Below are 126,543 nucleotides of genomic sequence, written 5' to 3' on the forward strand. Positions count from 1 at the left end.
TCAAATTAAGGATCGTCTTACGGATTTGAGTATATCGTTTGCCTAGTGCCAAGATTTGCTTGAATCTTTTTACAATACTATAACTTAGTATGATTTTCTTTACTGAAATACCATACCTACCTTTTCAACACTCAGTATGGTTTTCTTTATTGAAATACCATACCTACTTTTTCAACACTGAGTATGGTTTTCTTTATTGAAATACCATACCTACATTTCACAAATCAGTATGATTTTCTTTATTGAAATACCATACCTACTTTTCACAACTCAGTATGGTTTTCTTTATTGAAATACCATACCTACTTTTCACAACTCGGTATGGTTTTCTTTATTGAAATACCATGCCTACTTTACACACTTTGCCATGGATTCACCATGGACTTATTCATTTATTCATCATTGGCTACTGAACGCACGTACTCAATCCTACGTATTCCTTAATTTGAACTTACAAAGTGATTTTCACATTTAATTTGAACTTACAAATTGATTTTCACATTTTTACCATAATCATAATTCAACAACAATATACGAATTAATACAATATATCATTCCCACATTAACAATTAATCATAAAAATTCAGCTGTATAAACTTACTATTTCATTACCTTTCCACACTCGTTTCCTATGCATATCACACAAGACATAAACATGTCATTCAACCATAGTCGCAAGCTAGTGTATTGAAACATAATTCTTTTTGGAAATAATCACATAATAAACCATTTCACTAGTGATTTCATAATTTAAACCTGACTACCCCTTTCATGATCACAAGCATATTTCTATTTAGGCACTTACTATTTCAATGCATAACTTTTAGGTTTAATGTGGCATAATCCAGCCACAACTTAGCCAAAACCTAAGCATGTATATCAAATATCTTAGCCAAATAAACATATAGCATAAGCATTATAAGCATGGATGAGCACAACATTTATTCATGTATCATGCTTACCAACATGTGTTAATTCATAAATCATTCATGACATTATTTCATGCCAAATCATATACCGAATGTACCATACACATATACTATAAAACTTTATTTTTACACATGAGCTTAAACCATGACCAATAATGCACAAATATAAGCATCAATTCTATTTCATCATTTATTAATTATAATCAAGCATATGACCAATTATACACAAATCATTCATATATTTCTCAATTTTCCTCCTTCTCCTCTCCATTCCACATCCTTAATGTAAATAACACACTTAAACAACATTAACTATAATTTCACTATTCACTCACATGTATATTCAAAGCTGTTTATCTGAGTCAGAGTCACTAAATTATTTTTATCCAGAGCTATAGAGCTCCAAATTAAGATCCGTTAATTTTCCCTGAAACTAGACTCACATATCTTCTTACCATAAAATTTTCAGAATTTTTGGTTCATCCAATTAGTACAATTTATTTTTTAAAGTTTCCCCTGTTTCGCTGTCTGACAGCTCCGACCACTCTTCACTAAAAATGAATTATCTAATTGTACAGAATTCGAATCATGTTTCCGTTTATTTCCTTTGAAAATAGATTCATTAAGGATTCTAAGAATATAAATTATAACTCATAATCATTTTTATTCAACTTTTTTATGATTTTTCAAAGTCAGAACAGGGGAACCCGAAATCATTCTGATATTGTCTCACAAAATTTATTATGTCTCATGATTTACAATTCCATTGCTTACATCGTTTCTTCTATGAGAAACTAGACTCAATAAGATTTAATTTAATATTTTATTCACCCTCTAATTCAATTCCCATAATTTTTGGTGATTTTTCAAAGTTATACTACTGCTGCTGTCCAAAACTGCTTTAGTGTAAAATGTTGATTTCCATTTTGCCCCAAATTTCACAGTTTATGCAATTCGGTCCTTTCTCAATTAACCCCTCAATTAATCTAATTTTCTCAATTAATACTTTTACTAGACATTATAAGTTATTTCAAAACTATTGAAATTCAAAATTTCCACATATAACCCTAACTTCAAACTCTTTTACTATTAGGTCCCAAACATTCACTTTCTATTCAATTCTTTTGATAAAACCAGCATATGAACAATTTAAAACTCTAATTCCATGCTGAATCATCATATACTTCCAGCATGAATTCATAGCAACTTTCAACTTCTTTCATAGAATCAAAAACTAATGAATACAACAAGTGGGCCTAGTTATAAAAGTCACAAAAGCCTTCTATGGTGTTTTAGCTGATGATAATGCAGAAAAATAAAGAGAAATCTAGAAATTCCACTTTGGTCCTAACTTTATTAAGTAAATTTTGCAATATTCCAAATTTTCCCTTAATTCTCCTGACTTTGTTGCTGATTTCATGCCTTTTCCGTCCAGCCCAAATAGACTTTGGGTCTATTTTTCTTTTAAGCCCTCTTCCTTTTATCATTTAAGCTATTTAATCATTTTCCAAAATTTTGCATTTGTTACAATTTAGTCTTTTTTGTTCAATTAATTATCGGAACTTTAAAATTTCTTAACGAAACTTTAATACTAACTTTTTAACACTCCATAAATATTTATAAAAATATTTATGGCTCGGTTTAAAATCTTTGAGGTCTCGATACCTCATTTTTTATTCTAATTATTTTAATATTTATTTCTAGTGCACTATTCACTATTTCAAAAATTTTCCTAACTTCACATTTAACTTATACTCACTAAATTAATAATATTTTCTACCCATTTTTTGAATTTAGTGCTCTCGAATCACTGTTCCGACACCTCTGAAAATTCAAGCCATTACATTTTCCTCGTCGAATTTGTGGTCCCAAAACCACTGTTCCGACTAGACCCAAAATCGGGCTGTTACATATTCAGTCTCCCATTATTCCACAAAACAGGTAGATGAAGCAAAGGAATGAAAGACACCATTATGGCTTATCTCCAAACTTCGAACGGGTACTAAACAGCTTATATAATTTTAGATCGGTCTTGATTAGAAAAACCATCCTAGGTCTTCTTAAATAGCTTGTGTTGGATAAGCTGAGCAAAGGTACGAGGTGGGAACAATGGAGGCTCCGTCTCGGACACTGTCTCGGGTAGTGGCTTGAGAATGATCTCCTTGGGTGGCTCACAGAAAACTATCCATGATATCCTAACTTTCTCCTTGTTGACTAAACCCCTGTGGAGAATGCTTTTGAACTTACCATTGCTAAGGATCTCGATGGTGTCGCCAATGTGCATGATGATGGAGTTTGGAATGCATTTCGCGGTAATCCACTTGCCTTCAAAAAAGAGTTGCAAACCTGGAACCATGTTGTGGAGAATGAAAGTGAGTGCACTTACATCTGTGTGAGCTTCCACACCTAGAGCCAACTCTAGTTGAGGGCATTTGGGGTAGTAATTGATTTTCATTTGAAGGAGAAGCTCTTCTAATCCACCAACTTCCTTCTCTAGCATGCCTTCTTCCAATCCCAAGCAAAGTGATAATGCCAAAAGAATTTTTCTGGCTAGGCCACGAAGTTGCCTTGCATACTCACTTGTAACTTCACTGCACTCACTCACAGACATATATGCATATGAATCGTTAAAATAAACCATGAAGTGAAGCATGTTTAAATGTAACGCAATGCAAAACTCACGTGTATTCACTGGGTGTTTTAGGCCAGATTGACAGATCTCTCTTGTCCTCAGGAAAGACAAGATGGAAGAAGTAATCTATCCACTCAAGCTGGCCACTAGCAGTGTTAGCAAGCTTACTGCCATAGCCTTGAATCTTCCCCGAAGCTTGGTTATTGGCATACTTCTCTTTCTCTTCGATAGGGAGTTCAAAGAACTTCTGCCCGACGATCCTCACATGGTCCATGAGTTGGTCGAGATCCCATGGTTAACAAGGTGCATCACACCCCACTCCATGGCAGCTTTCTTAAACTCTTGGAGACATCTCTTGCGCACCTTGATGTCCTCAGACTCAATATCCTTTAAGTCAATGGTTGGAACCTGTGGTCCTCCTTTTTTCTCTTCTTCGAATACATTGCCTATGCTTGCCAGCTATTCCTTAGGTCTAATATACTCTTTCGGGATTGACTGAATCCCACTGCTTGCCAAGCTCTCCACTCTAGGGGCAATTGAACTCGTCATTTTAGCAAATCCTAACTTTGCTTATTATTATTATTTTAATAATTTGAAGTACTTAGAATTCAAGTGGGATTTTTATAGGGCAGTGTATGTATGGGAAGCTGTTCACGCGAGTCAGTAGCCATGGTCAAAGTGAGTTGACTGGAAGATTTGTATTATACAAAGGAACCTGAGCTTAACAATGTCACCCTTATCTTTAAATCAATGGTTGGAACCTGTGGTCCTCCTTTTTTCTCTTCTTCGAATACATTGCCTATGCTTGCCATCTCTTCTTTAGGTCTAATATACTCTTTCGGGATTGACTGAATCCTACTGCTTGCCAAGCTCTCCACTCTGGGGCAATTGAACTCGTCATTTTAGCAAATCCTAACTTTGCTTACTATTATTATTATTATTATTTTACGAATTTGAAGTACTTAGAATTCAAGTGGATTTTTATAGGGCAGTGTATGTATGAGAAGCTATTCACGTGAGTGAGTGGCCATGGTCAAAGTGAGTTGACTGGAAGATTTGTATTATACAAGGGAACCTGAGCTTAACAATGTCATCCTTATCTTTAAATCAATGGTTGGAACCTGTGGTCCTCCTTTTTTCTCTTTTTCGAATACATTGTCTATGCTTACCAGCTCTTCCTTAGGTCTAATATACTCTTTCGGGATTGACTGAATCCCACTGCTTGCCAAGCTCTCCACTCTGGGGCAATTGAACTCGTCATTTTAGCAAATCCTAACTTTGCTTATTATTATTATCATTATTATTATTTTACGAATTTGAAGTACTTAGAATTCAAGTGGATTTTTATAGGGCAGTGTATGTACGGGAAGCTGTTCACGTGAGTGAGTAGCCATGGTCAAAGTGAGTTGACTGGAAGATTTGTATTATACAAGGGAACCTGAGCTTAACAATGTCACCCTTATCTTTAAATCAATGGTTGGAACCAATGGTCCTCCATTTTTCTCTTCTTCTAATACATTGCCTATGCTTGCCAGCTCTTCCTTAGGTCTAATATACTCCTTCGGGATTGACTGATTCCCACTGCTTGCCAAGCTCTCTACTCGGGGGCAATTGAACTCGTCATTTTAGCAAATCCTAACTTTGCTTATTATTATTATTATTATTATTATTATTATTATTATTATTATTATTATTACTATTATTATTATTATTTTACGAATTTGAAGTACTTAGAATTCAAGTGGATTTTTATAGGGCAGTGTATGTATGGGAAGCTATTCACGTGAGTGAGTAGCCATGGTCAAAGTGAGTTGACTGGAAGATTTGTATTATATAAGGGAACATGAGCTTAAAAATGTCACCCTTTTCTTTAAATCAATGGTTGGAACCTATGGTCCTCCTTTTTTCTCTTCTTCGAATACATTGCCTATGCTTACCAATTCTTCCTTAGGTTTAATATACTCTTTCGGGATTGACTGATTCCTACTGCTTGCCATGCTCTGTGACACCCCTAAAGTGACCCTAGTCGGAAAGCGGTTTCAGGACCGCTAAACCGAGTCACCAAATTATTTGAATGTGATATTTATTGTCTCAAATATGTGATTATGAAGGTGTGAAAGTTTTAGGCTTCGATTTAGTAAATTGCATGTGAATTCAGTCAAAAGGACTTATGGGTGACATTTTTGAAATGTGATAGGCTAATCTACAAGGACCTAATAGTGCATGTAATCAAAAGGGAGGACTTGCATGTCAATTTTCCCCCCCTAATATGTAGTGGCCGGCCATGAGCATGGGTGGACAAGATGTTATGGCTAAAAACATGTCATAAACATGTTGGGGTAGTGCATTATGTAAGGATTAATAAAATAAAGAGCATGGGTGGACAAGATGTTATGGCTAAAAACATGTCATAAACATGTTGGGGTAGTGCATTATGTAAGGATTAATAAAATAAAGGGCATGGGCAATAAAATATTAGTGTTAGTAGGATGAGAAACAAAAAAAAAAAAGAAAGGATGTGTGTGATTGTCCCCCCCATTGCCGTGAGTGAAGAAAAGAAAAAAAAGAAAATTTGTCCATCCTCTTTCATTTCTTTTGGCCGAAAATTCTAAGGAAGAAGGAAGGAGTTCTTGCTTCATGTTTGGTTTGGAAGAGGATTAGGAGGAGGTTTGGCCATACTTGTATCTAGATTAAGCTCAAGAGCTTAGAGGACCAAAGTTGGATAAAGGAAAGGAAAAAAGTGATCGAATAGCCGCCGAAATCGTTCGACAACATCCGAGGTAAGTTTTAAGTGATTAAACGTTGAGTAAATTCAATCATAATAGGACATAATGAGTTGATTTAATAAGATATGATGTGGCCATGATATGTCTTAAACTCAAATGGTAAGTTCATATGTGTTTGGACTTGGAAATTTAAGAGCAAATTGTAATAATTTGCTTTGGACAGCAGCAGTAACGTGATTTTAGAAAATCACTATAAATTGTTGATGTGGAATTATAGGCTGAATAAAATATGTAATCAAGGCTTAATTAGTCTAGTTTCTTATAAAAGAGACCTTGTGAGCAAAGAAATTTCCTATAAAGAGATATTTAAAGTTGTGTGAGACGGTGTCAGAATGACTCCGAAATCCCCTGTTCTGTTTTTAGAAATCATTATAAATTGTACAAAAATGGTTATAAGATAAAATTTATATGCTTAGACTCCTTAATGAGTCTAGTTTCAAATGAAATCAAATACAACACATTTTGAATTCTGTAAAATGAGAAATTTGATTCGTAGTGAAGAGTGGTCAGATTAGTCAAACAGTGAAACAGGGGAAACTTTAAGAAAAATCTGGTATTGATTGGCCAAACCTAAAATTCTGGAAATTTTATGGATGGAAGATATACGAGTCTACATTCAGGAAAAATTAACGGCAAGTGATTTGGAGTTTTGTAGCTCCGGTTATAAATAATTTAGTGACCATTGCTCAGGAAAACAGCTCGTAGTGAATATGTGATTTTGTTGTAAACATGGATAAAACTTGTTTTAGTTGCTCATAAGCTATTGATTAAACCCATACTTGAATTCTAAATCGTGATATTGTAAGCTTATGAGTATTCGAATATGAAATGATAGTATGGCGTAAAATTGAATTATTCATTGGAAAGTGATAGATGTAGATTCGGCCAAGACCAAGTCTGTACATGATAGTATATGTGGTATGTGAAGTATATTTGAATAAATGTGAAAGTGTATATATGTGATAAGGCCTAATGGCCAATGTGATGATGTGAAAGTGCATATATATGTGATAAGGCCTAATGGCCGATGTGATGAATGTGAAAGTGTATATATGTGATAAGGCCTAATAGCCGATGTGATGAATGTGAAAGTGTATATATGTGATAAGGCCTAATAGCCAATGTGATGAACGTGAAAGTGTATATATATGTGATAAGGCCTAATGGCCGATGTGATGAATGTGAAAGTGTATATATGCGATAAGGCCGAATGGCCAATGTGATGAATGTGAACATGTGTATGTGTGATAAGGCCGAATGGCCAATGTGATGAATGTGAACATGTGTATGTGTGATAAGGCCGAATGGCCAATGTGATGAATGTGAACATGCATATATGAGATAAGGCCGAATGGCCAATGTGATGAATGTGAAAGTGTATATATGTGATAAGGCCGAATGGCCAATGTGATGGATGTGGAAGTGTATAAATGTGATAAGTCCCGAAGGGCAATTGTGTCAATACTATATCCGGGTTAAAACCCCGCAGGCTTTATGCGAGAATATTATCCTGATTAATGTCCGTAGGCTTCGTGCTCGTACTATATCCGAGCTTTAAAGACCCGACGGCTAAATGCTAGGATTCAAGTAAGACTTTGATATTGAGTATCTGCATTAAGTTACCATCAAATAAGTATTATGTATTCAAGATGTTCAGGTACGTATTACTTACTCATCGGTGGAGTGATTTCGAGGTGAATTATCAGTATCAAAGAGGTAGGTAAATGTGATTAATATTATAACTCCAAATGTGAGAATGATCTAATTGGTAATGGTATGTTTGTATAATAAAGTATGCGATGAAATATTCTTATGTATTAGTGCATATTCTGCCCAAAAGCCTTATGATCTGAGTATGGGTTGGGTTGAGCTAGATGTGCCAGTACAAGGTAAGGATTATGATTTGTAAGCTTACATATATGTGATAAGGAATATGTTGGTTCTTTATGTGCCTATGGTAATTTAGTACTTGTCATGTTGAAATACTTAAAAGTAGGGATGTGATTATGAACAAGTGGAAAGGATTATTGAAAGTTGAAAATCGATGAAGAATGTGCTTTGGAAATATTTGACCATCTAGGTCATTATTATTCGAAAGTATATATGTGGCAGCCAAGTGTTGCGTTTAATGATATTATAGATCGAGATGAAGCTCTAGATTAACTTCATCGAACAGTTGAAATGAATGACCAATGATAGTGATTGAGAACACTTTGTTTTGCTTAAAACTTACTAAGCATTAAATGCTTACTCCGTTCTTTGAATCTTTGTTTTATAGATTTTGGTTCGTCAGCTATCGGACTCGGGATTATTGAAGTCGAAGTCGCCCACACTATCAAAACCCTTTTGGTACACTTTTGGTTGAACTCTGAAAATGGCATGTATAGGACTACCCTTTTGTTGTTGGTCATGTACCCTTCGGTTTTGTATAATTTTGGATAGCCATGCGAAAATGGCTTATATATGTTTGAGCATAATGTTATAATCATTTGGTATGGATATGGTTATTGAGAGGTGTGGATATGCTTAACAAGGATTGGCCATGGGAATGGTTAATCACTATCATAATTTGTGCTATTTATGCTAAAAGGGCTAGTTGAATCATGGAAACTATGAAATAGGTAAAGTCTACCTTAAAGGCAGATGCTGATAGTAGCAGTGATGTAGATTTGGAAAATCACTAAAAATAGTAGGAATAGAATTAAATAGTGAATAAATTATTTAAATGAACCTTGATGAATCCACTTTCATATGGAAGAAACGAAACGGTCATATGAGTGGTATGTTAAGAGATAATTAGGTTTTCGTGAAACAGGGCCAGAACAGTTTCTGGATTCCCTGTTCCGACTTTGGAAATTCATTATAAATTAACCAGAGATAATTAAGAGTCATGTCATATATGTATAGATTTCTCTCTGAGTCTAGTTTCTATAGAAACAAACGGCATCAGTATTGAAGCCCTGTGCAGGGAGATATCCAAATCGTAATGCATGAAGGTCAGTGTAGTCGCACCCTGTAACAGGGGAGACTTTAACTAATAAACTGTACTAATTGGCCCGACCAAAAATTCTAGAAAACAATATGTAGATGGACATATGAGTCTAGTTTCAGGGAAAAATCACGAAACTGATTTTCGAGTTGTGAAACTCAATATATGATTTTTAAGGTGACAGCGACACAGTTAGCCAGCTGTCTGGAAATTTTTAAAATGGACTGCGATAGTAAGCGAATTTAGTCTGTGAACCCCTCGTGTCCGACTCCGGCAACGGTCTCGGGTACAGGGCGTTACATGCTCTCCACTCTGGGGTCAATTGAACTCGTCATTTTAGCAAATCCTAACTTTGCTTATTATTATTATTATTATTATTATTATTGTTATTATTTTACGAATTTGAAGTACTTAGAATTCAAGTGGATTTTTATAGGGCAATGTATGTATGGGAAGCTGTTCACGTGAGTGAGTAGCCATGGTCAAAGTAAGTTGACTGGAAGATTTGTATTATACAAGATGTCACCCTTATCTTTAAGTCAATGGTTGGAACCTGTGGTCCTCCTTTTTTCTCTTCTTCGAATACATTGCCTATGCTTACCAGCTCTTCCTTAGGTCTAATATGCTCTTTCGGGATTGACTGATTCCCACTGCTTGCCAAGCTCTCCACTCTGGGGGCAATTGAACTCGTCATTCTAGCAAATCCTAACTTTGCTTATTATTATTATTATTATTATTATTATTATTATTATTATTTTACAAATTTGAAGTACTTAGAATTCAAGTGGATTTTTATAGGGCAGTGTATGTATGGGAAGCTGTTCACGTGAGTGGGTAGCCATGGTCAAAGTGAGTTGACTGGAAGATTTGTATTATACAAGATGTCACCCTTATCTTTAAGTCAATGGTTGGAACTTGTGGTCCTCCTTTTTTCTCTTCTTCGAATACATTGCCTATGCTTACAAGCTCTTCCTTAGGTCTAATATACTCTTTCGGGATTGACTGATTCCCACTGCTTGCCAAGCTCTCCACTCTGGGGCAATTGAACTCGTCATTTTAGCAAATCCTAACTTTGCTTATTATTATTATTATTATTATTATTATTATTTTACGAATTTGAAGTGCTTAGAATTCAAGTGGATTTTTATGGGGCAGTGTATGTATGGGAAGCTATTCATGTGAGTGAGTAGCCATGGTCAAAGTGAGTTGACAGGAAGATTTGTATTATACAAGGGAACATGAGCTTAAAAATGTCACCCTTATCTTTAAATCAATGGTTGGAACCTGTGGTCTTCATTTTTTCTCTTCTTCGAATACATTGCCTATGCTTACCAGCTCTTCCTTAGGTCTAATATACTCTTTCGGGATTGACTGATTCCCACTGCTTGCCAAGCTCTCCACTCTGGGGGCAATTGAACTCGTCATTTTAGCAAATCCTAACTTTGCTTATTATTATTATTATTATTATTATTATTATTAAGGGTGCGCAAAATTCGGGTAAAATTGAAAAAATTCGGTTAACCGACCGAATTCGGTTAATCGATCGGTTAACCGAATTTTTTCGGTCGGGAGTCGGTTAATTATTTTTTGATTTTTCAGTTAACGGTTAATTCGGTTCGAAATCGGTCGGTTAACCGAATTTTTTTGGTTTAACTGAAAAAATTAATAAATAAAATTATAATATATAAATAGGCCCACTATTCACTTAAATCCAATCCAAACCCAAAGTATCCAACCCAACCCAATTACCTAACCCAACCCAATCATAAAAATTACAAATAATTTAAGAAATAAAAATAATATTTAAAGACTTATGTAATGTTTTTAATTATGTAGTGATTCAATTCAGTTAATTCGGGTAATTCAGGTAATTCGGTTAATGTGGTTAATTTTTAACCAAAAATAAAAAATATATAATTTTTGGTTAATTCGGTTAACCGACCGAATTAATCGAAAAAATTTCGGTTAGGTTAATTGTAACACCCCTTAACCTGAATCCGTTTTCGGATTAGGGTTACAAGATATTACTGGAAATAGCACAAATCAAAACAGGCATTTACTATCTTTCTTGTTTCACAACTTAAAAATTCATACGCAATTCATGTTTTAAAATTTTAAGCATATCAATGTCTATTATTTACTTACATATTCGAAATAACTAATGTGCAACAAAAACCTTGTTACAAGCACTCAATACATATATGCTGAATAAATTAATGATATACTAAGACCAAACAACTTAACATATTATATACCATTAATTATATCACCGAATATTACACTATTTCATACCACATTTGATAGTTCAATAATACACATGTTTTTCTAAGTTAATCAAAACATGCATATTTTCCCTTTATAACTTGCACATATATGGTCTCAAATATACCATTTCAAAGTCCATATTTCTTTACCATACTAAGCTAAACATTACATATTCGAGTTTTGTATGTGTATCAACCAATCTATATTATATTTGTATTATGCTATAAAACACATATCATATTCATTATTATAGGCCATCCCATTAACCTACTATACATATAAACTTAATTCATTATTTTATATCAACCTATACAATTGAAACATGCCATTTCCAGTTTCATATCCAAGCCATAAGTCTTAATCCGAAATACACTGTAACATATAAACATTCATTTACCCTATTAATAGGCCGAAAGTAAGTAGTCACCAATATTTACAACCATACTTTAAATTATAATTCTTAACCTATACTTACTTAATTACTAAATTCAAACATACTGTACCTATCATTTACATATATAATACATAACCTAAACATTATTTTAACATTACTTATCTAAAGAAATATTGTAACACCCCTAACCCGTATCCTTCTCTAGAATAGGGTTATAGAGCATTACCGGAGTTTACAAATTCATTTTCAGACATTTTATTTCATCAAGCATTCATATTTATAACCAATCAAAATCAAAACATTTATGAGCTATCATTAACCAATTTAACTTATACAGGTCATTATAACCAGAATCAAATAATCCAAAATTACCAATAGAACCAATGGATAATGTGATATATCTCCAACAAGCTTCCAACCCAATCGAGCTTCCGATAATCATTTCAAAACATATAATAATTATACCTATTACCAATAATAATTCAATTCCAATAATAAAACACACATATATATAATATTCATTACCAAATAGCATTCACTTCTATTAAAATTATACAAAATATAGTTCATACTAGCTTACCAGGCTAAATTGCAAAAATAGCAAAATTCAGGGACATTTTGGAAAATTTCTATTTTTCTCGAATTTCCACCCAATCTTGATCTAAATTAATATTTCGTTAAATTTACTAATTTAAATAATAAAACAATTCATTTCATGCAATTTGGTCACTTTTTGACATTTTTACAAATTTACCCTTAAAGTTTCACATTTGTTCAATTTAGTCCCTAAACCTAAAACAGGTAAATTGGCCATTTTTAATGAAAACTCATGCTAGTTGAAATAATCATATATTTTCCTCCTCCTCTCCATTCCACATCCTTAATGTATATAACATGCTTATATGTAACATTATCTATAATTTCACCATTTATTTATATATTCATTCAAAGCTGTTCACTTGCGTAATAATCACTAAATTATTCATATCTTGAGCTACGGAACTCCAAAATAAGATCCGCTAATTTTTTCCGAAACTAGACTCACATATCTTCTTACTATAAAATTTTCAGAATTTTTTGTTTGGCCAATAAGTACAGTTTATTCTTTAAAGTCATCCCTGTTCTGCTGTCTGATAGTTTCGACCCTTCTTCACTAAAAATTAATTATCTCATTGTACGGGATTCAGATGATGTTCCCATTTGTTTATATTAAAAATATACTCATTAAGTATTTTAATCATGTAAATTTTAACCCCTAATTATTTTTATGCAATTTTTTTTGATTTTCCAAAGTTAGAACAGGGGAACCCAAATTCATTCTGACCTTGTCTCACAAAATTCATTATATGTCATGATTTACAATTTCATTACTTACAATGTTTCTTTTATGAGAAACTAGACTCAATAAGATTTAATTCGATATTTTTCTTATTCTCTAATTCGATTTCCATGATTTATGGTGATTTTTCAAAGTTAACCTACTGCTGCTGTCCAAAACTGTTTTAGTGCAAAATGTTGATTACTAAATTTATAACACCCTTATTCCCTTTCTCTATAGTATTTCCCATCACTTTCTCTTATTTTCTTCACTAACATATCAAGAACATAGAACCTTATATAATAAAATTCTACATTAACATCAATTTCATACTTTTTCAATAATATCAAACTCAAAAATAATTTGAAATCTTGATGTTCTTACCTTGCTCTATTGATTTCAATCTTTAGCTTAAATTTCTCTCTCATCCAGCCTCTATTTATTAAATCTAACTTGATATTCTAGCTCCCCATAGTCTCCTTATCAATTTTCTCTCTTGGTGGTTATGGAAATTTCTTTGAATTCTAGGTGAAAATGGTGGATTTTTGGTAAAAAGGACCAAATTGTAAAGAAAAAAAAACTTTATTTCTTTCTTCTTCTTCTCACGTTGGTGCATGGGAAAGATGATGAATTCTCTTCATCTTTCCTCCCTTTTATATTAATCATTTAATAATAAAATAATACTAAAAATCTTAATAAAATATTAATTAAATAACATTTATCTAATTAATTAATTAAAAATATCACCAACATCATCATTACCTTCTAGAATTCTCTCTCTCTTATTGACCATTTTGCCCTTTATAATCTTTTAAAATTCCATCCTTGAGTCATCATTTAATTTGGTAAAATTACAATTTAGTCCCTCAAAATTCTTCACCTTTTTCAATTTGGTCCTAATCCATCCATTTTACTTAGTTTCTAGATCATTCCACTCTTAAAATATTTACACCATTGGTCCTTTAAATTTTTCATATTTACACTATAACCTCTCAAATTTTGAGTATTTACTCTTGGGCAACAAAACTTTTTTCACTTTTGCGATTTAATCCTTTCTTGAGCTAGTATGTCATAATATACTTCCCAATGTTGACATAGCTCCAAAATTTCCCTTCTTTTTTTTGTTTCACTTTATTTCTTTATTTATTATATCAAAGATAATATCTTACTGTAAAAATTTTTGGGGTATTTCAAATATAACAAACCTACTTACCTCAACAACTTAATTGCCGAAACACATTAATGAAATATCACCATATAAATATCATCCACATAAAATTTAAACCTTGATCAAAGTAAGCTTAAGTCTTAATTCAACCAAAACCAAACACAAATAAGAAAATTAAGCCATTTTCGCATGGCTTTAATACATACATTTTCGAATTAAACAAACTCTAAAACTAGTCTATACATGCCATAGTTTCAAAAGAAATTTCAGTTTATAAGATATCGTAATTAGCCAATAGTGTGATAAGCTTTACTGACGATCCCCAAGCTCGTAACGACTTCAAAATCTATAAAAAAAAAGGTAAACAAATACAAACAGACACAGTAAGCTATTTAAAGCTTAGTAAATCATAAGCATAAGCAATATTTAACTAGTAAAGATTAAAGGCACATAAATTACTATATAAAGATATCATACATTACATAGTCATACTTTGATCACATATACAATTATAAAACCGAATATATCCTTGTATAAATGCATATAAAACTTTCACCTTTGGCAACATAGTTATCAACTAAAAACTGAATTACACATATATGTACAAACATGATAATTCAAAATTTATATTCACATACTATATATAATTCCAAATAAATAACTTGCCTTATTTTCCATATATTCATTTAACTAACACATACCTGCACATATAATTCAATTACATATCCGTCTTCGTTTAACATTGCCCGTTTAACTGTTTGGAATTTAAAATGATACGTGGATAGTCGTAAGGCTAGTACAATGCCAACATCCCAGACGTGGTCTTACATGTAATCACAGATCGATGCCACTGTCCCAGGCAGGGTCTTACACGAAAACACAAGTCAATGCCAACGTCCCAGACGTGGTCTTACACGAAAACACTTTTCAAAAATCCTATGTCATGACATAAGTATCCCATTTATTCCTAGGGTTCGTACGGGCTTCAAACATTGATTATCAATCGAATCGAACTCGAAATAAAATCCCTAATCCTATGTCATGACATAAGTATCCCATCTATTCCTAGGGTTCGTACGGGCTTCAAACATTGATTATTAATCGAATCGAACTCGAAATAAAATCCCTATCCTAGCATACACATTCGGCCAAGACAATTAACCAATTCAATACTTCAATTTACTACATATCTATTATATATTCATGAATTTTAACAAATTTAAATGCTTATCGACTTACCACGGGTATTGACAGACGAAATCGACTAATCGACTACTTTCGACTTCCCTCGATCTAATTTCGTTTTCTTCGGTTCTCGATCTAAACATGTTCAAATTTAACCCTTTCATTCACCAAATCATTCAATTTAATCCAAAAACACATAAATGGGCAAATTACCATTTTACCCCTTATATTTTACACTTTTTGCAATTTAGTCCCTATTGCATAAAACACAAAATACACAAAATCTCACAACAACATAGTTAGGCCGAATCTTCCTTGTATTCATACAAGTCCATGCATTTCATTTATTTTGCATTTTAGTCCCTCAAAATTTTATTTTCACAATTTAGCCCTAATTACTCAAATTCACCAAAAATTCAAAAACAAAACATGTTAATCTAACACATATATTTCATATTTCACCTACTAACATTATAAAACTCAAACATTCATCAATGACACATTTCAAAATCATCAACAATTCACAAAATTAAGACATGAGTTTTGAAGTATTCAAAGCAACAATCTCAAAAACGTAAAAATTATCAAAAACCGAACAAAATTCATACCTTAATCAAGCTTGCAAGTGCCGAATATGTTAAAGCTTTTAAACATTCTTCTTTCTTCTTAGTTTCGGCCAAAAGATGGAGAAATAATGCTTTAATTTTGATATATTAAACATATATTAACATTAATAATTAGTTTACTTTATTAACCTTTATATAAATATATATACATATATATAAGGCTATACTTGTACTTTGCCACCCACTAACTATATTTTGGCCTTATTACATCATAAATCCTCCATTTTATAAAGACAACAATTTGGTACCTTTAGATTTAACCCCTAAATTTTCATTTTACGCGATTAAGCCATTTTCTTTAATCGGTCACTCAACGACAAAATTAAAACACGAAAATTTCACACAATTAAATTCACACATAATAAACACAGAAAATAATATTAAAATATTTTTCAGACTCGAATTTTTGGTCCCGAACCACTATTCCGATTAAGGTCGAAATCGGGCTGTTACATTAATTTTTTTGAAAAAATTTCGGTTCGGTTAACGGTTAAAAATTTTGAAAAGTCGGTTAATTTGGTTAATGTTATTTTGAGTCGGTTAACCGACTTAACACCGTTAATTATTATATTATGAATTTGAAGTACTTACAATTCAAGTGGGATTTTTATAGGGCAGTGTATGTATGGGAAGCTGTTCACGTGAGTGAGTAGCCATGGTCAAAGTGAGTTGACTGGAAGATTTGTATCATACAAGGGAACCTGTGCTTAACAATTTCACCCTTCTCTTTTTTCTCACCCTAAATTGAAAATTGAAATTACTTGCATTAATTCTCAATCACATGAGCTCGTGATGCATGTGTAATGGATGTTGATAAAAATTTAAAAATGAAATTAAACATGGTACCTAATAATTATAAAGTGTGAAAACCTCTCGCTATAAAGGTTGGATTTTATTGTTTTAAATGTGTTGATGGTGGTATCGTATCTCAAACAAATTGATTGGTTGCTGCACACTTGTTGAGGTTTTTTTTATTTCTTCCGGATGGGAGTAATTTTTTGTATTTATAAATCACGGTCTCTTAATGTGATGTACTAGAGAATAATTAGGTGCTATGCATATGACACGTTCCCTTCTTAGACTCGACACGTATACTTGGGCGTGTCTCTTTGGCAGAATCCGCACCCAAGTACCATAGGGAGTGAGCAGTGCCCATATGTTCTATGCGTTCCACCTCGCGAGGTGGGGAGGCGCAACAGGATCACCTCACGAGGTTGCCATGTCGATGGGTGCGAGACACGATGGGGCGATCCATCTCACGGCTCACACATCTCCCTTGTGCTCCACCTCGTAAGGTGGCAAGAAGCAATGGAAGGATCCACCTCACGAGGAGAGTCAGGTTTTGTGAGGACGGGTTGGATTTTAAGTTGTGAAGTATCCTATAACACCACTACATACATACTGATTGTTATGCGGTAATTCTCATTAACAAAATATTTTGCTCCCTCTTAATTATAATCTAAGTTGTAAGTACATATAATTGAAAGAGAAGTAAAAAAAATGTATTTATATAGGTCAATATATTTGATGTATTCACATGGTTAGAGAATCTAATGATGCCACATAAGTTGAATATAAAATTACTTAAATATAAGTTAATTTTTTTGACATTTATCTTATTCATTGATAATATATAAAACTATATTGATTAATACATCAAATATAAATTTATTTAGTTATATTTCCTTTGGAAAATGAAACTTATAAGTAACATATAATAAGTATTTATTTGCCTAAATCTAAGCCTGTGACCTATGTTATTATAGATCTTTATCTGACCTTAGTGTGCCCATGCCCTAAAGTTAAGCTTCACCAACAAATGGTGAGCCTTGAGAGCTTCACAGGCGTTGGTGGAGAGACTCTATCGTTAAAACAAGGATACAGAAAGTCAACGCTTTCATAGAAAAGTCTAAAAATTATCATATTTTAAGTCTAAAAGTATCTATTTTTAAATTTTATTAAATAATTATTATAATTAGCATATTGAATTTTAGTTAAGTTATTGACATTGTTATCCGTATAAGAAGATGTGAATTCGAGTATAATATTATATGTTTTATAATCCTATTTAAGGATTGATAAAATATTTAAGTAAGTTTAGTCATTGTAATGATAATAATAATTATAGTTGAACTACTCTAAAAGTAGACATGCTGACTGATGCGAGTATTGTTGCTAATGCAGGAGGAGTGAGTTTGAGTATATTATCTCTCTATTTAAAAATTGAGAAGAAACTATGAATAATTTTGAAAAAAAACAGACATTCTTAACAATAATAGCCAAGTTAAATTAAATTTGAATAAAAAATATACAAATATTAAAGTGAAGTTTCAGGTACTAGCAGTTATATTATTTACACGTGCAACCTCGAAATCAAAGGTAACGTAGTTTGGCAGCAAGCAAAAATGAGATGGCCAGTTCACGTGACGGCCATATGGACGCACGTGGAACAGACAAGGCAACCACATGTCCACCTCATGCAGGCCAACATTTTCGTAGAAAACGACATCACCATAGGAACCTTGATGATGACTCACTGAACATGAATGAAATCGAAGACCGTTGTATTTCCCTCCACACTTTCATCCCTTACCTTATCTCTCTTTCCCTCCAACAAAACCAAAGTGAAACCAATCAAATAACACTGCTCCTCCATCATCACCAGTGTAACAGATTTAGTATTGGTCCAATGGCTAGCAAATTGGCTTTAACTCTAACACCCCATCGTTTCCTAAATGGCCATATACAAAAACCACTGGTTTCTTTCTCTTCTTCTACCAGGGTTCTATCAAATGGAAAGCAGCTCTGTTGTCGACACAGATTGTTCGTACTTCCCATCAAGGCTGCTGCTGACCAACAAGGTTTTAAAACGTGGAATAATGTCTTTTCAGTTGGGATTTGTGGGAACTTGTTGAACTGATGAGAGTATAATTTGTTTGCAGGCCAGGTGGAAGAAGATAATGTTGTTGATAGTAAAATTCTGCCATACTGTAGTATAGACAAGAAAGAGAAGAAGTCATTGGGTGAAATGGAGCAAGAGTTTCTTCAAGCTCTGCAGGCATTCTATTATGAAGGAAAAGCTATTATGTCAAATGAGGAATTCGATAATCTCAAGGAAGAACTAACGTGGGAAGGAAGCAGTGTTGTTATGCTAAGTATACAGCCCCAAATTTTACAACCAATCCTTGCTCAAACAATATGGTCAGCAATTATGAAATTAGCCTCGAAGATGTTAATGTTATATCATCTGTTTTTGCAGGTTCTGATGAGCAGAAATTTTTGGAAGCTTCAATGGCTTATGTATCTGGGAAACCAATTTTGAATGATGAAGAATTTGATGGTTTGAAGCTGGGGCTAAAGGTTTGTCATTATTTGTCCCTTTATGTGTGTGTGTGTGTGTGTGTGTGTGTGTGTAGTTCCATGCAAACATGTCACGTCCATTTCATATTCTTTTTCCCCATAACTAGATGGAAGGAAGCGAAATTGTGTTTGAGGGTCCACGATGCAGTCTCCGTAGTAGAAAGGTATACAGTCTTCAGTTTTCTGTGAATTAAGCATGCTGCATAGGTTGTTGATATAGTTCCCTCATTATTACATTAATTAAACCACTGTAACAGCTAGCTCTCTCTTCTTGCCATTTTGAATGGATTTTGTTTCTTTCTGCAATATATTCCTTTCAATTTCAATAGCACAAGGCATTTCCTTTTTGATCCTATGCAATTGGTTCTTATAATTTGGATGTAAAATTAACTCAAAAGCTTAACTTGGTAGGAAAGGACTCAAACTATTATACTTAAGTTTCAACTGGTTGAATTCATAGTCATTTTATCATCATTCTTCTCATAGGTGTACAGTGACCTATCTGTTGACTATTTGAAGATGGTCCTCTTGAACGTCCCAGCGACTGTGGTTGCCCTGGGACTGTAAGTCTTTTCTTCGTTTGCACTAATACTGTCCTTATAGATATCTGCATTCCAATTCCAAGCCTGTTTCATAGAATTCTAGCTTGTTTGTTATGTTTGTCTTCTGTAATATCATTTATGTTCTGGTTTTGTCAGGTTTTTCTTCTTAGATGATCTGACTGGATTTGAAATAACATATGTTTTGGAGGTAAGCTGTTATTACTGCTGAAATTTATGCATGCATGCAATGCAAAGGCTGATGATATATTGAATTGCAGCTCCCAAAACCGTTCAGTTTCATTTTTACTTGGTTTGCTGCTGTGCCTTTGATAGTTTGGTTAGCTCAATCCCTCACAAAATTGGTTGTCAAAGACTCTCTAATCCTAAAAGTAACTAAAACCTCTCTATTTCATCATTTCCATATAATGTTTATATAAACTATGAAACTAAATTTACAACATTTTTACCTTATAGGGTCTTTGCCCGAACTGTGGTACTGAGAATGTCTCCTTCTTTGGCACCATACTATCCATCTCCAATGGTGGAACCACCAATACACTTAAATGTTCAAAGTAAGTCGGATCATTTGTTTACTAACCACATTCAGTAATTTTAATTCTTAATTTTATTTTTTTTCACTTCAGTTGTGGAACCCCATTGGAGTATAATTCAAAAACACGGTTGATTACTTTGCCAGAAGGAACCCAAGCTTGATTTCGAGGTATATACTATGAGTATGCTCCTTTCCAAAAGACTTGTAACAATATCTGAATATGTGAGACATAGCTGTTAGACACGAATGCTCCAAATAAAATGAGAGGTTGGCAATAACTCTGAACAAATATAAATACGGTCTACAATCTACCCTGTCTGCTCAATTATAAATTGAACTTTCTTGTTTAATTTCTGTCCCCTGCCCTCCAAAAGTTGCAGGGGCGCCCTATCTTGTTAGTGCTTTGAGTAACTTTCTAACCGAGAAATGACATTATTAGTTTACTTTTGCGTCTCTTTTCCCAGACAATGTAATTCCCAGTTTTAAACAGGACTGGCCATGGATGCGGGACGAGTTACTTGCAGGGAACCACATCATTTGCAGCACAGGAGGAATAAGTTTTGATATGTGCTTCATTGTAGAATGTATATTTGTTTGTAAGCCATGTAGTAATATATTTTATACCTATAACAAGCATGTTCGACGGAAAGAGAAGTGAACAAGCTGTGAAAATCTTATATTCAATATATATGCCCAAAACAAAAAAGGTATATTTATACTATGATTGGGGAGTTGGCAATATTTAAAAAGAACTTGACTTGGGCATGCGTCTTTGGGGACCAAAATCAAAGGGATAACTAAAAAGAACAGTGAATGGACTGACGGGATGCCCTATGGCCAGCTTATAGAAGAGTTGAGACCCACAAATTTTGTTGAAGTGGGGAACATGTTGAAACCACAAGTTGAGTACTGACGACTGAGAGCTAGCTCCCAAAGGCGAAATTTGCTCTCATTTCAATTCCTCAGCACAGAAGCATGCTAGATTCCTTTTCGTTTCTCTTTTTTCATATGAGGGGTCATCATCAAGCCACGCCCCCAAATCATTTCACCCTTTGCCTTGCTCGTCAAAGTTTCTTTCCATGCCATAAAGCAAAAGGCTTCATGTTTTTAGAAGCTTTTAGGCCAATTTCAAACGAATTTATTAATATATACCCAATCACTACTTGCCACATTGTAAAGCAACTTTAGGTAAAAATGGCCTAATGCCTAAATGCCCCCACTTCATCCAAAACAGTCGGTTGGTTTTAGCTGCACTGTTACATCCATCTTAATGACTAGGTAAATTCTATTTGCATGATCAAGAATTTGATATTCCTTAACAAAGTCTCCTGTTTGAATTCGATATTCCTTGAAAAAATCTATAAGATCCGATTTCACTATTTAAAGCCTCTTTTATGATCTATAAACTTCCCCCCAAACAGTGCAAGCATTCCTCTTTGCAACTTCAAACCTGTCACATCTAGAAGAGAAAACAAGAATCTGATCTTAGAATACAGCTTTGAAAGAAACCACACACAACAGTTGTTGTAGCCAACTTCCTTTTACCCAACCCTAAGCTCCTCTCATGGGCTCTTTTTTCGCTCTCACATTGATAATACTTTCATGGGTATCATTACTTTCAACGGAAGCTGAAGCTGAAGGGATCAGATCAACTCGTCTTCTCGATCTTCTCATTAGGGACAACATAGTAAAGTCCTTTGGCAAGCATTTGAAAACAGGCACTGTACAAACTGTAAATTTACCTGCAAATTTCTCGGGCATCAAAGTTGAAACAGCAAGGTTTAGATGTGGGAGTCTCCACAGATATGGTGCTCAAGTTAAGGAATTTTATCTGGGAAAAGGTGTGAATGTGCAGCCATGTGCAGAAAGAGTCATGGTAGTAAGACAAAACTTGGGTTCTAATTGGTCATCCATATACTATGCTAACTATAATCTTTCAGGTTACCAGCTTGTGTCACCGGTATTAGGCCTCCTCGCTTATAATGCCGGCACCGATGTGAGTTCCGGCACCCCTTTCGAAGTTGGAATCCTCGCAAGGGAAAATAACCCAATTAAAATAAACTTCAGCAACGTTATTACAAACACTACATCGTCCAGGAGAGGAATCAGGCCATTGTGTGCTAGCTTTGGAGGGGATGGCAAAGTGAGATTGAAAAACCAAGTGTCACCCAATGTTTGTGTTGCGACCAGGCATGGTCATTTCGGTTTGCTCATCGAGTTACCGCCGTCGATGCCCGTGAGGAAGAGGATTAGCAGGTGGAAATTGGCGGTGGGAAGCTCGATTGGAGCGGCATTGGGTGCTTTCCTGCTGGGATTGCTTTTGGTGTCGATGCTTGTTAAGGTGAAGAAGAAAGCGAGAATGGAGGAGTTGGAGAGGAGAGCGTATGAAGAAGAAGCACTTCAGGTTTCAATGGTGGGACATTTCAGGGCTCCAACAGCATCGGTTACTCGAACCACGCCTACAATTGAACATGAGTACACACCTTATCCTTCTTGAAATGTTATAATTGTCTCACCTTTTTCCTTTTTCTAGTGTAAGATCATTCTTTTTTGTAAGATCAAATCTATTTGTTTCTTGAGATATAAAAGAATGTTCACATCTTGGAACAGACAACTCTGTTTTTTCATCTAACTTGAATTATACATTAAATTTGAATTATAATTTATATTTTTTATTTTAATTTTAATTTAATTAATGAAATATATTTATTTATTTTTATATTAGATTAATATAATCTTTTTGTGTATGTAAAGTTAAAATGTGCTAATTTAATAACATTATCAGTCATTTATTAAAATTGAATTTAAAACCACACAAAATCCAAATTCACACATAAATTACATATTAAATCAAAATTCATGCATAATTTTAACATTTATCCAATTTAGGAAAATGACTCAACTTCTATTTTAATTTGTCCTGCCTATAGTGCTCAGCCACACTTATTTTTATAGAAATTCATTATTTATATTATATTACAGATTTAAAAATTTATAGAAATTATATTAATAAAATTTATATAAAAAATTAAATGAGGTTTTGGTTGAAATATTTGAAATTCTTGTGATTGTGTAATAATTTTGATGTTTTAGTTTGATTTTATCATTTTGATTTTGAATAAGTTTTATATAAAATTAGATTATGTCACACCTGTGTGAAAATAATTATTTAACAAATTATAAAATATATATAAAAAAGAAAATATTTTTTACACTATAATTTTTAAATTTCACAAACAAAAGTCAGGGCTGATAAATGTTTTATGACAATTTTTTGAGAATATTTTAAAAGAAAAAATATACATCATGAATGTACCAAATACTAACACTAAACAAATATAATTTTGATCTAAACGGTAAAGTTGTAGGAGTGAAGATATGGATATATATTTTTTTAAAAATTATATAAAAATATATAAAGAATACTCCATATAAATAATGAGTTTTTTTTAATATAAATTCACAAATTGAAATGATTATGACACAATCCAGTCAAAAGTTTTAATAATAATATAAATAAAAATAATCTCATTATAATATTCATATTCTAGAATACAAATTTATTGTTTTTAAAATAAAATAAATTTTAAATAGAGTCACATATACTCCAACATTAATATTTAAAAAAACCAAATACCATTAGATTGAAAATTCGAAAGGGTTATTCGGTTCTTTTCTTCTGGTTTACAAATTACATTAGTCAAAAAGCCATGAGCGTGTCCTTTTACTATTCCACCCATAATTGCTCATACTCTTATTCCAGTCCTTCTACTATGCTGATGTTTTGATTTAATCCCTCTATTTTAATGTTACTAGTAGATCGCAAGCAATGAATTTTATTTACCGTTATTCAATCATAAAATTGTGAATCAAGTGCTTTAAAAATAGTTTATCGGATTCAACTATTAATAATATTAGAAAATAGAAAATAGAAAATAAATTATTTTAAATTAAAGTAAAAAAAATACAGACTAAAACCAGAATTAGACACTCGTCCCCCACAAAGCAGACGTTAATCAGTTAAAGATAATTTGTTTTAAGGGTGAAAACAGATGAAATTTGGGTTTATCGAGGAGGTCGGACCACAAATGCAACTTGCAATAGTTTATAATAGGTCAGATATTAACAAATAACAGACTGAAATCTGAATTGGCATTCAATAGAAAAACAGGCAATTATTTCTTCCATTAAATCAATAATATGAAGAAGAAGGGAAATAAGTTGTGGATATGGCGGTGCCAGCGTGTTGGGGTACCTAATTATAATTCAAGGGTTTTATTATTCGCCTTTCAATTATTCATTATAACATGCATTATACCTTTAATAACTTCTTCCCCTCTCTCATTTTCTGCAAACGCTTCACCCATCCCGCCTTTCTTAATTTTCTGTGCTATTTAGGTCTACCAATGGTCCTTGAAACCAATTTGTTACCAACACAACATTGCATTATTTAGGGAAGAAACTATATATAATTCCAGATATTATATTAAAAAAATATGATCAAAATTTATAATAAAATTATTTAAAAAATACAAAAAATTTAAATATCATACACCAAAACTTATTTGTATAGAGTTTTTAAATTTTATAAATAAAGTTAAATAAATAATCACTATATTTATTTGTATTTATTTTAGGTGTAACAAGTATATATATATTCATTCAAACTAAAGTCAATAAATCTACCCATAGCAAATGAACGAAGGGATTTAAAGAATTGCACATACAATTATGCATGTTAAGTCTTGAATTTGAGTACTCAAGACCCGAGACCTACGCCTTTGCCAATTAAACGAAAGCTTCATTGGCAATTTATTTGTATTTTTTAAATAATTTCACAATCAATTTTTTTAACATGGGTTAATATGTAAAATTATCACTATACTTTAATTGAAAATTGAAATCTGTTGCTGCACTTCATTTTAATTGATATTTGTCATTATCCTTATAAATTAAAGATAAACTTACTAGTATACTTTAATTTTATATTGAATTTTGTTACTTTACTTTTATTTGGTTGAATTTTGTTAGTGAAGTTAAATTTTTTTATTGAATTTTTCTATTTAATTTTAATTTAAAATAATTTGAAGACAAAATTTAATAATAATTTTTATATTTTATTTTAATATTTAAGAATAATAAATTAATTAACATACTATTAAAATTGAATAAAATATATTATTTTATAAAAATAAACTTAATTTCTTTAGTTTTATTTTTTAAGTTTTTATTTCATTAAATAGAAGTTCTAATTTAATTTGTTAACTTTAAGTTGAATTATTTTTAACTATTACAATAAAATAGTTGAGTCGAAATTAATGTTGAGTGGTAAATTTAATTAACAAAAAAATCAAAGTTGGTGGTAAATTTTAATAAAATTCAAAGTTTTGTAGTAAATTTCAATCATATAATAGTTGAATGGTAAATTTACTCAAAATTTTCAAAATATAATGGCAAATATCAACAAAAAGAAGTGTAGTGCTAAATTTCAATTTTCACATATGACAAATTTACACTTTAACTTTCTTAATATTCGTACATAATGAACTTTTTAACTCTTAAAAAAATTACCAATGGTATAGCAAATAGTGTTTTTTAAACTCATTCCCGTCTCATTTTATTATTTTTTGTTTTTTAAATATATAATGTATAGAATTATTTATAGTCTCTCCTCAACCCTTAAATAAAAGAATAACGTGCTTTAATGCATTCGAACCCATATTCTCTTGTACTAACAACAATACCGACATCAACTAAACTAAAATTAAACTGAACTTTTGAGTTTATACTTTGTATGAAGATCTTATATTTCCTCAGCATAAGAAATATTCTTAATTTTGAAATAATATGAACGATAGCAATTGAGGTTATAATAAGTAGTTCCCCCCCCCCCAAAAAGCAATGAATGAAAAGAGTTGGGCCCATTTCCAATGGGATGGCCCAATTATAAGCAGGCAGATTTGAATGTATAAATCTAATGGTCCAGGATCTTCATTCGCCACACGGGATCCTATTCCTTTCTTTCGCGCAATAACGCTCACTACTAACTGACTGTTACCGTTATCGTTACCAAGAATTCCCGGGAAAAGTGAAACACATTAACCAAACCCTACCAAAATTCTTCACTTGAAAAAGGAAAAAGGAAAAAGGAAAAAGGAAAACTATATTAATATATATTTTTGGACAAAGTTTAATATTTTTTATTTCAAATAAAAATTTAATTTATATTAACATTTATTTAATTAATTCGGATGCCAAAGTTTGTGTGCAACTAAATTTATCTCTTTTATTATTTTAATAAAAAATATTATACAAACTTAAATTTGCACATTTATACTTTTGAGATTTTTTTTGTCTAACAATTGAATAATATGAATTTTGGAAAAATTATAAAATAAAAAATTGATCATTATTATTCTTTTTAATATTTACAAATAATTTCCATAAAAAACTTGCTTATGTTTTTTTAATTATAAAAAATATTTGCTTCCAGAAGTGAATATATATTATTTAATGATTATAATAGTAACACATTTTTTTAAGGAATAATAATTTTCTTGCAATGTGTAAAAGGATTAAATCTCTATTTCCAATTATTATATTTATATAATTATTTTATATATTGACCGGAGTTTATGGATCTTTATCTAATATATATATGACGATTTTTTAGCTCCGTAAAATTTTTAAAAAACTAATATAAGAAATAATAACCCATAAATTAAATACCATCATACTTTATTAATTTTGTTATATTCACTCTCATCAACAAGCCAAGGGCCCAAGAATTAGTATTATCAAATCGAGTAAGGAACAACTGGCATCAAGTTAGCGTACAACATTTTACTTATTACCTTTAACATATGTGACAAGCTAAAATCTTGAATCTGATCATATTCGATATGATCCATCTGTTAGGATGGAGTTTTTTTTTTAAATCGAGTCCGATTTGAATTGGATCAAGTGAAATTAAAAAGAAATAGTTAAATCGGGATTAAGTTTGAGGTAAATTTTTTTCTTTGTCGTGAAATATTTACAAAAATGTTATTGATATATTAAATTTTAAGTCTAAACTAACAAAAATCTTATTTGTTTCAAAATAATAATTAAAAAAATGTAATTTTATTTACTTTAAAATAAAAAACAATTAAATTAAATTCAGATCGAATTTAAATTTAAGATAATTTTTTTTCGAATATCATACTTGAACAAATTTATTAAGGTTCAGATCTGAGTTCGAAATAGACAAAAATCTGCCCGTCCTGCACAATTGCCATCCTAGTTAGTATAGACAATAGCATGCTGCAAGCTCAAGAAATTAAACCTTACACAGTCTTACTTCCTCTATTTTCATTAAGCTCTCTATGACTTAAGGCATCAGAGAACATTTTATATCTTGAACTCTACGCTCTATCAGCTTTTAGTTCATCTAGTTCTTGCAAAGTCCTCGATAATTTAATTGAATTTTCAAATCCAATAAGCTCATTTTAAAAAAGGAAATAAAGAAACGTTAATATCAAAAGAAAAAATTTACCTAACAAATATATTTGTTAAATTTTATATAAACTTCAAATAAAATTAAAATTTTAATTGAAATGATAAAACTAAATTTATGATTATTAAGTTATTTTATAAAAATATAAAAATAAAAATACCTTAATAATATATATCTTAATTTGTATATAAAATAATATTTTAATAAAATTTTAACCGAATTAAATTTTAGAGGTTTAAATATAAGTATAAAATATTATTATTATTATTTTGGAATCTTATAAATCTGATCTAGTCTTAAATTAATTGGGAAGATTAATAAACCGACTCAGCTTCACCATTGATTATATAGGTTAGTCCACACAGGATTTGTACTTTTTCGCGGAAAAAGAATAAAAAATAAAACAGCCAACGATTTTCGTCGCCAAAAAAGAATCTAAAAGACAAAGAGAACCTGCACCCAAGCAATAACTCGTCTTCAACCTCTCAATTATTCTCTTTTTAGGGTTTGTCTGATTATCAATCCCCCTCTCCAAAACACAATAATTAGCTATGGACGATCCTACTACTGTAAGTAATCAACGTAACCAATCAGCTCCGGAAACTCCCCGTCTCAACCTCCCGGCCAGAATGTCCGACTCTTCCGTCTATCTAGAAAACCTTCCGTCTCGGACAATGCACATCAACCGTTTGATCAATTCCAACTACAACGGCTCTCCCTCGCGCACAATTTACTCCGATAGGTTCATCCCTAGCAGATCAGGCTCCAACTTCGCGCTTTTCGACATCTCAAATTCTCCGACGTCAGCTGAAGGAAAAGAAGATGGTTCTGGTACTTATAACAGCCTTTTACGCGCTGCCCTTTTTGGTCCATATACGCCGGACAAGAAGGATTCATTGGGATCTCCGGCTTGCCGTAATATTTTCCGGTACAAAACTGAAACTAAACGGTCACTACACTCGCTTTCACCTTTCGGCCTTGATGAGTCGGTTCCGGGGATTATCCATAGCCCCGTTAAAGCTCCCAGGAAGGTTCCCAGGTCACCTTACAAGGTGAGTTTTTTTAATGGTTTTTATGGTAAATTTGGTTGAAATTTTGATTTTTTTTTTGGTGTGGGGATTAATGTTTTTTTCTTCTGTTTTTGTAGGTTCTGGATGCACCTGCGTTACAAGATGATTTTTATTTGAATTTGGTGGATTGGTCATCGAATAATGTGTTGGCGGTGGGGTTGGGGAATTGTGTTTATTTGTGGAATGCTTGTAGTAGTAAGGTTACTAAATTATGTGATTTGGGGATTGATGATAGTGTTTGTTCGGTTGGTTGGGCTCAACGTGGAACTCATCTGGCGGTTGGGACTAGTAACGGCAAAGTTCAGGTTTAATTTTATTCGTATTTGATGATAAAAATTGTTATGTTGTCAACTTGTTTAGTTTATCTGTTGAGTATGCTTACTTTCTGGTTTTTCTGTGTTAGTTTTAGGCTGTTACACTTTGATAGTGTAGTTATGTCATCGATAATGCCTTCAGTATAATTAAAAAAGAAAGTTGTAAAGTACTAGTTCTTAGCAAGTGCAGTAATGTTTTCAAAGTAAACAGGGGTGGCAGAATGCGTGCAAAGTTTGAAAGCTTTGGCTTCCGAAGAAAAGTATCAGTGAATTGTAAAAACAATATGAAGATTGAAGAGTAAAGATTTATTGCCATTCATTGATTTAGCCGGCAATTCTTGACATTTATTTGATTTATTGTTCTTGACTTCACTGATGCTTTTACATGTTTTCCTATACGGGATTATCAAGCTACCACACCATGCCCTAATTTCAAACTGAAAATAATAGTTGGACTTTATGATGTAGATTAGAAAACTTAGTAGTTAACTTTTGGGAGAAATAAAGGGGGAGAAGAAAAGCCATAAATTTGGTTGGAAATCGGAATCTGCTTCAATGGTCAGATGAGGTATGGCCCAAAAGTGAAAGCCTCTACCCATAGTTTATGGATGCAGGGCAGAGAGAAACTAGAAAACTGTTTAATGGTCTTATCAGATGCAAGCATGTGTACCTTTTATAGATATCTACAAATTAGCAGGACTTCTTGGCAGTCTGCAATGGCTCTTGATAAATTGAGATTGAACTTCATTCTATTTTATAAGAATTTTGTTGTTACTTGAAAATCTTGAAAATATAGGCCTGATCCTTCATTCATTTCCTTATATCTTTGGGCTTTAATGAAGTTTGGCATAAATCAGTAACTTAATGCTTCTACCAGGGTCATGGAAGGTGACCAAATTTTCAGCCCTTCTTTGGACTTTAGAGATTATCTTTGCCCCACTGTTTCCTTTGTATGGAGTCTTATAATTTCTGTCTATGTTCAACTTCCTGCGTGTTGCTTGTAGGATGATGTAGTTATTTAATGGCTACCACTTTATATGTAGATTTGGGATGCATCTCGCTGCAGGAGGATAAGAACAATGGAGGGGCATCGATTACGCGTTGGGGCCTTAGCTTGGAGCTCTTCTCTGTTATCTTCTGGTAGTCGTGATAAGAGCATTCTTCAAAGAGATATACGTGTGCAGGATGATTTTGCTAGTAAACTCTCTGGTCACAAGTCAGAGGTTAGACTCTTATCCACTATTAGTTTGATTCAATCCGATCAACTGCACAACTTTTTATTACAATTGCATTTTTTTCTACACCAATTTTTTGTAGATGTGTCTCCTTTGATTTCATAAGTGCTTCTTTTTCTTCTTGTTTTATATGAATTCATACTCTCATGCAGTCATTATTTATTTTTGGCAGTTGCTTGTGCTTCTTATTGTGTTTGTGTTCATACATGCTATGCTTGCATTCTATACCCTGAGTCTGAGTATCCATTGAGCATTGTGTAGGTTTGTGGGCTGAAGTGGTCTTATGACAACCGTGAACTAGCATCAGGCGGAAATGACAACAAAGTATGGAATAACAGTTCTCTTGCCAGTCTGACTTATTCTGATGCTTAGTATTCATTTAATTTTAAGCTGGTTTAATGACAAATCTCATCCATATGCAGCTTTTTGTTTGGAATCAACATTCCACCCAACCTGTCCTTAAATACTGTGACCATACTGCTGCTGTAAAGGCAATTGCATGGTCTCCACATCTGCATGGCCTTCTTGCATCTGGGGGTGGTACAGCTGATCGATGTATTCGATTCTGGAATACAACCACAAACGCACACTTGAGCTGCATGGATACTGGCAGTCAGGTGATTCTTTCTTTTTTGTTTTTATCATATCATGTCCCTTCAATATGGCCTTAAATGTGCTTCAAATAGACAGGTCCATAATGTTGCTTCCTTGACTGCATTGATATGGGTGATCTTTCTCTTATTAGTTTGAAATGATAAAACTTGCTGTCATCTGCATGGTAGTCAGAGTAATTCTCCTGTCAATCTGCAATGGAATAAACCTTGTCAATAAGAAGTGGTTAGGAAATTTTAATCTAGATATCTCATTTGAAGTTCTCCTATAAGTCCTTGGAATATGTTCATGGTGGTGCTTCTCAAGACTAGAGTTACAAATTCTAGCTGGTTTAATGTCTGCTCTATGCATTGCAGGTATGCAACCTTGTGTGGTCTAAGAATGTTAATGAACTCGTCAGCACTCATGGATACTCCCAAAACCAGATAATTGTTTGGAGATACCCTACGATGTCAAAGGTAAAAGAAGTTTAAAAACAGGGTATATATGATAATAATATATCATCTACTTTTTCTCCTCTAAAATTTTATTCTACTAATGCAGTTGGCTACTCTTACGGGACACACATACAGAGTTCTTTATCTTGCAATCTCACCTGATGGACAGGTAGGTCACCTCCCACGCTTTATACTTTTTACCCTTGGCTTCTACTTTTGTATTACAATAAAAATATTAATAAAATATATGACAAGTGCTGCAATTTTACTTTCTGTTTTAACATCAATGCTCTTCTTCTGTTTGAAATAACCATTTTCTACCCCTTTTTCTTTGTTACAGACCATAGTTACTGGAGCTGGAGATGAGACGCTAAGGTTTTGGAACGTGTTCCCATCCCCTAAATCTCAGGTAAATGACACTTGTGGAGTCCAGGCTATCTGAATATTTTTATATTCTCACAAAATTGTTTAGTCTTCTTTTCTCTATATCACTCTCATAAACATAACTTTATTTTATTGGGATTATAAATTACTTCATGGGGAGCAAAGGGAATTTGATATTTTATAGTAGTACATTTTGGGATCAAAAAGCTAGTTTTGACCATTTACTGTTGAAGGCCTGCTTTTAATTGAAAAAGTAAATGCTGCATTATTATTCTTGTGGGTTGCCTTGCCTCTAATAACATGAAATTGTTTCAAGATTTTCTTATTTCTGGTATTGATACATATTTGTGGACATGATGTCTAATGCAGAACACTGATAGTGAAATAGGAGCATCATCTTTGGGAAGAACCACAATTCGGTGAGTCCAAGAAAAAGATGCTGGAAGCTTTGGGAGCATTTCTCATGCTCCGAAGAATCAAATTCGAAGAATTTGCAGCAGGTGCAAGAACTAAGTTATTGCCGGTTTTTTGCAGATCATTGATTTTAGATCCCAATTGATATCTTTTTTGATTAATGTATAGCGGGGAGTTGTTATATCAATTACTTGTAGCTGCTCCCTCCCTCCCTCCCTTTGTAAATTAAAGAAGTTGGAGAGTTTGTTGATGAACACGCAAGTTATTGTATCACGTTCTTTGTGTTTGTAAATAAAATAAATGAATCTATATCAGTGTGTGTTTGAGTAAATTCGAATTATTATTCATTTAATATGTTTTTAATTTTGTTCAGCTTTATTTTTTGAATTATTTATGGTTGTATTTGTATGTTTTAAACAATGTTTTTAATTTAATTTATAAAAATTTTACATTTTAAAATAATAAAACAAAGTAAAATATTCAGAATTAGCTACCAACACCTTTATTTTTGACCTTCTGACTTCTAAGCTCTAAGTGATAAAGATTAATGGTGAAATGCATCAAACCTCGCTCTAAATACCATAATTTGAAACGATACTTTATACATATGTCGCACATCACATTAATTTTTTTAAAATACAAAATATCGTATCTCCACAAAAATCGAACATTTTAATACGTTGTGGAAAGAGTGAGGCCAAGGCCCAAATATTTTCTCTAGGCTCCAAGGTAGGCAGGCTTGAAATTGGATTTAGATAGGGGAATTTTGTTGTTGACAAGATGGTATAATTATATACACGGCACAAGGGTATTAAATTATAATTACAAATGCAAATACATGGTTCAATCAATTACAATGGCACATAGAATCAATTCAGTACAAAACATAACAGATGAAGAATTGAAAATAATTAAAAAAACCCACACATGACAGTGTATAGTGAAACTCAAACATGAGTTTTTAAGACTTAAGGTTTCACACCTTGATCAACAAGTTAAGACTTTGTTGACAAGAGAATTTAAAAAAAAAAACAATATGTTGAAAAAAAAGTATAAGTTTAAATGAATAATCTAATGATATAAAGTAGATTTTTCGGAAAAAATAAATTCTCATGATATCATTTTTTAGAAAAAAAAAGTAAAAGTTGACACTTAATTAGCTCTTAATAAATACAATCTTTTCTAAAAATATTTAGAAAACTCAAAATTTTTTATTCAAAAAGAAATATTTAATCCAATTCATTGGTACATCAGTTTTTTTTTAAAAATCATACAATAAATTTGATATATGCAACCTATTTGTTTTCAAATACGATGTCTTTAATAACAATGAATATATGAAATTTAAAAAAAAAAAACCTTAAGAAAGCTTCGAAGCTTCATTTGAGATTTATTAAATACACAATAATAAGAAAAACTAGGGTTTTAGTTTACATCTTCTCTCCGGTGGGCCTATACACAATTCCGTCTCCACCTCCATGTTCCGCTCATCATCCGATTGCCTTGTTGACGTTGATTCTCGTGGTCGCATCCCACACTAATAATTTTAATGTAATCAAATGTTATAAAATGTTGACTATATATAGGAAAAGTAGAGACCAAATAAATACCTCTTCACGCAGATTTGCATTTTCTTCCCCAAGGCGTCTCTCCTGATTATTTAAGGTAATCAATTTTTCATCCAAAATAACATCCATGTTGTTATATTAAAATATATATATAAGCAAAATGATTCACCTCTTCTTTTAGCTTCTTGATTTGCTCCGTGAATACCTGATTCTGTCACATATTAAATAAAATTATTTGATACATTATCCGTAAAAAAAATTAGATTCGAAGCTTATGAAATGGGATGTACCTTTCTTGCCCTAATTCGGCTTAAGCTTCGTTCCAACTGCTTTTCTAACAGTAGCAGATCGTCAATAGAACATGGTTCTAATCCATGTCCCAGGAGTTTTCTGTTATAACATTATAAACATACAGAGGTTTACACGTGAAGTGGAACTGAGTGATATATCTGTATATATATATATTAGTAAAAGTATGGAGCTCAGGTTTTTAACCTTTTAGAATCTTCGAGAGATTCGATCTTCTTCGCCAGGCTGTGAGCGTCTTCCTTTACATCATCCTTCCATGCCCATACCAAATTTCAATTATTAGAGATTACACAGTTTCTAAGTTGCAAACATCTATATTTAATGCATTGAGATGGATATATGAAGAGAGCATTACCTGCATATCTTCCCCTTTGCTGCTGATTCCATGAATATCCTTCTGTCTCTTCTGATACCGTTCTATTGTTTTGTTCGTACTGAAACACACAAATATCAACAATAATGAGTGCATTTGGATCATTTTTATCAGTAATCAAGTAGGATCAAATCCAAATAATAATGTATAATAAAAGATGATACATTTGAATAGTGTGTAACTTTTTTTATATGAAAATCCCAAGGCAGATTCCATCATACACTTATGTCGAAAGAAAACCTACATTTCTTCCTACAATTATCTCAATCACAGTTTTCAACACAAAGATGTTTTCAAACCGACCAAGATTTTCTGTTTCCAACATCCTTGACAAACACACACTAGATTGCCTGATGCACGACTAAAATAAACTATATTAAAAACATACGGATTATGACCCCAACGATTAATCAACTTGTGTAAAAAGAATATATGAAATTTCAGATGTAACAACTACCATATCCAAGCATACCAGGAACATGGATCACTGCGAAATTAAGAAAGAATATGAAATTCAACAGCATAGTTTGGGGTTTAGAGCAGATGATAGGTTTTATTGAAGTAAAGGAACCTTATGAGTTATGGCAACGAAGAGTGTTACATTTAAAAATAGAAATAAGATAAAATAATCATGCAAAACAACTCAAAAACTAAGACACAAAGATAATAACAAATTTATTTCAATCTTAGATTATGTTATTATGTTCTTGCAAGATTGATCGTCAGCTAAATTGATGATGACAAAAGAAATTGCAAAGAGTTGATGAGGGAAAAATTGGAGTTTTCCATTGAGAAAGTTTTGAATGCAAGCTCTTATGAATTATGTCAACGAAGAGCTGAATCGGGAATATTGTAATTTTGGAGACTATATGAATGGTGATCTAGTATTGCGAGTACAAACCTCACCACTTTCAACATGTAATTATGAGCGGATGATTATCTGGTAATAAAGAAAGAGATTAGTTGCTTTGGTGGGTGAGTAAGAGTTGACATTATTTCAGTAGGAAATAAATAAATTTTGGAACTATACGAAAAAGAGTAAAAAAGAAACATATAGGCCAAGATCGAAAATGAGGTCGTTAAACAAACGTTCACAAAGTGATTGCTTTGTTTTTTCCTAAACTAATGGCGATCTCTCGAAACTAATGGTGATCAGCAATTGGGAGAGAGTAATAGTCACAATTTTATATAAGTGTTAACGGCCCAGAATTTAGGCTTGCCTTTCAGGTATGAAAGAAATCTAGTCATTCAAAGGGGGTAGGCTGACCCTAATAAAACCAGTCCTATCCAACTTGCCAACTAAGTTTATGTCTTTGTTTGGACGGTCAAATTTAGTGGCTACAAGACTGGAAAGATTGCAGAGGGAATTGTTGTAGGAGGTTCCACAGATGGTAGGAAACTTAATCTGGTGTGATGTTTGTAATCCTAAGGATAGGGGTGGTGTTGGCATCTCTAGCTCTCTCATGAAAAACAAAGCTCTTATAAATAAGTGGTTTTGGAGGTGTGTTATTGATGCTAAAGACGTAAATCATGCGGCAAACACCTCTCGACTCAACACACTGTTTTCTAGAATCCAGAGTTGTGGAGCTCCCTTTCGACTTGGAGAAGAGACATGTCATGGCTCTAAAGATCGTATTTATATGGAAAGGGACAACCACCGATGAATATACAACAAGGTATTCCCTAACAACGATTGCTAACTCACTTGCTCTCAAAGCTGTCATGCCCGAATTTTGTCTCATTTTTTTCTACTTCTTTCCTAACAACTATTTGCTTTTAAGCTCAATTTTGGAGTGATTAATATTATTTTTTTAAATTTAAAATGAGGCACATAAATTTTGGAGTGATTTATTGAATTTTTTTTTTTAAATATGATGCTAATGCTAAAACTCATCAAATTCAAAGTTTTTTTACCATCCTTAGAATGATGTGCAATAAAACCTCTTTGTATCGGTAATTATCACAAAGAGAACGCGTATCATCTCATGCCTTGGATAAATAACAATTATCCATTCTTACTTTGTCAAAAGCATCCAGCATGCCATTCGTTTTCTTGCAAACCTAAATAACACAAACCACACCAATGTCATGAATTCTCCTATCCCAATGTTCCACATGGTCCACGGTTGTATACCACAATCAACAGCTCAAAAAATTGGTAATATCAAGTTAGATACAATCACCAAACACCCCTTGTCATTTACCTGCATTAGACTTGTCATTTCTCAAAACCCCCAACGCAATCCCCTTGATACATAGTTCCCTTGATTTCTGATCGTACTTTAATAAGAAGTTAAGTGCAAACTTGCTGCAAAATAACCTCAGAAAGGATACAAACACCACCCGCAAATCACAATAGAAAAGCCATAAAGCAACTACAAACAACCTTTCTTGTCATCTAGCAATCTGCATGAAAACCAAAAGAAAATAAATGTATCCTTAATTAAAACTCAGTCTCTACCTTGTGTCCAAAAACCAGTCTCTCGGTCCTCAATTATTTTGGTCAAGTCTTTTATAATTAAACCCTCATTGTCACCTGCATTCCTTCAAAATTAGTAAGGGAACCATTGATAATACGATCATTAGGCGACTTCTTCTTCACCGAGATTTCTAGCATTGAGATTTTGTTTTTTTTTTTCAACCGATAACTTCAGTTTTTCTTCAATCTCTAATATTGATCTCACTTTCTTCTTTACACAATCAACATTAACAATCGACATACTAAGATTTTGCATTGTCTCTCCTTATGCTTCCTTAGACTCGTGTATCCTATCACTACTCCAAGGATTCCCAACAATCGATTAATCTGGACCTATGTTATGGATAGCCTTATTCTCTAGGAATTACAAATATTTCGATGCTCCTCCAACCTTCAACTTTCAGACTCATAATTCAACTTAACCTCCTTATCTTTCGCATAAATCTTCTACAATTGCCGCCTTATCTTTCTTCTTACAAGGGTTCTTGTGAATGCAATATTCCTCAAACTCCTCTGCAATTGGCCATTCTGAGTCCGACGGCCCACATCACCACGACCCAAATCCTCCAAGTCTCTATGTGAGCCTATAACCTCTCCCAAATCGGTCCCATCTAAAATACAGAACTCAAACCATTCAACACATTTAACTTGTCCAAAATCAAATCTCTTTTGAAGCCGACAAACCACCCAACAGCTCCTTCAAACTTAAACTTGAGCCATCAACCAACCTATTTTCCTTAACATTTTCAACTTTGCCACCTTCCCATAGTAATTCATTAAGTTCGTTTTTATGAAAACACCCACTCAGTCGTCCCTATGCTCAAGCGGCTATTCATCATCTGACTCCATGGATGAGTCTTTGTTAGGTACACACTTTCATTTCCAGAGCAATGGTTATTTTGAATAGTCACATTTTGTTGCCTTACATCACTTGATAATGCCAAACCCACCTTAGAGACCCTGAATAGGAAGCAGTCCTCACCAAAATGCATGATGATCGTCTCCTCTTATCTCTTCAATTGGGTAGAGCTTATCAATAATCTTGCTTCACTATAATCACTGAAGTTTATCGAGTTGACGGCTAAAGCAACCAACTCACCCCACAGCTCCGCAATACGTTTGAAAGAACTGGAATTCCACATATGAATTGGAACCCCAAACACATTAATCCATTTTAATCTACATTTTGCATAACAACATTTTGACCATGGCTGGATTTCAATAAATCTTTCATTTAACCAAGGCCATCCTTGTTGCTTTATCTCCTCCTTCATGTTGTTCTCCAAGAATTCAATCAAAAAATGATTCCCTGCAAATTTTTTAACTTCAATGTCCAAAAGAACATTCATATAAAGATGTCCTTAAGTCAAGAGATTTCAATGTAACTTTCGACTCTACCAACCACACATTTTCAAGCTTCTTCAATTGATCTACCTCAACAAACCTTCTACCTTTCTCGACTCCGAAAACTCAGAATTTGAATCTTCTTCTTCTTTTTTTTTTTTTTGGGTACAATCTGAGTTAACTCCATTTCCCTTGATCACCTCAGTTTTATTTGTACTAACACCTTCTTAGCGTCCAACACTTATTTTCCTTCTCTCTTAGTTCTTTTTTTTTGCTCCAAAAATTCCTTCTACAGTTGAACTTTGTCAAAAACACACTAATGTAACTACCAAACAACCTATAACCATTCAGTCTCATCGCAGCGCTATGAGCATCAACCATTGTCATAAGTCTGCCAAATCCAAATCTCTTTCCTTCGCTGCTTGAAGGCCCTTCCAATACATCTTTTTAGGAAGATTGAGGGAAAAAGAAGAGTAACATGGCCACTCATGGTTAGGGTTTTAAATCTTAGACTAAATAGGTCAATATTAATTTTAGTAGTGCCAACCAAGTTAATTTGCAACATGCATTAAGCAGCACAATAAATTTATTCTTAATGACTAAATCCAACTTATTAGCATAATAATATAGATAGGTGGGGCTTATTAGCATAGTAATATAGATAGGTGGGAAGGCAGATTAACTTAGATATTATAAGGTTCTAATTAATTCCATCAAATCTTAGATTAATAATTACATAGACTAAATAAATGAATAAAAGATAATTAATTAATTAATTAATTAATTAGATAAAGTGATAGAGTTTCAAGTTCATAATTTGATTGAGAAACTTAAAGTTTTCATTGCCTTAGTTTAGTAAAATCATTATAATTTGTATAATTTAATTTTAATTGTAATTAGAATTTTATTTATTGATATGCATCATATAAAAGCGAATTATTGGTATTTAGCATCTTAAAATTTGATCTACATAGGAATGATATCATCTTATCAATTTATTACTTGATCGATGCGTGCACTCGTGTTACAAGTTTCAATCATCAAGTTTTGTCCTTTTTATGGTGTGGTGTTAATTTAGTTTGCTTGCAGTTTTTTCTCTTCTCCGATTGACAGTGAATTCCTTGATTGTGTTTATTGTGTATTGGTTTGTACGTTGGTGTTTGTTGATAGCGAAGGTTGCAAGTTTGATATATACCGTCTATATAGGGTGTAAGTTTCTCCATAGGTCATATTCTCTGTGAGTGTTTTTTTTTTGGCCATTTTAGTTTGGGCTTTTCTTGTTAGATAAAAATGTTACTAGAATTCATGAATATTTTGATGGATGAGTGGATATTTGTTAACATGCCTGGATTCTCGATGTTTGCATGTGATAACGTTAATTGGAGTAACACTTTCGGCGCTATTTATTGGTGTCTGTGGAAGAATCGAAATTACTCTCTATTTAATAACTCCCACATGAATGTTGAAGGTATCTTAGAACAAGCTTGACGATTTTCTGGGAGGGAGTTACAGGTACATCAACATATGAGAGGTATTGACAAAGGTTTCGTCCAACATGGCAAGGAAATATGTTGGCAGTTACTAGAGATTGGCTAATGTAAGATTAACACAGATGGCGCAAAGATGCTGGAGCTTGGACATGCATCATCTGGTGGTGATGGAACAATGGTTTCGAGACCATAAATTTCTATTGCGTTGACTCGTAATTATTATTTTTAGAATATTTATAGATTCGTTATAGTCGTATTAAAATTTTGTTAAGAAATATTAATGTTTAGTTAGTTAATTAAAGAAAAAGGACTAAATTAAAAAACTTGTTAATTATAGCAATTAGGTGATGAAATGGTGTAATTATTAATTGAGGAAGGACTTAAGTGATAATTAAGCCTTAAATAATATAGTGGGATGACAATTTGATGGATAAGGACAAAATAATGAAATTATAATGGCAAACTTGTAATTTAGTTGAAATTAAAACAAAATTAAGTAAGAAGAAATAGGTTTTCTTCTTCATTTTCTTCTTTTGTCATTTCCGAAACACCATAGAAATAGCTTGGAGAATAGGTTGAGCATAGGAGCTTCCATGTGATTTCAATTCTTACCCGCTTCTTGTAATTTTTATGTTTTTGAAATCATTGCAACTAGGTCCAGCTAGCCCGTACCTTCGTTTTCGATTCTGTTAAAAATTTTAGAAGTTTCCATTGATAAATATTAGATGTTTTTTATGAATAACATGGATTTGGAGATCTAATTGTGTTGTGTGATGATTTTGTAAAGTGATTTTTGTTAAATATTAATTTTAGGATTAAATTGTGAAAATGTCAAAATATTAGGGTTTGATAGTGAATTTAAGGTTTAGTAGGGGCTTTATGAGGGCCTAGAATATTTGGATAGATTATTGATTTGATAAAATTAGTTAATTTGATAGATTAATTAATTATGGGATTAAATTGTAAAAATTGTAAAAGTTTGGGGTAATTGCATAGATTTGAAAAATAAAAAAGGTATTAATTGTAAAATGAATTGGAAATGAAATATATGCTAATAAATGAATAATTTTATATTTTAGATCAAGATCCCGTAGATACTCGTGAAAAAAGAAAAATAGCGGAATAGTCCCTAAACTTTTGCAATCACTACAATTCAGTCTAGGTAAGTTCGTACGGTTAAAATTTAACATTTTTATTAATTGATGATTGGTATTATGCATCTATTCTATTGTTGGAAATGAATTATTGTTTGAATTGGATATTCAATTTGAATTGAACGTGAAATTTGAGTACATTCGTGATTTGGTGTATGATGGGGGTTTGGAGTGGAGATGGTATTGGAGGGAGATATCGGCATTTTACCCAAGTAAATCGAGGTTCAGCATTTATTGCAAACTCTCATGTTATACTTTCTGTTTGGCGTGATTCGGGTGGATCAGCTCTTACGAGCTTCAGTTCAGCTTCTTATGAGCTTCTATTCAGCTCTCACGAGCTTCTGTTCTTCTCTTATGAGCTTCTATTCAACTTTCGAGCTTCTGTTAGCGTATTCGAGATGATCAGCTCTTATGAGCTTCTGTTGATGATGTGTTCTTACTCGTAAGTCGTTCTTCGAATGGAAAAATCTTGGTAAAGTGATTTATTTAACAAAATTGAAAGATATGTGATGAGCTATAAAAGTAACATATTTTTAATCTCATTCTTGATGTGTTTTTGAATGATTTATTATGTAAATTAGTGAATTTGACACTCCTAATCCTCTAAATTCATGTTTCTATATTTAGGTGAGTATAGGGAGCGAAAGGAGCGAAAAACGAGCCAAAATCGGACAAATAGAGTTGTTTCAAGGATCCACGTGGCCTAGACATTTCCACACAGGCTGGCCACACGCCCATGTGCCAGCCCATGTCGATATTGCACCCTGCTTCCCAAATACGCAGAAAAACTCAATTTTTAGGCTTTTTGAGCATTCTAAAGTCTATAAATACCAATTAGAAGAAGACCTAAGGGGGCACTCAGAGAAGATTGAAGAAAGCACTTGAAGAACGCCATCAGAATCAACTTGGAGGCGAATTTGCCTCAAGATCGAATATCTCTATTTAATTTCTTTCGAAGTTTTATTGAGTTTCTTTATGTATTGTGGTTATTCTGACTTTGAGATGTTTTCATTCAGGATTATAAACTAAATTCCCTAGATACCTAGTGAAGATGAAATCTATGATGAATTTTATTATTTGATTTCTAATTTACGCGATAAATACTTGATTCTTGTTCTCAATTATGTATGCTTATTTCTTGTTTTAATATTTCTGATATATTAATTCAAGTTTAATGTGCTTATTTAAGTGGAGCAAAAGTCCATGTTTAAAAGTAGATCTAGCATAATAGAGTGGAGTTGCATGCAATCCCAGAAATAGGATGACATAAATCTACTGGATTAGAGTCAAATCTAATAGGGGAATTCATAGATCGAGTTAATGCGATAATAGGGGTTTTAATTAGAAAGAGATTTCAATTAATCAACCTAGAGTCAATTGTTCTTACTCTCGAAAGAGATATTAACATAATTTAGGGATTTTTATGGATCAAGACACAAGTGAATAAATCTTTTAATTCAAATTCATAATAATAGGTGAAGTGTAGGTGGATTCTTTCCTGGGTATTGTCTATCTCATTGGTTATCTTCGATTATTTTCCTATGTCATTCTCTGTTGCGTTCTTAGTTAGATTATTTAGTAATTTTAAATTAAAAACAATTACTCCAATTTGTCGGCTAAATAATAGAAAAACGGTAATTACTAGTACTTTTAGTCCTCGTGGATACGATATTCCCTACTCACCATAACTATACTATTGTTCGATAGGTGCACTTACCTTAGTCGTATTTATAGTTAGTTTAGTGACCATTAAGTTTTTGGCACCGTTGCTAGGGACTAAAATATTAGGAACACTTGAAATTTATTAATTTAGTCATTTTTTATTGTTGTTTAGTTTAATTTTTGTTTTCTAATTTTTTTTATTTGCTTCTGGCAGGTTCCTTTAGTTTATGACTAGAAGAAACCCGTCGGGACCATTATTATTTAACAGTGAGATTGAAAGCACAGCTCGTAGAAATTGTAGAGAAGCAAGACAGAATCGACAGAGTATAGTAGATGAGCAAGAGGACATTATTGTGAGATTAGGTGATAATCAGAATAATCAACTACCTCCTACAGTTGCTGCAAATCCAGATCATGTTCATCGCACTATGTACGATTATGCCAAGCCTACTCTAACTTGGGCTAAATCGTGAGACCCACCATTGCTGCGAATAATTTCGAACTGAAGCCGAACACTGTTTAGATGGTACAATAATTTTTTCAGTTCAATGGTTTGTAAGACGAAGATCCAAATACTCATTTGGCTAATTTTCTGAAAGTCTGTGATACTTTCAAGATAAATGGCATTTTTTACGACGCCATTCGCCTACGGTTGTTCCTTTCTCGTTGAGGAACAAAGCTAAATAGTGGTTGAATTCTTTACCACAAGGTTCTATCACTACATGGGATCAAATGACCGAGAAATTCCTATTGAAGTACTTCCCACCGGATAAGATAGCCAAGTTGAGGAATGACATCTCTTCTTTCATTCAAATCGAATTAGAAACCTTATATGATGCATGGGAAGGTATATGGATTTATTGAGAAGGTGCCCTCACCATGGGTTACCTTTATGGCTATAGTTTCAAACCTTCTACAACGGTTTGAATCCCTCAACTAGAAAGTTGATCAACGCAACAGCCGGTGGTACATTGAATAATAAAATACCTGAAGCAGCTTATGAGTTTATAGAAGAGATGTCACTGAATAATTATTAGTAGCAAGTCATGAGGACGAAGCCGAATAGAGCAGCCGGTGTTTTCAATCTAGATGCGGTCACCATGTTATCGAATTAGGTAGAACAATTAAATAAGAAAATTGATCATTTTTATGTTTCTACGCAGGTCCATCCGGTGATGCAATGCGATACAAATAGAGGTATAATGAACAATCCAGAATGTTTACCCTTCGCTCCTAGCATAGAGAACGAACAAATCAATCATATGGGTAATAATTCTAGGCCTAAAAATAACCCTTTTAGTAATAATTACTATAATGCAGGTTGGAAGAACCATCCCAATTTCTCTTTGGGTGGTCAAGGAAATTAAATAGCACAACCCCCTCCAGGCTTTCAAAAATAAGGTTACCAACAAAAGAAGAAGCTGAACCTTGAGGAGATGTTGACGAAGTTTATCCCAGTGTCAAAAACCCGCTTTCAAAATATTGAAGTGGCACTTAAAAATCAGCAAGCATCAATTCAAGGGCTCGAGAACCAAATAGGTCAGCTTACTAAGCTAATCTCAGAAAGACCATAAGGTAGCTTGCCTAGCAATATCGAAACTAACCCAAGAGAGCAGCTTCATGCAATTACTATTCGAGATGAAGAAGGGTTAGTTGAATCTAAATCAGAACCGAGGCAAGAAAGTGTGGAAGGTAACAGTAAGGTTGAGGTAAGCCAAAATGAGCAAAAATCGGTTGGTAAAGAATATAAACCTCGAGTGTCATATCCTAATGAGATGAAGAAAGACCACACGAACGAATAATTTGGTAAATTTCTTAAACTTCTGAGAAAATTACATATTAACTTGCCGTTTATTGAAGCTCTTTCGCAGATGCCCAATTTCGTTAAATTTTTAAAGGAGCTTTTGGGAAACAAATGGAAGTTAGATGATTCGTCGCATGTGGAGTTAAATGCAGCTTGCTTACCCATATTGCAAAATAAACTACCCAACAAATTGAAAGATCCAAAGAGTTTTACTATTCCTTGTTTAATTGGTAGTTTGAATATTAATAATGCTTTGGCTGATTTGGGGCCAAGTATTAATGTCATGCCCTATAAAATGCTTAAACCATTAGGTCTTTTAAAACCCAAACAAACTAGGTTGAGTATTCCATTAGCATATAGATCAATTAGATTTCTTAAGGGTATTATTGAAAATGTTCTTGTAAAAATTGATAAATTCATATTCCCAGTTGATTTTGTTATTTTAGACATGGATAAGGATAGTGACGTACCTTTAATTTTAAGACGATGTTTTTTAGCAACTGCTAGAACTATTATTAATGTTGGCAGGGGTGAATTAGTACTTCATGTAGGTGACGAAGCGATTGCTCTCCAAGCTCGTGATTCTGTTAATATATCTAATGATTGAGATGATTTTACAAGTTCTGTTAATATGAGTAACCATGTGGCTCAACCTTCTTTGTAGGAAACCCCTCGAAAAAAATGCAATAAAGCCATGTTCTAGTCAATACGACAGAACGACTCATGAAGAACGAATGTTATGAATCGATGAACTAGATGAATGGCGAGCACATGTGAAGGAGAAACCGAAAAAGCACGATGAAGAGCCAAAGTGATGCCATGATGAGCATGTGGATGGAACAAGTCAATTTAATGTTGGTGACAAGGTACTACTAGATAAAACAGATCCACGAATTACCACTTCAGAGCTTGATGCAAACGGATCAAACCCCTTTACGATACTGCATGCCTTCCCATACGGTACAGTCAAGGTAACTCGTTCTGAATTTGGCACATTTAAGGTGAATAGTACTCGACTTAAACCTTATTTTGATCATAGAATTGATAACGAGAAAGAGGAGCTTCGGCTCTACGAACCACTGTGACCGCATGTACATAAGGTAAGTCGAGCTTAGACTTTAAATAAGCGCTTCTCGGGAGGCAACCCAAATGTTTAACTTTTCCTAATGCTTTTAATTTCATTGCTTGCTAATTTAAAATCTTAAAAAAAAGTATATTTTTGACCCACACAGCCTGGACACACAGGCGTGTGGAACACACGACCTGGACACATGGGCGTGTCGTAGGCTGTGTGTGAAATAGGATAATCGACAGTGAGTTACACGGCTTGGCGACACTACCGTGTGAGACACGACTAAGCCACACGGACGTGTGGAAGAAGCAAAGGAAATCACACATGGCCTGGACACACTAACGTGTTTATGGCCGTGTGAAAACTGGGTTAATTTTTAATTGCACACGGGTTGAAAATACTCCACACGACTGTGTCACACGACCATGTGGCCCAAGCCCTAGAATTCCTTTATCAAATTGTATTTTTCTTCTTCCCCAACCAAGCCACCCCTTTTATTTTATTTATTATTATTTGTTATATTTTTTTACTAATTTTTTTTATTTTTATTATTCTTATACTTAGATTTTAAATTTTTTTAACTTTTCAGCTATTTCTATTATTTTTAGTATTTTTTTACTATTATCATTACAATTACCTTTTAGTTTATTAGTATCATTAAGTTTATTATTTTCTCTCTTCGTTTTATTTTATTTTATCTTTTTATTTATCTTTCTTTTTAATTTTGTTTTAGTTGCTTTTTTTTATTTTCTTAAACTTATTTTAATTATTATCTTTTGAAATATATTTTTATGGTTATTTCTAATCGAGTTATAACCCTTAATCTTCTCTATTATTTGTGTTTATTTTTTTATTAGTTTGCTCGAAATCATGTGTTACATTTAGATTTGACTACAATTCCGCTTTTTACTATTTTGGGGATTTCATCCAATATTCAGGGCAGTTTCAGTTTTCTCCCTCTTATGATATTTTGTTTATACTGTGATTATATCTGTTTGACAGTAAACACAATGTACATCTTAAGTGTGGGGAGATTATTTATATAATTATTAGAAAATCCCTGAATTATGTCTTGTCTTTAAGTAATTTTCTCATACTTCTATTAGTATGATTTTTTATCGATTTGTGATTTTTATTGATGTGTTTTGAATTAAATTCATAGATATTTGTGCATTGGTTGTTTTAAAATTTAAGACATGAGAGAATCAAGCATGATAAGTTTATTTTCAGAATTAAAAATTTTAGGTTGTCCCTGAATTGAGGTATTACCTTGAAGTTTTAAATTTACAAGTTTGACATAAAAAACTATAATTTTTTGTGAGATTTTGAGCTTTTAGAGCATACATTTTTATTGCTCATTTTATTATTGGTTATGAGTGTGTCAATTTGATTTGTTATTCTAGAACTTGTTTCGATTATGCATGTCGAGACCATACCTTTGATTTGATATACTGAGATGACAAAGGCACTTAGGTTTTAACCCACTTATCCCATAAAAAGACTACCTTTTTAATTAACCCTTAATGAATCCCGTTGAGCCTAAACACACTGTTTCTTGATTTACCCATTAATGTTAACCCATAACTCATTTTTTTGTTCGTTAAGAATTTTTCCCATTTTATTAACTCCCTTTTTGTCGAGATGTGATTTGGTTAGTTGCCTAACTATACTCGTTTGTTTGATTTACTAAATTATTTCTTATTGTAAAAAAAAATCGAAAAAAAGAAGAAAAAATAAATCGAAAAAGTATATATTTATTTACATTTTGATTATTATTTAGTTCTATGAGCTTGAACAGTTAAATTCATATTTTGAAAAGAAGCTTGTTTTCTTATTCTTGAATAGTTCTTGATTTATGCACTTGTTTTTAATTCAATATTTGTTATTTTTCTAGTTTGGTAATTTATCAATTCGATCTCGATTTTAACCATCTTTTTCGGCCTTTCTCCACACCCTTAACCTAAGCCCCATTACAACATCTTAAAGACCTTTTGATTTGTGTATCATATCATTTTATAGTGGTGGAGATTTAATTTTCATGCAAGCTTATGGTAATGACTTTTCATGTTTAACTATTGAGTGCTTATTCTTAAACCTTAAATACTTTGAGTGATTTGAGTGAATCTTTAGTGAGGATGTCGATTCTTGTTGATTTTGAGTTAAAGGTAATTACTTAGATAAGGAGAAATACCTATGTTTTCATGCTTTAAAAATGTTCGACTTAGATTGTTTGAATCTTTAGTGCTCTTTTAGTTGAATTATCAATGTATGATTATTTGTGAATTATATCAAAACATTATTGATAAGAATTATAAGTTCAAAAAGATTAATTTTAATTGTGAGTTGAGGATTTTACTTGAGGACAAGCAAACGCTTAAGTGTGGGATTATTTGATAAGCTATAAAAGTAACATTTTTAATCCCATTCTTTTGATACGTTTTTGGATGATTTATTATGTAAATTAGTGAATTTGATGCTCTTAATCCTCTAAATTCATGTTTCTATACTTAGGTGAGCATAGGGGAGCAAAAGGAGCGAAAAACGAGCCAAAACCGGATAAATAGAGATGTTTCCAGGATCCACATGGCCTGGGAATTTCCACACAGGCTGGCCACACGCCCATGTGCCAGCCCGTGTCGATATTGCACCCTGGTTCCCAAATACGCGAAAAAACCCAATTTTTAGGCTTTCTGAGCATTCTAAAGTCTATAAATACCAATTAGAAGAAGACCTAAGAGGGCACTCAAAGAAGATCGAAGAAAGCACTCGAAGAACGTCATCAGAATCAACTCGGAAGCTGATCCCCCTCAAGATCGAAGATCTCTATTTAATTTCTTTCGAAGTTTTATTTGAGTTTCTTTATGTCTTGTGGTTATTCTGACTTTGAGATGTTTTCATTCAGGATTATAAACTAAATTCCCTAGATACCTAGTGAAGATGAAACCTATGATAAATTTTATTATTTGATTTTTGATTTACGGGATAAATACTTGATTCTTGTTCTCAATTATGTATGCTTATTTCTTGTTTTAATATTTCTGAAATATTAATTTAAGTTTAATGTGCTTATTTCAGTGGAGTAAAAGTCTCTGTTTAATAGTAGATTTAACTTAATTAAGTGGAGTTGCATGCAATCCTAGAAATAGGACGACATAAATCTACCGGATTAGAGTCAAATCTAATAGGGGAATCCATAGATCGAGTTAATGCGACAATAAGGGTTTTAATTAGAAAGAGATTTCAATTAATCAACCTAGAGTCAGTTGTTCTTACTCTCAAAAGAGATATTAACATAATTTAGTGATTTCTACGAATCAAGACACAAGTGAGTAAATCGTTTAATTCAGATTCATAACAATAGGTGAAGTCTAGGTGGATTCTTTCCTGGGTATTGTCTATCTTATTATCTTCGATTATTTTCCTATTTCATTCTTTGTTGCGTTCTTAGTTAGATTAGTTTAGTAATTTTAGATTAAAAACAATCACTCTAATTTGTGGCTAAATAATAGAAAAACAGTAATTACTAGTACTTTTAGTCCTCGTAGATACGATATTCCCTACTCACCATAACTATACTATTGTTCGATAGGTGTGTTTGCCTTAGTCGTATTTATAGTTAGTTTAGTGACCATAGTCCTCGTGGATACGATATTTCCTACTCACCATAACTATACTATTGTTCGATAGGTGTGCTTGCCTTAATCATATTTATAGTTAGTTTAGTGACCATCAAGTGAATATATGTTATTTATTTTTATATTGATCTGAATACAGATGTATTTATCGATTGAAGTTGTGAATGAGAGTTTACTTAGATGATTTTTTTTATTGTTTGATTTATTATGGTTAGTTCGGTAAGATTTTTGTTTAACTCGTCGAACTTACAAAGCTTCATTAAGCTTACTTGTGTTGTTTAACGTCATTGTAGATTTTCGGAAGGTTGGACAATCGGATCGGCACTCAAGTCATATTATCCAGCTTATCTCAATAGTTTTTGAAATGTTTAATTCGGATTATATGGCATGTATAGGCTCTTGTGCTATTTTGGTTAATGTATGACTTATGTAAATGTGATGAATGATATTTTTTACAAATAACCAATTTGTAAATGGTATGATAATGAAGTATAGTTGTTATGCTAGTATGTGTGGCTTACATATATTTGAATTGTTATGATTGTGGTAACTTTATTAGGTATATTGTTTTGGTATTGCTTGAATGAGTTTATGAATTGAATTAATGTGTATTTTGAGGTAAAGTTGTATATAATTGTGGTACCAATGAGCGTACATTGGTTAGACACATATTAGGTTGGTTTTGATGCATTTTTGACCCGATTAATGTCATTTTGATTTGATATTTTGGTTAGTATTTGAGTTTCTTAAGGTTCAAGCAATTTGAAACGGTAAACTTATGTTTTAAGGTTTATTTTGAGGCCATACGGCCTAGGACACGGGTGTGTGCCTCAACATGAGTCCCCTGTAGGTTCAAAGCATGCAAGTCAGGCTATTACATGGCCTGGCACACGGGCATATGAGATCATTTCTAAGGGTACACGGCCTGGCACACGGGCGTGTGGCTTCGCCGTGTAACCCATGTCAGTGAGTTACACGGGTACGGACACAGGTTGGGACACGACCATGCGTCCCTATTTCAAATGTCCACACGGCCTGAGACATGGGCGTGTGTCTCAGCCATGTGAGTCACACGGCCGTGTGACCTCTGCAGCCCAAATTTTTAAACTTTTTCCTAAAATTTCCTAATGTTTCCGATTTAGTTTCGAACTGTTTCTATAGTATTTTTAGGGCCTCGAGGGCTCGATTAAGGGATATTATGAATTCATTTGAATGAAATTTGGTTATGTTTGTATTAATGTATTATTTGAATGATTTACTATTTTGTTTGTCCGGTAATGCTCTATAACCCTGTTTGAGCGACAGATATGGGTTAGGGGTGTTACAATACGGGTCGATAGAGGATGGAATTTCCCCGAAAGATTGGGATATGCTCAATTGTAGAAGCTGAGCTGTGGGGAGCTTATGATGGTCTACGACAAGCTTGGAGTACCGGTACTAGAAAAGTGATCCTCAAGATGGACATCTTGGATGCTATCCAAATGTTGCAGAACTCTACGTCAGATCTTAAACAATTGATTCAGAACCAATGAGAAGTGAAGATGCAACATGCCAATAAAAAAGGTAATAGGATTGTAGATGCTTTAGCTAAACAGGCCTTTAACTAGGAGTTAAGTTTTTACAAATTCATGCAACCACCTGATCATGTTTTGAAATTGATTCATGATAATTTAGAAGGATTGGCTAGGACTAAATGATTTGATTATAATAGTTTCTATTACCTTATCTAAAAAAAAATTCAGATCATTTATTTTTCAAGTAATCTTACATTATATTGCTAGTATGAGATTTGAAACAATTTTATCTTCCCAAGCATTTCAACTATATTTCTTTATTATAAGTGAGTTTTTTTATTAGTTAAATAATTGTTTATAATATTATATCTTGTCGATTACATTACCTTAGTTTTGAATTAGTTATTTTAAATGAGTGTGATCATTATTAATTATTTATTAGTTGAGAAAATTTAACATTTTGTATATGATTATTGTCTTAAATATTTTTCTATATTTTCATAGTTAACTTTTAATTTCAAAATAGTTTAATATATTTTTATTTTTATTTATGATTAATGGTAATTTAGTAGAATGTAATTTAGATAAGGGTTAGTATTTAATACACTAACAGTGCATTTTTTTATTTTGACATGTGTCTTTTTTTAAAAATAATTATTATTTTAATATTTTACTATATCACACTTATCAATTCCGTGACCCTACTTATGAAGATAATTGCTCTTTAATTAATATTACATTCCGTTAACCAAATAATAAAATTTTATTTAAACTAAATAAGGTAATATATTAGTTCTAAATAATCTTATATTTTAGTAATTATAAGGGAGTAAAATTTTCCCAAATCTCACATATCAAAATAACATAAGGTTGATGATGTGAGATTAACCGATTGTAGTTATCGATTTATCAAATGTGATTACGTGATTAATCCAAACCACATCTGCACGAAAACCGTTGGTTTCCACTTTCATCTAACCATAGTGCTATGAAAGTGTGACAGCACCACCATATTGTTCTGTGATGTTGTAAGGTTGACCAGGTTCAGCCCTTAGCCCCTTTCTGGTTGCAGCACCATTAGCTGCAACACATTCTTAAAAAGGGTCGTTTCAGTTGAACCCAAATATTCCATGAAACAATGTTTCATACTGCAGTAGAGCAGGTGAACGTGATCTAATCCATTCCACTCACTTTCCTATGACTCTTTCATGTTATCATTATGGTTATTTGATTATGGAATTTAAGATTCTCCTTTCAAACGACCCATCTATTAAACACTATACTTATACTGTTTTTACTCATGCTAACCTACATCTACCAATCAACAATAATAGTAGAGCTAGCAATATATGATAAGTTTTTCAAGCTCTTATAATCATGATACCATGTTAAATGGTCTATGTTATATATGCATCATCCCCGTTAAGGTTTCAACTTTCAACAGGATCATAATATCATAATAACATTAGAAGAATCTGTAGGAAACCATGTGGGCATCAGTCTTCAAAAGCATATCCCCTTGAGATTATTAAATGTTTCGTAGCTAGGGATCCATGAATGTAACTTGTAGTTTATAGATGAGTAAGTTTTTGGTTAGCAATTTTTAACCATCAGGTCCTTAAACAAACACGAAAATAAGATAGTGGGAGTACCATGAAAAATGCAAGTTGTTTATACCCAGCACTATAATCCAGTCTATCTATGCTTATTTTTCATTAAAGTTTAAAACAGCTTCAAAGCTTGTTAACGAAAGGTAACTCCTAAACTTTGGTGACTAATAATCTCAGTATGTATTTACCCAAAAACATTAACCCTAATTAAAGACCATGATGAATCTCTCTTTAAAGAGACAGAAACCTGCAAGATCATAAACAATGAAACCCAACAGCACAAAATCACCCGCTAAGATTTGATTCTAAACAAAACCAAACAAGACAGGAAGATATCAGAAACCAGACAACCCGTTGTGATAGACATAAAAAAAGCCTGCGATTATCAATGACTCTTAGTACTTACCTATAGTAATAGCTATAATACATGGTAAGAGAGCGGGGCCTCTTTATAGATAAACATCCAAGTTCAGTTACCGAAAATTATTGGTATCTTCCCAGATTTAATTAACATAAAACGAATGAATCAATGAAGTATGTTTTGGATTGTATTTTGCAGTACCTTTGCAAACGCATAAAGCTTAAAAGTCATGAAAGATGATGAGAAAACGTACCTAGAACTAGAAAACTCATATAACTTCCCTCTGGGAGAGAAGATGATGAGTGCAACTTCAGCATCGCAGAGAACTGATAACTCAAAGGCCTTTTTAAGCAACCCATTTCTTCGTTTTGAGAAGGTTACTTGCCTGCTTGCTGCATTTTCTATTCTCTTCATCTGGGTTCTCCGTCTCACCATTTTCTCACTCTTTTACTTTCTCCTACAAACCGGAAAGGAAAAGTATGAGTTCCTACAAAAGATGAATAAACCCAGAAAAGAAAAAGGAAAAAAAGAAGAAGGTAAAATTATGGTTGAATCCTAGGAAATATACTGATTTTGATGTCGACAAGCAAAGAACTAAAATACCCAGATTAGAAAAGTTTCCAAAAATAGAAAGGAAGTATAATTGAAAAGTATACTCTATATTAGGTTATTACTCAAAGGAAAATCTGCAGAAGTGTAAGCTTAGTTGAAGTGAAGGGGAAAAGGAAAAATAGAAAATTTGTCTTGAAAATGAGGAATCTAATAAAAACCCTAGATTTTGCAGATGAGAAATGACATGACCAATCACTCCCAGTATACTTTTAGTAGTAAATAAATATGAAAAACCAAAATTTAAAAATGAAAAAATATATAGTAATTGACAAAGTCTGTGGAAGTGAAGAACCTAATCTCTTTCTTCTTTTGGTAAAATTGGAGGATAAAAGAACAAGCACCTCCCAAAAAAAGGAAACACGCAGAATAAATGCCAAAACATGTGATTCCACAATGAAAGAACGAAAATGGATGCACCCAAATTGTGTGCCCATGGTCTAAACTCATGACACCTGTTGCTTTTACCGACAACCTCGGCGCCCGGTATCCACCGAAAGAAGCAACAACTAACATGTGAGGTAAAAGTAAAAGACACGGGACATCTCTGTCGGTTGCATGAAAATATTGGACACCCGCACGATTAATAAATAGGTTTTATTTTTTATTTTCTCTCTTTTTCCCTATACCTGTGGGTCCGTACAAGGTAGGGAAAGCACGTCATTCAGATGACCGTACGATAAAAAGGAATATAACCAATGGGAATTCGCCACGTCATTCATTGGAGTGATCATTATCTGACTGGGTTTCACGTGGCTCTCCCTTGTTTTTGTTTATTTATTTTTCACATGTGCGATGTGTCAAGTGGTGGCGCACTAACAGATCCCTCGCTTTTTTCAAACAAGAAAAATAAAATAAAATTTTCTATATTACTGTCTACGCTGGGGACCACATTAGGGACCTGAGCCCTTCAACTTTTGAGGTTATGACATGAACTAGTCTTAGATTATGGTCTACATTAGAGATACATAGATAGTATTTTACGATCAAGAATCTAGACCCTAAGTTTTTGATCTAGTTTCCTTTTAAAGCAATTAAAATTAATGAGGTATTATTTTCCCTTCTTTTTCTTTTTCTTTTTTTACTTTAAAACTTGGAAATCAAATTAGTCCACCATTTGTTGGGAACTGTGGGTATTAAATGAGCTGCAAAATGCTGATCAAGCCAAGTCCTAAAAACATGGACAATGGCAGGTCCAGCCTCTGTCACTGTTTTCTTTTTAGCTCATCCTGTTGAATAATTAAATCAAACACAGCATGTTTCTGGGACATCCCTCCCATGTGGGAAATTGGCATCCTCTGGTTAAGATTTTCAGTTGCTGTTCCCGGAATGAACAGTGAAAATGACCATCCAACGCCCTCTCTAGGCCCTATTGGTTGTGGTCCATCAGCTTCACTACACGTGTCAAGGCAGCCCATTTTGATTGACCCATTCGGTAAATTACGGTTTATGGTCCACCCAATTTTTTTTGGGGTAAATTATAAAAATAGTCACTAGTTTTGATTATTGAACTTTAATTTGTTACGTTTTGGTCAATATTATTAATTTGTAACATTTTAGTCACTATGCAGTAAATCTGATCATGAATTGGGATACCCGACCCGGCCTGACAGCCAATTCGAAAAATGAGAGGGTTTGGACAAAAATATAAGCTTAAAAAATAGGCTTGGATAAAAAATGAGACCCATTTTCTAAACAATCTAGGCCTCAGGTGAGTTTTTTTTTTTTGCTCAAGCCTGACCAAAATTTGTAAAAAAAAATTTGTTTCCATTGTTTTGGTGTTGTTTTGCAACTGTTTTATTATCATTTCGCTATTATATTGCTACTATTTTATTGTTATTGTTTGGATATTGTATAACTCTTATTTTATTATTAATTTTGCTACTATTTTAGAAGCATTTGTTTGCTAAGTTGCACATAAATATTAAATATTTTTTAATTTATTTTCAATTTGTTTAGAAACATTTATTTTAATGTTATTAGTGTATTTAATGTATTATATTTTTTAAATTTACTTTTATATAATACTATTATTATTAAAAAAATTAATACGAGCAGATGGGGCTTGGCAAAATTTTAGGCTCATTTTCGGGTCAAGCCTGAACCTAAAAAATGAGCCTATAATTATGTTGAGGCCCGACTCAACCCGATCCATGATCACTTTTATTGTGCAATTAGTTAATTTTGATTATTATGCAGTTAACGATAGTGGCGTTACGAATATATCACGTGGGCCGTTAAATGTTGACATGACTTTCATATCAGCACCACGTTATTTAAAACTAGTTTTAAAAAATTAACCTTTTTTTTCTTCTTTATTTTTTCCTATTCTTTTCCTTTCTTCTTCTATCTTCTTTCTTTAACCGACCTTCAATGCATTGGATCGTCACTAGACCTCCAAATTTTGATTAGTTTTAACTAGTGAAGGAGCAAGGAATATATGGGGAATCCACCATCAAAGTTTTGTAACTTATGATGAAATGCCAATATCTTTATTGCTGCAAAAAGAAAAACCATTGACCAACATAAGTCTCCTTACACATCATGCAATTGTTGAAAAAAATGTTAAAAAAAATGCCAAGATGTTTCTGCAATAATATGCACTAAAAAGCACTAAAAAAATTGTTTAGTTACAAGTAAGAGTAGTCAACAGCAAATGTGAGGGGATTATTAATGAGAGAGATTCAAGGAGTTTAAATCGAATTAAAAGATTAAATATGAGCTATATTCAGTAGAGTTCACCATCCTCACACTACCAACGATCTAAACCCCGAAACCCACACCATCTGTTAACTCTCAAAACCCTCCATCCATAACCATCACTCATGATATTAGCCACCAACAACGAATCTTCACTCTACAATCAAATACAAAATCCAAAAGAAGAAAAAAAGTAAAGGAAGGGAGGAGCACAACCCATTTCGGTTTGACAAGTTAAGGGGGTTAAGGCTCTTTATTAGTCTGTTCTAACGATGAATAAGGTAGAAATGTGATACTAACATTGAAGTCATATTAGCATTTAACGAATCAGAATCAAATTAAATTTTCGTAAAATTATTAATGTAAGATAAAGGTATATTGATCAAAACTTTACAAATTGATAACGTTAATGATCAAAATATAATAAATTAAAGTTTAGTGAATAAAACTAATTTAAACAATATTATTTTTATAGTTTCCTTTGCCTCACAAGGTTTTGTACCGGCAATCAGGCAGAACATGGACCGAGTAGTAGTTGCCCTAATTGGCAATGGGCTGCAAAAACAAAATGAATCAAAACTACCGAATTAAAGCTGGAAATGGCATTGGCAACTCATGTTTTATGGACTCTATTCCTTTTCTCTGGAACTTGTAGGCTTTATATTCGGTTTCAGTGTAAACTTGCCCAACTCATGCTCTAGACGTGTGTAGTAAAATGACCTTTTCATAAACAATGTAAGTACAAACTTAAATCCCAAACTTCTTTTTTTCCCTTATAAATATCAAAACCATTATTAAACTTTGATACAATGTGGTCTGAATCCGAGTAGGTTCTACGGGTGAATAGCTCTTGGTCACTAGGTCAATCACGAGAGTTGATGTATAAATTTAATATTTATCTATTTTTTTATAAATAATAAACATATATATTATAGACGAAGAAATTCTCAAACCAATTACAAAACTCACATGTCAAATCAAAATTATAATGAGTCAAGCCGAAGTTACCATGAGGTAAAAATACAACATCATATTTATGTCATAATTATTTTTCTTAAATTAATTCAAATTTAATTGAAATAAATAATAAAAAATTATTATCACTAATAAAATAAAATAATTAAGTGATAACATTAAATAATTACAAAGATAGATTGAAGAGCTTGAAGAAATGGTTTTTACAAAGATATTTGAAAAACTAAAGAGTTTGATGAAATTCTGACAAACATCGTATTAATTTATCGACTTTGAGTGTAATTTACCTATTAGATAATTGCATATAGTATTATATATAAACAAATACTCGAAACTAGAATATTCTAATAATAATAATTAGAAAAAGAAAAGTGATCCCTTAACGGTGTTGCAATCCTACAGCTGTGACGGTGACTCCACTTCTACTTTCGTCTTTCCTACCACCACAACGTCGATGCCGCACCTTTTTTCCCCTCTCCAACTTTCTTGGGAATTAAGTCATTAACCTTCAATCTCTTTCCACTATTTTCTTTTATATTTTAGTCTCTATAATCTTATACACTCTTCTGTATATTTATAATGAATATATATATACACTTTTCTTGCTTCCAACGCAAACATTTCCCACCAAAAACCATAGGGGAAGCCAACCGAACCCAATCAAACCATAAATTATATTTTCCATATTATATAGAGTTTTTCTCATGTTTTTATTGCTTCAAATTAACTCCCGACCATTGCCGATATTTGTGCTAAAAATAGGCCCATCATCACCTGTTGGGATTTGGGAACACCAAACATGCAAGTTTTTTGTCATGTAATTTAATTTAGAATATATATTTGATGTAGCATATTTTTATTATCATATAAAAAATTAACAATAAATTTAAATAATTACTATTTCTCACGCAACCCAAAAGGCTATTGTTATCCAATCTATTTCCAACCAGTTTTGGTGGACTGTCCCTTATTTAAACAATAATGGAAGAACATAAATTCCGTGAAATGCAAGAACCAGAGTTAGGCATGATGGCGAATTTTGGTGGGACGACGACAGCTGCAATTGGAGGGCTAAGCAGCCGCCAATTGTCTGTTCCCCTCGACCAGAACCACCGTCAGTTGAAGGCTGAGATAGCCACACATCCGCTCTACGACCAGCTTTTAACTGCACACGTCTCTTGTCTCCGTGTTGCTACCACGATCGAACAGTTGCCTTTGATCGATGCACAGTTAGCACAGTCTCATAATGTTCTTAGGTCCTATGCTTCACAGCATCCCCAACATGGCCACTCCCTTTCACCCCATCACAGACAAGACCTCGACAACTTCTTGGTCAGTTCATTATATAATTCTTCCTTTCTTTTTTTTAGATAAAATTTTCTCAGCTAATGTAGGAAAGTGTGTTGTTGTTTAAGGTTTTTTTTCTTCTTCTTCTTACTTGGTTGCTGCAGGCACAATACTTGATAATGCTGTGTAGGTTCAAAGAAGAGCTTCAACAACATGTGAGAGTCGATGCCGTTGAAGCTGTCATGGCTTGCCGTGAAATCGAAAATAACTTACATGCTCTCACTGGTTTGTCCCCCTTCTTGTCTCCCTCTCACAATACTAAATAATTCATCAATAACCACAGATACATACCGTTCCAATCTTAATTAAGTATCTAATCTTGTTCGAAGTTTGATTATATAGTTGTTTTAAAATGGTTGGTAGATTAGCCAATAGCCATGTAGGACATTAGAAGGGATATATATATGGAGAGAGAGGTTGGTTATGCAGAAACCGCCATTTAAAGGGTGCATTGGAATATTTGTATTCCAGGGTTGGTTCTTTTTTCCTACGATAAATTTTCATTAAAAAATTTCCCATACGACATGCACCAATCTCGTTCGGTAGTGATTGCGTCCGTCCCACACGATTGAGATAGGTTTCCATTCCCATAGTGATTACGGGTCGAACAAATCATAAAGAAACCGATTTAGATTTGGGGGAGCTTCGAGAACGTCACCTATCCAAATAATAACAATAACAATATGCATTGGAACAATATTGTAATCTAATTGCAAGCATGTGGTTCAAACTTTAAACTACGCTGATTGGTAATTAAGTTTTTTTCTTTCTTTTTTTTTTCCTGATATCCATATTTTAATTCACATAATTTTCAGGAGTAACCTTGGGTGAAAGTACGGGTGCAACAATGTCGGATGATGAGGATGAGCTGCAAATGGACTTTCCTTTGGATAATTCTGGTGTTGAAGCAAATGATTTAATGGGTTTTGGTCCCCTTCTTCCTACTGAATCCGAAAGAACTTTGATGGAAAGAGTTCGTAAAGAGCTTAAGATTGAACTAAAACAGGTGATGATCAAATTGTAAATATTAAACCATGTCTCTGTCACTGCCATGTTTTAAGTTTGATCACCAGATCGAATTAAACAATGACAAACGTATATAAAATGTGGGTTACAGGGTTACAAATCAAAGATTGAAGATGTGAGGGAGGAAATTTTACGAAAAAGAAGGGCTGGTAAATTGCCGGGTGACACAACTTCAGTGCTCAAAAATTGGTGGCAGCAACACTCTAAGTGGCCGTACCCCACTGTAAGGAACTGATTACATATAGCTCATGGGTTTCATGTTATTTAAGTTGCATGTCCTTGAACTTGAAGTTTCACCATGGCTCTGTATGTGTATGATGATATACAGGAAGACGACAAAGCAAAACTCGTGGAGGAGACGGGATTGCAGCTAAAGCAAATCAACAACTGGTTCATCAACCAAAGGAAACGAAACTGGCATACCAATTATCAATCCGCAACCTCCTTAAAGTCCAAGAGGAAAAGATAGGCACAATAAATTTTATAAACATGCTAATGAAAAACAAAAATACAGCTGAGCTGAGGTGGTTGTAATAGATTCAGGTTTTCTAACAAAGTTTTCCCTGTCAGAATCTCTTCTTTTTTTTTCTTATTTTGAGAGATCTTGGGATTGTGAGAACTATATTAAGCGACTCAAAACCAAAGTTTTCCCTGCAAATAAACGCATTCTCTTGCAAATCAAAGGAATCTAAAGAATTGAACAAGACCACCTTCCAAGATTTTGAATAGGCCAATACATCTGTATACTCTCCATTAAATCGAATATTAGAAAAAAAAAGTCAAAATAACAACACTTTTTAGGTTTTGAACTGCCTGGGAAATGGGGCAAAAAGAAAATCAAGTTGTAAAAAAGAATTGGTGACCATCATGTTCATAAATGCAGTAGCGTCATTCCATTATCCCGTGACCTGCATTTTCAACATCAACTTCTCCCATGCCTGTGTCTTCCTCTTCTTCACTATCTTCGTCACCACTTACCTCTTCGTTGTCATTACGCAATTTAGCCATGTGCTCAGCAAGCAATTTATCATCTTGTTCGCTCACCTAAATCAAACCAACATGTCAGACACTCCAGAGAAAGATTACAAGAATGAATCCAGACAATTTCAATACTAATGACAAGAATGAATCCATGATGAGAATCTCCAATAGCAAGAACATAACACTGAATTAAATAACAAATCTGAAATAAGATGGACACTCACTGCTCTAGGCTGTTCCTTGACAACAAGTTTTCCCTTGTGATACTCTATTGCTTCGGTGCAAGCTGTAATTGCTTTATTGAGAATAGCTATACCTTGCTCCTGAACAGCACAATAAAGAATTTACATAATTTTAGAGAGGAAAAAAAAGGGCTAAACAGACATGTATGCAATCAATGTCAACAGATGAATTTGGCATGGACAACTGAAAAGCTTGGACGGGAACCAACAGGAAAATACCATAAAGCATACCATATTCATGCAAAAGCTTTCAGAACTTAAAGCTGTGGATCAGAACTGCAGCGACCAGTTAGAGAAAATAATTCACTGCTGATGGACGAAAAAAGATATTAAGCTGACCTTGTCAAGGGTTTGAGTGGTAAGAACATAAAGTGGAGGAGCAACAAGCTTGATTTTAACAGGGCAATCATCATTCCCAGCAGCCTCAGCTTTGCGCATGGCCTCCTGCAAATTTAGAAAATAACCTCTCTTAGCAACGAACAAAGCAGAGTGATAGAGACAGAGAGAGAGTTTCAGCGAATAAGACCTTAATGTGAAGAACACCATCAAACTGGAAACATTTCATTTCAATGTCAGCCCGAATCTTCAAAGGTTGTGGAGTCATTCTTCTCCTAATGTTTTTTACCAAAGCATCTTTGACTTCCTCAGTAACGGCAGGAACCACTTCAGTTACCTAAAGAAAGATTTGGTTAGAGACTCAAACCAGAAGAAGAAATAATGATACTTGCAACTCACAAATAAAAACTTTACCTCCTGTCCATCTGGGCCAGGCTTCTTGACTTCGCAGGTGAGGGTGTTCAAGACTGAATCAGGATCAGTCACAATTATTTTGAATGCCTGCAGACATAAAACTTAAGGCCAAGATAACATTATGTCTAAATAAAATAGCAATTCAAAAGAAAGCAGATATTCATACCTCAAAAGCATGGCCATATTTCCGGTATAGAGGCCAACCAATTTTAATGTACAGCTCCTGTCACAAGTAATTAGCACTAGTCAGTTGCATGCTGGTGACAGAAATCACTTCCAACACCAACTACACATATAGATAATTTGATCAAGTAACCATGTCCCTTTCTATTTTGAAGTTTACAAGTAATAATAATTGTAAACAATACATATCCCAATCAACTATAATCAGAATCAAGCATTATAGAGCACAATAAGACTAATAATATATCCGGAGCCAAACTAGAATAACTCCAGAGAAGATCCACACATGGTGGATTTAAGAAAAAATAAATTTGGATACAACCCACGCATGATTTATGTAAGTAGAGAGTCGAACCTGAGACATCAAAGTCCCAGAGCATCAGTCTTTGCCAACACTGCTAAGGCCTCATTAGCATCAAGTAACTGTATACTTATTTCCTCATTTCACTCGACTTTGCATAGTAATCTTCACCTTAATATTAAAGGTTGTTCCTATTAGCTTGTCCAAAATTTTCTAAATCATCCAATTTGATTTCTGATTATGCATTTCAGTAACAAAAAACAATTCTCCTCATAAACATTAAATCATAAAACAATTGGAAAGCATCCCCTAATTCTCACTAAACATCAAATCCACAGAACCAAATTTTAAAAGCAAGAAAAGAGATGAAAATCCTTAAATTTACTTCCAATTCACTACCCATAAAGCATGGCTAAAAATATTTATTTTTATCTAAATTTAGAAAACTAAGTCCCATGAACCACATACAGCAATTGAGTCTTATGCTGTCTGGTTAGGTTCCCTTCTAGTAAAAACACAAAAATGGCAGAATGTTGTTCTTGAATCTGACAACAAAACCATCATTAATTGCCTGTCCAGTAAAAGCAAAGCTCAATGGGAACTCACCGCTTGGGTTTTCTCATGTTTATCGTGTCTATAATAGGGCTGTCGACTGGGTAGCTAGAATGGCTAAAAACGGGATCATGCACATTAAATGGGAGTAAACAGCAATCAAAATAGTCCCTAAACATCAAAATGTAAAAAGAAACAAACAAATTACCTCCAAATCGATACCCAAAGTCTCCGCCACATGTCGCATAATGGAGTGAACAAGCTTACTCTTATTATACCTTTCTTCACAAGCCTGAATATCTTCCTCGCTAACTCTCCTCTTACTCAAATCAATGTAACCCTTTTCCTTATCGACACGAAGGACCATCACAGGCTCGGTTCGGCCCACCTTGATCAGACTGCTGACGCTACGAATACGGCGGCGGGAGAGCTCCGAGAACAAGATCATGCCTTCGATGTTGTTGTATTCAAGGAGCGAAACGTAGGCACCCATGTCGGCGATGTTCTTCACTTGTATCATCACCGCCATGTCCACCTCAGGGTACTTCGCTTCGTACATACGACATTCAAGGTTCGGCATCTTATTCAAACTTTGAATTCCTTTTCTTTGTTCTTTGGATTCGACTCTTTGAGGGATTTTATTTTTGGGGGGCTTAGGGTTTTCAGAAGCTGTTGCCTGGACTGGTCAGACTTGAGTGAGGGAAAAAAGACAACAAATTTAGTTTCTGATGTGTTCAAAACGACGTCGCTACGAACAAGGCAGGTAGCCACTACCTAGTACGGGATTAAAAAAAAAAGAACTAACGCCCACCGTGGGGCTCGAACCACGACCACAAGGTTAAGAGCCTTGCGCTCTACCGACTGAGCTAGACGGGCTTCGCTGACCCGATTATATTGTTATAATATATATCGTCTATGTTAAGAAACAGCTGAAGCAGCCATCTATATGTTCAGGTGTATGAAGAAGCCCAAATGACTACATCTCCTTCAAGCTGGGCTCCAAACCAACAAAGTCCCACATTTTCTTCTCATAAGGCATGTAGGAGCCTCATAAAACATTAAAATTAGCTTGTCATTATCTCACTTGTGTAACCTTTCATCTTTTGCCTTAGTGATATATAATATCAATGAAAATGTAGAAAGAGGAATGAATATTCTGATGAAGAAACAGATCAAAGATACCGTCTAAACAACAATCCCTGAGAATTTCTGAAAATACATATAAAGAGATTTTTCAATTTGAATTCTAAGTCATCGAAGCGAATTGGACTTTAAGTCAAGTTATAATCCTAGTGCTGAATTGCCCAATATTTTCGTGTTTTTCTACCGACATCAGCAATTGCGTTCAAATATGAATACACTAAAAGTAGGAAGAATATCCAAGATTTGTAGAGGTAGCACGTGTCCAATTTTCTTTTTTCAAAGACATCTTCTACATATTAAAGGGATTCCAAAGGTTTCATCAAACTATCTGCATACCTACCATACATAAAAGAAAATTATTAAATTTCAATTTTAATTCTGAATTTTGAAATTTAATATTTATATTTTATTTTTTATCCTTACATTTATAAATAGTTAATATTATTAACTTTTCTATTAAAATATTACATGGTTATATATAATTCGAATGCTTTAAAGGTACTGAAAACCAATACATCTTTTACGTTTTTCTTGTCTTTTTTTTTTCTTTTGCATTACAGGACAACGATCAAATTTCAATTTTGGTTTATATTATGTTGTTTTAAGCCATGAATTTTAATTTGACATGATTTGATCCCTCTACTTTTATAATGTTATTAGTTAATCTAAATAGTTAATATTATTATCCATTTAAATTACTACACTAATGTAAATTTGTTTTCCTTAGAAACACCGTTCTAACAAAAAAAAATGTTTTATCATGATAAGTTCAAATTTATGTTTTAAGAGAAATTCACATTAGCATTTTCAATGTTATTTTTTTGTCACATTATTACCAAGTGCTTTCTTTTTTTTTTAATTTTAAAGTGTCAAGTGACGGTTGTGGCGATTGGTTCTGAATTTTAAATTTTAGGATAAAATACACTATTAGTCACTAAACTATAGATAAGTTTTCGTTTTGGCCACTTAACTAAAAAAATTATAATTTGGTCATTGAACTATTCAAAAATTTTCATTTAGATCACCGGGTTATTAAAATCAACACTATATGGGTTTTTCCATTCACACTGCTTGCACCAATCGAAAATTGTTTTCTTCCCTTGTATTCTACAATTTAGTTTTTTTTTGTCATTAAACAACTCTAGACATCATAAATTTATGAACCAGAATGAAAACTTTGAAATAATTTAGTGACTTGAATAAAAATTTTAGAATAGTTCAATGATCAATGTCGAAACCATTTTTTTGAAAAAAATAAAAATTTTAGGTTGTCGACTTTTTAAAAAAATTAAAATTGGGAGTCGCCACCAATCTTTTATTGAGGTGTGATTGGATCACCTAAAAAAAGACTTTGGTCTACGAGTTTTAGAAAAACGGATCCGAGAGTCAGTTACGTACGAGGAAGGATTAGCACCCTTGTACGCCCAAAATTGGTACCTAGTTAATTAATTAATGTCTTAATGTCGAAAATTTGAAGAAATATAATCCTTAGAAAAAACTTAAAAACGTTACGTATTAAAACCTTTATCATTTCAGAGAAAGAAAATGCCACACCCAATACGTTAGGGCACGACATTCTAATTTTCTCCAAAAATGAATTAGGCCAAAATACTAGTGCAATAAAAATTTAAAAGAATATCCATTTAATCAAGATTTAAGAAATCGCGGCCCAATACGTTATGGCACAATTCCTTTAGAATCCCAAACTCGGAATATTTTCTTTATTATTTTTTTAAAATATTCATTTCGAGAAATCAATGCGTCGCATCCAATACGTTAGGACACAACGTGTTGAATTCCCAATAATGAGTTCTTTATTTTTTTTATTAAAGAGAAATGCTCGATTGTTAGATTTAACGAAAAAAATCGGAACCCAATACGTTAGGGCTCAATTTCCTTGAAAATCCTAAATACGAGCATTATCTCAATTTTGAAAAGTTTGAAATCGAGTAAAAAAATGATGTGATGATATATTAAATAATGCAATAGTAAATATCACAGTGGCATAGAAATAATATAAATAAATGAATAAATAAAATCAATATACATAATAAAAATAATCACATACAAAATATCAAATAAATGATCAAAATAAAAAATATTTTTAACATATAAACGAAAACATGAATTAATAATCGAGTGAAGAAAATAAACAAAACATAAAGAATAAAAGGCACATAATATATACATTGAAATTAAAAGTCATACACATAATTTACATATGGAATATTGGGCTATGAAACTTATACATACATGATTCATTTATGAAAATAAAGGAAAAAAATATAAACTATAAAGTATATTAAAAAAACATATATTTGCATTTTAAAAAAAATAAATATATTCATATATATAAATAAATAAATAATTGGTTAAAAATATTAATATGTATACATACATATATATACTAAAATAAATATATACATATAGATTATAAAAAATAATTACATATAAATAAAAATAAAATAAAAATAATTATATTATACTACAAAAATAAACCTGGGTATGTAAAAAATATATACATATATTTTAAAAATAATAATAATAATTAAATATGAAAAAGAAATAAATAAAAATAAAAAAAACTAATTAATTAAAAATAAAGAAAATAAAAAAAAGCTAATTTGAACTGTAAATAAAAATTCTGAGGCAAATCTGTAAATAAATGGAGACTGAAGGACCAAATTGAACGCGCATATTACATGGAGGGACCGGAAGGGAGATTTTCCCTATTTCTCTAAACGGCGTCGTCCAATCAGGATCGAATTGAATTTTAAAATGAATAAAAGGGTAAATTCAAAAATAAAATAAAAACTTAATTTTAAAGATATTAAAAGGCGGAGGGGCTAAATAAAATAAATAAATAAAATTCGCAGTGGTATCACCTTCTCCCTTTTTTTAAAATAGTAAATAAGTAAAAAAATAATCGAAAGAAAAAAATAGTAAGCCACCTTTAAAAAACTGCCAATCGTCCTCTTTTTTTATTTCTCCTTCTTCTTCTTTTTCCTTTCACAATGAAGGGAGAGGCCTCTATTTATAGTTAAGCCTCCCCAAATCCAACGGTACAGATCAATTACATCAACGGCTGAGATTAAAGAGTATCTACAAATTAAATCTCTAATATTACAAAATCATATCTTCTAAGATTGTATATCATATCTAAGATTGCATATCCTTGAAGATTATGTTTCCATAAGCTTGTAGATGGGCCCTCAACCTTTTCAAGTAATGGGCAATTCTGATCGGGCCAAATGATATTACTTTGGGTTTTTTTTTTGTGAGCCCAGGCTAAAATTGGGTATTACAATCAAATTGTAATATTTTTTTAATTAAGTGACCAAAACGAAAGCTTACCATAATTAAATGACTAATGGTGTGATTTATCCTGAATTTAAAATACAGAAGGAAAAATAAAAATTTTAAATTTTAAATGTACAAAACTAAAAAAAAAAAAAAATAAAAACATTAAAATAAAAAAAAAAAAAAAAAAAAAAAAAAAAAAAAAAAATTTTAAATCTTTAAAATATAAAAAACTAAAAAAAAAAAATATTAAAATTACTTATTTCAAATTTTTCATACTTTTTTTTTTTTTTTTTTTTAATTTTAATAAAATTACTATGATTTTAATCATTTTTTTAAGATTTAAATGATTAAAATTTTCATTCACTTCTTGTCAAATTTCTTTCCAACGTTTTCCGTTGTTCTTTTTCTTTTGGGAATCCACTCAAATGTGGATTAAGAATTCTAATGTTTCCTTTAATCTATCAAATTTTATACCAACTTAATATTTTTAACATCATATGATTTGATTATCCTGCGTGTTTTAACCAAATTAATTTGGAACTTTTTAATTATCTATGAAAATTTTTAACATCGTATGCAAGAATTAAGCCAAGTAGAAGCTGGATATAACTTTTCAATATAATCGAAATTTCCTTAAATAGAAGATTTGATTGACTAGAATATACACTTTATTGAAGTATTTTACCGAAATGAAAGATTGATATTGATGGTACTATTAACAAACATTTTGTACTTGTATATTAGATGGTTTGTTTAGGTTAAGTGTACAAGAGTGATAGCAACTAATTTCTTCTATTAGGATTTGTTTTCAAGTAAGTTGAATTGAGTTCATCAATTTACTCTATAATATAGGTGTCTTGTTGCACTTTGATATGTACTTTATCATTATATGATGGATTATTCTCTATGCAATGCTTCAGAGTTGTAGGAAGTTTACCAACAACGTAAGAAAATGATCGTGTCCATCTATGTTTTTACAACTTGTTTTGATTTCGTTTGGATGCAATTGAAAATGTAAAAATCAAGATTAATTATAAATTTTACTAAAATTTACCATTAACCACCTTATGGTTGGTGGAGTAAAAATGCCATCTCTAATGCATTTTAGTTTATTTACTTGAAATAGGTTTCATAAATTATAAAAATGAGTAAAATAGTCTCTTCACATCTCCGAAACTCTTCAACGCACTCGAACTCACGTTCTCCTGCACTGGCAACAATACCGACTAAAACGATGTTTAAAATAATAATTATGACCGGTTTAACCTATATTTATTCTCGTAAGACCCACGTGATTCGTCATATTTCTCGTTATTTGAAAATTTAATAATATTTCTCATATTGTATTACGACATTTTAAATAAAATAAAATAAAATCGTGGCTCCACAGTTGGAGCGAGCCAGACAGCCCAACTATTTAAGGACCATTTCAGATGTAGATGGAGCCCATAAATCAAAAATGTGGGCCACTTTTGTAATGACCAAGTTTTCAGAAACATTTTATATAAATTTTCACGATAGATAAATACAAAAATGTGGGCCCACTTTTGTAATGACCAAGTTTTCAGAAACATTTTATATAATTTTCACGATAGATCAAAGTTTTTTTAAATTCAAAATATATTAATCTGAGTAATTCTTTTTACTTTATATCTTATAAGTTAAAAAATAATTAATAATATTCAACATGTATATGCTATAAATATAATTAAAATATTAAAAATCAATCATAATATATAAATAAAATAATGTATCAAAATTTCTATAACGTAGATTAAAAATATTTTAAAAAAAGGTGCTTTCTTTCTTAGAAGGCAAAAGGCAAAAAGAGCTTTGCACTTTTATAGTGTAAAGAAAAAGAAAATAGTGATGTCTGTATAGTTTGATGAACTCAAGAAGCTCTCTATTAAGTTTACAATTGTCAAATGGAGTGCAGAAAAAGATGCATATTTTTGTATTTGATGGAAACTCAAACTAGCCAACAAGGGTTCATGTTGTCACGCATTGGCCCACCAAAGAAAGCCAACAATTGACGGCCAGGATTCATGGGTACATTGTTTGATCATCTTTTATATTTTTTTATAGAGGTGGACCACCGTGCCCCCTCCTAAAAAATATGGACCACTTTGGACCAATGTAAACCGTCCATGATAAAAAATGAACCACCCGAAAAGTAAGGGTGAAAGCGGTGAGGCTGCCTGCCCCACCCAATGCCTAGAGAGTAGAGTGAAGTGAAATTGAACCACCCAATTTTTTGTTGAATATTGGCAATATCCCACATTAGGAAAAGATAGAAATGGAGGGGGTTTAGTTTGTTATATATAGAACCCCTCCCCCTTTGGTTGTATCATCCCAAAATCTTCTCCTTTGTAATATTTCTAGAAGAAATATTGATTTGGTAGTGTCCGAGGACGTAAGCTAAATTGGCCGAACCTCGTTAAATCTCTGGTATTTTATTTCTTATTTGTTTGCTTATATTTAATAGCTTTATGTTGGTTATATTTATTTAGTTATTATTGCTATAAATATCTAAGTGAGTTCTGTCTAGTTATTGGGTTTTAAGCGGGACCATTTGTGACCCCTCCAATTTAACTCGGAATTTTCTTAGTATAATTGTTGGCATAATAATTATCTAAATATTTCTGATAATATTGTTATTAATATTATCGTCGCTTCCGCAACAATTGGTATCAGAGCCAAGGTTTTGTAGTATGCTCTGTGTTTGCAGCTTAGTCTGATCTTACACATCAGAAACATTTCCTAAAGCTTGTGGGTATTCTGCATTTGGTGGCTATTAAGTAGAAGCTATGGCAAAAATGACAGAAGAAAAACCATCCATATCAACAACTTCCACTTCGTACATTTTGCCGAGGATTGGAACTGCAAATACGAGATTTGTAGTGGAAATTTTTGATGGAACAGGTCATTTCGGCATGTGGCAAAGTGAGCTTCTAGATGCCCTCTTTCAACAGGGTCTAGATATTGCCATTGAGGAAGAAAAACCAGAAGGGGTTGATGATAAAGAATGGAAGACCATCAACCGATTGGCATGTGGTACAATTCGATCATGTCTTTCCAGAGAGCAGAAGTATACATTCAGTAAAGAGACTTCTGCAAGTAAATTGTGGAAAGCATTGGAGGAGAAATTTCTGAAGAAGAACAGTCAAAATAAGTTACATATGAAGAAAAGACTGTTTCGTTTCAGTTATGTTCCTGGTACCACGATGAACGAGCACATTACCAATTTTAATCAGCTGGTGGCTGATTTGTTGAATTTGGATGTGACTTTTGAAGACGAAGACTTGGCGTTAATGTTGTTGGGATCGCTTCCTGAGGAGTTTGAGTACCTTGAAACTACTCTACTTCATGGAAAATCGGAAGTAACTTTCAATGAAGTAACTGCTGCATTGTATAGCTATGAACTACGCCGAAAGGATAAGTTGAAAGGTTCAGGTGAAGCAGCAGTGGAAGCATTGGTAACAAGAGGTCGTCAGCAAAGTCAGTCTAAGGGGAAGAGAAGAAAGTCCAAAGGTCGAGCTGTTGCCAAAGATGAATGTTCTTTTTGCAAAGAAAAAGGACATTGGAAGAAAGATTGTCCAAAATTGAAGAAAAAAGGGAAGACTCCGCAAGATGCAAATGTTGCAGAATGCAATAGTGAAGCAGAGTCAGACTTTTCTCTTAGTATGACATCTTCAACATTATATGCAGATGAGTGGATCATGGATTCTGGTTGTTCCTATCATATGTGTCCCATTCGAGAATGGTTCTTTGAATTTCAAAACTAGATGAAGGGGTTGTTTACATGGGTAATGATAACACATGTAAAATAGCCGGGATAGGTTCAATTAAACTGAGGAGTCATGATGGATCTACTAGAATTTTGCGGGATGTACGATATGTCCCAAAGTTGAAGAAGAATCTCATCTCTTTGGGGTCGTTAGAATCTAAAGGCCTAGTTGTGACAATACGAGATGGAGTTCTTAAAGCAACTTCAGGAGCATTGGTGATGTTGAAAGGCATAAGAAAGAACAATCTGTATTACTACCAAGGTAGTACAGTGGTCGGGACAACAGCAGCAGCAATTACGAGTACCAAGAAGGACGCTGAGGCAACACAGCTGTGGCATATGCGTTTGGGCCATGCTGGTGAAAAATCCTTGCAAACTCTAGCCAAGCAAGGATTATTGAAAGGTACAAAGACTTGCAAACTTGAATTTTGCGAGCATTGTGTTCTGGGAAAACAACGAAGGGTGAAATTTGGCACTGGGATTCACAATACTAAAGGTATTCTGGATTATGTGCATTCTGATGTACGGGGACCGTCCAAGACTCCATCACTTGGAGGAAGACGTTATTTTGTCACCTTTATTGATGATTTTTCCAGACGAGTTTGGGTGTTTCCTATGAAGAACAAAGATGAGGTGCTTGAAGTTTTCCTTAAGTGGAAAACTAAAGTTGAAAATCAGACAGGAAGGAAGATTAAGGTTCTCCGATCAGACAACGGTGGAGAATATAAAAGCGATCCTTTCTTGAAGATATGCCAAGATTGTGGCATAGTAAGGCACTTCACCGTAGGTGGAACACCGCAACAGAATGGGGTGGCAGAGCGTATGAATCGAACGCTTGTGGAGAAAGTTCGATGTATGTTATCTAATGCTGGATTAGATAGAAAGTTTTGGACTGAGGCTGTGATGTACGCTCAACATCTCATCAATCATTTGCCATCATCTGCTATAAATGGCGAGACTCCTTTGGAGAAATGGTATGGAAAACCTGCTACTGATTATGACACCTTGCGCATTTTTGGTTCTATTGCATATTATCATGTGAAAGAATCAAAGTTAGATCCAAGAGCAAAGAAGGCTCTATTCATGGGCTTCAATGCTGGTGTTAAGGGATATCGTTTGTGGTGTCTAGAGGCAAAGAAGACGATAATCAGTAGGGATGTTACCTTTCATGAATCTGCCATGTTGAATAAGGTAAATCCAGAAGGAGTGAGTAGTACTTCGCAGCAGGTGGAGTGTACTCCGCAGCAGGTGGAGTTTGAGCAGAGTGTGGTAATTCCAGCAGAAGGTACCACTAGTGATTCTTCATTGGCAGATGCAGAGTCAGATGAGGAAGAGGTTTCTACCCAAGAACCTCAACAGCAATCAGAGCCAATTGCAGTCAGAAGGCAGAGACGAGAAATTCAGAAACCAGCTCGTTTCACTGACATGGTAGCTTATGCACTTCCAGTTGTTGATAATATTCCATCCACTTACACCGAAGCCATTCAGAGTTTAGAGAATAATAGATGGTTAGGTTCAATGGAAGAGGAAATGCAATCTCTAGAGAAAAACAAGACGTGGAAGCTGGCACAACTACCAAAAGGGAAGAAGGCGATTGGTTGCAAATTTGAAGACACTATTGAAGTTTGTGTTATGAGAAGATGTTCGAAGATGTGGAATATCGCCAAGGTGGAGATTTGTTGAATATTGGCAATATCCCACATTAGGAAAAGATAGAAATGGAGGGGGTTTAGTTTGTTATATATAGAACCCCTCCCCCTTTGGTTGTATCATCCCAAAATCTTCTCCTTTGTAATATTTCTAGAAGAAATATTGATTTGGTAGTGTCCGAGGACGTAAGCTAAATTGGCCGAACCTCGTTAAATCTCTGGTATTTTATTTCTTATTTGTTTGCTTATATTTAATAGCTTTATGTTGGTTATATTTATTTAGTTATTATTGCTATAAATATCTAAGTGAGTTCTGTCTAGTTATTGGGTTTTAAGCGGGACCATTTGTGACCCCTCCAATTTAACTGGGAATTTTCTTAGTATAATTGTTGGCATAATAATTATCTAAATATTTCTGATAATATTGTTATTAATATTATCGTCGCTTCCGCAACATTTTTGGAGTGCAATTTGGATTCCACAAATAAAAAATGGAAGTAAAAAGTAGGGACCCATGGTCCCATGGTGCATGCGCACCCCAAATCCACGGGTAACACGTAGTAGACCCACACCCCCCTTGCACGGGTTATGTTTGAAAGCCTACATTATCCCTTTCAGCGCGTGTAAGGGAGGAAAGGAGGTGATGATGTTATGGCGCGTGGACTGCATTGTTTCCGGGGTATGGATATGAAGCGGACCCACCACAATTACCAGTGTCCAGACCAACTCCGCCTACCACTCCAACGGGAACTTTCCCCACGACCCCTACTTACACGTGTAATACACTAGTTGATACCTTCAAATTTGCGGTCTTTTCTATGCATGTGTAATATGTTTTATCATTATATTTAATTATTTGTTGATAAATTACAATCTTCTTTATAACAATTTGTCTGCAACGTTTCTAATTTTTGATAATATAATTAGGGTATGTGTAGTAAATAGTAATAATTAATCGTGATTCATTTCCATTTGCGACCCCAACCACATGGTTACTATCGAAGCTTTGAAGTTTTGATACGTTTTAAGATTAACTTTTGTTATTAATCCTCCAACTATGACTGTGGATTTAGCTTACGTAAATTGATCATTTTAGTCTTTATATTCTTTAAATTTTAAAATTTTTAGCCTGACCAAACAATAGCTATTTTCACGTACTACCCATAAAGAATTTGATTAATGAATTTTAGTCGTAGTTTGTGTTAAAGCAAAAAGTAAATCTACAACTTTACATATATTATAAGACTAATAGCATAAATTAACCAATTGGATTTAACCGCTGTTTGAGTTAAGACTGAAAATTTAAAATTCCAATAATTTAAGGACTAAAATGACTAATTTGAAAAGTATAGATGTAAAAGAACTAAATCGGGCAGAACAGAAGAAGTGGAGCAATGGTTAATCTGTAAGTTAAGAAGTTATAATCGTGGTTACAATTATACAATAGCAGAATTTAAACTTGACCAAATTTCGCACTAACACATGGATAAGTTTGAAGATATGGTGTTATGATGGAGGAGGAACTATATCCTTTGCATTTTGCAACTTGCAAGATGAACAAATTCTCACAATAACACCATCACTTTGAGAACACACAGATTACAGAACTATTTTCCGCTTTTGTACGCATTGTAATTATTTATTCCATTGGAATATATTATATAATGTTCCAGAATCTGAAAACTAAACTCTACGGATTTTATTGCTTAGAAGCAGCTTTTATCTGCTGTTGACGATGATTCCATGACCGACCCATCAACTGCAACTCTTGTTTACCATAAATCTCCAATGAAAAATCCCTAAGCATTTGAGCCGTTCCCCCAGTTCCACCGCCACCGTTACCACCCGAACTCACGCTTGGCGCCATTGTAGACTTCTTTGCCTCCGTCGCTCCTACTGGCGTACTGCTTGTACTCACAGCCAGAGTTGATACACCGTCGCACACCACAGCTTGAGTTTCAGTCGTTGTCGCAACGAATGAAAATGTGGGCCTTGCGGCTATGTTACAAACCGATGTCAAAGCTGGCGAGAAAGCCCATAACTGTGGCGGTGGCCGCTGATTAGTAAGCCAATCACCGGAAGCCGTGGGCGTGGACTGTGGGATCATCCAAAACGCATTAGCTGGTACCATCATTCCAGTATTTCCGACAGCCCACACTGGCACCAGAGCTTGCTGAGCAACCGGAGCTAGCCCTGAATATTGCGTCACTAACCTCTGCTGCTGCTGCTGTTGTTGTGCAACTGCGATCGGAATTCCATCATTTACATCGCAGAACTCGCTGCTTGCCGGGCGCTTTCTTTTCTTCGTTCTGTCATCTATTTGGCTATTATTATTGGAAGTGTTAGTGGCTGAGGTTGTGGGAATCTTGAGGGTACCACCGACTGATACAGCGATAGCAGGCACAGTGCCGGTACCGGTAGCTTCTATAATAGCATGTTCAGCGTGTTCGAGGAGCCATCTGACGGTTTCCCCATCTGATTTATGGCCGAGTTCGCGAGTCAGCTGGAAGATCCTGGCAGCACAAGTGGCGGGTATTCGGATTCTTCGACCGCGGCCTTCAACCTTCGTGTGACGGTCCTTGTTGTAGGAGCGTTTAGCGGTGGTAACAGGCGTGGGGATAGGGATTTGCATTGACATCTGCCCGCTAACTGGGACTACCCGAGTAGGCCGCGGAGGATGGGTTTTCCGGTCCGGGTCGGGTTCCATTGGCTCTTCTTTCAATGGCATAACCATTAACGCTGAGTTTTCACAATTCTCATCGTTCTTGATACTGTTAGCGGCGGTGGGCGTGGCGTTGTTAGGTCCTCCGGTACTGGTGCTAAGATCAGATGTGCCTCCGTCTTCAGAAGGATCCATTTCCTGGATCCGAATTGTATTACCCTTTTGGTCCGTGAATCAAGGGGGAGACTTTGTTGCTTGGAGAAAGTTAGGGGTCGGAGGATTGTAATTTGTAAAGGGTTAAACTCATAAATGATGGAAAATGATTACAAGTGTAGGGATAATAGAAAGGTTTAATTATAATCTTAATCTTTATACTTTTCAAAATTCAAAATTTAGTCCCTTTACTTTTAAAGTCAGAATTAAATAGTTCCCTTACTTTTACTATTTAATTATTGAAGTTAAGTTTATAACACTTTTAAAGAAATTTTATTAAATTTGATCATGTGTCATTTTTAAAATGAAAAAATATTATTTTAATTAATATTACAAGTGCGAAAGACTAAACAAGCAAATTTGGAGTTACGAGATTTTTTTATTCTGAATCACGAATAGTAAGATTTTTAGCACTACCATAGAGAAAGCTCTCTTTCTTTACATGGTTTTGACGTCATAAATCTTTTATTTTAACAATGTCACGAACATAATTCTTTTGATTTGTTTTCAATTGTGAGACTAAACTCTAATTGTTCAAGGAGTACAGGGACTAAAAGCATAGTTGAACCTAAAAAAGTTATTTATATTTATTGGACTTTTCATCTACTCGGTTTGGTTTTATGTTTCTGATATTTGTTTTTGGTTGGAAGAGAAATCCAACGGCGGTGATTGCATTGGGTCCCATTGGTCTGGGTGACCAAGATGATGGGACAGGTGGCCACTACTGTCAACCAATAAACTTGTGAATGGTGTCAGAAATGTCTGAAAAAGGGCTTTATCTTTGTGGGATAACAAATTTGATTCATTGGTTGATGCCACGTATCTATGGTGGTCTCCGTACTACTACACAATAATTAGCCTTTAAAGCTAGAAATAAAATGTATATCTCATGTAAATTCACCAATATATTGCCAACTATTTGTTTCAACATAGGTAAAACTGGGTTTACAATGAACTTATTACAAACAAGATTGAAAAATGAAAATAGGGTTGAAAAAGGGATTTGCTGCTACTTGGAACTATGTCGTTTTCAACTTACAAATGGGAACCCAGTTCTTGGTAAATCTGTTCTTCTTCAGTGACCATTGACAACAGAACCATTCTCATTACCAGTACAGTTCCCGTCCTTCTTTGCGTAGAATCTCCGGTACTTAGAATCGACTTCGGTGAGGTAGTATGTTCCGGGAGACAAAAGGCTACAATCTTTGCTAGTCACAAAGTCTTTATCTCCATACCTATGCTCCATGAGGTGCATAGTCTCGACGAACTTCTCAGGGGCAAACTGCACAGAATCACCTCTATTACAATCTTTTCGGTGACAATTAATACGGGAATGAAGAAAATTGTCCTTTCAGTTGAGTACATCAGGCCTAAAATGGAAGTGCAAGAATTACCTCATGCCTAGACTTCAATTTTCCAGCAATATTCATCACCGTCGCAATGTTCGATAGGCTAAAAGGATGTTGACCTTCATGGAGTCGCAATGAAAACATTGTGGCAGTCAGTCCACTTCCGTATGAGAATAATATTACCCGCTTTCCTGCCTGCATGTTGTTATATATATATCAGATGTGTGTGGAAATAGGGGCAGAGACAACTGATTTTCATATTTGAAAAAAAGAAATAAAACAATTACCAGTTCACTGTTTTTGTTGTGAAGAAGAGATGCAAACGCAGCGTACAGAGATGCTGTGTACATGTTGCCAACTTGCTTTGGTATCAAGGTGGTTGGTTGCACCTTGGCATCGTAAAGGGGCTTTGAAACTTGTTGGGATGCCTGCAAATGCATGAAAGTAAGTGGCATCAGCAAGAAGTCTACCGTTTATGAAGCAGACTAATTAAGAATCTATATGACATTTTCATTACGGATTACAATCATGTATCAACTATACCACAAGTTTGTTGGTAGAGTATCAGACTCCTAATTTTCACTGATCGCTAACTACAATCTAACCCTAGATACCACAAGTACCCAAAAAGGAAGTTAAAAATAGACCTTCTCAAGATCCCTGCTTTGGTAGCTTTCATCACCGGTCAAAGTTGAAAATGGAGCCAACTTTTCTTTAGCAATGTCATCAACAGAACTACAAAATTACGTAAACCGAGTAAATAACCAAACAGAGATGGATCAATCAATAAAATCTCAGAGCATCAAAGAAAAAGAAAAACCTGGCATTCCTCACAAAGTCATTGAACACCAAACGAGCAAAGCTTTTTTGCACAAGCTGCAGCAATGCAAATGGAAAATTTTAAGATAAATTCCAAAATTCCCACAATTATTCAAAAGATGTTTCTATCGATTTATCAATAACTGGTCAAACTAGCTACCTTATTATATGGAGAATGAAATACAAAGTAGTCAGCATCGGAAAGGGAAAATTGCTTGCCCTCTTGTTTCTCGTACCTGCCAACCAAATATAGAGACATTAGCAGATAATAACTAGTACATATTCCACATTCATAAAGGAAAAAAAGAAAATACTTCGAGTACTTCTACAGTGACTTACTTGTGACAGAAGTATTTATAGCAAGTATCAAGAGCCATGAGATAGCACGTTTGAGAGAGTTTTCCATCAACAACCTACACATGCATGTCAATAGATAGAACCATTATCTAAACAGGAACTCATGATGAACAAAAATACCAATATAGGTGATTGGATGCCAAGTAAATGGCTCCTATAAACAAATTTAAATGTCTTTACCGGATATTCACTAGCAAGGTTGGGCTTGTAAAAGTCGTAGGCATGGGACATGTGACTCCCCCTAAATTTGCTTTCAAAAGCAATAGGAGCATCAGGCCCTATTAGCATAGCAATTGCAGCTGCTCCTCCAGTAGGCCGGGCAGGTCCTTCAGCATAGACCTGAAAAACAAAAGACCTCAGGTTTTACTTAACTGTACTCAAATGACTTGAAAGCTACATATCTTGCCTATATAAATGTACAAACTCAAGAGAAACATAATGTGTGCTTGGCTTCCTGAAGTGTGCAATGATCGTGTGAACAAAGAAGCATGTTACGATCCCCTTTAGTCCAAAACTAAAACCATGCACAGAGTGGTATTTAAAAAGAAAGGGAAAGTTTGCTTTTAAAAAGTAACAGTACAGGAAATGAGCATACCGCACTGTCAGTACAAACAACAATGCCATATCGTCCATCCCATGAACTACTTTCCACCCAATTGACACAGTTGAACAGAGCTGCAGTCCCTCCATAACATGCATTAGTTGAATCGACCCCTTCAATGTCAGTGTTTCCACATTTCTGTTTGTTTAACATGAGAAAAGAGCATTAAGTGAAGAACAGACATTTAATCATAAACTGCAACAAAGTTGTCTTAAGAACTAGACAGAGATTTAATCATGAACTTTCAAGTTATTCAATATGAAGTTATATGCACTTCTCACTGATATGCCTATAGCTCCATCCACTAACATAGGATGAGATCTTTGACTAAGATGGCTGCCATATAGCAATGTTAAAGCTTTTGAAAAAATGATCCCAAATAAGTGCCAGAAGCTATAATTTTCAATTAATATTTCAAGCAATTTGATGATGTTTCAAAGCATACGTTTTGATTAGTTCTTTTATCTATCTAAGATGAAGAAAGGGGCAACTATCTAATGTAATAAGATCATGATGATCGGGAATATTACCTCAAAAATTTGCATTAGGAAAGTCTTAATGGACTTGCTCTTGTCTATCACGGTCTCGCTGCCAACTTCAAGACGGCCAATTTGTTTAGGGTCAATCTTATACTTCTCAAGGAGTGAAGTAACAACTGTCAAACTGCATATCGAAGATCCCGAGTTAGAAAAACGCAAAATAACCATACAACACATATTAAGAAGAACAGGTATAGAATGTAGGATCAATAACCTCATTGAGATCACATCTTCGACCTCAGTACAGAAGGCCAAACAATCTTGTCCAAGTCCAATGGTGTATTTTCCTTTGCTCACGCCATCATGAGCCTCCAAGGCTTCCTGTTTATGTAGGACAAAGAAAGGAATAACTAAACAAGTGATGCTAATGTAATTGACAGGATCCATAAGATCCATTTATTACATTAATTTATTATAGAACAACAACAATAAAGAGATTGTTCATGTTATTAATTTATTAATTCTGCAATAAAAGGTTTCCAAGAGGAAAGGGAAAAAAAAAGAAGAAACATCACTATTTTCCCGAAATTTTTATAAACAAACATAGAAAACAAAAAGGCCATAATTCTACTGGTATTAAAAGAAAAATAGAAGTAACTCCAAAATATCAATTAAGACAAGTATTTAGACTCAGGACAATCATGCAGGCATAACATATAAGAGAGAAGAGTGAAATACAAGAAACTATTAATTACTATCCATCTGCGATCCAGGTAAAGAAAAAGCCAAAGCTAATGAACAAGAATTCACATCAAACAGTGAGGTAGCAGACATGTACACTTTGAACTGTATATAGAGTTCCCAAAACACCGTGATTTAGATGACCCCATCAACTCAAATCACATAAAAAGAACACTGAAATAAACTTTGCAAACAGAAAATTAAAAATCGTAAAAAAGACCAAAACAAGAGAGGGGGGAAAAGGAAAGAAAAGTGCAAGCAAAAATAACCCAAGGAATCCACCTTTTACCCATTTTCTCACTTGTATCAACCACGAAACCAAAACCCAGAAACCCAAAAAAATCCCAGAAACCCCATTTTCTCACCTGTTGAACAAAGGTAGGAGGGAAGTAAATATCCATAGCAAGAATTCCTACATTCTTAGCCATTTTTCTCTCACACGAACGAAGATGGATTAGCTACGACAAAGATTAAAACGAAAAGGGATATTTTTTCTTGGATTAAGAAAATGATGCTTCCTTTTTGTTTCCCTGAAACTCAGCTGAGAGCAACGTTGGTGAGGAACTGTGAATCCGATGTGGGTGTTGTTCCACTATATATAAGCAAATGCAGACTTCATGAGTTCGCCTCACGTGTATAGTTGGAAACTCTAGTTTCTGTTTCCGCCCTCTTCATTTCACTTATTTACGGTTTTCGCCCTCATGTCAGTGTAGAAAATGGTATAAAACTTTGGTTTTCGATTATTTAATAAATACGGCGAACATTTGCAAAAATTATTAAATTTCAATATGGATGAAAAATTTTATAGAATCAGTCTTGATTATAATAATAAAATTAATTAGGGTTTTGTCTCAGATATAATCATATTTTTATTAATTTATTATATAAAAATTAATTTAATTTACCTACATAAAAATAATTTAATAATTAGTACCTCGAAATTAAAAATGGATCACAATTTTTTTTAATTTCGTTTGTGAGTAAAAAATCATTATTTTTAAATTTTAATTATTTATAAATTGAATTTTATAAGATACTCATTAATGTAGGAGAAACAACTTTATAAACTGCAAATATAGAAAATAGAAGTAAAAGATCCAAAAGAATGGATAAAAAAGTAATTAAAAATATTTTATCAGCTTTATTGGTGTACACATTATTGTTAATGCAGGAAGACATGGGTTTGAGTGCGTTAAAGTACATTGTACTCCTATTTATGAGTTGAAAAAGATTATAAATAATTCTAGGCGTTATATAAAAATATATATATGATCAGAATATATAATAAAATTATTAAAAGCATCATTATTTGCATAAAAATGATAGATTCTAGGGCAAATTTTTATTTAAATATAATGTAAATTTGCTTTAATTATTAATTTAATTTATCATAGTTTATAGTTTAATTCAATAAATTTAAGTATTCTATTATCGTTTAGGTCTCAATTTTTTCTAGAGTTGATGATTAGATTTGATAATTTATATATATGAATTTTTTTCTTAATCTTTCCTATATTAAATATATTTATTTTAAATTCAATATATTATTTATATTATAAATCATAGGGAGTAAACGAATCAAATGAAAAAATGATTTATTCTTGTTTCAGTTCATTTGTTTATTTTTTAAGTTGTTCGTATTTATATTTGATTTGTTTATTATTTGGCATGTTCATGCTTCATTTGATTAATGTTCACGAACATGTTCAATTAATATTCATAAATATTAAATTAACATGTTCACAAATAGAGGTGTTCATGGGCAGGGTCGAGTCAGTTTGAGTCGAGACTAAGCACGATATTAACATATTTTACATTTGCTCAAGCTCAACTCGACCCAAAATATAGGCTTAAAAATTTACCTAAACTCGCCCATATTGACAAAAGACTAAGCCTAACCTACTTTAGGCTCACCCATATTATTCTTTAGTTTTTAAAAAATTTATTTATATTATATTATTTTAATATTTAATAATTTTAAATTTTTTTATATAGTCATCTTAACATTATTTTAATGTTTACATTAGATTAGTATTATATATTTAGTATAAGTTTTTTTTAATGTGTTCTAAATTACATAATATATAAAAACAACATAATATAAAGTATTATAAATTTAAAAACGGGTCGGGTCGGACTTTGAATGTTCAAGTCTGAGCCTAGCCTATATTTTAAATGAACCTAATTTTTTTCCAAACCCATTTTTTAGACTTAATATTTTTATCCAAATCATTCCAAATTTCGAACAGACATTCGGGCCTGGACGGATAACCCGATTCATGAATAAGTCTATTCACAAACAGTAAACCAAACAAAAAAAAACAAATCAATTAAATTTAAATATAAAAATATAGAAAAATATTTTTAAATATTATTTATAAAAATATTATATTTAAATAAACATGTATATAACTAAACTTATTCATTTAATAAATTAACATAAATTAATTAATCAATTCATTTATTAAATATTCAAATTTAATAAGTCTGAGATCCTATTCCATGGACAGTTCTTTAATTTCTCCCATTGGAATCTCCGCAGCTCCCTGTTATTCCTTTTTCTCTCCCTATATGTTCCATGTAAACAATGCCTTTTTTCAAGTATAACTAGGATTACTATATATTCAATTAATTAAATAAAAAATAATTCCGAGAAAATTCACATGATGTAATATTCAAATTTGAGATTTGTTCGTAAATATTTGTTTTTTAGATATTAAATATTCGTTAAAATTATTTATATTTATAAGAATATTTTTTATGAAATTTAAAATTAAAGTCTAATTTTATACATTTTTAATATATTAAAAACAACAATTTAATTAATAATATAATTGAAAAAAAAACATCTTTCAATTTTCTAAGGTGATGAAATGAAAAATAAAGTAATTAAGGCGATGCCATTAATTTTTTGGGTCATTTATTTCGGGAAAAAAAATAGTGACATACTAGTTTTTCATGCATTCAACTTTGATATGCTACAAATTTTTTTAATCAAGCTTTAAATAAAATTTTGCATTTTGAGTGTTTAAAATAGCAGCCATGGTTGCTTAAATAATCTGCAATTATAATATTGGGGAAAGTCTACTAGACAGCAACCAAACCATTGCATAAATTGTCCAAATTCAAGTTATAAATCTAACTGAATGATTGATTGATTGATATCAGTAATTTCACGACAAAAACGTTGAATCATTTTATTTGTACCGATGTCATTGTTGGACTTGTACCAACATTAATAACCATTATATTATGGCACAACATTAATTTTTAGTTGATGAATTTTGACCATTTATTCCTATTTAATCCTCTCTCTAATATGCAATAGATACTCATGATTGTGATTTTTCATGTGATAATAAGATAACAAGAAGAGAGTTCATTTTGGTTTGAAAAAAGAGGATTTTATTATTTGAAGACTTTGATCCCAACAAAAAAATAAAATTAGGAAGATAAAATGACTATTTGAATTAAAAGGTATGATGAGTATTTGAATTTAATACAAGAGAATTTATCGATTAGTTGAACATAAACATCGTATCGATTTAAGTAGAAATTTGGAAAGAGTTTAAAAAATTGAAGTTTTTGTTCGTGTTAGGAACACTTTTGGTTTTTAGAGTGCGCCATCATTAATACACCTACTAGCTGATAGTCATGGTAAGTTGAGAAAATCAAATTTAAATGTGCAAAGGTGAAACAACAACTTAAGGGAAAAGGGGTTAGGTTTAATTTATTGTTTCTTGTACAAAATTAATGTTAGTGAATTGGTTGTCTAAAAATGTGAGGTTGTAGTTTAAGAGAAATACTTTTCCCACTTAACTGTATAAACGATTATTGTGTACAAATTTTTGTTGTTGTTTTCAATAAAGCCTCTTAATATTTCAATGCCCTTTCAAGCATAAACCTTTTGAGGGCCTCAACATAGTTCCCTACGAAGCATCTTAAAGCTCTAATGCCCTATTAAGCATAGTCCTTCCGAGGACTCCAAAATCATTTTTAATGAAGCCTCTTAAGAAGACTTCAATGTTATAACTTTTTTAAATATATCATTTTAAATTAGTTTTAACAGATTAACACTCTAACTCATATCCTACGTGGATCCTGATAATTAATTCTGGATAAATTAATAGGTTTTTATTGCCATCCAAAATTGACAGTATATATATATTTTTTGGTTACTAGAGCATTAAGTCGTTGGGAATAATATTATTAATTATTATAAATAAAAATCACGTTGATTGGTCAGAACTCAAGCTAGAAAAAAAAAGTGCAACCCAAAGTCCAAATTGACTTATTAATGTCGACTATTTTATTATCAGATACAAGTACTCTTAAAAATTACCGTCACAAATAATATGTCAGAATATTTATAAAAAAATAATTATATTATTTATGCTTACAGATCAAGTTTAGATTAAATTCGAATAATTAGAAAATATATTTGTTGAAATTCTTATCAGACTTCAACTTAACCCATCATGCTTTTACCATGTATTGTGATTAAAAATCTTAGATCCGATTCGATGCAAACTTCGAATCCAATTGGATTTAAAAATAAAAAAATCGGTGTTTAAGCTATCGAACCGAAAGGGTTGTTCTCTATTTTGGAGTGTTTAAGTGTAATAAAGTGGGACCCAGTTGGGTTAGTTGAAACATCGGGTCAAGCATGTCAGCATGTGACCTCCGTTTCACGCTGCACGTGGACTGCTAATATTATTTTTTTAAGTATTAATTTAAGAAAAAAAAGTATTTTTTAAATTTTATAATCTGATTTTTTAAATTTCACTCAGGAAATTTAAAAAACTTTGCAATTAATGTATTAAATAATAATTGATAATCTACAAGTCAAATAATATCATTTTAATTAGAGAAAATTAAAAAAATAAATATAATTATGTTAATAAACGTAAAATTAAATTATTGTCAATTGCAAATAAGTGGTTATCTAATTTCAAAAAGTATACATCTTTATTTTAAAAAACTCTATTTTCCACTTAAAAATCCACTCAACCATTTTTATTCATGTATTATTTTTCATAAAATATAATTTTTTTTATAAAAAGAGGATGATGATTTTGAAGGGAAAAAACAAAAACAAAAGACGGCTAACTTGACTGGTAAGATGCTTATGAAGTCCAAACATGGAAACCTAAAAAGAAATGTAAAATAATTGTCAAACTACATGACGATCCAAATGAGAATACTTTTTTGTTTTTATTATTCTGGCAGCTAAGATTTTGATGAGTTATTCTTGTTTTAGTGACTTTCCTCTTAATTGGGTTTAGTTCATTGAAGATGTCATGATCGGACTACGTAAGAATATATTTTAGAAATGTTTATAAGTTTTTCAAATATTTAAACTTACGTATGAGTGTATTTTTATTAGAATGGATACCAATTGTCACTATCCAACTTAACCCTCGGAGCATGGGCCATGTGTCTTGAGAATTTTTTTGAATTTCTTTTCTTTCACTCCTACAATTTCTTCCATATTTTTATCACTTTTAAGTGTGTTTTTAAAGATTCTAACCTATATATCATGGTTGTCTCAATATAATTCTAGGCCCGTTCTCAACAAAAAATAATTAAATGTCTTTAAATAAAATAAGAACTATAGAATATCCAAACAATAACAATAAAATAGTAGTAATATAATAGTAAAATGACATCAAAACAATAAAAATAATAAATTTTTTTCTTATTTTGAGTCGGGTTGGGCCGAGCCCGGACAAATATAAGCGCATCTGATCGAAGAAATACCAAGGTTGGCAAAAATCAATCAATATATATATGTGTGTTTATTAGAAGTGCAGAATGTAAACCCTATTTTTTTTTATGGTCTACCAAAGGTAATAATATTACTTATTAAGATGAAACATATTTTAAAAATATGTAATATAAATAGAATTGAAGAAAATACATGCAATAACCATTTAAAAAATAAAAACATAAAGCGGGCCGGGGAGTAGGCAAGCCAAGTTTTATTGACCAACGATTTACTTTTATTCTTCACGTTGATTTTTCTATAGGAAATCCCAATAAAATTTCATATAGAAATAAATCTAAAAAAATTGTATGCATGTGGTGTTTAATTTGTGAAGTAAGCCTAATTTAGTTTGGTAAGATAGCAGGCGCAGTCTTTTAATTAATTTAATGTAAGGTGATTAATGAACTGTCTAAAATAACCTCAATAATGGGTAATCTTATTCAACTATAAGACCATGTCTAATGAATTTTGACTTTTTCATGTTGTTGTAAAATTTGTAAATAATTATTTAGAAAATTGTGATTAACTCTTGTATATATCTCTAATTAATATTAAGTTTTGGTGAATCTTAATTTAATTAGTTAATGATTATTTTCATTTTTTAATTACGGTACAGATAGTCGTCAATTTTATCAATTATAAAATAAAATATTAGTTATCCAAAAATTTTCAAGCCCAAACATTTGGACTAAAGCAGTCTTGAATTCTGCCCACTTGAAATTGAATAATACTTCCCCAATTCCACAACAATTCAATTAATTAATAGTTTTAAAAGATTAGGAAAAATATTAAGTAAGCGGTAGGTGGTAAACAAATTGAGTGCGTGACTTTAAAGCCTATGCTTTGACTTGTATTTTGATTTATTACTTCCCTATGTTAGGGCTTAGTGCATCACTCTCATTTTTGGCACTTCCTTTGACAAGCTTCGCCCAAAATTCTTGAACAAAAATATCAATCACATTTTGAATTATTTTATTGAAAACCAACTAGTTCAACTACTTGGGCTTGAATGCAAGTAAAAAAAAAAAGTTAAACACGAGATTTCAGAGGAAATAGAAATTTTTTTAATTGATTATGACTCGTTTTTTTTAATCAGTCATAGATTCGATATCTTTAAAGTCATGACGCTTGTTTCAATAGTATTTACTAAGGTTTCGCTGGTTACACTAAAAAGAACGTGGTCATCGTCGACAGACGGAATGCACCGGCTTGTGGAGGTCTAATTTGGTGGCTGAAATCTATTATTTTAATGTAGCTTATGCTAGTGTCGTTTGTGTTCTTGCTAGCATTTTTCCTTGGAAGCAATGGGCTTAAGTTAAACGTTTTTTCACTATAGCTTGATTTTAGTCAAACGTTATATATTGCTTTGGGCTTATGTTCCAATATATCGGGCCTCTATGACTTTTTTAATGGGATGATAAGAAGTGGGCTTGGCATCAATGGGTCATGGATGCAAAGATGAGTTCCAAAGTTGATAAGATCCAATCCGACTCGACAAATTGAACCCCTAAAATAGGGTCTATCTACTAGGTAGCCTTGGAAAACTAAAATCTGTCTTTAATCTACTACAAATGGAAACCCTTTGGTTGTTGAATTTCAACATTAGGCTGATTACAATTTTGTTGGATAAGATTTCATTAAACTGATGATTGATTGAGAGTCTAAATGATTTCAACTGTCTTCTGATTAATAGCTTTATATCTCCATCTCTCTTTCTCCAAAAAATCAGCATCCAAGAACCTGGAAACAAATGCCCATACCCTATACACGTCTTCAAAATTTGTGAAGAATCCCAATGCAGCAGTGACCACTGTTATTCCACAACCCAAATTATCTCTCCTATTGCTCGACAACACTGTCTCCAATGCCTTCTTCTCCTTCTCCTCTTCATGCTTATCCGAGAACCAAATGTGGTGCAAAGTTCCAATGCTCAAAGCAATGTTGTTTCTATCAGCCAGCTTTTGCACCATTGTAGGATCGATCCTTTCTCCTTTCCAATCGAATACATTGAATGCCACGGCGGGTCCTCGGTCAAAGCTTACTTGGGGTCCATAGATTCTGACAGCAGGGACTCCGGTTTCTGAATGTGGGTGTTGAAGGCTCGTCAGTGCATTCACCAACCAGTTGACCAGGTTCCTTGTCCTGCTCTTGATTAGTACCACCCCTAATGAATCTGCATGATCCAAGCTTCTGCATTCGAATTCTGGGTTTTTGTTCTCAAGGGTATTGCTGGTGCTACCAGGTTCAAAGGATGCTTCTATCACTTCTTCAATTTCAGAAAATGATACAGTCTTTTTCTTTGTTTTGGTTCCTTTTCCTTCAGGTTTCTGTACTTCATGACTGGCTTCATCTTCATCGTTCTTGTGTTGGATAGAGAAGGGGCCTGAGAATGAACCTTGAATAGGAGGAAATTCATCCACTTTCTTTTTTGTTTCAATGCTAGAAACTATAGCTGGTTTATCGGGGATTCGAGCTGGCCATGATACAGGGACAAGATTCACTATTCCCACACTTGTGGTTGAATCTTTCAGAACTGAAGTACTGGATTTCTTGACAAACAAGCAACAAAATCCAGATGGGTTCTCACCAAAAACCTTGTAAAATGAGCAAACCAGGAAGTCGGGGCTAAAGAGAGAAAGCCCCAAGGTGTCCATGTCTTTAGCTCCCAATGCAGATGCATCAAGCAACAGATGCCACCCATTCTCCCTTGCCAGGCTCATCCACGTATATGAATATCTCGACCCTGTAACCCTTGATTGAAGTGGGAAAACGAAAAGTCCTTTTTTCTTGAGCTTACTTATCTTCTTCCTCAGTTTGTCCGTCTGTATTTCCAGATTAGGCCATGAGAAACTAGCCGAGATGGCTTTTGCTCCTCTATTCTTAGACCTCTCAATCATCACTTCCACGGCCTCACTTTGATGGTCATAAACCGTTACAAGGTTTCGATTATACTGAAATGGATAAGACTCTGCAACAAGCTTGAAAGCAGCTGATTGATTTGCAGTGAAAATAAAGTTGTAATCAGCTTCTGAGATATTCATGAAAGCCATGATCCTTTTCCTCATACTGGACTGAAATTCCGACTCTTCACCACAATACAATAGCTGAGATTTCAAGCTTACTGATTTGTAGGAAACATCAAAAAATGGGGACTCTAAAGATGATGAAGTAACAGGAGATCCTGGACATTGATTTTCAAGCTGAGAATAAGAGAAAAGGCCATGGCCAATGTAATCAAGGTAGACATGGTTGGTGATGGAAAGATGATAGTATTCATGAGCTCGGATTTTGTCAGCTTCATCCGTTTGGGAATATTGAGTGTACACTTTGTTGAAATAAGAAAAAGTTTCCTCAAATGAAGGAAGGGATTCATGGTTGGTGAAGTTGAAATTTGGGTAGAGAGTAGCAACCGTGCTTACCTCAAACTTGTATCGAAATGCCTCCGCCGCGGTGATCGGAGTCTCAGACGTCGCAGAATGAGACTGGGGAAGTCCTGGAAATGGATTCGGACAACAACCGGAACAGCAGGCTTTTGCGGCGTCTCTTATCCATGGTGATTGCATTGTCTTGTATTATGAGAATTGGAAAGGTTTGTCTAATGGAAACCCCCATCAACATTCAGCAAGAAGCATACTCAATGCATGTTCTTCAACTTAAGTTTATAAAAGACATGCATGATCCAATGTGTTGCTAATTAATGCACAATTGTTTTTGATTAAATCTATTTTCTTTGTTAATCTCAAACATGAAGTACTTCCTTACGAAGTAAAAGTGAAAAGAAATCAAAAGATGGGAAGAAGGGAGACTGAATTATAAGACTAAACCGACAACTTTGTATTGTCTAATGAATAATGACCTAAGCTTCTTCATTACATTTAATTGATCAAATTGTGAAACTTAAGGAAGTGATCCCTTTTCTAAGAAATTTCTTTTATGTACACGCATCAAATGAATCAAAACATGTTAGAAAAAGAAATCCTTAATGTCAATGTCGATACTCGTAAATTGCTCAAATTCGAGTATAAGTATCGAATATATATATAATATAAGTATAATTTTTTTCTTTTAATTTTGTTTAATAATTTCTAGAAATCATATCTTTCTATCCAATTTTAGAACACAAATACTATAAGAAACAGTCCGAGCAACATGATTATCCATATAATATTGAACATAAAAAAAGATATTGAAGTGTTACAAACAAGCCAAGGTTTCCAAATCAGAATGAGAATTCAACCATTGCTTAAGGTTGACAGCTTATTAATTGCCTTAATTGTGTAAACATTATTGATTTCTTATGATTCACTCTCTTATATGATGGTGTGTTTTTCCACCCGGCCCCGAGTGTTGCATCAACAAAGACTCTTTGGCTAAGTCGTCGTTTTTCTGTTTTTGTATTTGAAATTTGGGATTGTGTGCCGAACGTCTTCCAAAAGCATTATGCTTCCTAACTACAGCAAACATAGGATGATTTTGGAACAACAACGCATATTTATCCGATGCGAGCAATGAAATTTAAAGGTCAAAATCTACCGGGAATCCTATACTATTATATCAAGTTTATTTTAGTCCCTCTACTAAAAGTTGCTTTAAGTTAGTTAAAAAAAAATTCAAGTCATAACATAACTATAATTTATTGTTAAATTATTGATAATTTGAACAAAATTATATTATATCCAACTGATTTTTCCATAATCCGACTTAACCCATAAAACCCCAACCATCTCAAAAAATTTATGTATTTTAAACTATTGCACGCCATTCGGCTTAACATAATTTTGGCAAATTATCAGTAACTTAACAATAAATTGTAAAAGTGTCTTGATTTGAATAAATTTTTAATATATAAAAGCTAACCAGAAACAACTTTAAGCCGAGGGATTAAAATGAACTTTATATGGTAGTACAAGTACTCTCAATAGACTTTTACCAAAATTAAAACGCAAACCCTTTGTTTTAGGAAACATAATTTAGTAGGGGTAACGTTGCATTAATTTAAGAGGAATGAATTATTGAAATATAATTTTTTAAAGTAACTTATACATAATTTTTATGGACCCTTCCCACCACATAATTTATGGTCTCTTTCCAAGTATTTAATGACATTTCAATAATTTTTTTCCATGTCATTGACACATAATTTTAGTTTTTTTTTTATTTTGAACACAGAATCTCGAACCTAAAACTCTGAACTCCAAACCCGAACCCTGAACCCTGAATCCTAAACCCTAAACCTTGAGTCTCAAACCTAGAACCCCGAGTTCGAGTTTGGGGTTTTGAAAATTCAAGGTTCAAGATTTACGTTTGGATTCAAGTTTAGGTTGGGGTTTAGAGTTTGAACTCAAGGTTTGAGTTTGGGGTTTAATGTTTAAGCTTTTAAGTTTGGGGTTTAAGATTTTGCTTCGAGATTCTGGGTAAAAAAAAACCAAAATCATGTGTTAATGACATGAAAAAAATTGATGAAATGTCATTAAATTATTGTAAGAGACTATGGATGATGTGGTGAGAAGGGTCCATAAAATAATTTTACCATTTATTTAGTTAAAGGATATTAATATCTTTTTATACTTATTCCCTGCATATTCCCATACATCTAGCCCATTCAGTGAACCAAACTACATAATACTTATAACATTCTTATTCTATTCTCATCACATCCATAGCTATTCAATACTTACTCTATTCCATTTTTGCAAACCAAACGTGCTGAAAATGTAATATGATAAACACGCCAACTTAATTATACAATTTTATACTACAAATCAGTTCCTCAAATAAAATCTCCTATCACATTAAAAATTTTGATTATATCTTTGCTTTTCTTAATTCTTGCTTGAATTATCTTCAATTACGAGTGCTAAAAATTCTCATAAATCATCAATTATAAATCGAAACAATTTTGATCAAAACATTCCAATCAAATTATAATAGCTTAGTAGATATTCCTCAATGCAACGCACTTACATAAATCATTTTACTCAATGATTTTATAATGAACTACATGTTATGAGATTAATAATCTTACTCGTTAAATGTGGTTTGATTGAATCGTGTGAATGAATTTAAATAAAAATCCTCGCGAATATTACTATTTCTGGTAACAGGTTGAAAGAAAATAAATCCTCGGCGGTATTGAAATTTAGGCCCTGCAAAAAGACAGGATGTAGTTTAAGCAAAAAGAAATTGTAATAACAATGTGAAACTATACCAAGATTGGTTATGATGGATGGTAATAATTATGATGTGGTCAGAAGATATCCTTTGTAGAACAGTAGTAATGGACTGGTTGATTATTAGAGAACTTGTGACTCCATGCCCAACATCTCGGGTGAATTCTCAATAATTTGCACCTCTTTGTTAGGGGAGATTCACAGCTGAGTTCAAATAATGTGCTTAGAGTTCAAATATTCACACTCCATTTTTCCAAGATAGAAAGTTAAGAGTTCATATGTAAGAAGCTGACTAATTATGTCAGGCCGCAATGTAACAAATGTGAAACCAGGGCATTGATTGCCCCAACTTCCAACAAAACCAGAATCAAGGATGCCGTGAGCCATAACAGTTTTACCAACTATGACACAATACAGTTTCTCTTACCACCCAAAAACAGGCAATATTGCAGAAAAGATATGATTAATTAACACAATGTGTGCAACATAATGCAAAAGCCACAGAGAAAAATGAAGATATCTTACCTTTTTGAGTGAGCTACGAACAAAAGGGGCTATATACATGGATGATTTATTAAGTTGAATCAGTTAAAGGGCAACTCTCCTTTGGCAGGTTAACTACATGATGTGGAGTTATCATCTACCTGCCAATGCAGAGAAGCCCTGCAACCAGTTCAGGACTTAGTGATGATCAATTTATTGATTTTGTGGCACAAGTAGGGCTTAAAACAACATGCACCAATGGTGGATAAGTTGTTTAAGGCACATATAGGATATAGCATATGCTGAGGATATCCTTTCCTTTGGTGCCTGCTTTCTACGCAGAAGGCTCTTTTTACATGGAAAAAAAAGGGGTCTCTTTGACAGATTCTACGCTTTGCTTGATTTTGACTTATGAATGCTGTCAATATTCTCTTGAATATAGGAAGAGGGAGAAACCAGCGTAAAGAAGGGAAGATGCCTAACTTTTCCCAATATTATCTAGGTGCTATTAAAAACTGGGCCCATACTAGTATATGTCTTCCTTACATTAAATTTTTGGTTAAATTCTACTATTAGTCCCTATACTTTTTCAAAATTTAAAATTTCAGTCTTCTCCAAACAATAACCGTCAAAATTAATTAAGTTAAAGCTCTATTATTTTCAAAATTTGATGCGGCAGGCACATTATCATATGTATAATGTCATGTTAGTTTATTATTTACACATAGTACTCACTAAAACTCCAATTAATGGATTAATGACTTTTATTTGCATCAAGACTGCAATTTTCAAAATTTAAAAAGTATCGAAACTTATAATAATCCAATCCGAGAATATGGGCCAAATCTACGCATAATACATTACTAGTAATTAAATTTAACCAAACAAATCTAAATACTACCGTTTGGGCCAAGACAAAAATTTTGAAATTCGAAAAATATAAAGACTAAATTCGATTAAATTAAAGTACATGAATTAAATTCACAATTTTCGTAAAGTAAAAGGACAAATGGTAGCATTTAACCTTAGTCATTTTGTGTTTGACCCATAACTTTGTGTAGGTATGGAGATAAAATTATAAAATTTTTAGTACAAAAGTAAGATGTATGTATTTTTGTTTAGTTTCTTATAGCATTTTGATTTTTCATATGTGTTTTAATTATTGTTCGATCACTGAACCAGATTTATCATGAAAGGCAAAAACAACTGAACAACAAAATAAACATAACATTTCTAAATGTCAAACATCCATTAATGCAACTCTTTGACAAATGTATTAACTTAAAGACTTCAAATTTTGGACCACTCAATACGTAATGACAAGTCAAGAACATCCATCCATCCATCCATCCATCCATCCATCCATCATGTCTTGATCAAAGAAATAAAAATCAACCATAACGAATCATGCGGATTCTTAATTGCCTAGTCTCTCTCTCAATATCTTCACACCCATGTACCTGCATCATCACATCAAACTAAAATGTCAATTTTAAAAAACCCAACATAAAATGAATATTTCTGCTAGTGATTAATTTATGTACTACCTTCCAAGCATCATGACAGTGGCCTGAGGATTAGTCCCAGGCGAATAGTTGAAAGTGGAACCGTCGATAACCCTTAGAGCTTCGACACCAAGAACCTTATAATCGGGGTCAACAACCCTACTAACTTGGCAGCCACCATGATAGTGCCATATAGTCATCACGGTGTCTCTGCAGAACGTTTCAAGTGGGATTGAGGAGTTGTAATGTCTAGGCAGCAAGTTTATTGGGGAATGTTCTGTCATGTTAACGAGTCCTGGCCAAGACATGTAATCATATCTGAATTTAGAGAATGACTCCGATTCAACGATTTTCCCTATGGTTTGAATCCCTTGAACACATCTTTGCAAGTCTAGTGGATGCTGGAAATAATTGAAGGTGACGGATGGGTTATCGTCTGGGTTACGGGTTTGGAGCTCCAAATGGCCTGTTGAGATCGGACCCATAATTTTTTCCAAGATGAATCCACCTTGTAAAGCTGCCTGGTCAAGATTATCCAAGTATTCAACAGCTCTGGCAATGGCTTCTGGGGTCCTTTGTTTAGGTGGCACCGTAGATAGCTGACCAATCTGCATAGTAAAATTGTAGAGTACAGTTCAATCTTCTAAGCTTAAATGAATAGCCTCCAAAACTTATTATACCTTAGGTGAGAACATGCCATAGTTTCTTGAAGTAGTAGTAACAGAAGCACTAAAGGTTTCACCACTTGCAGCTTCAATGTAGCTCCCAAAATGTGTGATACCAACGACTTCGATAAGCGAAACCTCAACCGGAATTGGAGACGGGACAAAAACGGCGTTCATGGGGTTATCACACATGCCTTGGCCAACCAAGGGTTGGTCTAACACCACTGGGATATTGTGAGCTCTAAGATGAGCAACCGGTCCTACTCCACTCAGCATCAACAGCTGTGGGCTTCCCAATGCTCCCGCAGATATAATGATTTCGTTTTTAAACCCATATTTAAGATATGCTCTATGTTCAATCCCTGATCCATCTCTGAAAATCACACCATATGCCTCTGGTCTGCTTCTTCTCCCTGTTATTTGAAATGGGACATAATGGTTTGGTAGTATGATAAATATAGAATTTGACCATTTGAGCTGTGTTATTAGATAATGTACCTCTAAATCTAAACAAGATTTTTTGCACAGTAGCATACAAAAGGACGGTGAGACCCCGAGGGTTGGCATACTCCAACAAGTCAGCAGCTGTGTGCCTGTTCCCTTGTTCATCAAATATTGTCCCACCAACTTTGGTGCCATTAATATGGTCAAAGGTGAACCCATTGAATGGCACCACCCCAACCTCTAACAAACCGTTCCTCACAGCCGATTGCCAATGCCCCAAATGTGGCTCAAATGCCACTAATTTTTCAACCCACTCGTATGATTGGTTCACTAATCTTCCATCCCACCCCGCTTGCCTAAAAATAAAAACATAACAGATTTACATATACACACATACATATGAAAAATTATATCCTGAGCATATGATGCAAACTTGGTACCTGATATATTCAGGAGAAGCGCGTGTATAAAACCCCGCATTCAGGCAGCTTCCGCCGCCCAACACGCGTGCTCGTGAATTAATGACGCCGTCCGTGGAGATAAACCGCTGTGACGGGGACCACGGGGAAAGGTCGGAGAGGGAAGCACCAAAATTAACCAATTTAGTGATGTTGGGGTCACCATAGGGGGAGCCACCTCGTTCAAGGAGCAAGACGTTGGCACGGTGAGATAATGTGGCAGCTAAGGGGCAGCCAGCGGTGCCACCACCAACAACTATGTAGTCGTAATAAGACAAGAATGGTGCTGATGTTGCATTGTGCATGAAGGAGTAGTTTGGGGCTGTTGGGATGCAGATATATTCATATATAGTTTAGGACCTCACGACGTTTTTGCAATAAAATAATTGTTTTTTATACTAAAAAATAAACTTCATGTTAAGATTTCAGGTATAACATAATAAGTAGTACCGTTTTCAGAGGCAGAAAAGCCATGAAAGAGGAGAAATCCAGCAAAGGCAGCGTAAACAAGTCTCCACCATCCAAGAGTACTCATTGTCTCAAAATGATACCACACAAATTGTTAACAAATGCTTGTGATATATATATATATATATCGTCCTATGCATGTATACCAACAAAGTGCAAAACCTGGTCTTGCCTCTTATAGACTACATAAAACAAAGAGAAAAAAATGTTGAAGGGCAATCCAGCAACAATGTCTACGGAGATAGGTTATGGGAACAAAGATTCTTGATTGTGTTTATCGGTCATAAAAGCCAAAAACAAGGTGAAGAATGTCCAATCTTGTAGGCAAAAGCTTTAAGGAAATGTTCAAGAAAATGCACAATATGTGATTTCGATGGAGCAAACATATTTGCAGGAGATCCACCCAGAGTTAAGTTTAACTACTTTTTTTTTTCACCCGGAAAAAGAGAAGGCTAGGGCCTAGGACAATGAAACTTCGGATACTCAATAAAAGTCGAAGAGGGGTGATTTTCAAATCTACTTTTTTTAGGGTTTATTTCACTAATCTTCTCAAAGTATTGTCCGGATTTCAAATTGGTCCATGAACCTTAAAGCCTTCTAATTGAGTCCTCAAAATATCAATATTGTATCAATTTTGGTCTTAAATGCTAGTTCGGATATGACCTAAAGTATATTTTAAATTGTGGATTATAGTTCAAATGTATATATAAAACTTAGATTTTTAATTCAATTGTACACATTTTGACTTGTGTGGAGAGATAATTAAAGTTCTTGTTAGACACTCGTTTGGCACGGGTTCAAACCATGTTACCTCCATCTCTCACCCCTAATATTTTATCAAAAAAAAAACTGTTGAGGCAGTTTTGAAGATGCCACAACAGTGTCCATTGATTCTAGCACTGCTCAACCTCATAACTTGTCATATATGAAATAGGTAATTTATTGTAACATAATCGTTGGGCTATGATATTTGCTGATATTTTAGACATGTGCAAATCCTTCTATAATATCTAAACCCGTTATAGGAACATAATCAAGCAAATTGACTTCCCCAGTTTGAGAAGATTGGATAGGAACGAGTAATTTGGTAGCATATCCTGAAAATTTGAAGACTTATCTTTGTCATATTGAATATATTATCCTTATTGATTATTTTGCTATTTTGATGGGAAGATTGATTGTAATTTACCTTTATCTTAAAAGCCTTAAACTTTTATATATTGAAATGCTTGTGTAGGTTAAGTGTATGGAAAATTTTAGCACTTATTTTGTTATTTAGAACTTATTTTTCAAAGTACTAAGTAATCAAGCGAGTCACTTGGTTTTTATTAAGTTTTTAGGGGAAAAACTTAGAGTATATTAGGTGCAAAAGTGAGTTTGCTAATCTGGTAAGCGTTAGTGCTTATCCTCACTTGTGAGAGATGTTAAGATAGTGAATTATCTCTTTGGATAAAACCATAGGGGAAATGAACTACGTAAACATACCAAGTGTTTATTTTTTTCTGCTTTGCTCTTCACCAGTACTTGAAGTAGTTGACACTGGTTGGTTTTTGCTTGTAAATTTCGACCTAACAAAAATACGTAAATTAAACTGTAAACAATTTTGTACCTATTGCATGGACAACTTTGGCATAACACGTTAAAAAAGTGAAACCAAGCCGTCAATGCAATAGGTACACATATGTGTTTATAATTTAATCAATGTATTTTAAATATGCTTCATGTCATATTTGAGTTTGTATTATGCAAGCTAATAGCTAAACTTTGATGAGAGAATCTAATTGATACAATACTTGTAATGGCCTGAATTTTCAGTGATGTCGGAATGGTGATTCGAGATCACTAAATCTGACAAATGAGTAGAAAATACTATTAATTTAGTGAGAATAAGTAAATGTGAAGTTGGGAAAATTTTTGAAATAGTGAATAGTGTACTAGGAATAAATATTAAAATAATTAAAATTGAAAACGAGGTATCGAGACCTCAAAGATTTTAAACCGAGCCATAAGTATTTTTAGAAATGTTTTTAGAGTGTCATTGAGTTGGTATTAAAGTTTCGTTAGAAAATTCTAACGTTTGGATAGTCAATTAACTAAAAAGGACTAAATTGAAAATAGTGTAAAATTTGTTAAATTGTGATTAAATAGCTTAAGTGATTAAAAAGGAGGGATTTAAAAGGAAATTAGGCCCAAACTATATGGGCTGGACAGTTGGGCAAGAAAAATCTGGAAAAGTGATGTAATAAGGGTAAAATTGGAAATTTTGTAAAAGTTAACAAATAAAAATCTCAATTAAAAGAGTTTCTAGGCAATTCTTCATAATTATCAGCCAAAAAACGCCATTGAAGAGCCCCTACAAGCTGATTTTTCATATATTTGAATCATGTAAGTTTAATTCTTGATTATTTCTTCTAATTTTTGTGGTTTTGATACTTTTACAATTAGGTCCAACAATTGTTTCATTAGTTATTGATCTTATGGCTGATTTGAGAGTTACCATTGATGAGTACTGAATTTTTATGATGAATAAGCACGGAATTAAAGCTTTGATTTCGTTATATGATGATTCTATTAAAGTAATTTTGATAGAAATTGATTTTAGGGACCTAATTGTAAAAAAGTTGGGAATTAGGGTTTGATGTTGCGGTTTTGAATATGAAAGGCTATGTAGTAGTCTAAAATAGTTGGAAAAGGTGTTGATTGAGAAAAATTAGATCAATTGAGGGGTTAATTGAGTAGGGACCAAATTGTAAAAATTGTAAAGTTTGGGGTAAAAGTGTAATTTCGAAAATTTAATGGCATAAATTGTGAAATGGATTAGAATAGAATTATATGCTGATGAATGAATAAATTTGTATTTTAGATCGAGAACCCGAAGCAAGCCGAGGAAAAGAAAAGGTAGTTGATTAGTCCCTGAACTTTTACAAATTCTGCAAATCGACCCAGGTAAGTTCATATGGCTGAAATTTAATGATTAAATGTTAATTTCATGAATTATATAATGTATGATGAAATGTATTTAGTGTTGAAAAGAAAGTAAAATAAAAATGCGAAAATCGAATAAATGATCAAATTAAGCGGAACACCGGATTTGAGTACTTCTGATCAAGAGATAAAGTGATAAGTGGTAGCTTTAGCTATACTTATCTGATCAAGTGAAAAAGTGATAAGTGCTACACTTATCTGATCAAGAGACAAAGTGATAAGTGGTAGCTTTAGCTACAGTTATCTGATCAAGTGAAAAAGTGATAAGTGTTATACTTATCTGATCAAGTGAAAAAGTGATATGTGCTATACTTATCTGATCAAGTGACAAAGTGATAAGTGGTAGCTTAGCTACACTTATCTGATCAGGGATAAATGATAAATAATCATACGTAAGACCATAGTTATACTATGGCAAAGTGAAAGTGAAGTACTCAATTTTCCGTGACCGTTCCTTAATTTTGATCAAGGATGGTAAGTGACAAATGGGCCTAAAGGAATTATGGTAAAAGAATAAGTAGTAGTGAGTTTATACCAAGGAACTCACCAAAGATTGTGGTTGACAGGTAAATTTAGTAATGGTGTATATTGTATAAGTGTACAAGTGTTTGGTAAGATTTATGTTTTATGCCTATGAACTTACTAAGCTTTTCTATAAGCTTACATGTGTGTGTTTATTGTTTTTGTAGATTAACGTATTTATACATTCAGAGGATCGGATCTACATCAAGAATCACACTATCCAGATATACTCCGATAGATTATGTTAAGCAACTTTTTGAATTTATATGGCATGTATAGGGAATTGAAGTAAAAAGTAATAGAATGAATGACTAAGTATGCAAAGTAAATTTGAATGTTATGGTTGTGTTAGATATTGAAATATATACATGTTTTTAGTTTGAAATGGTTGATTGGTTGAACTTCATTAATATTTAAATGAAGTAGATGAAATACTGGAATTGGTTGTGATTTGAAATTTGCAGGGAAGGTTAGACAATTATAAAGGGGTTATATTGAATTTTTTTTAAAAATTGCAATGGAGCAGTTCTTGGACAGCAGCATTGATGTAACTTTGAAAAATCACCAAAAATAGTAGAAATAGAATTAGAAGTTGAGTGAGATATGAAATCAAAGCTGAAAGAGTCTACTTTCACATGAAAGAAGTGGAGTAAGCAAAAAAATTATATACTTTTAGATATTTGAATTTTAGTGAAACAGGGCAAGAATGTTTTTGAAGTCCCCTGTTCTGGCTTTAGAAATTCATTAAAAATTGTACAGAAGGAATTATGAGTTATAATTTATATTTATTGATTCCTTAATGAGTCTATTTTCAGTATAAATAAGTTTAAGCACCATATGAAGTCTGTAATAAGAGATAATTAAATTTTAGTGATGAGTGGTCAGGATAGTCGATCAGTGAAACAGGGGAGACTTCAACTAATAAACTGTACTAATTGGCTAAACCAAAAATTCTAAAAAATTTATGGTGAATAGATATATGAGTCTAGTTTCAGGAAAAAATTACGGATCTAAATTTCGAGTTTCGTAGCTTGAATTATAATTATTTTAGTGACTGCTGCGCAGGTGGACAAATTTATTATGAATGATGAAATTAAATTTGAAAGTAAATTTTTATGCCCCGAACTTTTAAGTTAAGTCAAGTAACGACTTATGCTCGACTCCGGCAACAGTATTAGGTAAGGGGTGTTACAATACTAACTAAGGGTTAATTTCTCATTGTTTTTGAAAAGTGCTTTTGAATTAAAAAAAATGTTTATAAAAAGTGCCTTTAAAAAGTTTGATTTAAATTTTAAGTGGTCAGTATTACTGCCAAAAAGTGCTTTTAAAAAATAAAATGTCTATTTTAGACATGATGTTGTGAAGTAAAAAAATATGCATTTGAGTATTATTCAAATTTGTTAATATTATGATATTTTAGTAAAAATATAAAAAAAAATTATTATAACTCGTTATTAATATTTTAATATATGTAATATAAGTTTTAAATATTTGTAAGTAGTTAATATTGTAAGTAATTTTAATTTAAGTTCAAAAGTTGTTTATTTAGTATTGCTTATGGTTTCAAAAACACTTTTGAAAAGTAATAAGAAATAAATCTTAATACTTTTAAGATTCAATTAAAATGTTTGGAAGTTTGAGATAAATTTAAAATCCAAAAAAAAAAAAATTTGAGGGTGTTTGGTAGAATTAACCCTTCCCCTAAAATATATGATATAGTTCTGCTGTGTCTACCAGAATTTATTTGCTTGTTATATATGGACATAGACATTGTACGGACAAGTAGGTAGAGGGGGCAGTTGGGCGTGCTTGTTATATAAGTGCCCTAATAGATTTAAGGCCAAGAAAAGTAGTTACTTGAGTTGAGTGTATACATTATTTCATATATGATCGGTGCAATTTAAAATTTTCACCTATAGATTTATTAATGCTTTTTTTCCTATAAGTATTTGTAAAAAAAAATATTAATTTGTTTATTTATGAAATTGTGAAACTTAAAAATGTAGTGATTATGTATAAAATACGAAGAATTCATGAGCCTAGTTGTCGCCGACAAGTGCTTAGCTTGCTTCCAAGCCTTGCCTTATATGGTAGTTGAGGCAATGGACCGAAGGAGCCTTAAGCGCTTGTGCAATAATTTATTCATCAAGTGAATAATGCATGAGGATGAGGTAGCATTTTAATTGGTATTTATGTAGGCTTAGTCACTGCTACTAAGATTAGTTATTTGTAGTCTGTAAAGTGGTACCGAAATTTCAAACAAAATATATATATATGACCATTTGAGCCGTAACTAATTAAATCCCAGCTAGAGTTAAATGGGAGCTAATTAAAAATAACCGCATAATGCTATAGCTACATGCTACTTTCTACCCAAATCTCACCAACATCATTACTAGTACTTGAGGTTTTAAGTCACTAATTTAAGTAATAAACTATTAAAGAATGAGACTATATTTGAGATCATTTATATGCTCCAGAAACAGATGATGTGGATACAGAAGATATATGATACTTAAAACATTTGGAAAAATCTAGAAGAAAATTTGAACATATTGGTTTTGTACACATACCTATATGTAACGTTCATCTATCGTGCCGGGATAAAAATAAACTATAAGCAAAAGAAGTGGAAGCATTCTATAGATCTGGAACTTTTCGGCTCTATTTGAGCCCTCAATTGAATGGATTCAAAATTTTATCAAAGCTACAATTACAAAGATAATCAATGCCCTGAGTGAGTCACAATACACAGCATTGATAAGATATAATAATAATGATGATGATGAAAACAAATTTTGAACAGGTAAAACCTGTAAAGGATCATGATTGAATTGTGAAGGAGATACTGATTTTTCTTCTTATTGTTATAGAATCGATCAATACAGAGAGTTGTAGGTAAAGCATGTAGCAGCAATAGAGATGACGCATATCAGTAGTGAAGGAAGTAGAGTGATATTCAAAAGCTGACTCTGACCTAAGAAGCCAGCCATTGTTATTGTGGCATCTGCAATCACTCGAGCAATAGTCCCAGCTTCTGTCGAAAGTAGTCCCCCATTGTAGGTTCCACGTGACAGCCTAGATGACATAACCCGAGATAGCAGTGACAAGTTGACACCTGCAAAGGTCAAGAAAATTTTGAACAACAAAGCCCCATTCAACAAAAGACACACTCGGCTGTATTCTAGTGTGAATATGAACAGACTGTTTCCTTCGAACAAAAGGGTGAAATGTAACTAAACAGACGTTCCCAATTTTTCATGTAAAGAGGAGAGGCACGCTAGTTTAGGATGGCTTAATCTTCGGTTCTAATAAATAATTCGCTTCAACTTGAGATACAGCTATGACGGAGCAGCATTTCAAATATGCCAACATCATGCCATGTCATACATAAAACAACAAAAATAATACCTACCTTCAAGTACTTCAGCAGAAACAAACATGATGAGCCCTGAACATACATACTGGGGTACGGAGTATGGTATTATTACATGGAAGCTTAGCAGTATGCCTACGCAAACCATAATTTCAGATGCCAACAAAATTTGCCTACAATAAACCAATGAAAATGGATATTAGACAAACAATTCTAGAGCTCAAGATCGACAAAAATATGAATACCAAGTTATGTTAAATAAATAAATTGAAAGAGCACGGGCTTTTTAAAAATACCTGTCTTCAAACATGTTGCTAATGTAGCTCCCAACAACAATGTTTACTGGAAGAACTGTTAAGCCAAGACACGCAAGAAATACAGCAACTGTGCTTGTCGACCAGCTGAAGTAGTATGTAGTGACGACACTAGACTCCGAGAGTAAAATTTCCATTGCATACTTGAGCATGAAATATATCAGCAACTGAACCTGATGATATTATTAGAACTCAGGTCAGAGAACATTCAAATATTGTAAATAATTAAGCTATGTAGTTATGTATTAGATCTATTCTTAAAATTTCGAAACAACTAAGCTCATTTTCTTTGGCTAAACTTATACACAACTACAACAAGTTGATAAACGTAAACATCTTACATGTCTACTTTTCCTCATTTAAGCATGCTTACTACTTTCATATTGCAAATGGCTTAACATGCACACTCAATTAATCGGTAGAACTTTTGAAACTCAAGCCAGCATTTGATTAAACCATATACCTTGACTGAGGGTGTAAGTAGTCTATAAGCTGATGCAATTGATGTAGCTGGTCGACGAGATTCCTGAGAGACTTCTTCACTTCCATCAGCCTCTGCATCTTCATCATCTTCTTGCTGCTCTTCTGAAGTAATCAGCAATGGTTGTTTCAGACCTTTCTCAAGTGTATTCTTTTCAGCCGTTTCTGTATTTACATGGTGAAACATGCATGTCAATAATTTTAATGCATTGCATAAGATGCCAAGTTACCAAATAAAACAATCTCAGTGGAAAAATTTAAAAGGTAGAGCTCCAAAACCAATTATTGGGTTTTAATTTAAACAGATGGAAACACCTTTTGATCAGGTAATAAAAACATAATAGCATAACCCTATCAAGCCAAAAGATGATTGATATAAGAAAACAAACCAGAATCCGATGCATGAGGAGAATTGTTCTCTTCAACATCACGAGATGGTTCTTTAAATGAGAACCACAACCATATCAGATATACAAGCCAAGCAACAGCCATAACCCATCCCGGCAAAGTCATTGCATTAAATGTCAATTTGTAAATCTTGAAATTTATCTGAAGTATGCCAGCAAGAGCAGGACCACATGCCATTCCCAAAGCACTGGCACTAACAAATCCAGCAGATGCCTGCATTCGGATTTTTAGGGGTACACAATCACTGATATACCGGCGGTTAACAGCTCTAGCAGAACCGAATCTGCAATGACAAAGATTAATTTTTTAAAGCTACATGGTAAAAGTAAAAAAGAAACATAGCTACTAGTCTCTTAAAACATAATATTCATTGGTAAGTTCAATTTGGGTCCTAAAACCATATTTAATCTCCAATCCTATCCCTACTTATAATACCAATAAGCTCAGGTTTGCCATACATATAATAAAAATAATAACTGATCCAATACGAGGAATTTCGGAATGGCTAGCATAGAGACATTATTCACTAAGAGGTTATACCGTACTTCAGCCAACACCGACTATAGCGAGCTTTCATTATGTCTCAACAATGACAATACCACTAACAGCCATATGGTGTGTTGGCAAAGTACCCAAAAGAACAAAACCGACCATGCTGCCTCAATCACTCAGGTACTATGAGCTGTGACAGTAAGAAAAGAATGAAAAGAAGATCACTTACCCACAAAAAAGCCGACCCAGTAGAAGCATTGTTAATGAGTTCAGATCATAAGCCAATGCATACATAGCATTTCCCACAAAAAGGACAATACTGCTAAATACAAGAGGTCTGAAGTATGATCTGTTAGACCATGCACTAAAGTACACTGAAGAAAACACCTGTGCAACAGCCATTGCCCCAATAACAATACCACAAACTGTTGCAGCAGCTCCAAGGCTCATGGAGTAGTTATCTGCAGTAGGGACAATAATATATGTATTGACCATATAAAGGAATGTGTTGGCTAAGTTCAAGAGGAGTGACACATAATGGTATCTCTCTTCATCAATTTGTTCCTCAGCGGGAGCAGGTAGCTCTTCTTGCATGATCAGAGCATGTTGTGCCATAAAGTTTAGGAAGTTTGTTGAGTGAGTTAACCTATCCACAGCCGCTTTTATTGAATCGACCACGGGATCCTGCAGATGATCCAAGTAAAATAGCATAACCATATCCTTATTATCGTACAACAATTTGGAAGAAAAGTCAGATGAAAAATGATCACAAGTATGTATAGGAGAAACCTGGAGAGGAAGGGCAGGCGGATCATAGATTGATAAGTAGCTTCCTTGACAGTCCTGAAGTTCATGAAGATTACGAGATACTGCTCCAACAACAGCACCTAAACCCTGCAAATTATACAACTGGAAAATAAGCTTACGGGTACTGGCTAGAACTACTTTTGCATACCCTGCTTTTACGTATTCACAATCTCATCTAGAAATGAACAAGACCTGGATATTAAAGCCCCATTTACAAGCATAATTAAAGATAGAAATAGAACCCACTAAAAGAAAGGCAAAGCATATCTGAGTTTGACACATTACCACATGCTTGAACACTTGCTGCAGCTGAGAGTAAGGATGATTAGCACGACTTTTGACATAGTAATCAGTGAATCTATAGCGAAAGCGTTTATCGAACTTTTTCAATATCTTTCGTAGACCAATAGCATTCATTTCAACAAAATAGAGAAGCTTCAAAAGATCGTATCCCACTACTCTATAACCTTCTCTTAATTCAGTTATTTGGGATATTTCTGGCTGCTGCTCAAGAGTATCATGCTGTTCTCTAAGCTTTGCTAACTTGCTTGCGAGTAGGCCTTGTTGCTCCAGTAGAAAAAGGACAATCTTCTCAATCTGTAAAGTATGAAAAACATCAGATTCAACCCTGAGAAAGACATTTTTCATAATGCTCTCTCATAGTAGTGAGCTGCGCAAGAAGTCTTACTGTACCCGCATTGACCAGGGAGTGGGCAAGTAAGATGTAAAAAACAACTATGAAAACAACAAAATGTTCTTAAACAACAAGGTTTATTGAAGTGGTAAAATGTGCCTAAATCTAGTAAAGACTAACATTAATTTATGATCATTTGCAAACTTTCTTTTAAAACTAAATCTTTATATGAGGGCATTCTACTTCCACAGAGTCATGACATATCTCATTGCTCCGATAGAGCATTTTAAAGAAATTTTTACCAGCTAAAAGAGGCATTAAAATGCGACACAGCCAGCAAGAAAAACACAATAGATAGAATAAAGGATAAATTAAAGAAACTCCAATAAACGTATTTATATTCTACCCCCATGATTTTGTTCCTACTCTTTTCCCCTTAACAATCCATAAATGTGAAAAAATAATAATGGGAAAAGGAGTGACGCTAAAGAAAATCTTAACTTAGGATAAGGAGAATGAAAACAAATTTCAAAAGGACCAAAAACATAATACCAGTATGTTTATAATGGAGACCATGCTATTCAAGCTTTTGGTCTCTGTATTCCATGAATAAGTACATGAGGATACTCTAAAGTTCATTTCTCAACATACCTGATTATCCAGCATTCTTGAGAAGTCTTTGAGAACATGTCGACGTTCTAGTGTCCCAACTTCAATTTGATGAGCATACTGTTTGACTTTCTTCTTCATTAACTTGTAGTTTATGTAATACCTGAAGAAGAATTAAAATATGACCATATGATCTTGCCTCGCTGCTAAAAACATTCAAGTTTGTTAACATGCAAAACTACCACATGTAAATATTTCATGCTCACATAAGACTGACAGTAGCAAACCAAGCACCGTCAACTATCAGAGAAGGTAATGATAGTTGTAACCACATTGAAAGATGTCATAATAAGATATATTAAATTACAACTAGCACCATGTTCTTTTTTTTCTGTCGAAAAAACTAGCAGCATGTTGCACAAGCAAAAAGCATAGTGTTAATACAGAAGAAAATTTTTGAACAAAAAAAAGTACAGAATGAATTTGTCTAAGAGCAAAAATATTATATCAAACATAGGAAACCATAGCAAAAAATAATACAGAAATTTTGAACAAAAAAATACATAGGAAATGGTCTAAGAGCAATACACAAAAAATAACAAGAATATATCAAACATACGCTTGCCATTCCTGAATTTGTCTTGCCTTCAACTTCTTCCCAAAGGCAACCATATCTCTCTGCAAATAAATGAAGTAAATTATATTAACAGAATGCTGCAAGAAAAAATTATAAAACTAAGCATCCTTAGCATTATAAAGTAGACAACTGGAGAAAAAGTTTGAAACTAGAAGCAAGACAGATTAAAGCGACATTTACATATGAACTAGCTTCCATAATCAAATAGAAATTTCGGTTACGTATCAGAGAACAGAATATATTTGAACTATCACTGTGTCAAACAAGAACGGAAAAGCCACCCTAATTGAATTGGTCATTGAAATCATTTGTTTCTGGTTATTACTTATTGCTGACTAAAAGACAAAATGTTAATCAATTTACCTAAAGGCAACTTTATCATCACTGAGTTGAAACAGCGAGTTTTCTAAATGCAACAGTTAACAAAAGTATACATGTTAATGCCAATGTTAAAATCATTGAGTGAAATTACAACGGTTGCAAATTCTAGAGATTCCTAATGATTACTGGTTGGTTACCAAGAAACCTCAAGAAAAACAAAGACGAAATCTTAAAAATTCAAAATTGTATGGTGACGAAATGCAATGATGCGAAACTGAATAAAAGGAGAGAATAAATCTTACTTTGTTTCAATTGTTTTTTAATCTTGTGTTATATTGGTTGTTTTCTAAGCAACCAAACAGAGCTAGAAAAAAAAGACGGAAATTAACAAGAAAAATAAGAAAGAAAAGCATTACCTGATAAAACAAATCAAAAACGATTTACCATCAACGAAGAAGAACTACACAAAAAAAAATAAGAAACAGAAAAGGAAAAACGCAATTTAAGAAGGAAAATAATGGAGATATAGATCGATAGAGGAGTCGGAGGAGAGAGATGAATAACAAACAGAGAGGGTTTTTTTTTATTTTATAATTTCGAAAAGCCGATGTTTTTTCTATCAAATCATGTGGATTTTGACAAACTAATTTGTGTAATTAAAGGGATGACATTAGGAACACATTAAATTCCGTTTAAATTTTAAATAGGAAAATAAATCCTTTTTAATATGTATTAGTTTTTTTCCCTGATCCAAAGGTTATCTAACCCGCGTTGGTGAAGAACAAGAATTTTTGAGCTTATTTGATTTTATTTATATATTGTTATTGGTGGGGACTGGAGAGAGAGGGAATGTCTTATGTCTTACATGGATTTTGTTTCACATGTTGAAACTTAGATCTCACATCTAACGACAACACTATTAACATATTATCCACACTAAACGGGTTGGCTTCTCATAAATTTATGATAAATTAAAAAATTAATTAATTTTTTAAAATTTTATTTATTTTTATTATAAAAAATTGGTCAATTGAATTATTTAATCCATCATGTCAATTTTTAACAATAAAAATAAATAACAAAATTTTTTTTACTCTTTAACATAATTTATAGAGATTAATTATCTATTTTTAAAATAAATAAAATAAAAGTCAATTCAACATCGTATATCTTACTTTTATAAAGATATACGGGACACATTTCCTTACTACAAAAACTGCTCGAGTGAATGATTATACAGCTACATTAAGCAAGTATTTTACAACGCAAAAAAAAAAACAAAAAACAAAATTACCGTGGACTGCAAATTTTTGTAAAACTAAAACTATTCCTACTATATTTATTGTTTATTTTTTCATTTGTAAAGGGAAAAAATATTGATTAGAATTAAAATAATTATAGTAAATAATTTATCAATTCATTCAATTTTAATAGTATTTTGAAATCAATTTAAAATTTTAATCTATTATATTTTATATTATCTTCAATAATATTATTTAAAAGAATAAAATTAAATATATTATAAAATCATTATAATTGGTTTTGAAGGGTTATTCATGTTATTCATGTTATCCATTAGAATAAGCAAAATTTGATTCGATTTGAAAAAATTGAAAAAGAATTCGAATTTCGAGTTATTCGTTTTATTCGATTCAACTTAAATAACTCGAGTCGAGTTGAATTTCACAATTCGAATAACAAATTGGTGTAAATACTTTTTTTGTCCCTGTCAACTTTGAAAATAAGCAAATTAGTCTTTCTCAACAAAAATTACAAAAAAAAATTCAAAATAATTTTCAAAATTCAAGTTATTTATAAAAATTTCAAATTTTATATTTTAAAAAAATAAAAAATTCTAAAATATATATAAAAAGTTAAGATTTTAAAAATTTTCTAAAATAATAATTGTAACAGCCCGTTTTTTAGTGGTGCCGGAAACAGTGGTTTCAGGGCCACTAAATCCGATGAGTAAGTTCATAAATATTATTATTTAATATTTACAAGTCAAATATGATTTTTAAAAAGGTTTTTTATTTGATAATTTATGTTATATAAGTGATTTATTAAGTTCAAGTGGTTTTAAAAAATGAGGTATTAGGACCTTATTTTTATAAACTAAACCGTAAATATTTTTATAAATATTTAGAAAATGAGGTATCAGGACCTTATTTTTATAAACTAAACCGTAAATATTTTTATAAATATTTACGGAATGTCATTAAGGTGGTATTAAAGTTTCGTTAAGAAATTTTTACGTTTCAGTAGTTAATTAATTAAAAAGGATCAAATTAAAAAAAGTGCATTCTCGGGACTCCGTTCCCGTAAATCAAACTCATAAATATTTTTAATAAATATTTATGAAGCTAGTTGTGTAGTTAATTAGATTTCGATTAGGTGAATTTGCTTGAATTAAAAGTAATTAGGTATAAGGACTAAATTGTATATATGGTGAAAGTTAAATTAAGATTAAAGAAAAAATTAAGGGACTAAATAAGAAATTATGCCATTAGCATTAAATGAAGCGGCATAAGGATGTAGATATTTATAAAATTTAAAGTTAAAATATATATTATAATATTATACCTTAATTATTATATTATATTATATTATATTATATTATATTATATTATATTATATTATATTATATTATATTATATTATATTATAGTGATAAAATAAAGAATAAATGAGAAGAAAGAAAGAAAGAAAAGAAAAAGGAAAGAAAGGATGAAGAAAGCCACGGCATTAGGCACTTCAATTTTCAAAGTTCAATTAGTTAGTCAATTTAGTCTTTTTTTTGTAATATTTATGTTTTTAGAATTTCGGTGTTAAATCCCACCCAACCCATGTCAAAAATTTAGAAATTATTGAGTTTTTAAGTGTTGTCTATGTTGAATAATTTTAGTATTAGGAATTAAGTTGATAGATTTTTAAGCTAGAAATGAAAAAGGATTAAATTTTAGAACAAATTGTAAATTTTGAGTAATAGGGACTAAATTGTGAAAATTTTTAAATTTATGGATTTAAGTGAAATTAGAGAGTTAAATCTAGTTTAAAGTGAAAATTGAAAGAAAATATAAGATTAAATGTAAAGAAATAAAGTTAGTCTATATTTAGGGGCTAAATTGAAAATTAGGCAAATATTGGGCAAAAATTGAAATATGCAATATGAAATTGAATTGTGTTGTATTGATGAATTTTAATTGTTTTAATTTCGTAGCTAACGTTGCATCGGAATCCTTGATTGAAAAGGGGAAAGATAAAGCCGACGTGGAATAGCTCGGAATTTCTAGTTTGTATTTCTATAATCTAAATCTAGTTATTAATTATTGTATTTTGATTTAACGCTTATGGTAAGTGATTGAGGTGAGTATTTGGTATTTTGATGTTGAATTGAATTAAAGTTGATGGAAATTGATTGAATTAGTATATATATATTATGATTGTATTGATTATTTTATTTGAATTGAATTTATGTGATTATGTGAAAAATTGATATTGGTTATTGGTTGTTTTTGAAATGTGAAATTGAAACCTTATTAACTGTATCGGGCTAAGTCGGATATAGATGGCATGCCATAGGATTGGAAGAGTTTAGAGATTTCTTCGACTTCGAGTTGATGAGACACTGGGTGTCAATTTACTACTTCGGATTAATTTGATGAGGCACTAGGTGCCAATTTACTTCGGTTTAACCGATGAAACACTGGATGTCAATTTATTACTTCGAATTATCCGATGAGGCACTGGGTGCCAAAATAGTGTGTTTTGGTTGGATCCGTGTATCCGTTCGAGTCCGAGTCGTGTTAATAGGGGTAAATGAATAATAAAGTTTTATAATTGATATTGAAATGGTATGGTGTGAGAAATGGAAGTGAAACAATGAATTGAAAATAGAATGTGAAATATGTTGTAAATACATGGAATATATGAGTTATATACTCATGAAATGACTATGGAATGGATATTGCAATTGTATAATGAAATGTGAAATAAATTGTGAAAAGCTATTTATATAGCAAGTATGAAAATTGAGATATTTGTGAAACAAATGAAATATGATATGGTTGTTGTAATAATTAAATATTAATACGTGTTTATATTTCAATTGTATATTTGAAATTTATTGTCTTTAAATATTCAGATTATAGAAATACCACTGAGTTTTACTCATGTACGATTTTGTTTCCCTTGCGCAGGTTAGGTACTTAACTTTTAATTGCCGGTTCAGCATCCAACAACGATCCTGAACTCAAATGTGGTGATGTTTATCCTTTGTGTCGGCATGTACCTAGGGTGTCTAAATAATAGTTATTTTGTGGTTTGATTGTAAATGAGGTTATACGTTTAATTTTGGTTGGTTTTATACATATAAATATGTATTTGTTATTGAAGCTATATTATGGCATGATAAATTGAACTAAATCTAGATAGGTGCATGTGAATTTAATTCTATGTTTAAGTGCTCATGAACTAGGCAAAATTGATTTGGATTTGATATGTTTATAAATTGGATTAAAATGATGCTTTAATGACTTGTTTTGATGATATGAAACGTTTGAAATTTCTGTCTGTTTGATCTGTAAACTCCGGTAATGTTCTATAACCTGGTACCAACGAGGGATATAGGTTGGGAGTGTTACAATAATTTTGGGGCCTAATTAACAATTCAAATTTATCATAGCAAGTATCTTATTATTATTATTATTATTATTTTGCTTTGATTTTTTTAAAATATGTATGGTTTCAAATTTATGTATTGTAATATGGAATTAGTTATACTGTAAAAATATTTTTATTTGACATATTTAATTTTTTTAATTTAACTTAAACAATTTCACTCGATTCGACTTGACTCAAATTTCATTTCACTCTACTCGATTCAAAAAAAATTCAAATTGAATTGGGATGATAAAATATGACCCGTGAACTCGATTAACTTAAAATTTTTTCACTCGATTCGATCGAACGCTCACAATTTAAATTTATCCATTTAAAAGAATTAAGTTTTTAGATTTAAGATCGAATTTATCTATATTTCAATATTCATAATTAAATAATTTAGCATATATTAGACTTTATTAAAAAATAAATTTATCTCTACTATTTGTTTTACTTAGATGTATATGTTTTATTTTGATGTTTTAATTTTGTTTTATTATTTGGTCATGTCCTTTTTGAAACATAATTTTTATAAGGGTTGTTTGGTTATTTATATTATGTAAATACATTTTATCCAAAAAAATTTAATCTATGTGAAAACACCTTATGTAAAACAACATTATAAAGCCGAATCTAAACGTTTTAATTTCATTTTTGTTCTAAAAGACCGAAAAGGTCTTCACCCCTTTGTGCCACGTGACATCACATGGCATTTGGCTTTACAGCTGAGATTATACATGGTAACTGTGATTTGCTTTGCTGTCATTCAGAAAAGAGATCAGTTAATGTTTACTGTAGTGAACATTGATTTTTCTGCCACCTGGCAAACAATTTCCCAGTATTTCTTTTTTGTTCTCCGTTAATATCTTTAATTTTGGTTTTTTTTAATCTAAATAATATAAATAATACATAAAAACATTAAATCGACATGATGATTGAGTAATTGAAATGACAGTGATACATTTATTTTATCAGAACCATAAACTTCCAATGAGGCTTTGACCAGAAGAAAACAAAAGACTCAATATCGGCGGGCTTCAAGCCTATTTCCTGACATTCACGTTTTACTTGTTTCTAATGTTAGAGTCGACCGACATTCAATCCTAACAATTTTTGACCAATTTTTCATTAGATCCGCAGCCATGGGGTTTGTTCGGGTCATTGTCTGTGTCTTCATCAAAGATCAAATTAAGGTTGTGGGTTCAGTGAAAGGGACTGTTCTTGTGGTTTAATTATTTCACCAACTCTTACCATTTTATGTCGTTACGATGATCAAGACAATGAGATTATTATTATATTCTAGCAGGCACTGCCCGGGAAAACAGTAGTGAAATCGGATGCACGTCGTTGCAATTTGTAAGAAAAATGATGTAATTCTTGTTTTAGTCTCTCCACTGTGTTGATTTTGAGATTTAATCTCATAGTTACAGTGTAGCTTAGTAGTTAGTAGTTGTTATTAAAGTGATTATATATAATATATTTTATTTGGTGACACAATTAGGGTCACATGAAAATCTAATTAATTATATTCAATCAATAATAAATTTATATGTGCCGGATGAGTATCAACTCAGTTGGTATATATTGTTACTATTACGATAATAATAAAGACGTAGATTTAAACATGTTTTTCTCTCAACTTATGGGATTAAGAGGGTTGTGAGTAAAAATAGGCATTGTATTAAATCTATTCATGGGCTGAGTTACTCACCCAGGCCTGAATGCTCATCTAAAATTTGGGAGGGTTTGAGTCAAAATATTAGGCCTGAAAAGTGGACTTCAGCAAAAAAATTAGACCATTTAAAATATGGATCAGGCTTGGGCTTGAACATTCAAGCCCTGAGCTTGGCCCATTTTTAAGTTTATAATATTTTATAATATTTTATTTTTATATATTATGTAATTTAGAACACGTTAAAAAATAAATCTATACTAAATATATGATACTACTCTAATGTAAACATTAAAATAATATTAGAATGAATATATAAAAAATATACAAAATTATTGAATACTTAAATAACATAATATAAATATTTTTTTTAAAAAAATTAAAAATAATATGGGTTGACCTAAAATGAGCTTAGGCTAATTTTTTACAAATATGGGCAATTCGGCCGAAATTTTAAGGTCATATTTTGGGCTGGGCCGAGCTTTAAAAAGCATAAAATATGTTAATATTATACTTAAGCCCGACCTAAACCAACCCATAAACACTTCTATATTGTATTAAAAAAACCATGTCAATTAAATGCCTAAACTATTAGAAAAAAAAATCATATCATCACTTTAATGATAATAATTGATAGGATTATCAGCATGGATTAACTAAAAACATTATAAAAATAGAAAATTAGAGTAGAAACAGCTAAGACTGGAATTAGAGCATAAAAATAATGTACAAAATAGAAACCCCCAGTCGCAAAACATAAAATGATTGAAGAAATTAATGCGAAAGGAGATCAATTAAGAAGTCATCCAACAGCGAACTGAAAAGCGCAAGTTCAACCGCTGATCCAACCTCTTCCTTTCCTTGGGTCAACTTCATCCAATTCTCATTCTTCCCAAAATCTTCCGTTCCCATTTCAATAACAACCCTTTTAGCATTCACTGACAATGAACTGAAACTGTTGGATGGGATTTGGGGTTTCAATAGCTTAAATAGTTTCTGATGGTTGGTTTCTGGTTTATTATAATAGTCATCCAACAATTCATTTGGGAACTCATCTTCAAGCTCTGCCATTGCGATTCGTTTGTCCAACTCCACAGGCTCTAGCTGAGCCAGCCTCTCGAACCTTATGACCTTTTGCATCAGCTTTTGTTTGGTTACTGTTGTCAAACCCACAAATATTGTTAATTAATAGGAAATTATGTTCATATGTAAGAAAGGGAGAGGTACCTTCCACACGGGCCAAGTGATCTTCGAAAGTAGAGCCGTTGTCTTCTTCTTCTTCGTCATCGAAAGGGCAATCTAGAACAGACACTGGACTAAACTGTTCCTTTCCTTCTTCGTTTGGCGCCCAATCCTCCTGTCTCATTTCATTCCATTATCAGTTGAGTGAGTATTAGCCTAGCAATTAATCAAACCAACTTTAATCTTTATTCCATTCCATTCCAACATGAGAAAGTAACAAAAACTTTTAATATACCTATTTCTATCCATAACTCTCAAATGCACACTCAAACTTATATTCTTTATATTATTATAAATGTAATAATATCATCGACAAAATTAAATTTATTTAACTTCATTTTTATTTAAACATATAATTCAATTCACCCACATACTTAAAAGATTATAGAAATAAACACTACGAGTGTATCAAATATCTATGCACTAAATCAAAATGAAGTGATTTGATATCAAAATTTCTTCAATTTTTTACTAAATTTTTTTTATTAACATAAGATAATGAATTTGAATAATATCTAAATGGGTGATATATTCTTGCTAAATGAATTATTACTATACTTTAAACTCATCCCTAATGTATTCTCATGGTTCAGGCTTAATTTAACATTGTTTCTCAGAAGTATTTTTGGAACAAAATATACTTTTAAGATAAAAACATTGCTAAGCAAGATGTTTTTGAACTTTTTAAAAATGTTTTTAAGACAAAAAAAAGCTTTGTAAAAATAATTTTTTCAACTAAAAGGAGAAATAAAAAAATTAAACTTTTACTTAAAAAGACTTTTTAACCTAAAAACAATACTAAACTGAAACTCCTGAAGGGGATTAGTTTAGGTACTATTCTTAAAAGATGTTACTCAATTTTATTCAAGGTTAGATGGGTTAGGTTGGGGTACACTTAATTTGGTCATAAAGCAAGATTAGTTTGGATAATTTAAAAGTATATGATAAAATAGACTCGAATTTTACTCAATACTCGAAATGCACAAATGAGACCTAACCAACTGGGCCCGAATAATCCTTGGACATGCCAATCCACCACATGCCACATGCGACCCATTTTAACTTTAAAATAATTTTAATATAAGTGCCAATTCTCTGTTCTAACCAAACTCCCGAACTACTCAACCAAGAGCTAACCTATTTAATCAAAAACAATTTGTGTTTTTAGCCCGCCTGATAATAATCCCAATGCACATCAACTCAATTATGACAAGTAGGCCAATTTTCAGGTTGTAACAATAAAAATCACTACGCACGTGCTACACGTGAGGAATCCATGCAATTTGCGACCCCCTCAACAAACTTGAAACTCCCCATCATATCCCCTTAACAAATTAAATAAAATATCTATGGATTATAAGGAGACAACCAAGCAGAGAAGCCACCAACAGACAGACAGACGATAGACTAATTAATGTTAGGAAACAAATATTGAAGGAAGCTATTCTCTGTCATTTACCTTGGAATCCTCAGCGACTGTTACGCCTGCCATATTGCTGACATTTTTTTCCTCCGGTGAAGTCGTTTTGCTTGAAACGGTGCCGTTTTGAGTCGAGCTCTCTGGGTGACCGCTCCAAGACTGTAAATTGTTCGCTGTAAATTCACTTTCAGCCCAACTGTTATTGCTCCTGCTCGGAGACACCCTAACAGTAGAGCAAGTGTCGGCGGTGTTGTAACTGGGAATAGTATTCTGATAAGACGGTTGATTTTTATCTTCAAGAAATTCGCTGAACAATTTCCATCGTTTGATCTCACCACCACCACCGCCGTGATCTTCTTTGTCAGTACTTTTTCTCCAAAAGCCTCTTTTGAAGAGCTTCCTGCAACTGTTGCTTTGCGATGACGAAGGTGGCGATGACTTGGTGAACGGAAAAGGCAGCTGCTTGATGGCTTTAAGTACGGATTCTGAAGCTCTTTGCAGAGCTGAAATGGTGGTCGACGAACCCGGCTTCGAACGACTTCTTTTAAGAAGCCGTTTCGTAGCGCTTGAGTAATTATGTTTAGATTTCTTCAAGTCGGCCTCCAGAAGAAACCTGATGGTGGTGCAACACTGGCGACGTGGAAACGATTTGAAACCACTAGAAGAGCAAGAACCCAAATCGTCTCTCAGGTAATCTTTGAGCATCAATGATTTTTTCTCGAGTGAAAGCGTTTTCCTAAGCTTGATATGATCAGTGGGAAAATTGATCAAAGCCATATTTATGAAAAGAAAAAGAAAACAGGGTCAAAAGAATTTCAGGGTTTCAAAAGAGAGAGAGAGAGAGAGAGCGTGTGTAGTTAGTTGTTACAACTGGAAGCTGTGGTCATGATGATGATGGAATCGTGAAGGGGATAAGAGAGCATTTAAAATAAGACTGAGAATCATCAGTATATAAAAGTTTTAGCAGAAAAGAGTAACAGCTTTTTGCACAAAGAAGAGAAGAGAAGACAAAGGAGTTTATAGGGGGGAAGGGGAGAGAGAGAGAGAGAGAGAGAGAGAGAGAGAGAGGTGGTAGTGAAGATCTCTAGGAGTTAGAGAAGCTTGGATGCCTCTTCTTCTCCGACTTCTTGTTTTTTGTTGTTATTATGGTTCATATATTTGGGTTTTTGAATTTTATTGTAATTATTAGACAGTAAATGAGGCGGGTAGAATGAAAGGAAGTGTTGGTTTGTTTTGGAGTGGTGTGAGTGAGAGACCAGTAGTTGACCTTTGACGAATCTAAAAATGATGTGCTGTTATCTTCCATGCATGCTAGGAGAGAATCAGCTGCATGCACGCCCACACCTTTCTTGCTTAAAAGGCCAATGTTTTACCTGTGGTAATATTGCTTTTTTTTAAAAAGAAAGTAATTAAACATATCATAATACAGTAGTACTGATAATGAGTGTCTACAAGATTAGAAAAATCAAAAGTAAATAATTAGAAATGGAGTAGCCCCATATTTTTATTCAATAATGAAGACGTTAATGCTAATCTATAACCCATTATGTTGCAATAAGTCTATACTATGAATGACCTATTCTTGGTTGATTACAACTTAGAAGCAGGATTACCGCAGAGCAGGTAGGCAGAATTATTTGGTGTAATAATATCTGTCTGAGGCGCATGCAGGGATGAGTTCCCTCTTCCCTAGTAGCTAGTGTAATCAATTAATTTCGTGCATGTCCCACGGTGAGGGCCGAGTGATTATGGCTTTCTACTTGCAAACTAAAGAGGAAACATCTTTTTTAACTAAAAAACAAAGAAAAGAAAAGAAAAGAGAGGAAGCATCTTAATGTACATGTGGAATTGTTAATTAAATAAAAAAATTTAAATTCAATATTAAATAATATTAAATTAAATTTTAATATGTTTTCTTCTCTCTCCTCTCCCACGTTTCATTATCTTCTTCCCTCTCTACCATAGCTGCCCACCAAGTTCCAACAGGCCACCACGTCTCTATTTTTTATTTCATTCCAATGAAATAAAAAAAAACCCCTTATCTTGTTGGAGAAGAATCAGAGCTTTTATGTTGGAGCTTTTAAATTTGAAAGATTTCATTTCTAGGTTTATATATTTTGTTAATGGAGCTCCGATGTCAATGCTTTCTCGATCCCGCTGGCGCAATACAACCCGTTGGATGAGTCGAGCCCACTTGTTTTGAAGCTAAGGAAGAGTCCTTCACTTTTGGATTGATCCAAATGCGCCTCTCTCAATCTCAAAGCAATGGCTCAGCTGCTTAAGCTGAAAGCTTGAACTCTGGTTTCAAAAAAGGGGAGTAAAGTAAGCCTTAAATTTCCCAGCTTCGATTCTTTGAATCGGCCACTGGGAGGTACCTTTTATTAAATTTTATTCATTTTTTTATTAAATGCATTCATTCTGAGGTCCAGTATTATTTTATTGAGTCGAAGTATGATCGTGATTTAGGGTGGGTTTGGATGGGCGATTGGGTGTGGTACAGTGTGTTTAACTTACTTTTTGTATTACACTACAGTATTGCTACAGTATCTAATCTCACCGCTATCGCTGATTTTACACTAACCTAACCACAGGTAAAAACCCTAAACCCTAAAAACACAGTCCATCCAAATTCACCGTTGGTGGTCAAATGTTATTTTCCCTTGCACAGACGTTGGAACAAAGGGTAGTGGATGCATACGGCTAGGGCCTAAGACAGGAGGGGCGCATGGACTAAATGCTGGTGGCGCAAGGGAAGTGGTGGCCTGGAGCTGTGCAAGGCAACAGTAGGTGGTTGTTGGAGTGAACTGTGAAGGTGATGAAACGGGGTAGAGGAGAGAGAAGGAAACATATAAAAATTTAATTTAATATTGAATTTAAATTTTTATTTAATTAATAATTCCACATGTTGTATACGGATTGGTTGCGGAATTTTTTTAATAAAATAAAAACTTTAACAATAAATTTCTTGTCACTTAACAATGATAGAAAAAGCAGCACATACGGTCGTACTAATGCCATGTGGGAGCTGCAAAAAGAGACCAGAGTCCCAAAGTACAATTTCTCCCTTTTTGTAGCTAATTGCAGCAGAAACAAACTGTAAGTGGCCTTGCTACTTAAGAGCAAAAAAAAAAGGCATTAATTTCTGATTTCCTAATCATGAAAAAATAGATATAACAACATAAATGTAGGTTTATGAATATGAACCCCCATTTTTTATTGGATCGGGGATGTGGAACTTAACAGGGTAGGCGACAAGTAAAGAGACTCCATCGTCCAATTCCACCATTTCCTTTTTCAGGTTTGCACATCGCCGCCTTCTTTTCCATGTGTTATGAGCTGAACTGCCTTTGATTTTAGCAAAAAAGGAAATTTGTCCATTAACAATTAAAGAAAAAAAGTACTCATGTAAGTCTTCAAAATTTGTTTCACTTTCACTTAAAACACCAACGACAGGATGACTGAATGCGGAAGGATTTTAGTAAAACTGAAGCAAATTTTTTTATTGGATTCAGTTCCAATTTCCAAACCCCCTTTCATCAAAATCATGGTAATCAGTTTTGTCACGCTGCAACCCATTCCATTGTACCTATCCTAACTTTAGATTTTTAATGTCGCCCATATTTAGATTTATGGTAGTAAAAGTATCATGAAGGGTTGCGTACTAAGAATTAAATTATATATTGTCTTTTTTACTTACAAAATAAAGCAAAATAATTTATGTACATTAGTTTCAAAGAGCATATTAGTCTTTTCTATTAAAATTTTATCTATTTGTATTGTTAAAAATTAGCATGATTAACAAATAATCAAATAATTATACGTGGCATGTCTCATGTATAACATGCTGACGTACAAAGACCAGTTTTAATAGTAGAAATGAATGAAACTTTTAAGAGAAATATCGCTTTATATTTGATTTAATGTATAAGGATTGTTCATTCCTTGAGTGGAATGGCAAAATGTGATCTGACTTTTAGTATAAGGGCTTCCATGGTACTTTTACCGATATATGGTACATTCATGATGTGGGTAAAAAATAATTTCAAAATGTTTAGTGACCTAGTTGTAACTTTTTTTAGTTAAGTGATTAAAATAAGAACTTACCAATAATTTAATAACTAATAGTCTAATAGTGTAGCTTACCTAAAAAAAACCACCCTTATAAAGTCGAGATGGATTCAAACTTGTCAAGTTAAAGGGTTTTTCTTTTGTCACTCTGAAACATCAATGAGTATACTTTGTAAAACATGTTTCAGTTATTTTAGTTAAACACAAACAAGTATTATCTATATAATATATTTGATTTTATGAAGTCAAATTTGTAACACCCCTTATCTGTATTCGACACCGAAATAGGGTACAAGGCATTACCAGAACACATACACTTGTAAACGTATTGAACCGAGTTATAAAATTTCATCTAAATTAAAACTTTCAAATTATTAACATGCTTTTATAATTCTTCACAATATATCCTCAAAATATTATATTCATAATAAATAAGGCCTACGAGACCCGATACATACTCATGCAATTCAGTGCTTCATTTCTTTTTATTCAATTCACAAATTCTCATGCTCACAATTCAAATCCTATCACTAGCAATTTCCATTTAATTCACATACAATTCAATGTTAGTAAGTTCAATACTAATACGTATTTACCATTTAACTCAACGTTTATCGATTATACCATTTATTAACACATTTATGAAATTCTCAATTTTGCAATGAAAATATCACTTTAGCTTAAATAACAACATCAATTAAACTCATCGTCCCCTTTTTCGTCATTTTTCACTTCAAATATGAACTTACTATTTCATTATCTTTCCACACCAATTTTCTTATGCATATCACACAAGACATAAGCATATCATTCAACCATAGTCACAAGCTAATGCATTTAAACATAATTCTTTTTTGGAATTAACCACGTGATAAACCATTTCACTAGAGATTACATAATTTAAACCTTACCACCCTTGTCATGATCACAAGCATATTTCCATTTAGGCACTTACCATCTCAATGCATAACTTATAAGTTTAACGTGGCATAATCCAACCACAACTTGGCCAAAGCCTAAGCATATACACCAAATATGTTAACCAAATAAACATATAGCATAAGCATTATAAGCATAGATGAGCACAACATTTGTTCATGTATCAAACTTACCAACATGTGTTAATTCATAAACCATTCATGACATTACCTCAAGCCATATCATATTCCAAATATACCATACACACATACTATGAAACTTTATTTTCCCACATGAGCTTAAACCAAGACCAATCATGCGCAAATATAAGCATCATTTCTATTTCATCGTTTATCAATCATAGTCGAACATATGATCAATTATACACAAATCTTTCATATATTTTCCAATTTTCCTTGTAACACCCCTTACCCGTATCCGACACTGGAATAGGGTATGAGGCATTACTAGAACACATACACTTGCGAACGTATTTAACCGAGTTATAAAATTTCATCTAAATTAAAACTTTCAAAATTATTAACATGCTTTTATAACTCTTCACAATATATCCTCAAAACATTATAATCATAATAAAATTGGGCCTACGAGACCCGATACATACTCATGCAATTCAATGCTTCGTTTCCATTTCATTCAATTCGCAGTTTCTCATGCTCACAATTTAAATCATATCACTAGTAGTTTCCATTTAATTCACGTACAATTCAATGTCACTAAATTTAACACTAATACGTATTTACCATTTAACTCAATGTTTATCGATTATACCATTCATTAACACATTTATGAAATTCTCAATTTTGCAATGAAAATATCACTTTAGCTTAAATAACAACATCATCCTGGTATAAATACACAACCACTTATCCATTTGCTTTAATTCTTTTGGGCCCATTTGTCCCTTACCATCCTTGATCAAAATTAATGAACGGTTACGGAAAATTGAGTACTTCACTTTCACTTTGCCATAGTATAACTATGGTCTTACGTATGATCACTTATCACTTGTCCTTGATCAGATAAGTGTAGCTAGGCTACCACTTATCACTTTTTCACTTGATTAGATAAGTGTAGCTAAGGCTACCACTTATCACTTTTTCACTTGATCAGATAAGTGTAGCTGAGGCTACCACTTATCACTTTGTCACTTGATCAGATAAGTATAGCACTTATCACTTTTTCACTTGATCAGATAAGTGTAGCTAAAGCTACCACTTATCACTTTATCTCTTGATCAGAAGTACTCAAATCCGGCGTTCCGCTTAATTTGATCATTTATTCGATTTTCGCATTTTTATTTTACTCTCATTTCAACACTAAATACATTTCATCATACAATATATATTTCATGAAATTAACACTTAATCATTAAATTTCAGCCATTTGAACTTATTATTTCATCATCTTTCCACACTCGTTTTCTATGCACATCACATAAGATATAAACATATATCATTCAACCATAGTCGCAAGCTAGTGTATTTAAACATAACTCTTTTTGGGGCTAACCACATGATAAACCATTTCAATGCATAACTTATAAATTTAACATAGCATAATCTAGCCACTACTTGGCCAAAGCCTAAGCATATACACCAAATATGTCAGTCAAATACACATATAGCATAAGCATTATAAGCATGGATGAGCACAACACTTATTCATGTATCAGGCTTACCAACATGTGTCAATTCATAAACCATTCATGATATTATTTCATGCCAATCATATACCGAATATACCATACACGCATACTATGAAATTTTATTTTCACACATGAGCTTAAACCATGACCAATAATGCACAAATATAAGCATCATTTCTATTTCATCGTTTATCAATTATAATCAAGCATATGACCAATTATACACAAATCATTCATATATTTCTCAATTTTCCTCCTCCTCCTCTCTATTCCACATCCTTAATGTGTATAACACACTTAAACAACATTATTCATACTTTCACTATTTTCTTGTATGTAAAATTCAAGCTGTCCGTCTGAGTTTGAGTCACTAAATTATTTTTATCTAGAGTTACAGAGCTCCAAATTAAGATCCGTAAATTTTCCCTGAAACTAGACTCACATATCTTCTTACCATAAAATTTTTAGAATTTTTGGTTCAGCAAAATAGTACAGTTTATTCTTTAAATTTTCCCCTGTTTCGTTGTCTGACAGTTCCGACCACTCTTCACTAAAAATTAATTATCTCGTTGTACAAAATTCGGATGATGTTTCTGTTTGTTTTTTATGAAAATAGACTCATTAAGGATTCTAACCATATAAATTATAACTCATAATAATTTTTTTAAATTTTTTAATGATTTTACAAAATCAAAATAGGGGAACCCGAATTCATTCTGACCTTGTCTCGTAAAATCTATTATATCTCATGATTTATAATTCCATTGCTTACACCGTTTCTTTTATAAGAAACTAGACTCAATAAGCTTTAATTTCATATTTATTCACCCTCTAATTCAATTCCCACAATTTTTGGTGATTTTTCAAAGTTATACTACTGCTGCTGTCCAAAACTACTTTAGTGCAAAATGTTGATTTCCATTTTGCCCCAAATTTCACAGTTTATACAATTTGGTCCTTTCTCAATTAACCCCTCAATTAATCTAATTTTCTCAATTAATACTTTCCCTAGACATTATAAGTTTTATCACAACTATTGAAATTCATAATTTCTACATATAACTCTATCTTCAAACTCTTTTACTATTAGGTCCCAAACATTCACTTTCTATTCAATTCTTTCAATAAAATCAGCATATGAACAATTTAAAGCTCTAATTCCATGCTAAATAATCATATACTTCCAGCATGTATTCATAGCAACTTTCAAATTCTTTCATAGAATCAAAAACTAATGAATTCAACAAGTGGGCCTAGTTGTAAAAGTCCCAAAAACACAAAAATTTCAAGAAATAATCAAGAATTGAACTTACCTGCAGTAAAAATATGAAGAACCAGCTTGAAGAAACCCTTCTATGGAGTTTTAGCTTATGAGAATGCAGAAAAATGAAGAGAAATCTAGATAATTCCACTTTGGTCCTAACTTTATTAAGCAAATTTTGCAATATTCCAATTTTACCATTAATTCTCCTAACTTTCTTGTTGATTTCATGCCTTTGCCGTCCAGCCCAAATAGACCTTGGGTCTAATTTCCTTTTAAGTTCTCTTCCTTTTATCATTTAAGCTATTTAATCATTTCCTATAATTTTGCATTTGTTATAATTTAGTCCATTTTGTTCAATTAATTATCGGAACTTTAAAATTTCTTGACGAAACTTTAATACTAACTTTTTAACACTCCATAAATATTTATAAAAATATTTATGGCTCGGTTTAAAATTTCCGATGTCTCAATACCTCGTTTTCGATTCTAATTATTTTAATATTTATTACTAGTGCACTATTACTATTAAATTTTTTTTCCTAACTTCACATTTAACTTATACTCACTAAATTAATAATATTTTCTACTCATTTGTCAAATTTAGTGATCTCGAATCACCGTTCTAACACCTTTGAAAATTCAGGCCATTACATTTTTACTCGTCGGATTTGTGGTCCCGAAACCACTGTTCCGACTAGAACCAAAATCGGGTTGTTACATTTCTCCTCCTCCTCTCCATTCCACATCCTTATTGTGTATAACACACTTAAACAACATTATCCATACTTTCACTATTTTCCTATATGCAAATTCAAACTGTTTGTCTGAGTCAGAGTCACTAATTTATTTATAACTCGAGCTACGGAGTTCCAAATAAAGATCCGTTAATTTTTCCCGAAACTATACTCGTATATCTTCTTACCATAAAATTTTTAGAATTTTTTTCTGAGCCAATAAGTACAGTTTTTTCTTTAAATTTTCCCCTATTTCATTGCTCGACAGTTCTGACCTTTCTTCACTAAAACTAAATTATTTCATAGTACAGAATTCTGATAATATTCTCGTTTGTTTCTTTTGAAAATAGACTCATTCAGAATTCTATACATATAAATTTTATCTCGTAATTATTTTTTACAATTTTTAATAATTTTCTAAAGTCAGACCAGAGGATTTTGAATCATTCTAGCCCTGTTTCACTAAAATTTAAATATCTCATAATATAAAACTCTTTTGCTTTCTCTGTCTCTTTTATATGAAAAAAGGCTCATCCAGCTTTAATTAGATATATTATTCAACCTTTAGTTCAATTTCCACCATTTTTGATGATTTTTCAAAGTCACACAACTGTTGCTGTCTAAACTGTGTTGTTGCTAAATGTACTCTTTCATAATTTCACTTTTTCTCACTTTTCTTTTTTTACTGATCAAAGTCAATTTCTCGTCTTTCTTGATTTATAATAACACATTTAACTTGTTTAACACTCACATTATTCAATTTAGTCCAAAAATCATACTTTGGAAAATTACATTTTTGCCCCTAAAATTTCACAAAATTATGATTTTGCCCTAGGCTCGTAAAATAATTTTTATTCAATTTTCTTGCATTTTAGGCCTAGCCAAACCATTTTCATAACTATAGCAGTCCACAATTCTCACTTACTCACACACTTGTGACATATTTTATAACTTTTACAAATTAATCCTTTTAGGCATTTTCATCGAAAATCACTTAGTAAAAGACGTTCATCACACTCCAAACACTCATATTCTTCTATAAAACATCAAAATTCATGCATATCATTTATGTGTAAATTTTTAAACACAAACCTTAGTTCAAAATAATGGTGAAAATAGGTAAATCTTGTTACGAGGATTTCAAAAATGTAAAAAGCATTAAAAACGGGGCTAGAACGGACTTACAATCGAGCTTGAAAGCTTGAAAAACCCTAGCCATGATTTCTCCATGCAATTTTTGGCGTAGGGGTTGAAGATGGGCAAAAATTGGCTTTTAATAACTAAATAACCAAAATGCCATTAATGAAAAACTTTGGAAACATGCCTAACCATGTCCATTTTTGTCCACCAACTTAACCAATGGTCTAATTACCATATAAGGACCTCCAATTTAAAATTTCATAACAATTGGACGCCTCTAACATGTAGATCTCAACTTTTGCACTTTTTATAATTTAGTTCTTTTGACTAAATTGAGTACCCAAACGTCGAAATTTTC

At 32.8% G+C, this 126,543-nt stretch overlaps 12 protein-coding genes, 1 long non-coding RNA gene, 2 other non-coding genes and 1 pseudogene across 27 annotated transcripts; 4 read left to right on the forward strand and 12 right to left on the reverse strand.

Moving 5' to 3' along the window:
* Nucleotides 1–2,893: 2,893 nt before the first annotated feature.
* On the reverse strand, nt 2,894–4,110 carry LOC107947653 (leucoanthocyanidin dioxygenase-like; annotated as a pseudogene).
* A 14,408-nt stretch (nt 4,111–18,518) lies between these two features.
* Nucleotides 18,519–21,468, forward strand: LOC107946983 (PGR5-like protein 1A, chloroplastic). 8 transcript variants are annotated; one of them, XM_041107421.1, is made up of 10 exons: nt 18,616–19,153; nt 19,235–19,447; nt 19,552–19,652; nt 19,760–19,816; nt 20,139–20,215; nt 20,351–20,402; nt 20,473–20,583; nt 20,669–20,766; nt 20,839–20,915; nt 21,238–21,468. In XM_041107421.1, exons 1-9 carry the CDS (start codon nt 18,703–18,705, stop codon nt 20,906–20,908), a joined length of 1,230 nt encoding a protein of 409 aa, XP_040963355.1. In that variant the 5' UTR covers nt 18,616–18,702; the 3' UTR covers nt 20,909–20,915; nt 21,238–21,468. The 8 variants fall into 8 exon arrangements, with proteins under 8 accessions (XP_040963361.1, XP_040963360.1, XP_040963359.1 ...); XM_041107420.1 differs by having other exon boundaries at nt 18,621–19,153; nt 21,212–21,468; XM_041107425.1 differs by lacking the exon at nt 20,473–20,583 and having other exon boundaries at nt 18,586–19,153.
* A 156-nt stretch (nt 21,469–21,624) lies between these two features.
* LOC107946984 (uncharacterized) lies at nt 21,625–23,382 on the forward strand. Of its 2 annotated transcripts, XM_041107429.1 has the most exons (2): nt 21,928–22,588; nt 22,688–23,382. In XM_041107429.1, the coding sequence occupies exons 1-2, from the start codon at nt 22,312–22,314 to the stop codon at nt 23,242–23,244; spliced, it is 834 nt and encodes a 277-aa protein (XP_040963363.1). In that variant the 5' UTR covers nt 21,928–22,311; the 3' UTR covers nt 23,245–23,382. The 2 variants fall into 2 exon arrangements, with proteins under 2 accessions (XP_040963362.1, XP_040963363.1); XM_041107428.1 differs by having other exon boundaries at nt 21,625–23,381.
* Nucleotides 23,383–28,621: 5,239 nt separating this feature from the next.
* LOC107946985 (protein FIZZY-RELATED 2) lies at nt 28,622–33,039 on the forward strand. Its single transcript, XM_016881502.2, has 9 exons — nt 28,622–29,294; nt 29,390–29,617; nt 30,670–30,849; nt 31,123–31,185; nt 31,284–31,478; nt 31,830–31,931; nt 32,017–32,079; nt 32,251–32,319; nt 32,664–33,039. Exons 1-9 carry the CDS (start codon nt 28,794–28,796, stop codon nt 32,715–32,717), a joined length of 1,455 nt encoding a protein of 484 aa, XP_016736991.2. The 5' UTR covers nt 28,622–28,793; the 3' UTR covers nt 32,718–33,039.
* An 860-nt stretch (nt 33,040–33,899) lies between these two features.
* On the reverse strand, nt 33,900–54,087 carry LOC107946987 (agamous-like MADS-box protein AGL19). 4 transcript variants are annotated; one of them, XM_016881504.2, is made up of 8 exons: nt 53,758–54,057; nt 53,337–53,540; nt 34,941–35,019; nt 34,772–34,836; nt 34,567–34,666; nt 34,446–34,487; nt 34,319–34,360; nt 33,900–34,245 (listed from the first exon to the last, which is right to left on the reverse strand). In XM_016881504.2, the coding sequence occupies exons 2-8, from the start codon at nt 53,516–53,518 to the stop codon at nt 34,126–34,128; spliced, it is 630 nt and encodes a 209-aa protein (XP_016736993.2). In that variant the 5' UTR covers nt 53,519–53,540; nt 53,758–54,057; the 3' UTR covers nt 33,900–34,125.
* LOC121224746 (small nucleolar RNA R71) lies at nt 43,868–43,973 on the reverse strand. Its single transcript, XR_005922491.1, has one exon. It is a non-coding gene; the product is annotated as a small nucleolar RNA R71 (small nucleolar RNA).
* A 4,246-nt stretch (nt 54,088–58,333) lies between the features above and the next one.
* LOC107946989 (homeobox protein HD1) lies at nt 58,334–60,309 on the forward strand. The gene is made up of 5 exons (XM_016881507.2): nt 58,334–58,699; nt 58,819–58,939; nt 59,530–59,720; nt 59,832–59,963; nt 60,069–60,309. The coding sequence occupies exons 1-5, from the start codon at nt 58,349–58,351 to the stop codon at nt 60,207–60,209; spliced, it is 936 nt and encodes a 311-aa protein (XP_016736996.2). The 5' UTR covers nt 58,334–58,348; the 3' UTR covers nt 60,210–60,309.
* A 120-nt stretch (nt 60,310–60,429) lies between these two features.
* On the reverse strand, nt 60,430–63,553 carry LOC107946988 (eukaryotic translation initiation factor 2 subunit alpha homolog). The gene is made up of 7 exons (XM_016881505.2): nt 62,958–63,553; nt 61,880–61,936; nt 61,714–61,800; nt 61,490–61,636; nt 61,303–61,407; nt 60,946–61,044; nt 60,430–60,784 (listed from the first exon to the last, which is right to left on the reverse strand). The coding sequence occupies exons 1-7, from the start codon at nt 63,327–63,329 to the stop codon at nt 60,629–60,631; spliced, it is 1,023 nt and encodes a 340-aa protein (XP_016736994.2). The 5' UTR covers nt 63,330–63,553; the 3' UTR covers nt 60,430–60,628.
* Nucleotides 63,554–63,625, reverse strand: TRNAK-CUU (transfer RNA lysine (anticodon CUU)). Its single transcript has one exon. It is a non-coding gene; the product is annotated as a tRNA-Lys (tRNA).
* A 10,393-nt stretch (nt 63,626–74,018) lies between these two features.
* On the reverse strand, nt 74,019–75,679 carry LOC107946990 (transcription factor TCP9). The gene has a single exon (XM_016881508.2). The coding sequence runs from the start codon at nt 75,486–75,488 to the stop codon at nt 74,331–74,333; it is 1,158 nt and encodes a 385-aa protein (XP_016736997.1). The 5' UTR covers nt 75,489–75,679; the 3' UTR covers nt 74,019–74,330.
* Nucleotides 75,680–76,391: 712 nt separating this feature from the next.
* On the reverse strand, nt 76,392–80,568 carry LOC107946991 (hydroxymethylglutaryl-CoA synthase). The gene is made up of 12 exons (XM_016881510.2): nt 80,218–80,568; nt 79,386–79,492; nt 79,163–79,295; nt 78,627–78,770; nt 78,212–78,370; nt 78,014–78,087; nt 77,835–77,910; nt 77,676–77,731; nt 77,503–77,590; nt 77,143–77,283; nt 76,901–77,050; nt 76,392–76,788 (listed from the first exon to the last, which is right to left on the reverse strand). The coding sequence occupies exons 1-12, from the start codon at nt 80,278–80,280 to the stop codon at nt 76,582–76,584; spliced, it is 1,398 nt and encodes a 465-aa protein (XP_016736999.2). The 5' UTR covers nt 80,281–80,568; the 3' UTR covers nt 76,392–76,581.
* Nucleotides 80,569–87,108: 6,540 nt separating this feature from the next.
* On the reverse strand, nt 87,109–89,402 carry LOC107946993 (uncharacterized). The gene has a single exon (XM_041107430.1). It carries the CDS (start codon nt 89,180–89,182, stop codon nt 87,281–87,283), a length of 1,902 nt encoding a protein of 633 aa, XP_040963364.1. The 5' UTR covers nt 89,183–89,402; the 3' UTR covers nt 87,109–87,280.
* Nucleotides 89,403–91,559: 2,157 nt separating this feature from the next.
* On the reverse strand, nt 91,560–93,074 carry LOC107946994 (uncharacterized). Its single transcript, XR_001697036.2, has 2 exons — nt 92,315–93,074; nt 91,560–91,765 (listed from the first exon to the last, which is right to left on the reverse strand). It is a non-coding gene; the product is annotated as an uncharacterized lncRNA (long non-coding RNA).
* A 405-nt stretch (nt 93,075–93,479) lies between these two features.
* On the reverse strand, nt 93,480–96,268 carry LOC107946992 (protein HOTHEAD). The gene is made up of 6 exons (XM_016881511.2): nt 95,795–96,268; nt 95,327–95,666; nt 94,941–95,242; nt 94,458–94,855; nt 93,820–94,385; nt 93,480–93,732 (listed from the first exon to the last, which is right to left on the reverse strand). The coding sequence occupies exons 1-6, from the start codon at nt 95,877–95,879 to the stop codon at nt 93,690–93,692; spliced, it is 1,734 nt and encodes a 577-aa protein (XP_016737000.1). The 5' UTR covers nt 95,880–96,268; the 3' UTR covers nt 93,480–93,689.
* A 5,696-nt stretch (nt 96,269–101,964) lies between these two features.
* Nucleotides 101,965–108,175, reverse strand: LOC107946995 (SPX domain-containing membrane protein At4g22990). Of its 2 annotated transcripts, XM_016881513.2 has the most exons (11): nt 107,814–108,175; nt 107,059–107,117; nt 106,482–106,602; nt 105,482–105,793; nt 105,179–105,283; nt 104,619–105,073; nt 103,879–104,180; nt 103,473–103,654; nt 102,992–103,182; nt 102,735–102,868; nt 101,965–102,437 (listed from the first exon to the last, which is right to left on the reverse strand). In XM_016881513.2, the coding sequence occupies exons 2-11, from the start codon at nt 107,109–107,111 to the stop codon at nt 102,199–102,201; spliced, it is 2,094 nt and encodes a 697-aa protein (XP_016737002.1). In that variant the 5' UTR covers nt 107,112–107,117; nt 107,814–108,175; the 3' UTR covers nt 101,965–102,198. The 2 variants fall into 2 exon arrangements, with proteins under 2 accessions (XP_016737002.1, XP_040963365.1); XM_041107431.1 differs by having other exon boundaries at nt 104,619–105,283.
* Nucleotides 108,176–114,411: 6,236 nt separating this feature from the next.
* Nucleotides 114,412–117,645, reverse strand: LOC107946997 (uncharacterized). The gene is made up of 3 exons (XM_016881515.2): nt 116,432–117,645; nt 114,958–115,087; nt 114,412–114,887 (listed from the first exon to the last, which is right to left on the reverse strand). Exons 1-3 carry the CDS (start codon nt 117,167–117,169, stop codon nt 114,505–114,507), a joined length of 1,251 nt encoding a protein of 416 aa, XP_016737004.2. The 5' UTR covers nt 117,170–117,645; the 3' UTR covers nt 114,412–114,504.
* Between the last annotated feature and the right edge of the window lie 8,898 nt (nt 117,646–126,543).

The sequence above is a fragment of the Gossypium hirsutum genome, chromosome D12 (assembly GCF_007990345.1).
Source record: "Gossypium hirsutum isolate 1008001.06 chromosome D12, Gossypium_hirsutum_v2.1, whole genome shotgun sequence".
Taxonomy (NCBI): domain Eukaryota; kingdom Viridiplantae; phylum Streptophyta; class Magnoliopsida; order Malvales; family Malvaceae; genus Gossypium; species Gossypium hirsutum.

Bases quoted from the DNA above. Each gene is read 5' to 3' on its own strand.
- LOC107946983 (XM_041107421.1), top strand. From the start codon at position 18,703: ATGGCCAGTTCACGTGACGGCCATATGGACGCACGTGGAACAGACAAG. The intron at 19,154-19,234 runs GTTTTAAAACGT...ATTTGTTTGCAG, and splicing joins GGCTGCTGCTGACCAACAAG to GCCAGGTGGAAGAAGATAAT. The intron at 19,448-19,551 runs GTATACAGCCCC...CTGTTTTTGCAG, and splicing joins AAGCAGTGTTGTTATGCTAA to GTTCTGATGAGCAGAAATTT.
- LOC107946984 (XM_041107428.1), top strand. From the start codon at position 22,312: ATGGGCTCTTTTTTCGCTCTCACATTGATAATACTTTCATGGGTATCA.
- LOC107946985 (XM_016881502.2), top strand. From the start codon at position 28,794: ATGGACGATCCTACTACTGTAAGTAATCAACGTAACCAATCAGCTCCG. The intron at 30,850-31,122 runs GTTAGACTCTTA...AGCATTGTGTAG, and splicing joins TCTCTGGTCACAAGTCAGAG to GTTTGTGGGCTGAAGTGGTC. The intron at 31,186-31,283 runs GTATGGAATAAC...ATCCATATGCAG, and splicing joins CAGGCGGAAATGACAACAAA to CTTTTTGTTTGGAATCAACA.
- LOC107946987 (XM_016881504.2), bottom strand. From the start codon at position 53,518: ATGGTGAGACGGAGAACCCAGATGAAGAGAATAGAAAATGCAGCAAGC. The intron at 34,361-34,445 runs GTGAATCATTTT...TTAAATAATCAG, and splicing joins TCAAGAAGCTAAAAGAAGAG to GAGAGACGCCTTGGGGAAGA. The intron at 34,246-34,318 runs GTATTTATTTGG...TAAAATTATTAG, and splicing joins ATGCAAATCTGCGTGAAGAG to TGTGGGATGCGACCACGAGA.
- LOC107946989 (XM_016881507.2), top strand. From the start codon at position 58,349: ATGGAAGAACATAAATTCCGTGAAATGCAAGAACCAGAGTTAGGCATG. The intron at 58,940-59,529 runs GTTTGTCCCCCT...CATAATTTTCAG, and splicing joins TAACTTACATGCTCTCACTG to GAGTAACCTTGGGTGAAAGT. The intron at 59,964-60,068 runs GTAAGGAACTGA...GATGATATACAG, and splicing joins CTAAGTGGCCGTACCCCACT to GAAGACGACAAAGCAAAACT.
- LOC107946988 (XM_016881505.2), bottom strand. From the start codon at position 63,329: ATGCCGAACCTTGAATGTCGTATGTACGAAGCGAAGTACCCTGAGGTG. The intron at 61,801-61,879 runs GTATGAATATCT...TTATGTCTGCAG, and splicing joins AATATGGCCATGCTTTTGAG to GCATTCAAAATAATTGTGAC. The intron at 61,637-61,713 runs GTAAAGTTTTTA...ATCTTTCTTTAG, and splicing joins CTGGCCCAGATGGACAGGAG to GTAACTGAAGTGGTTCCTGC.
- LOC107946990 (XM_016881508.2), bottom strand. From the start codon at position 75,488: ATGGATCCTTCTGAAGACGGAGGCACATCTGATCTTAGCACCAGTACC.
- LOC107946991 (XM_016881510.2), bottom strand. From the start codon at position 80,280: ATGGCTAAGAATGTAGGAATTCTTGCTATGGATATTTACTTCCCTCCT. The intron at 79,493-80,217 runs GTGAGAAAATGG...CTACATAAACAG, and splicing joins CTCCTACCTTTGTTCAACAG to GAAGCCTTGGAGGCTCATGA. The intron at 79,296-79,385 runs GTTATTGATCCT...TTCGATATGCAG, and splicing joins GAAGATGTGATCTCAATGAG to TTTGACAGTTGTTACTTCAC.
- LOC107946993 (XM_041107430.1), bottom strand. From the start codon at position 89,182: ATGCAATCACCATGGATAAGAGACGCCGCAAAAGCCTGCTGTTCCGGT.
- LOC107946992 (XM_016881511.2), bottom strand. From the start codon at position 95,879: ATGAGTACTCTTGGATGGTGGAGACTTGTTTACGCTGCCTTTGCTGGA. The intron at 95,667-95,794 runs GTACTACTTATT...GCATCCCAACAG, and splicing joins CTTTTCTGCCTCTGAAAACG to CCCCAAACTACTCCTTCATG. The intron at 94,856-94,940 runs GTACATTATCTA...TTCAAATAACAG, and splicing joins AATCTTGTTTAGATTTAGAG to GGAGAAGAAGCAGACCAGAG.
- LOC107946995 (XM_041107431.1), bottom strand. From the start codon at position 107,111: ATGGTTGCCTTTGGGAAGAAGTTGAAGGCAAGACAAATTCAGGAATGG. The intron at 105,284-105,481 runs GTAATGTGTCAA...TATAATTTGCAG, and splicing joins AGCAAGTGTTCAAGCATGTG to GGTTTAGGTGCTGTTGTTGG. The intron at 102,869-102,991 runs GTATTTTTAAAA...GGTTTATTGTAG, and splicing joins AGCAACATGTTTGAAGACAG to GCAAATTTTGTTGGCATCTG.
- LOC107946997 (XM_016881515.2), bottom strand. From the start codon at position 117,169: ATGGCTTTGATCAATTTTCCCACTGATCATATCAAGCTTAGGAAAACG. The intron at 115,088-116,431 runs GTAAATGACAGA...GAAATGAGACAG, and splicing joins CAGTCGCTGAGGATTCCAAG to GAGGATTGGGCGCCAAACGA. The intron at 114,888-114,957 runs GTACCTCTCCCT...GTTTGACAACAG, and splicing joins TCACTTGGCCCGTGTGGAAG to TAACCAAACAAAAGCTGATG.